The sequence below is a fragment of the Agelaius phoeniceus genome, chromosome 1 (genome assembly GCF_051311805.1).
Source record: "Agelaius phoeniceus isolate bAgePho1 chromosome 1, bAgePho1.hap1, whole genome shotgun sequence".
Classification (NCBI taxonomy): Eukaryota; Metazoa; Chordata; class Aves; order Passeriformes; family Icteridae; genus Agelaius; species Agelaius phoeniceus.
This window is the reverse complement of record NC_135265.1, coordinates 84,219,236-84,351,466: the sequence shown is the minus strand read 5'-3', so window position 1 is coordinate 84,351,466 and position 132,231 is coordinate 84,219,236. Positions and strand designations below refer to the sequence as shown.

General features: G+C 37.6%; 1 long non-coding RNA gene across 1 annotated transcript; it reads right to left on the bottom strand.

Annotated features, from left to right (window-relative positions):
* Nucleotides 1–48,119: 48,119 nt before the first annotated feature.
* On the bottom strand, nt 48,120–125,723 carry LOC143695870 (uncharacterized). The gene is made up of 7 exons (XR_013185350.1): nt 125,557–125,723; nt 125,124–125,241; nt 124,866–125,017; nt 58,784–58,950; nt 51,363–51,514; nt 51,137–51,255; nt 48,120–49,060 (listed from the first exon to the last, which is right to left on the bottom strand). It is a non-coding gene; the product is annotated as an uncharacterized LOC143695870 (long non-coding RNA).
* Between the last annotated feature and the right edge of the window lie 6,508 nt (nt 125,724–132,231).

Genomic DNA, 132,231 nt, shown 5'->3' with positions numbered 1-132,231 from the left:
ACTCACACTAATATTTATTTCCATGCTCTAACTTTCTTTGGAACTTCTGTAGCATGAATTTTACTGTTTAGTATTTGTTTTCTGTTGAACTATTTGAAAAACAGCCGAGGTGTTTTCTGAAATATGTATGTATGTAAAATAAAAATGTGTTTAATCACATTGCTCTTATTTAAATACTCTGTTAATATTGTTAGTGTAGAGTAAAACCATCTATTATAGGGTTGTTAGTTATAAACTCTTGTCTCCTACCAAGACAAATCCTTGAAAATAATGAAATTGTTTCCTATATCAAGAACTGGAAAGATAAGGAATTCACAATATCTGTGCAAAAGCCTCCCTTCTCTCCATAGTTTGTAGGATTAGAGTACAACCTACAGGCATTTGATACTGTAGTATTAAAAAAAAAAATCCAAAATTTTAACAGTCAGCAGACTCAGAGAACCATCATGGAGCTTAAGTGATATTCTCCAAAATTTACCGAGCATAAACCCCTAGACACAAAGGCCTCAGTGATATGCTTTCCAGAAGACATCTTCTTTGCCCTCTTGTTCTCTCATTATTACTATCCAGTTTGTAAAAATTGAAGCTTTTGCAATGACACTTCATGCATAATGCATACACATCTTATCCTACTGCCCTCCTTTTCTTTTTTGAATCTGCTGTCTAAGCTCAACTGAATTGAAGAAGGAATTGCTTTCTCAAAGTTTCACAAAAAGAGGTGAATTGATAACAAAAAGCAACATTACACTGATTGTTCCCAAAGACGTGCATTGTTACACCCACCAGTGGCAGGAGATGATACCCATGGAAGTGCTCAGGACACATTAGGCACACTGAGTTTGCACCTTGGATGCTGGAGTTAATGGATTTAAAGTTACCAATCTATAACAAAACTCTGCTAATTGCTATGTTCAAACGCTTTAGCTTTCCTGTCATTATCCTTCTCTACATTACTATAGATGTCCCTGGGTCCCTTAGCAAGTTCCTGTGATATGGCACCAGGTGAGCAATGGATTATTTTGTTGCTCTTCTTAAATTACAGGCCCGATGAGGCCTTTAAATTAATACATATGCATTTGATAATGTCATCATTTCAAAAATAGGGTAAATTATGATTTGTAACATGTTGAAAGTTTCATGAATTGCAGATTCCCAAGTGTTCTGTCCTTAGATCTAATTACTGGAGATGATTACATTCAGGACCTTCTGAAATCACAGGGGCTGGTGATACAGTTTTCTCTCTAATGAGAGAAGTTACATGGCTCAAAATTCATGATTTAGGCTTCAAGCTGACAGAGCAAAGCAAAAAAAGTCAGAGAAGACAATATTTGGGCTAGAACTTGAATTAGGAAACAGACAAACAGAAGGCCTATTAATTGTTGTTGCACTAAGGACTGAGACACTCCAGATAGAAACTGGGTGTCCATATATAGGCACTGCACAAATGCTAAAAAAATTGGTTGGGATCCCTAGAACTGTACATCCTTCAGTGACCAAGAAGGAAGGAAAAGGACAGAAATTAATGGCCTGAAGTCATACAGCAGGTGTGGGTTGAGAAGTTTATAAAAACTCTTGCTTCTCTCTCATCTTCTCTTTCCATTTCACCTTTACCAGTCCATGTTGCCTCTCTTCCCTAGTAGAATATTGACTGCACTGCTGCACAGCTGGTGCACTACATCCCTTATATATGTACAAAAGTTTAGCTCCTGTGTTTAAAAATCTTGGTGCTTTGTTTGGTTGTTACCACCAGGCCTTGATGTACTGATGTCCTTAGGTCAAGTGTAGCAAGGAGGGTACTCCAGCACCATGGTACAAAGTTTAATATTAAATTAATGGAGGTATTCTGTAATTGCAATAATGAATGCAAGCTCTTAGTGCTGGTTGAATTTACTATTTGTTGGAAGAAGATAACAGGGAAAAACATCATGTCCCTTGCTACTCACAGTACTACTTGAAAGTTATTACAGACAAGACTTGGTAAGTAACTGACTTTTCAGATTAGGTCCTTGCCAATCAGTAAAGACACTGACAGTCTAGATGCTCACAAAAACTCCCTTGTGACACACTAGTGACAGTGAATCAGGCACCAAAAACCACATAGAACCATAAGTTTCTTCCATCCCTCACCTGAGGCTATTTAACCCCACAGTCCTACCTTCCCTAACCACCAGGCTGCTAGCAATTAATTACTCACTTAATACTGCTCTGCTTTAAATAGTTTGCTGGAGGAAGACTGACCAAGACTCAGTCATCCTCGCTGTCAAGGCAACCAACTTCAGCATGAAAAGCTGAGCAAACCTCATTTAATGCCCATCTGCAGCTCTGCTCTGAGTTTAGATGGATTCAACATGTGATCCTAGAGCTCTTTTCCAAACTTAGTATTTCTGTGATTCTTTGTGTTTTCTTCTAATAATTCTAACCCTAATCAGAAAATATTCTGTAAGCAAGACCCAAATAAATTTTCATGTCAACAGGCCTTGTGCTCTAATTTGTCAGTCCCTTTGGTGTTGCTTGTTCTTCAGCTTGGTTTTGGAGCAGAAGCCACAGACCAAGAACTCACAAAAAAGTTTGGCTAAAAAAAAAAGAAGTTGAATCTTGCTGTAGGGTTAAAATGGTTGTTGGAGAAATATAAGGATATTAAATCAGCCGTGAATTGGTTTGCCTGACTCAACGATCCCTAACTTGGTAATCCTCACAGTGTTAAACTCTTTCCTTTAAAGGCTTTCAAAATGCATAATTCCTTCCGCCATTATTAAAATTCATGCAGATTTAATGCAGTTACTGACTTCTAAAGCAGATTCAGGCTGCTGATCCAGTGCAGTAATTCCATACAAAGCTATACCTCAGCTTCTGCCTGAGATCAGCAGCAGCATTAACAGAAGAAGAGAAGGAAGATCAATGCATGTGGTACCTTCAAGACTCAGGAAGGATTTGGCTGGCTAGGACTTTTGTCAGGCCAAGCAAATAGCTACAAAAACAAGGAGCCTGATTGTCAAAGATCCTTAGCCTGCTAGCAGCAGCCTGCTCTGAAGAATCATGAAATCACAGAAGAGCCTCACCTTGGAAGGGACCTTAAAGATCATCTAGTTCCAACACCCCTGCTGTGAGCAGGGGCATCTGTCCCAGAGGAAAGAAAACAATAAAATGTCACAGTTTTCTCTTATTTCACTGTAGGCTAAAAATATTTTTGCCATTCCTACATTTAAAAAACAGACTCAAAAGTCCATGTAAAAAATACTTCCAAAACATTTCTGCTTAATAGTAGTTTAACTGATAACATATGCTAATTTTGCAAGTAGCCAAGGTGTATAACTTGGCACATGACAGAAAAAACACTCAAGATATAAACAGTGGAAAACAATATGTCCATACCCTCTTGAGAAATCAGAAGTAGTGTGGCAATTAGTTTTACAGAAGAAACAAATAAATGCCCAGGACTTCTGAAAATCTAGTCTTTAACATGCCCTATAAGCACTGCCTTGTTAACTCAGTTTCTAGCCACTGTTGAGCCCCCATCATCGTTGTCCCCAAAACAGCTATCTGTTGAGAAAGTAATCTAGGTGTTGACATTGACATAAACTTTGTTTTGCTAGCTGTTTGATTTCTGAAACTTAGGTTCATTTTCCTTCATATCATCTTTTGCCTTTCTTTTCTTCCACTTAAGTTCCTTCTCCCTGATAAATTAAAAAAAACAGGCGTTTATGTGGACATGTACAATTTTCTTTTACTATTGAAATGAATTCTATATATTTCATTCAAAAAAGTAATTTTTGTTTTACACCAGTAACTACTACATAAAGATCACTCAAGGAACTAGGAGCCTAGGTTATTCCTAAGTGCTAAAGCTGTCATACAATTTGTACTATGCCTGACAGTCCATTGGAGTTCTCATTTTCCTCCTGTATCTTTTGGAATCAATCACTTCCAGTTGCGAGGTTGTTTTGTTTTGGGGTTTATTTGATTGGTTGGTTGGTTTTTATAAATTAAGAAGAGCAACAATCGATATGGGTTGAAGCCACAAAAGGAGATGCCCTTGCCATTACTCCATCAAACTCTAGCCCGGGCCTTCAGAGAGATCCTTACATAGCAGCTTGCAGCCACCCCAAGCAGTCATATTTCTCCCTGTAAATTAAATTTCTTTTAAAAGTCTCATTTTATCCTGAGGCTGAAATTCTGTTCCAGTAAATTCTGATCTACAGAGACATCTACTTCCCATTGAAGTTGATGAGAGCTGCAGGTGACCGGTGCCTCTATAGCTCAGACCCTTAGGCTGGATTTCTCCCTGAGTACGAATATGTTATTAATAAGAGCTAGCTATCTTTGGCTGAAAGCCTGGTGAAAAACACTTTTATGCTTTAAACGTAAGTGAGATGGTTGATTATGGCACAAACTCTCAACTCTCCTCAAAAGTTTTTGCCTGAGTTTATTTTAAAACAATTTTTTTTCAAGCCAAGCCTTAAATAAGAGGTAAACATAAGAGCAGGCTCCCAGAACTTTTCTACTTTTTTGGTTAAACAGAATGGAATGAGATAAACTGGAAAAAAGCAACCTTCTTCTAATGCCAATGCTTTTTTTTTTTTTTTTTTTTTCATTTGGGATTATTTTTTCTTTAGAAAGATAGAGGTTATAACTGATTTTGGAAAAAGAAAATATCAAGCACACCTGAGGTTTTAAACAAACAGTTCCTGCTGTTAAACAAATCCACAGTGATTTGTAGATAGAAGAAAAATCCCTGAAGCAGAGGCAAAAAATCCAGTAGTAGTTCACTGGATCTGTATCTAGGCTCTTGCTTTGGTACTAATGGGATTTCTTTGGTATGTTGACTCAGGCTTTTGATAGAGGCAAGATTTAGTGTGAAAATGTTCACAGCTTCCTTTGCTGCCTTAGTTCATATGTTTGGTTTCCAAGTTTGGTGTTTACATTGCTTTTTAGAGTCTGCCTTGCTCAGCTCGCATCTGTAATTTAATTTCTCTGGTTTTTTGTGCTGCAGTGCTCAGAGAAAAAGAGAATAGAGAAAATGACTCTGTTTTGATATGTACCTGACAGAGATTAATTTGCCAGTAAGTCAGGTTCAAATCAAAGAATAACTTTTTTCCCTTATTCTTAGCAACTCAAGATTGCTGAACACCCCACATGATGAAAGAAAATGCATGGATAGCTGTTAGTCTTTTCACTTGCTAGCTGGCATCTGGACAATCAAGGGCTCTTGAATTGATAGAAATGTTTTGTTTGTTTGTTGATCTATGGCACATGGGTCCCCCAATCCTTCTTCATCCTAAAAAGAGGTTGCAATAGGTGATTTGGGGAGAAACCTGTTTCAGATTATGCATTAAGTTCTTGCCTAGGGGGGAGAAATTGAGTGTTGTGCTGGTGTGGGGAGCCCTCAATCCCCAGGGTTAATTGATACAATTGCTGGAAATGGCTGTCAAAGACAAACAGTCAATTACATCTAGCCTGCAGGAACCTGATGACAAGCCTCAGGTCAGATCTCTCAGCACAGATACATGCCATATTTTGTCAGTTGCATTGACACTGCATCATGGTGGGAAAGAAGCAGCAATAAAGGCAAAGCTGGAACATCATAACTTGGATTGTTTTGTACTCAGAATAGAACTAGTATAAAGAAATAATTAATTATTTTACCTCAAGTCATCTAAGAGGGGTTTTGAAAATAGACCTGAAAATGTCATCCTAGAATTGTATATTTTAAGCATTAAAACTAAACAAAGTCCCACAGGCCCCAAAAAACAAAACAAAAAATCCTCTGCCTTCCTGTGATGTTTTCCCTCCCTGTACAGTAAAGCCTCACTGGACAGGAAAATAAAGGATGTCTCAACTCAGCCTGTAGAATTGCTCTGGAAATGCAGCAAGAAGCCTGCCTGAGAGAAAGGCAGGGGAGTGAGAAGACAGCAGAGGACCAGAGGCCAGGTTGAACTGGGAGGGTTGGGCTGGAACATCATCACACTCTGCAAAATCCTTTGATTTTTGACAAGTATGTGAATTCAGATAAAAGTATGGTTAGAAAGTTTAATGAAGTAGCCCAAACTTCTGGTTTACTGTCTCTATTTAAAGTTTTCTTTGAGACCATCACACCATGAAAGGCAGACTATGGAACGTTATGGTCAGGAGGGAGAATACATCTGAGAATAATTTCTGTGGTGTTTCTGGATGGCTGATGTATAAAAAATAAAGAGATTTTGAATTCTTTTTAAGAAGTAGGAACTTGGATTGTGATCAAATTAAATAATTCATATTAAATTTTGTTTGATGGTGAAGAGCTACATAGTGTTCCAGAATATCTGGTTTTCGTTCTCAAAAGCCACAATTCAGTAACTCTCTCAGTGCTGCATTTTCATATTGTCCAAACCTACATCTATGATTTATAGACATCAACATTCTCGCTCCCTATCAAGGATTATTTACTTAAGTCTGGAGAGAGAAATTTATGATTAAAAGTTCACCTAATGGGACTGACTCACTTGCAATTTGTATGGACAGTAAAGGAAACACATGAAGATTTACTGCATCATGTGCAATTGCTACAACCCTTGAGTGAAAGTTATTTTAGCACCACCCAAATACCTTCTGATGAAAATCCCAGTGAAGCAGCTACAATTCCATGGCTGTATTCAATCTGACTCAATCAATCAGAGCTGTTTGACAAAACATCTCATTTAAAAGTCTTCATCCAGAAGAATGCAAAACTCTATTGCGAGGCTTTCATTTGCGGCAGAAAAGAATTTCCTCAGTTTCTTGCTCAGGATAGATTTTTTTTCTCCTTCTCTGGGTGTTTTTCTCTGTCTGGATTTAGCTGTAATATTGATTTTATTCAACTGCTTCATCAGATTTACTCCTGTGTGTATATAAAGTAGGAATAGAATGAAACTTCCCATCTTTCCCATTTTATGCCATACACCCTTCTCCTGCACAGTGTCCCAAATGTAGGTACAACCGAAGAGTGCATGTATGTTCTTGGTACTGACCATAACAGGGTAACCCCCACCAGTATGTTGTATTCCTTGACCCCTCACTCAAAATTAATGTATTTTAGTTTTGTATTTTAGTGGAAATAGAAGCCTAGGCATCTTTTTGAAACAAACTGCATCAGAAGCTCTTGGAGGAAATGAGGCCATAACAGAGAAGCTAATTTAATTTTTTTTGTGTGTGTTCACTGTGAAAGAAATTTTTTTACAGGGGCGCATCAGAGGACGTATCTCAAACAAATCCTTGTTTCAGAACAAAGTTGATATGAAGTACAGCAACCATTTTTCATTCAGCCACGAGTTTTAGCCTAATACTGAACTTTAACAGCAATGTGCAGTTTCTCACATCAGCCTTCATATCAGAAGACTGTAATGCTAACTCTAAGAGTTGCATGGAGTCCCAGAGATATCACTTGCCAGAAAAGCCTGACATGATGCGAAAATCTGTAGAAGAAAATCTGAATAATGTACTGGCTAAACCAATACTGAAGAACAAAAATAGTAGACATATAAGAAAAATAATACACTACAGGAGTCAAGCAAGATATTTATGCCTCACAAATCTGTTGGCCTTGTTTGAGGAAGCTGAGAAGGGTATAGATGAATATGATACTAATCTACAGGAGTGAAGGCTTTAAAAGTCTTTTCCAAAAGACTTGAATTGACATGGGTTAAAAGAAGGCTAGTCCATTACTAGTTCTCATGAACTAGTAATGGACTAAAACACAGGACAAAAAATAACAAGAAGGCACAAATAAAGCATTAGTTTTCAAAATGGAACAAAATAGATATTTATGCTGGGGTATCTTCACTCTAGTGCATTCAAAAGTGATCTAGAAAGTGATTGGATACAAAGAAAGTGGTGTGAAGGGTAAAAAGAGAAGCTGATTGAAAATCATTGCAGAGGATTTCTTATAATAAAAAGGATTACCAATAAAAAACAGAATAAATTCTGTTTTAGTAAATGAAGGCAATGAGGGGAAAAAAAATTCCAGAAGGTCCCTAATGATGAGCTGTAAAGCAGCTGCTTCCACTCAGGGAAAAGATTTTGGAGTTATAATTGGTAGATCTAAGGCAATATCAGGTTGATGCTAATCAAGCGGGGACTAGGGTGTTAGACATCCCCTTGAAAAGTATAGAGAACTTCCCTACAGGCAGTTTTGATTCCCATCTCCTAGTGAATGTGGTTGACTGAGAAAAGGAGCAGAAAAATGTGACAAGCAGGAACCATCTTCTCGATCAACAAGGAGAAGCTCTACATACCAACACTCCTCAACTTAGAAAAGACACAACTCTATGAAAACATGATAGCCAGGAAAGACATAAAGAAGTTGAATATAGAATGGTGATTCTATTTTTTCATAATATCAGAATTTGAAAGAAGCAAATGAACATATATTTTGCCCATACTTTCCATATTGAACAGTGAAATTGATTGTCAAAAGATCTTGCTGATGGAAATGGGTTCAGGAAATAAACTCTCTTAGACAGATGCACAACTATGAAGTGTGCTGGCTCTACTGTCCCCTTGTTACTAACTGCTGTCCCCTTTCAGAGGGAAAACACCCAACTTTGGAGTTTTAATCTAGCACACAACAACTGGTTTTGCAAGTTTTTAATGCACTGTCCAGGAGTTGTGCATCTTCATCTCCTTCAATGAAGGAGATCAAGAAGATCAAGAATTATATCTCCTTCAGAATATCAAGAATTATTCTACATGTTTTGAACTTTTTACCCCAAAAGTACCTATTTCCTCTGAAGCTAATCGTATGTTCAGAGTGGTGGGAGACTTCTGGTTTTAATCAAATTTCTGGCAAAATGCAGTACTTCACCTCCAATTTTCTTCAATATACGGTCTTGTCATATTTCCCATGATCAATGATTTTAGGAGTGTCTCAGACAGACTTACAGTGTTCAGCCATGTAGTAATGTCTGTCATTGTGCTGGGAGAAAAGGGTGAAAACTGAAAGATTTGTCAAGGAGCAGAGAATAGTTTCATTCAAAGTGACCTTGCAGCTGGGAATGCTAAAAATGTCAGTATGGGAAAACTCCATTTATTATGCCTAGTGTCACCTGGTATGAGAAGAAGAATTCCCATGGAGAGATAACACACAACACACTCTCAGACATGCCCAAAGCCTTTTGTTCCAGTGAGGCAGGCAGTGAACGCCGTGCCTCTGCAGGATGAGCTAAGCCAAGCAGATCCTGTGTCCCTGTGTGTCTGTGCCAGCCAGCGTTGTTAGTGAGGTCACCAGATAAATCTGCTCTTTGCATTTCAGCCGTGGTTTGGGGGCTGCCCTTGGTTACCTGGATATGTCAATTCACACATTTTGCAATTTTTCTAACAGTTTTTGAAAGCTAGACTACTGCTTCTGACCAACTTTGGCCTAGCTGAATCTGGAGAGAGATTATGATAGATGTCCAAGAAGAAGAATGAAATGCCTTTTAGGACTGGTTTTCCTAAATATAGGAAAGAAAAAAATCCCAAAGTGGAATGGAACAAAAGAATACAGTTAAAATATTAAGGTCAGGAGACTTTGATAGTACAGAGTCATTGCATATTAAAATTCCATACTGAGATGCAATCAATATATATTAAATGTGTTACATAAGGGATAATTGACCACTCAGTCAGGACAATGATAAAGACTGTGTAGTGCTGAAAACAATTACATATACTGTAAGTATAGGATATTAATGGTAGTAGAACTCACTTAGTAGAAATTATTTGTATATATTTTAAAAGAAAAAGTGGTGAACATACTTAAATTTTTGATGTTACAATGCCATTATGTTCGACTATTTGCTGGAACAATAAGAATTTACTAAGGCAAAATTTATTCCCAAGCAACAAAGAACCTGGTAATTTTGTATCTGACAATGATCCACCCTGTTACCATAGTTAAAAAACCAAAATATTCCCTACGTAACATTTAGGTTCAAAAAAGGGAATTACATAAAAAGCTATGAAACAGGAAAGGATAAAATAATTTTTGCTGTCAGATTAACTGTTTAGAGACCCTTTTTTGATGGGCCAGGCTAAGTCAAGATTACCTCTCACGAGGAAATTGTCCTCCAGAAGGACAAGAAAAAGATGGTATGCTTTTAATAGCAAAGTAAAGGAGGTTAACGGAATTAGTAGATTCTTCAATGTCTGAAAATGTGTTCAAATGGAGGGAATATGAAACTGATGGTATAAATATAGAACTTCAATAAAATATGAAATAAATTCTGTGCAACACAGAATGTTTTTTAGGGATATATTAACAAAACATATTTATATAATATACATACACAGAGTTGTTACAAAATATGAAAATTCAAAGCCATCATGTTAAATGTAAACCTAGAAGAGGACAGGTCAAAAAAGGATTTTTGAGGAACACTTGAGAAAACAATTCAAATTTCCAAGGATGTTTTTCAAAACATTAGAAAAAAGAAAACTATTAAAATGCCAAACAGAAAATGAGATACAATGGCAGTAGTTAGGGGGCAAATGACCTTAGGTAGATTTCTGTGCCAGAATCCTTTTTTACAGGATGCTAATTTGTGAAACCATGGTCCAAACTGAAGCATCAGCAAAACAGCCTTTGAAACAAATATATAAAATTCTTTAAAATAAATAATTCAGAACAGAGTTCTAAGATTTCCAATGGAATTCCTGAATTCTAAAAGAATTTAAATGTGAAATTACTAGAAGTTAAGTACAGTGTTCATATACCACTTATGTTGGTCTTGCTGTCAGTGAAATAGAAGATATTTTAGAATGCCAGTTACATATTTTTTAAAAGGTATCCAAAAGTACTTATGGATCATCACATTTTTAATTTAAATTATGTGAGGTCTTAATGCATATATGGATCTATGCAAACAGATATATTCTAACGAGGAATAAATCACGCCTCACAAATTTCTTAAAATTCTAAAAAAAAAAAAGTCCATGGAAATATTGTAAAGAATAATCTAGCTAGTGAAGTAGACTAAATTGCAGTTTTCCATAAAAGCTCAGACAAAGTTCTTTACCAGAAGGTGCTAAAAAATAAAGTGTGGTGCAGGAGAAATATCTGCTTGTGTAGAGGAAATTAGCTAAAAGGCAGGGAGCAACATAGATAGACAGGAGTGGAAGCATCCCCTAGGGCCAACTAATTTCTCTTTTTCACCATCATATGAGACATTTGGAGAACCAGTGAAAAAAGAAGTGACGAAATTTCATATAATGTGACAAGCAACATTAAAACAAAGAGCAAACAACTGATGGACTCATTTTGGGGTACACTATCACATAAGAAAGACTCCTGAGGCACTGTTGGTAGGTATTCAAAATCTACTCTACAAATCTCACTGGCAGTCAAAAAGAAAAAAGAGAAATATTAGGAACTGTTAGGAAGAAAGAGAAAACAAAGAGACACCATCATTATGACACAGCATAAATCCATACCTCAAATGTCACTATGGTACAAGAAGCGCCTATAAAGATAAACATAAGAGCAAGATTATTTTTAGAGTTATTGAATTATTTAAATTTCAGATAAAATAAATATCAAAGGCCACAACATTTTAACATAGAAATTACTTTTGGACACAGGGAGCAAGAGGAAACAGAAATCTGTTGGATAATCTAGACAAATCAGAGGACTTGGCAATCAGCAACCAGATTTAATAAGGGTAAGTGTGAATTCTGCACCTGGCATGGGACAACCCTGGATGAATGTATAGACTGGGGAATGAGATGCTGGAAGGCAGTGCTGAGGAAAGGTATCAGGGGGTCTGGTGGATGTCAAGTTGGACACGAGTCAGCAGTGCCCTGGCAGCCAGGAGGGCCAGGAGTGTCCTGGGGAGCCTCAGGCAATGAATCACAGCCAGGCAAGGGAGGGATTGTCCTGCTCTGCTCTGAGCTGGGGAGGCCTCACCTCAAGTGCTGGGGGCAGTTTTGGGTGCCACAATATAAAAAAGGCATTAAACTGTTGGAGAATGTCTAAAGGAGGGCTATGAAGATGGTGAAGGGCCCAGAAAGGAAGATGTATGAGGAGTGGCTGAGGTCACTTGGTCTGTTCAGCCTGGAGAGGAGGAGACTGAGGGGAGGCCTCAGGGCAGTCTACCTTGTGAGGGGAAGAGAAGGGCCAGGCACTGATCTCTTCTCTCTGGTGACCAGTGACAGGACTTGAAGGAAGGGCCTGAAGTTGTGCCAGAGGAGGTTAAGGTTGGATGTTAGACAAAAGTTCTTCACCCAGAGTGTAGCTGGGCACTGGAACAGGTTCCCAAGGGAAGTGGTCACAGCACCAGCCTGACAGAGTTCAAGAAGCATGTGAACAACACACTCAGGCACATGGAGTGATTATTGGGGTGTCCTGTGCAGGGCCAGGAGTTGGACTTTGATCATCCTTTCACCTCATCTTATTCTGTAATTCTGTGTATCTGTGAACTGCAAAAATAACTAAGGAAGGAGTTAGGGGAATAATTTTTCAGTATTTGTTGTGCTATAGGAAGTAGGGATACCCAATGAAAAGTAAACAAGTTTAAAGCAAAACAAACCCACTGATTTTTAATATTATACATACTTAAGTGGTGGTTTTCTGTTTTGCTTTTTTTTAAATCAGAGTATTGTCTTTAAAGAACAGTTAAAAATAATAGAAGTAATGTCAGAGACTATTAAATGGGATGGTCCTGATGCAACCTCTGGTTCAGGGTGTCTCTAAACTGCAGACTGCCAAAAGCAAGAGTCAACACCATGAAAACTTTATTCCATTTTTGGCCTGTTTTTACATTTTCCCCCTAGCAATCCTTTATATGCTACTCTAAGAGACAGAGAAACAAAACTAGAAATGGACCTCTGGCAGTTCTCTTAGGTAAACCTGTCTTGCGGATTTTGGGATTACATGTAGCCTCACATTTGCTGCAGAGATTCGTTTTTAAGTTTTATTTATAAGACATGTTCTTCAGTTTTCATAGATTCAATGCAGCTGGCTGCCAGTTTATTTTAAAATAAAAAAAGGACAACAGAAGTATCTTGATATTTCTTTCTTTTCACAACTTTGAATTTCTGGATTTTACTCATGTTATTGCTACAAAATGATAGCTCTAGACTATCGTACCCTAAAAGGACACTGGCAACTTGTATTAAATAGTTTTAATTCCCTCTAACTACTCCCCATAGCCCAAAACATTTTCTGAGATCCTAGGAAACACCATTTCTTTCCTCATTGATTTTTTCTTTACTATAAAACAAAGCATTGATTTTCTTCCTTCTGTCTTGTGTTTCTAATGGTACGTAAATTAACAGGGTTCATTTGTATGCCACCTTACCAGGACTCCTTGTCAGAAAAGCATCACCAATAATAGAATGTAGGACCCTCCACTTAATCAGCAACCTGATAAATGCTGCACCAGTTGACAAGAACAATGGTTGGATTTGGTCTTCTCTATGCCCTTGAGCAAGACACTTAATCTAGCCTGCCTTTTAATTCTATGTGTACAGCATTGGGAAACTATTTATGCCATACATGTTTGAAGATGATTCAGACCCATTAGTGAATGTTACATGGGCTCAAACACCTCTCACAGAGGCAGAACACACAATCCCATTATTTGGATTCAGAAAGATGAACATATCACAGTTTCACCTGTACAACCTCTCTCGTTGCTGCAGTAATCAATACATTCTTGAAGCTGTACTATTCATCCTCTCTTGCTGAAAAGTCTTCTACTTCACAAGTGCTATTCAGCATCACTAAATAAAATTTGATTTTACAGAATAAGCAGGATTCTTAAACTTAAAAAGAATTTGTTGCCACTTTCTCTGATTCTTATTAATTTCTTGCTGCTTCCTTGCTGTGTAACAGCTGCTAAACAGACCAACGTTGCCATTATGCCTTATTAGATATTCTCACGTGTTATTATATAATCATGGCCTCTTTGCTTAACATTTCTGTAACTCCCCAATACAAATCAACGCTTAACTAGGCTTCATTCATTTGCTCCATTATCTTTATCTTGAGCATGCTGGAGTTTTTTGAAGAGCTTTTTGTTTGTTTTGGTTTGGCACCTTTTTTTGTCCCCTTCCTTAATTTACAGTGACACTGATGTATCCAGATGCAGAGCAAGCCAAAAGGACACAAATGTGAAGGGTTTTGAAACAGTTGTGAAGACTACCCATGGCTCAGGCATTTGGCAATAAAATAAGGGTGTTTTATATCTCAGGACAGTGTTCCTCAAACAAACAAGTCAGAACTGAGAGGTGGAAGAAACATTTCCAATAAACAAAGTTCTGTTCCTGCCAACATGCACCCTGCCAAAAGAAAACATCTGCAGAGCTGCACTTGTCCCCAGCCAGCGCTGAGAATCTGAATGAAGACCTAGTGTTATAGTGTTCATTCATTCAGCACAACTCAAAGCCACATGGGAAGTGCATGAAGAAATGAAATCTGTTGACCGTGGCATTGGAGCTCTCCCCTTTAAAAAGAGTAGTTTCTGTGCTGAGGGAAGACAGGTGTAGAACTACACGGTCTAGTTATAACAGCACTTGGAAATACATTGGCAAACAGGACTTCTGTCAAGCACCACTGGCCTGAAAATGTTCCTAAGCAAAATGCCAGGACCAGATTTTACAGACAAGTCTCCAGTAAATAACTTAAAATTATCTGTTCTTAGAATTAAATGTTTCTAGAGCGGCATTTTCCTTATGCTTATGTTGTGCAATACTGCTAACGCTGATGTTCCTAAGCAGAAGAGTGAGAAGAGACTCCTATCCCTATGGATGGAATGTGAAGATAATTAAATGCTCTATGTGATAGAAGAAAGCTTATTATTATTTTTCTGTCAATAAAATATGTATCAATTCAAAAATAAAATGTTAAAGTGAATATAAGTGAAGTAAACCGCATAGAAGAAATCAATGCTGAAAGTAAACTGATCCATTCAGGCAAATTTGCAACACAATCACTAGCTTGTTTTAAAGACAACTTTGCCAGTAAAATTGAGCACCAGGAGAAGTGAGTACTACACAGTAGAGAAATACAGTGTAAGTGAATCATTCATACTTGTCAGAATTTGCTGATTCTCGGAATGTCTTCTGAGCCTGAAATGTGTTCTTAAAGAAATGAAAAGAAGTCTTCAAAGCTGCACTCTGATTGACAGACAGCATATTACCTTATTTTTCCAAGCAATAAACCAAACAGTTAGAGCTTACTAGCCACAAGTACTTATTAAACAGCTAATTAAAAAAGGCAGGCCTAAAAGTGAAAGAATCTCACTTACACGCAAATGTTCCAGAGAGATGTGTGATCTTCAGCAGTACCTGCCAAAGGAGGTGGGCAGCATGGAGTGAAATTCTTTTCAGGATGAGAACAATTCCATTGGAAAATTTTTTATTTATTCAATTGCTTATGCTTGATACTGAACAGGGAAACTTTTACAGACCTCTTAATTTTTCAAGAGTTGATTCAAACAGATGAAAAATCCCTATTGACAAACTGTTGTGAAAGAGGTTGGCGATTTCCCTCATAGTAATTAAAATTAAATAAACCACCATTCACATAAATCACCACTGACATTAACTGGCATCCCTAATTATATTGCTGGTAAAGCCAGTAGGAATCCAAATGGCACTAAAAACTGAAAAATGTTCCCATTTTGTGTACCTCAGCCAGTAGAACAGGAGGAGAGCCATGTAGGCATGTTGATCTGTTATGCAGTTTGAAAGGATTTTTCCATATTAGTCTGAAATGTTGTACAAAGACTTAATTCCTAGCAATGTTTAACTAAAGGGAAGCCATATATGACAGCTTTGTTTATGGTTCATGGAGCGCCTCTTACAAGTGACTCTGTCTGCTGTGCGTAAGCCTGAGGTTTTCAAGTGTTTGTAGCTACATAGAAAGAAGCTGTGTTGATGAAAATCTCTCAGCTATGACTTGTGAAACTGTTTGAAAACGTACCACCTTTTGCCCACAATGAACAAAGAAGCAGATTTTTACCTGTTCACAGCAGCAAATTAAACACATTGCAGGATAGCAGTGTACAACCTAGATAGATAGTTGGGGATGTAATATTAAAATGACAGAGGAAAAAAAGCAGATGAGTAAAGAAAGGTATATTCAACAGGTCAGCAAGCTTACCTAAGGAAGTCTCAGTCCTGGGAGTGGAGACAGTTCAGACTAAATAATCTCTTCTGATCTCTCCCCAGCAAGAAGAGGTTTTCCCCATTCATTTATATGGATAAACAACACACAATCACAACTTCAGTCTGATTAAAATTGAAAACAGTCAATTCATTTGAAATGAATGAAGTCCACTTGCAACAAACTTCCTGGGCTAAAGTGAGAGAATGATGTAACAGAGAGAAAGGATCAGATTAACATGGTAGAACTTTGTAATAAAAGCAAAGAAGCTAGCAGCTGGGAAGCCAGGCTGTGAAAAAGGGAAGGATCAACACTTTCTCATCTGTAAGAGGAAAAAAAAAAAGAAAAAAAAGAAGTTACATAACACACTGCAGCAGCTTTGATTTTTTTCCTCTTCCTGGCCAGAAAATCCCTATGGGGAGGAAAAAAAAATCATAGTGAGCTTCATCCTGCTGTCCACAGGTAGGCAGAACAACAGGGCTCTGAAACGGAGATCAGGTCATTAAAATAGGGCATGAAGACTTGTGCATTTCTCTCTGCCTTGGAGGCTGAGAGAACTACTCAGAGAGCACTAGGAATGTTTAAACTCCAGTCATCTCCCTGGAGTTGTCCCATGTAAAACAGATTCACTCTAAAACTCTGTAGTCTTTGATACCTGTCTCTCAGGTCCAACAATTAACATTTCCAAATTTACGTTTGCATGAAATACTCAAACAACAACTCCATGACTGCTGTCTGCTGGGCATGGTCAGAATTGCTCCCCTGTTGTTATTGGCAGGGATATTTGAACATCTTCATACCTTTTTCACTTTGATTTTGTGTAAAGGGGTCAAAGCAAAGCTGTGGATTAGCATGGGAGCTCTAACAGAATGGTGTCTCCTTGAATTAGGTGGAGTGCATGTATTTGCATTAATGTTCAGTATAAAAGGCACATGTCTTGCTATGTGAATGTGTTTGCAAAATCAAATAATTTCCATCTGAGTGACAAACTCTATCCCAAAGAAAGTGCTCTGAATAATCCATTATATAAAAGGAAACAAAAGTGCAGCATAAAAAAAGTGATGTATTTAAAGCTTGTTCATTTAAGAGACATTGGAACAAGAACAGACATCTAATACTCTAGCTTTATACCTAGTCAAAGGCATTTGTGCTTTACTGGCAGTAAACAATTTCAGGATGCTTTTGAAATGTCATTGATCTTGGTTCATACTCCTCAGAACTGCAGCTGTCTTTTACTGCATAGCTGGAGCTGGGTGCTTGACTTCATTCACTTACATTTTCATTTCAGGTGCCCACCTTGTGAGTTCACTGGGTAGGAATTGTGCAGATACCATGTATAGAACAGCAAGTTGTAGCCATTCACTGGCAAGTCTTGAAGCAGACTAACAAAATACTATTTTCCTCCAATACTCAGGCTAAAAATTTGCATAATGGTGGGATGCATCCTTTATTGAGCTTTAGTTTAACAACAATGGATTTTACAATATAGTGCTTCCTGCTTCTGATAGCCTTAGAAGCCTCTGGGGAAATATTTTTTACCCTGATGGTTGTAATGTGTCCTCAGTCAGGAAGTTCAGAAGAAAAGAAGAAATTAAATAATTACCAAAGTTAACCCAACTAGACAATAATTTTATTCTTTATAATTATTTGCAGGCTTCTGCTCACTTAATAAAGTATCCAACAGCTTAGGGCTGTTTTGGGGATTAGGCTAGGGATTTTTAATTGATGGCCTGATCTGTACCTACCAGAGCAAACAGCAAAGCTGCCCTTCATTCACTTTTTCAGTGCATAGAGACACTAAATAATACCCTTTTCTTTACTTGCTAAAATTTCCAGCAATCAAGCAGAAAATCCCTAGAGTTTCAATAATTTATCTATGCTTCTTGCATTCTCAAGGCTGAAAATCCACAATTTCAGCAACTGGTGGGCAAAAGGTGGAAGAGGAAGTATTTTCTTTTGATAAAAAAAATAAGATGCTCTTTTTGAGCAGCATCACAGCAAATCATGCCTTGAAGCCCAACCCTCATAAAGGTGAACATTTTTATTTTTGCAGAAGACCAATTTATGACTTGAGAATTAGGGTTTTGTGAGAATTGCTTGCTAATGGTGCACAACAGATCAATACAGCCCCTTCTGCAGCATGTTTTGAAAGCATATGGCTTCCAAAAAGATGACAACAGTGTTTGGTACCCAAATCCAAGTGCTGTCTTCCCCAATGAAATATCCAACTCCTTCAGCTTTCTTTGAAGGTACCCTTCCTGTGCTAGACACATATGTGTGACTTGCCTGTGTTTAGTGCTGTTCCTCTCCTCATTACAGCTGACACAGCCCAAGACTCAGAGGTGGATGTTCCAAAGCCATATGCTCATTTCCTGAAAACTCAGTGAAATGCAAGAACTCAGCGATTGCGTGTGTGAACCAAAACATTGTTGTTCTTCTCCCCATGCCCCCAAAAAACCCCAAACAGCCCAGCACTTCAGGCCATATGCAGCATATGAGTTGGCACCATAATTGTGTTTGGCAAGATTTCTATGGATGCTACTTAAAATAAAATTGGAAAAAAAAGAACAACCTCAGCAAGCAAAGTTTTACACACAGCCTGGTTGCACAATCTGCCATAGAGGAACATATACCCTGAAGAAATTTTTATATATTTATTCACTTTCAAATTATCTTCCTTTCTGAAATAGATATTAACCCTGCATAATCTTCTTCTCTAAAGAGAAGTAAATCTAGATTTCTTTTACATCAAAACCCCCTAAATTTGCCACACAAATCTTGCAGAAAGAGGGCAAAGGAGGCCTTGCTTTGTGGAAAAAAAAAAAGGCTCTTTAATGTCTAGCCAAAGGTTTGTTAAGTGGAAGCACTGACAAATTATTTTCCTTGTCACCAGGGCTCGGAAGTCATTAATGTAGAAGTGGCTTCTATCTTTTCTTTCTCTGCTGGGCAGAGGGCAGACAGGAAGCTGTGCTTCCTTCATCAGTACTGCTCTGTGGTGTAGTTAACACAGCTTTTGGTACAGACTGCATCTCCCTCTCCCTGCACTTGCAGGCCAGCCTGGCTGCAGTGTGTGCCAGAGGCATAAATCTCTCCTCTGGTGCCATCAGAGCAAGTTTATCAGATTTGCTCTTCCAGGAATCCCAGTTTGTCTTTATATTTTTAGTCTGTCTGTGGTACGCTACAAAACCAAACAGACTGGCCAGCATCTCCTTGATATGAGGAGTGGGAGGGTGCCAGGGATATCCTTGCGTGGCTTGGGGACTCGGACTAGAGGAGCAGAAAAAAGCACTGCTTAGCGCCTGGCTCCTAGCACAGCAAAGAGTGTGCACGAGGAAATCAGAGGACATCCATTTCCATAAATACATGAAAAAATCCCTGTGTTCAGTAAACAAAAAGCACTGTGAAAAGCAGAATCTTGACTTTTTGATATAAGGAAAGGAAAAATATAATTAATCTTTAAATTGTGTGTGCATATATATATATATGTTTCCATAATATTTTTGTATGTAGACATCTCTATTATATGTGCAGATTTTTATGGAAATTTAACAAACTGCACATATAATAGAGATTTCTAAATACATAAGTATTATGAATACATGCATTAGAGACATATATATACATACACATATATATGTATATATGTATATACAATTTTATTTATACACACAATTTTAAGATTAATTATTAAGATGTTTCATTTCTTTAGACATACTAAAACTTCTTTCTCTAATGAGTACTTCTGTGCAGGGGAAAGTTTTAAATAATGCAAATGAATAAATATGTCCCAATTCCAAACAAAGACAAGACTTGGAAATTATTCTATTCAAAGCTAGGCGTGTCATAGCTCCATTTATGTATGTAGATTGGCATCTCTGTAATCTGTTTTAGAAAAAAATGACTGTGATTGTACCTATATTCCATCATCTATTAAAAGAACAGTGAGATAGATGACATTTTAGGTGGTGAAAGAAAGCACAGTACAGTTACATTTATCCCCTGATAAAATGTAAGTCAGCAAATGTCTTTCAGAACTTCCCAGTCATGATTTCACTAAAATCCAGAAGTTTGTTTAAATTTCCTAGAGATGACTGAGCTCCTCTGGTTCTTCAGCCTGTGCTCTCAGACTTTGCAGGGAATTAGAATAAAGGATTTCTGTCTCAGCAGCTGCAAGCTCTGAGCAGACGTGTGTATTTCCCAACTTTGTTCAGCAGTGTTCAGTGCATGAATCATAGAACCACAGAACCATTAAGGTTGAGAAAGGCCTCTAAGATCACTGAGTCCAATTATTAACCCAGAACTGCTGTGTTCACCACTAAACCCTGTTGCCAAATGTCACATCCACAAGTGTTTTAAACACTATTCCAGTGCATGACCACCTTTTCAGGGGACAAATTTTTCCTACTATCTAATCAAAACCTTCTTTAGTGTAACTCGAGGCCATGTCCTAAACCTTTCCTAAACCAGCACAGCATTCCTTTGGCTGTCCCTGCTTTACCTTTCCCCTTCCACAGATTCTCACATCTGCTCTAGTGATCCCTGGGCAATAAGAATCTTAGCTCTGCATCCATGACAGAAAATTTTCCCTCATGGGGCTTTTCTACCTAGGAAACATGGCTACCTGATATCTCTAGAAATGGTTTCACATCAGACACCCCACAGAGTACCATGGGACTAAGGGAGATCTAAGTTGAGACTTTAAAATGCTGATAATTTAGCTGGTCCTGCCTGGTGACAGGAGGGCAGCAATTTTGCTAGTGTTCAAAAAATGAAGAAAAGGACATTTGTGGATGTTTGGACCATAACTGTCTCTGGGGCGATCTGGCAAGGAACACAGAGCTATCAGTTATATTTACCTGGTTTCTTCATTTTGTGATTGAAATTTTATGAACACATGGTTGGTTCTGATTAGCAATTGTCTGTAATAAAAAAAGATACCAGTGTTAATTGAGGGCACTGCTCTGCTAGATCACCTGGAAGAACCTGCTTAGAGCTCATCATACCTATGGCAGTAATCAGTAGTCATTAGACAGTCTCTAATGACTATTGACAGAATGAATACAAAGAGGAGACAAATTCAAACACAATAACCTATTTATTTTCAAGGGCTGCAGTATTATCAAAACCTTTAAGTGAATGACAATAAATAGGTCTAACTGGTAACTCCAAATATATCACACTTTATTTATTTAGAGGCTGAGGTGCTTTATATGTGCACACTCAAAGGGAAACTCAACACTACAGAGCAAAACCAAGGTGATGAGTTGCTGCAGGATGCAGTGCCTAAGGCTGGCAGGGCTGGGTATTTCTGATCTTTGTGCACAAGCCTCAGCCCTTGGGCTGTGCAGCTTTGATGCTCTGAGCTGCACGAACTCTTGCTCTACCATCCCCATCCTGCTTCAAATAACCGCACCTTGTCCTCTTTCTTTTCTCTCCTCCTGAACTGGAAGTGAGCTGCACCACTCTGTACCAATACCATAGCAGAGAACAACCCCTTCACTTGGGTGGGTTGTCCTAGCCTGCAAGGAATGAGGGAAGGAAGGAGACTTTATCCTGATGATCTGTGAACCAGGGAAGCAAGCCAAGGTTTAAAGCAACAGCTGTCATGGCTGACCTGCCAGCCCAGAGCAGCCATCTGTGACTGACCAGCTGCCACATGCCCTGAGAACATGAACACAAAAACATGCTTCCCTACTTTTTCTGTACTGTATCTTTTGCTATTGTGTCTGTTTTGTCAAATGTGAGAAAATTATCTCTGTTTTCACAGCATTCAACTTGAAAAGTTAATAACATAGCCTTCTTTCTAGCTTTATTTTACAGCCTAGGAGACTGTCTGGCAGCCTCTTTGGGCCAAAGGGGCTTGCATAAGCATCAGTAGCTGGTCTTGCATTACTACTCAGCTCCAGTTTCAGAATTAATTGTGACTTGATTTTGGTTTTGCCTTTCTTGTGTGTGTACTTTAAATAGTTCCAAAAGGCAATGTGTGTTTTATAGCCTCTTCTGGTAGAAAAAGTAAATTGAAAAATTATACTCAAAGGCTGAACCTTGTTGATTAATATTTTAGGAAAAAATAAGATTTCACAATTTTAGCTCCTTACATCTTGTTTCTTCTTTTAAATTAATTCCTGATTATTTTCTACAGTATCAAGGAATTGTCTGTTATGGAAGATGAAGTTTCTAGTTGCAGAAACACAGCAACTAGTTATATGAAAAATAAACAGCACTACTTACCAGAAAAACTTTAGCAGCCATTAATGCCTTCTTCCCTCTTTGCAGTTTGGGTTTCAGGAGGTAAACATCTACTTGCCATATCATTTCTCTTTTGCCTTGTCTGATGATGTCTGCCCTCATGTCTCCACCAACAGGTAATTCTGGCACAGATGCTCAGGAAAGCAGACTTGCTCTACAAAGCTCACTGCACTGGAATAAAGCAGATGCAAATCCATGGTATATCCTGTGTGTGGGTAAGAAAGGTATGAGATCAAGCACATAAAGAGAGATCCATAGAGAGTTACCGACAAAAGGCAGAGAGCTTTTCCTTGCTACCTTTAAGCAACTAATCAATGCATTCAGATGACCTCTTTGTGTTCTCCAGGACCACAATAGCCTGCCCTCCAGGTCTCAGGTGCCTTCAGGCCACACTGCCTCCAGTCCCTAGGCTAGTCCAGAACTCATTGTTCCTTCATTGTTTACTAGCTAGTTAGGGAACACTGTCCTTGAATATTGGGACAAAAAGACCAATTTGTGTTGCATGGTGTTGCACGGTTATCACACAGAGGTGTCAGCTTCATAGGAATTCTCATTTAAGGATAGAAGGACCAGTGCAGGAGATACTGCTGGAAGTGTATTTCCTGCCAAAAATGGGATCCTTGTTTTGCATGTCTTCTATATACCCAACTGTCATGGGAGGAATTGTGAGTAGAAACCTCAGGCAAATGAAAGGGTTTTTTTTATGCTCAGCATTTCCCTTTCCAGTATCAGAGAATGCCGTGATTGCCTTGTCTTTGGAGAGTCAGTTTTTCTGGAGTTTTAGGTGAATATTTTGAGTACTTAAAGCAGCTCTGTTGTTGCTCTTTCTTGTTGGCTAACATCACAGGGCAACTGGACCTACACAGAGGGATTTGCTAAAGCTCAATAGCACATCACTTTATTTCATGGCTTTTCTTTCCTTCCCCCCCTTTTTTTTTTTAATAAGCAAACATAGCTGTAGTATATGGTAGAAATAATTCATGCTATATATGTATAAAATATTGTAGAATCCAAGCTATGCCTTTGACCACCCTGGCTGGGAGCAGAGTCTTATGTTTATTCAAGTAGTTCCCAGACAACGTTAAGATAATATCAAGTCTGTTAAGGTATGAATGAAACCTTCCCCAACCATGAGTGCTGACTTCCCTGGAATGCCTAAGCCACTCACAAGGACCTGCACCTGGGAAGATTGCATCTACCATACTCAAACACCGGGCCAGGCTCCACTCTGCTACATTCGAATGCAGGCTCTTCTGAAGTGCTCAGACATCCATCTGAACACCTGGACTTTCCTTTGTCTATTCCTGCACATGTATGGTCCCAGTTCTACATGTGAAGAGATACAAAGAAAGGTTCGGTCATTTCTGCCTCAGGCAGAATAAACTGTATATAACCTAGCAGCGTGAAGCAGTCGGGGTGAACCACTGGGGAGATGCTGACATTTTGTCGGTCGGATCCAGGTTCACCCAGTGCCAGCACTCGGGGTTGATGCTGCCTTGGCTGTGGTGGTTTTTCGAAATTCTATTTTTGTTAACGATCTAATAAATAATTGTTAAATTTTCTTATAAATTTGGTTTCCAATTTGATCACTTATAGCTTATAAAATGTGTGAAGGACTGATATTAATGTAAGCTATGGGGACTAATACAACTACAGTTCATGAAAACTCCTTTCAATTTTTTTTGTTACTGGGTGCATATTCGGTGCTTGTGTGGTCCTATGGAGAAAACATTCTATGCAAGCAAAAGAAAATGGAAGGGACTTGGCAGATGCTCTGCTCCTCTCCAAATGGTGCCAGCCCCTCTCCTGCTGCTGGTCTGAGATGGCCATGCTCGCAAGGCAGTGCCTTGTGGCACACAGAGACGATGGCAGATGTGGCAGACATGAGCATCATTCCCCACCCTCAGAGGTGCTGCCCTGTACAGTCTCATCCTCATTTGTCCTCCACTGATCTCCTTTACTCCATCAACCAATGCTAGATGTTTAAGAAGTCAAAGGCCTGCAGTACTATTAAGATGGAAAAGCCCATAGCACTTTCAAAAGAGTTCTTCTTGCCTGGGGAAGTGTTTTATGGCTAGCAGAGACCAGAGACTGGACTCCCTAGAAATGTAGCCCTCTTGCAGTAAGGCTGCTGCAGATTTTATGTTTTGCAATCATGGTTAAATGGAAATAGAGATCCAGACAGAATCTATATCTGAAACTTTTATTTTGCTCTTATATAATTACAGGCTCTTTTTTTCTCCAATATTTTCATACTGCCTGTAGCAAACTGATGAAATAGCTATAAAATGACAACATTTTACCATATGCTATGGTATGTTTGTCAGATAGGAGACCAAACACATCCTAATCTGGTTTTAAGATCTGGTTTTTAGATCTTTTGAACTAGAGTTGCCCCAGAAGAGTGTTTCCCATACTGACATCTACAACAGCTCCACTAACAGGAATTCATCTGTCAGTTATGTCATGTCAATTTTGGTCCAAGCAGATTTGGCTGATCCTGATTAGTTTTTATTATAGGATTCATTAGTTACTTGATAATAATTTGCACAACTAGGAAAAAAGTTACAGTGTAATAATTCCATTATTGATGAAGGTTTTGACCCAAGCTTTAGGTGAATTCGTTTGTCATTATTTATGTTGCCTATCTTTTCCTGTTCATTGCAAATAAAGTATTTCTAGAGGAGCGTGGTGACTCAGAGAGATCCTGCTTCTGGTTCATCTTAATTGTCATTCTTCCATAATCCCATGTGTTTTCTCTGATATACCTTAAATGAGACAGTTTGCACTTTGCACCACAGAGTCACCAGAGAGTCTACTCAGGCTGATTTTCAAACTCCAATGTTTATGCATTTCAAAAGAGAGTGAATAAAAATAAAAATAAAAATAAAAATAATTATTTTGATAAAGCCTTAATAGAAAGCTAAAAAAAATGCAAAACAAATGAGATGTGTTAGAAATGAATTATTAAACCTCTCAAGCTGAAAAGTTAGTCAGCTAGGATGTGGGGGACATGGTTTCAAATAACTGCTTATTTCATTTTCCTAGTGACTGTTCATATTAAAGCAGTAATAGAAATGGCACTGAAGGTTGATTAATAAGACATCTGAGAGGGTGAAAGCTCACATTCAAGTCCCTATTTTTAAACTATAAATTGCTTTTTCTTTTTGTTCCACAGATTGAATTAAAACAAAATTATTTCCTATAAGCTGGAATTGTTATTTGGAATTGTTACTCCAAAATAACTAAAAATATTGAAATAAGTAGCCTATATCTCCATCTTTCTAAAAATGTGTGTCTGAGCATTTGCGTGGTTTATTGTACATATTTTTAACATTTATAACCATATCTGGGCCCAATATCAGTGCCGGCTCCACCAATGTAGGACGGCCATAAGCAATTTGTTTTCTCTTGCAGTTTTGATACAAACTTAATAATTTTAAAGTTCTGGGAAAACTGAGGATAAGAGACACTGTATTATATTTACAATAATTGTATTGCAAGTGTTTGCTGAAAATCTGAGAATTCAGCATATCACCAAGGTAGAATATATAAGGAAAAAATATGGCCATAATCATCTAGAAAATAAAATAAATGTGTTCTGACAAGAGGAATGGCCCATGGCACTATACTTGTAGAAATACCAGCTAAAGGATGACCCAGCTAAAGCCATTTGCAAACCCTCTGAATACAAGCAATCGAATAGTTGTAAAGTGAAATATGCCTGGAAGTGTGCTTAGGTATTTTTTATTGGATTTAATCAAGGTATAAAAGTTTAACAGAGAAGGTTTCTTCATAAATACTGCATAATACTCTCATACAAATATCATGCTATTTTCTCAGATATCATGTTCTACATATTTTATCTTTATGGCCTTCAGTAGCTACTGTTATTCCAAAACACACTGTTTTCCTCTGTGGGAATGCACTAATAGGATTTTCTTCTTCTTGCCTGAGAGTCATGATTGTAACACTGGTAATTTCAGGAAACTGTGAATACATTTTAGGCACTAAAATTAGATGTGTGTTTATGTAATAACCAAGGCATACTATTTTATCACTGCACAAAATCACAGTCTTCACTCAATATTACTGTCTGAGGACTCTGTCAAACTGAATGAATATGAATTTCTGAAATTTTCTTTTGATATAAATTCAGGCCTGTACTCTTCTGACAACAATTTCCAAAAGCAAATAACTTTTAGAAGAAGTCCGTAGCTACAGAAGAATATGGGAACCCTAAGGAAGATGTAGGCATGTATTAAAATGAGATGAACATGTTCCAGCACATATACTATTTATTAGGCAGCTATATAGTAAAGGCTTTAATTGATCTGTTCAGAAAAAACATTTATAGAATGTGAGAGTGAGCTGGGACACTTGTCTCTCTGGCTCAGGTGCAAGGCTTCATTTAAATTTTATTTAATGCAGAGGCATTCTCTTGTAGCTTCATAAATAACCCTTATTACACATATTCTTTCCTTCCTTTGTTAATTATTACAGTTTTGAGGCTGCCTTCTGTGCCTGAAGTTTTTTGCTTTGGAGTTCGTGGCTCCCATATTCCCTTGTGCTGGGATTATGCTGTTTCACTGTGCAGTTGTGATGAGCAGAACTATTAATAGCTCTCTCCCTCATGCTGCACTTGCTGGGAACTTGTGAGCAGCCAGAAGAGATGCAGCGGCGCAGTGCTACGTGTCCTTCTGCTACGGCCTTTTATCTTCCCTCTGTACTCAACAGACTTGATTACACACTGCAAAGCACATTTACTCTGCTCTTCCACATGCCTGGTGGGCCCTCACAAGAGGAGGCATGCCACTCAGAAGGGCACCTGTGAGAATTCAAAGCTCTGGCCGCACATTTAGTTGCCATGCCTAGTGGTATCAAACTGCTTTGTTTAAAGAAGAATTATTTACTTTTTCTTGCCTGCAACCAGGGCTGCTTCCAAGCACATTCAGAACTGGCAGCAAGCTCTCAGAAGTCGCTAAACATGCAGGACCTTCTTCTTCACAATGGTCATGCACCCTACAAAGCCAGAGTGACTGCTGCTTTGCTCAGATAAGGGACAGAAGCAGGATGGGGAATAAGATGGCAGCCTCACTCCAGTGCTTCCCAGCAGCAATCACAACCTGTCTCCTACCCTCATGCTGTCAGGAAACACAGAAGGCTCATCTGCTCTGGAGTTACCCCAAACCTGATTGTCCCAAGCGGTCTTGGCCTTCTGGCATAGAAATCACCCAACCTTGGCCATCCCACCCAGCCCACCCTCTTCCCGCTCAGGTGATGGTTGAATCTGTTCTGCAGCTAGAACCCCATGTTGCCTACCTGCCTAAAAACACCTGAGCTGTATCTGCTGCTGGCCCAGGTCCCTCTAGGTCTTCCCTCTTCGTTGTGCCATCTCTGACTTCATAGGCCAATGCGCACACATAGAGAAACTTGCTGAAATCCACCTTTTTTCAGCTGTCTTGTTCAAAGAATAAGGATGTGGTTAAGCTCTTGCTAATTAACCTACTGGGAGTATCAGAATTCAGTTAACTATCCATTCCTCTCAAGATCTTTTTGCTGCAAAGCTGAAATTCAACTATAGGTCACCTGATAGGAGAACAGGTGATTTTTGAAAATGGTACTGAGGCATAGGTGACCTTTAGCTTGCTCTCAGTAGGAGAGATACCTCCCTTCTGCAGTCTTCTTGCCTCACATGTAGCTGCATAACAGGGAAATGGATGCACCAGTTTGCCTCCTAAAGTGGGGGAATTACATGGAAAAAGGTGCTAAAGGCTGTATAATCCTGGAGGTGGGGCAGACAGCAGGAGCAGAATGTGGAGACGGCCCTCCCTTAATGGGGTATAGCAGGCCTAAACTGGAGAGAGGGAAAACCTCTGGTTTTCTCAACATGCTGAGCTGGTGCATTGAAGGAATAACTTTGCATCAATTATTTTCACGAGCATTTGAATAACAAAGCCCCCTTTAAAATAGAAGAAAAAATAAATCCATGATGGCATAGAGACTGAAAAACAGGGATGTAGAGAGGAGAGTTTCCTTTCAGCCATTTTAAGTCCTTCCCGTGGTTATCTGTCAGCTGTGATTCCCTTGTTTTTCATATGTCCTCACCACCCATTTTACTATTTATTTATTTATTTAGTTGGTTTGTGTGCAAAGAGGTAGGGAGCATCCTGAAACTCAGGAAACAGCTGAGGAATCCCAGGGAACAAGACACCAGACCCTCAGTTTTCTAGGAAAGTGTGCCATGCTTTGAAGAAGCCAGGTGTGCATAGCAGCCCCATTCAGCAGCCTCATTGACATGCTTCTCTTTTTTTTTCTCTTTTTTTCACAGACAAGCCAGACAGGTTCCACTTTCAATAGCTGACTTTAAAGCTGTGGTTTTTTTGGGCTTCATTCTCTAAGGGATGCAGCAAGAGCACCTGAGGAGTGACTTTTGATGAGCAAGTAGGAAACGTGAGCTTTTGCAGCAGCCATCACGGTCAGGGTAAGAACTTGGCAGACAAAGTCTTTCATCTGTCTCAAGCCAAAGCACGATTTCCCACACACATTGAGGCCGGAAGTACAAGTTTTTCGTCCTTTCTCAAGTGAACCTGAGCATGCAGCCTGCTGCTGCTTTAGCAGGAATGATGGTGCCAGGAAAGAGAGTTTACAAATCATCTTTTTATGAATTCAAAGTCCTACACCATGCACCAAGACATGGACAGAAATTGTTAAAGCCAGGTCTCAATGCAGGCAGTAAATGATTCCTTGTTTTTGACTCATAAATATGAAAAATGAGGCACCAGTGAATCTAACCAAACCAGACACCTTTTATAATTTATTTTGAATTAATATCTTTCTATTCTTCCCCTCCTCTTCAAGTTAGATTCTTACTGCAGTTCATTTACAATTTTCAGTGTATGATAAATGTGATTAGCTTCAGGAAAAGAGCTGATGCTTCTCAATGAAGACTATATTTCTCTTTGGGGAGAGAATGGGAGTTTGTGTGTGGGACTGTGGTGGAATATTCAGGGGTGGTTTCAAGACTGTTAATAATTTTTTTCCTCTTCTTATTCAAAGCTTTTCTTTTCACAGGGGTAATATTCAATTAGGAAACTCCTATGGAGCAGAGGAGGAAACCAGCAGGCAAGGAGTCAAAATCTCTGCAATCAGCACTGATAAAGGGCTGTTATTTTGACAAATGAGATAAAAATAAAAAGCATAAAAGGCTGCAGCAGGAGGCCTGAAACAGATGCTGAGCACTCTCCTTACTCAGCCAGGATGTGTTTGTCATGGTAAGCCATGCATGATTGTTGGAGGCTATGTTCTCTGATTTGTTACTGCCTTTTATCTTATTAGCAGTTTCTGTAGTTTGAAATGTGTTAAGCAGAGCAATGCTCTGTGCATGTAATGCTTTCAAGGGTTTGACTGCAGCATTCTGTATCATTTCACAGGCCTTCTATGTTGAAAAAGTGACAAATGGCTCAATGGTTTGTGTTTTGATGTCTGCTCTGGTCTAAAAGAGCATAAAAACTGGGTACAGGAGGATCAGTTCAGCACATATGGACCGATGTTTCATGGGCCACATCTTTATTTACAAGGCATCATATCTGACATTTGGCTCTCTACTCTTTACCACATTTCAGAGCCTCTAGGATGGCCAGCAGGTTGCCCAAAGCAGTTTCCTGTGGCTCCTTGAAGGACGGTGACTGGGGAAGCATGCCTCTGGAATGTTACCAGTCTAGCACAATCACTTTGCAGCACTGGCCTGCAACATGCAAACCTAGCACCATTTGCCACAGAAGAGGAATTGTACATGCCCTAGGAGCTTTTATAAGGCAGCCCAAACTGGCACTGCATACACACAGAGAGCAGTGGAGAAAGTCCAGGAGGGTGGATGTAGTGAGCTAGGTTTGAGACACTTGCAGCTATTAGCATGCTGAAATAAACTGGATTAATTTTGCAGCCACAAGTTCTCAAAAGTTGAGTCTGGGCAATTAGATAAAATGCAGGTGCATCCTTATCCAGATTTTCTAGGAAAGCTGTATACTTCTAATGGTTAGGACATCAGAGTGTCCTATAGCTTCATTTCTTGCTTCACTTGTCCTGTGCTGCAATGTCTGATAAACCTGTTCAGCTCTCATTGTTGAGGCTTTTTATCTGTAAAGCAGGATTAAAATACTTACTACCATCCCCTGAAGGACGTGATGGATGCATGCACCTCAGGATGGAGACAATGATGAATTGTCTTTGTGAGCCAATTTAGAACTGACACAGCTTTCCATGGACTTACTATGTCCAGTAATATCACATACAATCAAAGACTGGCCTAATCTACAGAATCAAATTGTTTGGACAACACTGAATTTTTCCACTCAGTGTGAATGCCTTTTTGAACTTTTCACATACACTTTAATCCAAAAGAAGTAGTAGCATGTTGATACTAGTCTACTTAGCAGACTGTGATACAATATTCATTACAAAGTGATCAAAACCAATCATACAGATATAATCTACTGAGGAGACAAAAGCTCTGAAAAAAAGCAAGAGATTAGCAGCTCTGCTATATATGGAGTATGGTGATGACAAAAGTCAGCTAATTATTGCAGTTATGCCTCAATAATTTATAAAGTCAGCCATTTCCCCAAAAGATCTATAGGTCTCTTTTGACTTCTCAAAGGAAGAATAAATGTATCACAAATAAAAGTCTAGGTTTTCCACAAAGGGGTTCGAATGCATGGTTAATGCTGATCTCTTGTCCTTTGAGAGAGTAAAATTTACTGCAAATTTACATGGCTGTTTGAATGAACATCCTGAATTTGGGGCTATGCCTCTGGTCTCCAAAAAGGCTGGCCATGGAAAATACAAAGTTTTGTGTCCCAGAATAGTTTTCTAAAACCCACTTGTAGGCCATAAACAAAAATGATAATACCCTAATAATATAACCATAAAAATGTCCTGAATTTTTCAGAACTGTTTAGTGTTTAAATATCCAGATATCAAGGTTTAACATTTCAGAAGGTTCTAACCCTTTGCTCCTGAAAAACTTCTGTCCTTATCTGGTATCTCCAGTTCTTCATATAAAACTATAAAATTATTACTAACATATTTTTCCTTTTTTTTCTCTCTCTCTCTTTTTTTTTAAGCTAAAGAAAATCTCAGCCTAATTTGAAGGGTAATATAAAGGTAAGCCAGTCTATGAGGTTTAATATGGGTGCACAATTTCATTTCGTACTAATCAGTCATCTTTGCTATCTTGGAATGCAGGTAAGAGAGTTCATTGAGCAGTTACCTGCTTCAGCTTTTAGGAGAATATTGCAACAATTAAAATCATATACCAGTGAAATGTGTGTGCAGAGATTCAGGTGAATGTGGTTTAGGAAATTAAAGCATTATAAAACCCCAAGAGAAAAAGGCATTAATTTTCAACAGTGTTTATAAGAGAGTTGCCTCCAGGCTCCACCTGGTGTCAGATTAGGCCTTTTGTGTCCCATGCCACTTGTGTGCAGTGGGCTGATATCTGTACATATGTGTGATGCTCCAAAAAGGCATCAGGAATGCCAAGAATGAGAATTTAGATCATTTTCTATGTGCAGGTAAGGCTGCCTTGCAGCAGTGTGTGGTTTGTTGTGATGCTTCCTTCCTCTTTCCCATCACTGCCCTTCAGTGTGATAAGGAAAGGCCTCTCTGGCCAGTTTACACTTCGCTTCACCCTAGAGGGATCACAGGTTCATGTTGGAAAAAACCTTCAAGATCTCTGAGTCCAACTGTTAATCCAGTCCAACTGTTAATTTCCAAGTCCACCACTAAATCACTACTACATCTGCATGTCTAACACCACCACTTCCCTGGGCAGCCTGTTCCAATTTTCAGACAATCCTTTCAGTGAAGAAATTTTTCTTAATGCCCAATGTAAATATCATCATTACAGCCTATTCACCACTGGAAAGGGATTTATTAGGTTTGTATGAAGAAAATTTCTTCCAAGCCAAGGCTGAAATTTCACTGATTTTGTTGAAAAAACCGTACCACTTTGGAGTCATATAATTGTGGAACACTATCAGTTTCAAATGGCCCTTTTCCAGATAAAATTTCCCTTAGTAGATGGTGCTTAGGAATTGTACTTCCAAATTTAGCATTCCCACTGAAACTACTGTGAATGAACCTCAGGCCACTTTCTCACTCCCTGCCTCCTCCTCCTCCCCCACCCCTGCAGTGGGCTAGAGAGGAGAACTGGGTGAAGATCAAAACGTGCACAAGAGGTGAAGATCACACGGATTGATATAAGAACAATTTACTGGAAACAGCAATGAGATAAGGAAAGAAACAGTGACAATCACATACGAATGACAGAGGGCACAAGAGAAGAATTATGATTGCTCACCACGGAAACCCCTGACAACAAACACCCAACCACAGCCACACTGTCCTGACAGCTCCCTCTGGTTTGGGATCAGCACCATGCAAGCAACATCTCTTCTTCCCAGAAGAGAGCCCTTTCTCTCCCCTCCTTCCACTCCTCTCCCCACCTCTCCTCCCAGCAGTGATGTGAGGTTGTACATAACAACCTCCGGGTCCCTGTCAGGTCCCCCCCACAGCTACTGCAAAAAATTAACCCTGCCCTGGCCAGAACCTCTTGAGGAAGCCTACTCTTCCTTTCTGACAGCAGGGAGCAAGAATTCAATTTCCTCTTTCAATGGTCGCGGCTAAGAAGTTACAAGAAATTATTGTGTTTTATTCTGTATTCGAGGAATACTCTATTTACATGAGAGAAAATAAGACTTATGATTGTAGCTCTAGTTTCATACAATGTCTAAGAATATGTACATTGTTGTTTGCTCAAAGAATTCAAGTTACAAAAGAAATTGTCATGATGGCTATGAGGTAGAATACAAACTAATAAAATATGTGTGATGGGTGGCAAAATAAAGACATGAAGGCAGACAGCCTGAAAATTCAAAATTCTTAGCAAATGCAGCAATACATCCTATTAGTAACAGAACTCACTAGGAGAAGGACTTCAGGTTATGGAAAGAACCCTCAGGTGAAATAAGCATCCACAGATTTCCCTTTTTTCAGCTCTGCTACAGCTCTCCTTTGATAATTTATTCCCACCCAGTCTCCAGCACATTGTGCCCAGTCATCCATACAAACATAAAGCAAACAAAAACCTGTAATAAATTAATCACACCATTTCTCCTGTCTCCAAGGAAGAAGAAAGGGAACTAGCTGTTATCTCTATTTCAAAACACTTGGGTGACAGCCACATAAGTGTTTTAAGGTAAATAAGTGAAGAGCAGCTTCATTAAAGGAAGGAAAGTCTATTGAAATGCACGGGTGCATTCCAGAGCTTTGACTGCACACTAGGAAGAGTTTTATTCCAAGTTTGCTATCAGGAGCTTTTGCAGCATCTAGCACAGGCATGCTTACACATTACTTCTCTTCTGTCACATTTAGCTGTCTCCTTCCTACCGAGCACCGTTAATCACACTGATGTTCCACCAGTAAATAAAAGAGGGTAAGTTGCTGGTCCCTAAGGATGCCACACCACCCCATAACTTGAAAATCAGCCTGAGGAAGCAGAAAATGCAATCAGCACAAAATAATTTATGGTTTTGGCATTATTATGCTGCAAAAAAAAACCCAACCAAAAAACCAAAAACTCAAAAAGAACTCCCAGAAACAACCAGCGAGAAAGGAAGATATAAAAGGCTCCAAATAATATTTGTCCCAAACTTTCAACTGAGCAAATTTTTCCTCGTGGCACTAATGAGAGGACAAGTACGGTCAGAATTGTGTCTTCACCTGGTTCTCAGGCATACAAAAGCTGTCTGTTTTATGACTGCAGCCTGCTTAGCCCCTGCAGAGGGAGCAGGAACACCTCATTATCAGAGATGGGAGATTTGCAAGCAGGAATCTTGGATGAGATGCACCTAATTAGACAAGACTCTTTCCCCCCCATCATCAGAAAATAAGAATGGACTCAAGGATTTTTACCATTGGCAATGTGTTCTGAATGAAAAGGGCCTAATGTGTATTTTATTGTGGCATATTCTGTAGGAAATGCATATGAAAGCCATTGCTGGCAGCCAGTCCTGCCTGTGCAGACATTGCATAATCAAGGCCAGAAGCCCTAGGGGCCTGACAGCCAGTCACTTTAAAAAAAACCCGTGGTTTCACTGCACTTTAGGGAAGATTTTTGTAACTTTTGCTTTGATTACTTTCCTAAGGAAAATCCCCTATCATTTTTCCATTGTTCCTGATCTTGCTGGTTTTTTTTCCACTGAACAGGGTTTCGAAGGCAGACATTCATTTTAAATAATTCAATTACTCCTACTGCTGCGCAGTTTGCCTTAAACTCCATTTCTATGCCCAGAGCTATGCTCAGGGCAAGAGAAAACTTCTAATTATTTGGACAGTTTTGCTCTTTAATTATAGAAGATCTTTGGCTAGAATGACATTTTCAAGAAACGAAGAGAGGCTTGTTAAAGAGAGATAACAAAAGAACCCACAAAACCCAAAAGGCTGAAATCTTTATGTATTCCTTGTTTTGATATGCTACCCATTATGATAGTGTTGAAGCAGGTTTAAAGCCCGGGGTGTTGGAGGGAGAATAGATAACATGGTATGTTGGAGAGTGTGAGAAGTACTGCTACTGTCAACACTGATTTTTCTATTCTCTGAGCTCAGTGTTAGGATATCCTAAGAACTGTTCCCAGTTTGTTTAGTGTCCTTGCAGGTTTGGCTAAATCCTTGAAAAATAGAATGGTAGAGATCTGTGGAAATGCAATGGTGACTAACATATTTTATGTCTCCACTTTCTCATGCAGGGGGCTTTCATTTCCTGGGAAGATTCCCTGCTGACTCACTCTTCTCCACCTAAGTAGTGTTTGGGCATACTTCCCTTCTTCTTCCTCCTCACTCTCTTCAGTTTAAGTCCCAGTGGCCTGTCATTGTCCATATTGCCCCACCTTTCCAGTGTCCTGCCTGCTATGACTTTTTCCATATTGTGTCCATTCCAGGTTCTTTGCTCTTCCTCAGTTTGTTTCACAGGATGACATCACCGTACTTAAAAAATGGTTCATTCCTTTTTGAATACAGATGCAGGAAGTGCTCCCAACCTAAGCTCAGCACTTCCAGAATCACATAATCTTCCTACTTCTTGAACTGAAGATAGCACTGGAGAGGGAAACTCATCCTATGAAACAATGAATTATCTCATCAACTTCAGAATGAGTCAGCTCTCCTGGAAATACTCACTCCAGATTGCAGCTTGCAGCAGTTACTCCCCACAAGTTAACTGTGTGCTGCTGGGAATGTGGCAGCAGTTCCTGGCACTTGGAAAGGCTTTCAGACAGAAGCAGTATCATGCAGACACACACAGGTGTTATGTGGAAGCTTCCCAGCCAGAGCAGCTTTGGCACTGATCCTGATGCTACTTTTCATGACACTGTAGGCACTAGAAAAGGACCGAGGTTCATGGAGCACATATCTCTAAAAAGTTAACACATGGTGATACCTGACGTGAAAGGATTACCAAGCTCAGTTACCACAAAAATATGAGCATATTCTGCCACAAAACATGTTCACATCAAGAAAAGGATATTCCACTCACTGAATTAAGTAGACTGCAATTGAATATTGCCAGATTGTGTCAGTTGCTAAGTGTTTAACATTCTCCAAGTACTTATGCGCGCTGAATTGAAGCCTGCCTTGTAACACACAGTGCCATCTCTAAAGACAATATTAAAACAGCTGCACAGCTTCGGAGTTATTACCTCCAAGAGCTCAATAATTTCTTACTGTGTAGCATTTTCTGCAGGTTTGTGAGAAGCAGGTCTGTTAGTGAGTCCAGCAGCTCACTGCACTCAGTCCAGCTGCTATCAGCATCATGCTGCTGCACCCACTTCTGAGATGGTCCTGGGAGGGATGTGTCTACCTGCAGGCTCTGGAGAGGATGATGCTAACTACAGCTACTGCCTAGGACATGCAATCACCCCATGCTGTGTTTTCCTTTGGGGTTTTGCTTGCAATGTCTTTTTGGCTGATATTTATCAAGTTATAATCTCTACCCCTCTAAATCAAAGACTGTCATCAGTTTAGAGATTCTGTAACTTCTCTTCCTCCACAGACATATCCTTTTTCATCTATAAACTTTTCCTCCCAGATCTTGCACACTTACCTTCTAATCACTTGCTGACTTCATTGCCTATACCCAGGGACTATGCTGATCCCCAAATTCATCACTCTGCTGACTTTAAGCATGGCTGGATTTTTTCCCAAATACGTGTCATGGATCCTTTACTGGTATTTTTGCCACAGCATATGCTACAAGCTGATTATATTAAACATAGGCAATCACCAAACAAGTAGAGTAGAAGCAGTAGTTCTGCAGAGGCTGCCTTCTGAGTCTTCAGCTGAGTGTTAAATTCCAAGAGTAAATAATAATTAGCTAAAAGTAATTAATGTAATAAAACTGCTGCAAATGGTACAATTTCATATCTGCATAAGCATCCCGTGCTTGATCTGGCACTCCCCTCCTGGTACAGTGATGGATACATAGCCCCGAGATCAAAGCATCTATATTTTCTTCTGGTTTCAAGCTTCAATTTTAAAGGAAAAGTTTGTAAAAGTTTCTTTTACAATTTAAAAAATTAACACAAATAATTACCTTTAGTTAGAACCAAGAAAAGTTGATATCATACACGAAACTATAAATGTAGCCAAACAAGTTGTCTTCTCACACCACACTTAGCTCAGGAATTTAGTTCTTAACTTAATAGAAGGTCATATCTTTCCTCAGGTGTTTCTGCTGAGATTCTGAAGCATTTAAATATAAGATAATCTTCTAAGCAGAGACTAAGAAAAATAAGGAATGGGATACAGTAAGGCAATTATGCAGAGATTCAGGATTAAAGAGGCTTTATTACCATTTCTCTCCTACATCCTCCCCCTCATCATCAGGTGGATAAAGGGTTGTAAAAGATGTGTGCAAGGGAAGAAGAGAAGGAAGAAAGTTTCTTTGCTTCTCCAGCCAAATCAGTACTTGTTAGTACATTCCTTGGGGATTACAACTGGATCAACTTCTCTGTTGCTTATTTTAGAGTCAGCTTTTGCCAGACTGCTGTGCTGCTTTCCCATTTTGCTGTTCTCCATAAAATCTTCGCATTTTCCTTTCTCAGAGAACTGCTTCTGAAAAAATCATGACTCAGCCAAAATGCTTTAGAAAATTAAAAATTAAGGTCTTTGGAGTATTTTTACTAAGCTAAATGGGTCATTATGGAGCACCCTGCCCCAGCATGGTTGACCCCCTGCTCCCCCTCTTCCTCCATCCCTCATTTTAGTGCCAGTCACAGACTTGCAAAATGAGACAGGTTATTAGTAAAGAAATTAAACAATCCTGGCCTCGCTGTTTGTCCCTGTGGGATGTCACTTATTACAGGGCACCAGCTGAGTTTTGGGACATTAATGAACACTGTTTGAGCCTGATAGTTCAGCCAGTTTTCCATCCACCTAATTGTTCACTTATCCAGACAAGAATTCATCACTTGGGCTACAGCGACCCTATGAAAGACCACAGCTTTCCTAGAGTCAAGTTTTACAATATCCAGGCAACTTTTTATATTGCTCCTGGTAGTCTGCCCTGTCTTTCCCCCTTCTATATACTTTCATTTTGCATAAGAATTCAGCAAGGTGTTCCCTTTTTCAAACCATAAATTTTCTGATTGAGAAAGGATGATTTAACCACATAACAAAGAGATTAAATTAGTCTCATAAGCATGGCAGAAGCAGTCATACATTTCTCATGGGGCTAAAGGTACTACAGTTCCATTTGCAGAACTGAAAATAAGCCAATGCCTCTTGAACTACTGGAAGAGTAAATGGCTGTGAGACTTGAATTTCAACACTTGGCATGGATGTTTTGTTGCAGAAAGGCTGTATACTGATTTTGTGTATCATAGGAGTTTATATATCATATCTAGGTCTGGATGTCAAGCTACTTTTAGGGAGTATGACTTCCTTTTAAAATATCCTTTCAGTATTTTCTGCTTTGCTTCAGGCCTCTGGAATCAGCCCCACTTGGCTGGGGCATGACAGATCTGCTAACCAGACGTTCACCCAGCTTGTGAAGACGTGGTGCAAGAAGGGGCAGAGACAGTGCCCCAGAAGCCTCACAGTTTGGGAGCACAAGGCAACAGGTGGAAGAATGAGTCTCCTGCTTAAAACCCAAGACACAGCATGTTTTGCTCTGGAGTTCAAGACTCCTGCTGCACCTAGCAAAGAGGAAACCTCAAGAACTGGAGCCACTGCTATAGCAGTAGACCACTGCTATTTGGAGAGAGTTCATCTACAAATAGAAGGGATGGTGAAAGGTAAAAAACAATCTGAAAATGGACCATGAGAGATGGAAGATAAGATCTACCTGTTCATTAAGAAAACTCATGTGAGATGATTAAGACTCTACTAAATTCCTTAGAGAACATCTGCATGAGATCATGGTTTTCCATGAAATTATTTCTCTAGAAGAGTTCAGCAGACCACAGAACACCAAAACAAGAGCACTTTCTTATCAGCTTCAGAGATGACTAAATGTAGGAGAGAGCATTCTATTGAGAGCTAATGAACTTGGACTGTGAAATGAATGAAAAGTGGAAGAGACCAACTCACTATTTATGTTTTTATGTAATATTGTTCCTTGTTGCCAACCATGAAGGGTCTGAACATGCAACTGCATGTCAAGGTAAGTCACAAGAATGTGAAGTTTTCCCACTGTCTTTTACAAGCAGACAATGCCTGGAGGTGGAGCTTCCTTATAGATATGTTACTCATTTTTACAGAATAAGAGGAAGGCTCATAAGAGCATGAGGAACCTGAGAGTTTACAGAGGTTAATGAGATTAAATCAGTGCTGCTGTTCAGATCCTCTTTTGATTTTGTTTTGACTTTCCCAGTGGTGTCTGGTTCTATAAAGGCCAGCCTCTCTTTGAGAGATATAAAACTATAAACAAGGTTGGGTGCAGAGAAGTACAATATATTTATTTTGTTATGCCCTAAAATACATATGGGCTTGATTTCTGTTTCACCTCAAATATTTTAGCAGTGCTAATGTAAAACACAAAATTATTCAATCATATCCAGAGAGATTTAAGAAAGAGCATGACTTGCTGGAAGGAGTTAATCCACTGTAATCATAACTGTGGGGTCAGAATTACACCCATCAATTTAAGACTCCACATTTACCATTTTCAAGAAGTAAAATTTCATATTAAAAAACATGTTCATTCAATTACTAAGGATCCAGTGATCCTTAAATGTCATTGTGACTCACTGTTAAATTTTACCTGCTAATATGATTCTTTCATAAGTCTGATGGGATAGCCCTGAAATAGAGCACTGCCAGTTCTTGTAAGAACTCAGGACTGAAGCTTGTTATGTCTGTCTTGTGGGAAGATTTCTTAACCTGCGTGTAGCTTTGTTTTACTTGTTTTAGCTCTGACAACATTTTTTTTTTCATAGACCAGGTGTTTCTGGCTAATTTGGTTTACTTTTGTTTTTCTTTCTCTGTTATAGCCATCGTTATATTTAGGTAGCAGTAAGAAGCAGTTACTCTATGCAGAATGAGATATTTATAATTCTGCAGTGGAATTCCCTTGCTCAGTTTACATCCATTCCAGGTGATTACTTCATAATGCATGGATCCTTGGGATTCTTGGGTAACAGCAACATCTGCTATAAAGGCTTTTAAAAGCCTTGTTTTTCTGAATATAAAATTTTTATCTCAAACATATAGAGGGGGAAGGAATTTTTTATTGTTGAAAAGAAAATTTTAATTATAATAATATATTCTATCTATAATCCTGAAGCAAAGGACCCAATTCAGAATCTTGAATGTTTGTGCAGAGGCTCTACTAAATTCCTTAGAGAACATTTGCATGAGAGCATGGTTTTCTATTAAATTAATATTGATCATGTTCACAGTCTGGAATTAAGTGGATAATTCTTTTCCATGCTTGTACAACTCCCATCTGTACAAGAAAATTTGATAACTGTATTCAAAGAATGAAAGTAAATAATACATGTAATCAGTATGAGATCAAATCAAGGTTCAGCTATGGACACTCCATTCCATTTCCCAATCTGTAGTGTTTCAAATGAGGAGGGTGTGTGGAAGTGGATTCTTCTCTGAGCTCTTGTCTTAATAGCATCATCAATGATGATAATACCAATGACCATCTTGTAATCACTGCACTTTGAACGGTTCAGTTTATATGGTTGGTACAAGAAATCTCTATTTAGCTTCATTCATGCTCTAAGGAGATGAGAGAGAAACATTTCAGCAGATCACTTCTACTGGACTCAGAGTGTGTGCAAACTGACATAAAGTGTACATATATATGACTATATATATGTGCCTTTGTGAGAAGAATCACTGATAAAAACTGATTGATAAATTAAGATTTGCTAGTTTGTTTTGATCCAGCCTCACACCTTTCAAGTATCAATGATTCTGTATGCATTTACTGTGCTATTTGCCCTACTTTTCAGTGTGGCTGTATTAATAATAAGAAAAATATGCAGTGCCATAGAGACAGTATAGCATGCTAACTTTTGAAGAGAAACCATAGATATCACTTTCATCATTTCTACAAGATAAGTGGAAAATTATTTACTGTCATTGGTTTCATTCTATAATGTAATTGACTAAGAGAAAGTGAAATATCTGTGTACATATGTATATAAAGAAAATCAGAAACATTAAAAATGGTTTAATGTGTGGTAAATAAAGAAATAAAATTATGAAAATACAGTTAAGATGTTACCACTGTGGTTTTGCAGAAACAATATCGAAAATAATGCTTAGACTCTATTGTCTTAGAGGCATTTTCCAACCTAAATGATTCTACGATTCTGTGAAAGGCTGTCCCATAGCTAACAAAAGAAACACACAGAATGCTGAAAAAGAGCTGCATTTTTATGCTAGAGCCATCAGCAGGCCTGTAATGCCAGTAAGAGTGAGCTGGGAGACCATGGCATAGAAGAAAACTATGCACTTTTCACCCTCTATGACCATACACAAAACGTAGCTTAAAAAATTCATGCTGACAGCACCTTCACTGTAAACTATGTTCTTCCTGCAGGATTAAAAAAAAATTCTTTGGTTGCAAAAGCGGCCCCAGGAACCTACAGATTTACTTCTCTGTGTCACGATATGTTGTGTTGCCATCAGTTACTGTCATAAGGTAATGGGTCTCGTTACACGTAAGATGAAATACTGACCACAGCATGTAGCACATGCAATCCATAATGAGGCTTTCTTAGGTTGTTTGGGTTTTGGAAATAGCCTATTAAATCTCGTGTGTGTATTTCCATCCATGCATCATAGACCATAAATCACTCAAACACAGCATTATAACTGGAAAAATTTAACTCACTGGGGATTTTCATGTATTGTGAACAGACAGAACTTTTTGTTCTTATATAGCTCCAAAAGCAAGTACATTTTAATGTATGTATGGAATGAGTACATGGAGTTTTATACTACTGTAGGGTGCTTGAAATATGTTTTTCTAAAGTGATGGAACCAAAACAACTCAGAAACTGGGGAGAGGAATGGGATTATGATTTAGAAAGTGAATAGATATTCAAATCCCTAAAAAGCTTTTCAAAGGAAGAATGCTTGTAATTTGCAAAGAATTTAGAACTAAAATCCAGTTATACTCATTTTGAGAAGAATAAACATAGTGGGCAAAGACAGTGTTATATCCAAATAGATTTCCAAATACATAAGAATATACAATCTTCATTTTTGTCATGAAATTTCACAGTAACACAGTAACACAGTAATTAGCTGTACTTCTGTAGACCCTCTCTTTATTGAGACTGTTAAATTTTGTTTAGTTTATCATTACACAAAACTGACATGGTCAGAAATCCCTCAAATTAATGAAATTACATAAAGCACTGCCTTCTAGGTCACAAGCAAAATCAGCCTGTGGGCTTGGGAAATATAGTGTGCTACATCAAGATTTCCATTTTATTTCTCTGAAGAGAAATTGCTTCTTGGCTAAGTGCTGCTTGTTTTCATGTTTACGTGGATCAGTACAAAGAAGCTTAGTCACATCTGTGAGGCAGTGGAATCAGTGCATAACACAGCACAGACCATGGAAGCAGTGGGCTAAATGCTGTCTTTTGAAGGTTCAGGCTTAAGTCTGGCAGAGTCTAGTGCCTAAAGGAGCAGTCACAGCCACTGTGTCCTGCAGAGTCTTCTCTGTATTCCCACGTGCCAGGGCTGGTATTCATGCAGCCACACTTCTTCAGAAGTCACAGTCTTCTTCTGCAATCTTCTTCAGGAACCACATTGACCCTGAACAATTTCCCCCTGTTCAGTTTTCATCTTACACCATTTTAATCAGTTCACTCTGAAGCCACATGAACATTAGCTCCAGTATAAAGGCAAGAATAGAAACGACCTTTTCAGCAGCAGCACAAACATATGCCAGATTAAACTGACTGGAGTTTAAGTCAGTTCTTCTGACATTTTCCAATTATTTGTAGTGGCTGAATAAATGTATAATTGTCAATCCAAAAAGACTGTAACTGGGCCTGTCCTAGGATAGTAAGAATAACTCTGCCAAATAAAATTCCAAGTTACACGTGTCTTGAAAATCAAGATTAATATTCATTTGAAAAAGAAAGCCACACTGGATTTCATAAAAAACCCACATCCTAGTTATAGAGTCTGTTACCAGATTTATAAAGTAGCCTTTTTCTGTACATTTAGCACATGGGAAAAATACAGGGTATATGTGTACTTGTTACTATCCATGTTGCTGACTTTCTTGTTCTACATCCTTCTGACAACTCATATTGTACATATTACAGGTATTTCTAAAGTAACAAAACCAAACACTATAGTGTTATATTAGGGCAGTGAGAACTTGCCACATTAAGACAAACCTTGGCAATTAGATCCAAGTCAATCTGGCAAATCTTGCTAAACTGAAAGATAAAATAGTAAGACATGCAGTCAATGGAAGGAAATAATCATATCAACTACATCTCATTTAATTCTACCATTACTTTTGTCTGGCACCTACACAGATCAAAAGTAAATATTCAGCCATCAGACTATAAAAGCTTCTACAGCTTGCTGAGAGCTGCTTCTTTAGAACAGATAGAGTTTATGTCCTTATTTTGCATTTGTAGAAAGTCCCACAATCACCTGTGGACAGTGAAATACAGCCCTTCCACAGGCAGGATCATGAACTAACAAGGGATTTCCTTTAACTGCAGGTAAATTATACGCACAATAAAATGAAGAGGAAACATCCAACTGCCCTGAGAAAAACAGCATTACATCCACAGGTAGCAGAGGCAAATCAAGGCTTGGGGAAAAGATCTTTCTCAAACTCACCCCAAACACAGAGGAATACTAAAGACCTCGAAACACCTTAGTGAAAAATTAATCCTTTTCCAAAACATTCAACCAACTATATAAAGAAAAGAGTACTTAACAGCACTTAAGAAGGCAAGAACCAAGAAAAAGCAACCAACAACAGCAGAAGTCCAAACATTTAGTAGTTCTGGAGAAAAGAAATGGCAGTCTCTACCACTAAATTGCAGTAATACATAACAGCTCCCTGGGGCTGCAGATAGTTGGCTCTTCCAGGTTTAAAGACCTGGCAAATATAACTAAAAGAAGAGGAGAAAAAGAAAGAGCCAGTGGTAATCTGTCAGAGGAAAGTGAGTGCTTTTTTGTAAGCACTGTAATACCTGCTTGTAAAGAGAGTTAGTATACTATTACCTTGAAAAACTATCAAACATATTTGCTTTAACTTGGGTTGTGCTTATCCACTGTCTTGTGGGAGACATAGTTTGAGTTGCATCAAATTCATCAAAACAGGGTTGAAAGTCTATTTCAGATGTCTTAATATAATTTAAAATAGTATTGCACACATGCTTGCACTGTTTGGACCAGATTTCTGCGCTGCACCCCTTCAGTTCATGTAAATACACAGATATTAACTATAAATTTGGTTAGCTGTGCTTTTACAGAAAACGGAGATGAGTTTTTACTTTACTATTCACCTGAGATTCCATTCATGTTTTACAGGAGGATTTTATGAATGATCCAAAGTCCCAGAATTCCATCACTGAACTGCTGACATCACCTGTGCTATCCTGAGAAAAACGTGATCTATCTCTGTCTGCTTTGCAGGTTTGCCTCTATTGGCCTTTCTTGCTAGAATGCTTAAGGGAACTATGTGACCAGAACCTTGCTTTTAGGTGCACTTATGCAAAAGTGTATTTAGTGCAAAGTACATTAAGGAAATTTTGTTGTTGTTGTTTTTCCTGCAGGCATTTATAGTTACTATTCTCAGTAATCTAATTCAATTGAGCTCAATTGGTGCATTCACATTTTTAAAAGCTGTATCTTTGAAGAATTTGGTCTTATATAATAAAAAATCCTCTCTTAAAGTAGATTATCAAAATAAAGTAGGCAGACAGGTTTAAAACTTGGTATTTGTGGAGTATACTAAAAAAGTCCTTAAAATTTCAAGGAACTTTAGACTTCCATCTTGTAACAGTTTTGCAGGGGGCTCTAACAGAATTCAAGGCATTATTTCAGAACGCTGCTCTAAAAGCAATAGAAGGGTTCCTCTTCAAGTCTGGTTCTCAGTGTTCTATGAAAAGACAACGTAAACAACTGGTAGCAGGAGTGTATATGAACTATAATGGCATGAGTATTAGCAAATACCCAAGCCATCAATTTCTTTTCTTTAGAGCACTATGCATCTCAATAATTTCCAGATAATGTAGATCCTTACTAGAAATGCTTGGGGGTTTTATTTTGCTTTTCTAAACTGGTAAACTCAAAAGAGATCAAACATTAACATTTTAAAGAGGTAGCTCTGCTGGGTGAAGGTTTTCGTTTAGCAGTTGCATTCTCCTAATGAGTCTGTTCTAAGGTTTTTTCACTTGCTGGAAAAACCATTATGTACTTAAATAGTTTGTAGCTATGGCAAGTTACAAGTCCTATCAGGTTTTAAGGACTCTATAGAGGTTGACAATGCTGCATCCTTTACATTATTAGTCAATGAAACGATTTTCCCCCCCTATTTTTTCTTGGTTAAGAATGGTGATGCTTTTTATTCAGATGAGCTGGCCATATTATTATCTGTTCCATAGCTCTGGAAAGCTTTCTTTCCTATTTGCATGTCATATTGTGTGTCTGACTCATTATTTCAGTGGTACACAAATGACCAAACATTGTAAATGCTGCACTCTGTAAAACAACACAATGACTGCATCTGCATTGAAAATCTTTCTTGGTTGCCACAGTAAAGGATTCATTTTGATCTCACTAGGGAGAAACATATTTTAAAATGGACTATTAGAAATCTTGTAAAAAAGGAAAAGCACCTATTTAGTGAAGCAAATGAAAACACTCCTATTGATTTAATTAAAATTGAAGTGGACCCTCTTTTCTCATTATCCATTGGTAGTAGACACTGTTGTTTTGCATTGAATACTACTGCAAACCACAAGTACTTTATTGGGATCTCTGTAGGACCATTTATGTTGTGCAATGATCTACTCCACATGAATAAAGGCATCAAAATTACCTTGATCATTTGATCAAAGGCAGTGTATACTTAGGGACAGTCACAGAAGTTCAGGAACAAAGAAATTTTCATATTATTTTGAACCCAGCGACTGAAATTTAGGACTTAGAACTTTGCAAACACTAATTACCAAAATGCCCTTTCATCGTCTCTCAAAAAAACTTTTTACTTTTATAAAGTGATTAAAAGTATGCCATTCTTAATAACCTAGACAGAAAACAAACAGAACTGTTGGGAGCTGGTATTCTTCTTAGAGTCTGTGCGAGTTACAGATAATGAGTATCTCTAGGCTGACAGCATTTCCCTGAAATATACAGTCATGTCTCTGTAGCAGAGCTGTCTATGGTAACTCACTGTCCTCATGGTCATTCTCTTATTGTCACCAGAGGCTTCATGGACTGCTCAATGAAGATCTTACAATAACAGTGTCCACCCTACAGTGCCGAAACCAGCAGCTGTGCATCTTAGTGGTTGTTGGATGGGCAAAACTTTAAAGGAATAACCTTCCATAGTTAAACTGATCATTACATTACGGACGAGTTGTTGCTTCAACATTTTACCAGAAATTTCTGAGAGATGTGGAACAAAATATCTTATTTCTAGATATGCCACAGCATCTCTATCTCCCAGGTACTGACTGATAACTCCGTGGATTTTGCATCTCCTCCTTAAATACTGTGATACAGTGGGGCAAGAAGCCTGCATATAACTGATAAAATTCTTGTCATCTACCTTTAGAATTCTGAGCCTTTTCTCCAGCTACAGATAAAAGTATTCAGGTTTTTTTGAAATCAGACTGAAACATCACAATGAAAATCTGAGACAGATATAAAAATTTAAGGCTTCTTTTTAAAAAATTATTATGTTACCAAACAACATGAAACAGTTCTGCACCAGAGAATAGGTTAGCACACAATGTGTTTTATTATCTTTGCTGATGATAATAAACAAGATCCAGACAATACAACAAGTGGAAGAATATGTGTGTGCACGTGCATGTGAATTTTTGTGTATGTCTATGTATACAAGTTTTATATCTATGTATCTTCTGCTATGTCATTAAAGATACTTTGAGTATTTAACTTTTTTATTTCCTTCTTTTTTTTCCTGATGAGTCTTATATCTAAATCCCTGTATACATTATTCTGTTTTATGGCTGAAACCAATTTATTTTTTTTGCTGGTTTGTTTTTTGTTTGTTTTTTTTTTTTTTTGTTTGGTTGGTTTTTTTAATAGGCAGTATTTCTAATACAAATTCTTTGATCAATTTCACTTTGTGTGGGCAGGTTTCTAAAACAGTTGTTCCTGGAAATCAACCAGAGCTATAATTAATATGTGAGAAATGCCCCAGGATACTTTCTTATTTTTCTGCACTGCAAAAAAAGTGTTTGATAGGGTTTTTTTAAATATTCATGTATCTGCAATCAGAATAGAATGTGAGAACTGGAAAAGAGGCTGCAGTAGTTAATTTTAGGTGAGAAAAAATTAATACAAAAGAAACTTAAACCTAAAAGGGAAAGGAATTTGTAAAGTTTGGGGTTTGAATGTTCTGGGAAAAAGTTTAAAAAAAAATCACTTAATTTTTTGGTTAACCATTCTATGTCATTTACTGAGAAAATATGCTGCTAGATGGCCATGAGATATTTCTCACACTATGTAAAATTTACAATGATAAATTTTTAAATTACTATTTAAAGACAGAAATCAAGCAAAATAGTAAAATGTTGAAAAAAATATCTGTAAAGATCCAATTATGTTTGCTCTTTTCCAAGTGTATTGGGTTGACCCTGGCTGGAAAAAAGCCATCCCTGTAGCACCCCCTGCTCCCAAAGCTTGGCCACACAAACGCAATACACCAAGAATGACTACAAGAGATCAGAGACAGCATTTTCACAATCCAGTGACAAATCTTTGGTGCTAAAGCTTAGCTGATATTTTGGAGGAAGATTAAAAAATCCTTCAGTAATCAGTTACAGAGAAATATGCTTTGAGATTGCAATATTTCTATCTTTGAAGGTGTTTCTCAAAAATATCTTCAAAATTAAATTAATCAAACTCTAAATCTGATTCTGAAAGACATATTCTCTTATCAGGTTAAATGTCCATTTAAAATGAGCATAACATCAGCAACACCATCGCTTGGTGTTCTGTTAAGCTTCTGATGTAATTTATATTTTGAGAATGAGTTGAACAAACAATGGTATTTTCAAATTTTTAGTGCACATCTATGACTATTCATAACATTTCATAGCTACTGGAGCTTGAAAATGAATTCTTAGGAAATCCACAGCTTCTGGTAAGGTCTTTGTTATCACAGACAGGAATAAACAAAGACTCAGTAAGTAGGAATTCTTACATAAATTTATTGTCATCTTACCTGCCCATGCATGGCACTCCTGTTCGCATGGGATTGCAGGATGGAGGTAAATACATGTGTATGTATCTATATGACTGTAGCTATATCTTCATCTGGCTACCTATAGCTATATGTCTTGATATGTATATGCACACCCCTCTTTTTCACATTGAGGGTGGTCAAACACTCTAACAGATTACCTGAAACCATTGTGGAGTCTCTGTGGATATGTTTGTAATGTAACTGGACATGGTCCTGGAAAACCTGCTCTGGCTGATCCTGCTTGAGAAGGTGACTTGACTGATTTCCAAAGATCCCTTCAGTTTAAACACTTTGATTCTTTGTGATATATGTTAATGGATAGCTTCTATGAATCCACTTGCCAAATTACTCAATCTTGATGCCATAATTTTGCTTCATAGAACAGTTTACTGAAAGCCTCACATCTTATAGTTCTCACTGCTCACTTCTGAACACTCCTTGTTTCCTTATCCTTTTCCAGATTGACTCTGAGGAGAGAGTTCCATTGATTTCCTATGGGATACCTGTGTGCTTTATATCCTATTCATTATCCATCTTACCAAGTTTGCTTTCCTTAATTGCTGCTGTGAAGTGCAGAGTTTTCTTCAGTTTGAGCTGCCTGCAATGATAATTACTATTTATTCTTCCTATGAATTTTTACATGAAAATACTTTAAAGCAATTTACATGGAAATATGTCTTAAACATCAGCTTTTCCAATTTGAAGGTTTCAACCTAGAAGGAAAAAGAGATTAAATAATTTTATAATTTTGGTTATGATGGCAAATATGGTAGGACATCTCTAGAGCATGTCAGGATCTTTTATTTTAAACTATTTATTTGATTTTGTTCATTTCTGCCTCAATAAAAAAGCAGGAAAATCTTAGAAACATAGGGTTAAAGTAATACTTCATTTACATATATTTTATCCTTTTATACTGTATTTTATCCTCATGTCATTGTCCTCAAACCTGCTGAAATTTATGCATCTCAGTTAGTTTCAGAAAGTCTAGACCTGTTTTATTTGATTGTCTACTTATGAAGCAAGGACAGAAGAGACTCTGATTAACAAAACTTTGATGCCAAACAAAGCCATCATTATATAAATGAAAAATGTTTCTTGATACCTCAAAGGGGCATTTGTAACATGCCAACAGAAATTTCACACACTAATTGAGGGTAATATGAACCTACAACATGAAAAATTCTTTGCAATCAAAATATACAGGAGGTTAGTACAGGATAATGTTTAGCTTTGAGCTCTTTTGCACTTTTTCCATTCACACAAGGATCACTTTGTGAATATGGTAGAGGCCTCAGCCTTCTTTGCTGAAGTCATTACCCAGGGCCTGTATTGAAGACTAATCATCTCTGAAACTATAGCAGGCAGGATGAATATATTCAAATTGTTGCAAAAAGAGTATAAGCAGCCACATGTATACATTGGCTCTAATGGTGAAATAATGGAATCTTATAATATCCTTTATTCTGTAGAAGTCTTGTTGCCTAATGGACTGATTCTGCTCTGATGCCAAGTGCAATACAGACCTTAACAACAGCTGTGGGAATGCCCCCTACATGATAGAATCGCACTGTAAATTTTATTGTCTTTTCTGTGCTGCAAAAAATAAAAAGCTGTATTTCTTTTTCTAAACCATTTCTAATATCAGTAAATTGGTTTGAATGCTTCCTGCAAAATAATAAAACTTAATCACTTTTATGTGGATTCACTGAAGGGTTGAACAGAAATGCTCAGATTTGGCCATCTTAGCCCCTAATCATCAGCTAGTAAGGATGATATGGTTGCTAAAAGTTGACAAGTTCAGAGTGGTTGAACAATACCATAGAAAATTCCATGGAGGGTTATTAAACAGACAGTTAAGGTGTCTAGCTGAAGAAATTCCTAAGTACAAATTTTTGAAGGCTGCAGAATATTTTCAAAAAGTATCACTGCTTACCTGTCCTGTTCTTATACTTAATCTTATATATCTTTTATTTACCGTGGTCTTGACTGTTCAGCTCAATAGATATTTGGTGAGATCTATTCTAATTTTAGAAAAAAGTTATTGACAGTTTTCAAGAAAATTATTTGTATTGTCCTTCTTTTATTCAAAAAAACCATAAAAGCATTTCAATTGGTGGAAATCTCATGGTATGTCTATTTCACAGAGCCCTCTCTAGTTTAATTAGTCTTCTACTGTGAATTAAAGCCAAAACTTCGATACTACTCATTAGGAATAACTAAATCTTGGTATACTGGTAGAGTGACTTTTTTTAAATTAGAATTTTCAGATTAGCCATCTGACCTAATTAGTAGTAAGAATTTTACTCTTAAAAGAGCATTTAGAGATTTAAGGTCTATGTCCATACCTAGCATATTAGTTGAAGTGATGGTTACCAAGGATAAAAACTGCAATGTCTAGGATATCATTAAGCAGAATAAAAACAACATGTCTTCTGCAAAGGAAAATCTCATTTCTTAGTTTTTATTTAAGTTCTTTGAATAGATCTATAAAGTGGTAAATGAAGAAAAAATATTTCACATTAGTTAGTAACACTGCTTAAGAGACTTTGGCATGGTTCTGATTAAGATTCTATAAAATAAGAAATGAAAAGGACCAACTGCATCCCATGGAGCATCAAGAACTGCATTGCTAGCTGGTTGAGGAGGTGATTGTCCCACTCTACATGCCCAGCCTCAGGCATTGTGTGCAGTTTCGGGTGCCTCAGCAGAAGAAGGACATCAAGTTATAGTAATGTGTCCAGAGCAGGTCAACCAAGATGATGAACAGCCTCAAGAGCAAGACTTACAAAGAGCTGCTGGGGTCGCTTGGTTTGTTCGGCTTGAAGAAGAGGAGGCTGAGGGTGACCTCATTGCAGCCCTCAGGGGGGGCAGGGGCAGAGCAGATGCTGATCTCCTTTCCCAGTGACTAGTAGTAGGAGCCAAAAAAATAGAATGAAGCTCAGGGTGGTTCATATGTGACATTAGGAAAAGGTTTTTCTCTGAGAGGGGTGTCAGCCACTGGAACAGGCTCACCAGTGAAATGGTCATGGCACCGGGTCTGTCAGAGTTCAAGAAGTGTCTGGGTGATGCTCACAGTCATATCTTTTAGTTTTAGGGCAGTTCAGCAAAGAGCAGAGAGCTGGTGATCCTTATAGGTGCACTCCAGCTTGAGATATTCTATGATTCTATGAGAGGAAATAATCTCAAAAGGAATTGTCATGAAGAAAATATTTTTGTGAAGAAAAGGCCAAAGAGCACAATGAAATAACCAGTTAAAACCCAAACCAAAGCAACTAACTGAACACAACAAAGAGTTTATTGCATTCCAACTTTATTGTTCAATGCTGATCAATAGTTTTAAAAAAACTGTAAAACATGACTGGCTCTCTACTTACTGAAGATTGCAGATACTACAAAGTCATTTAAGTCAGGAAAGGTCATACAGATTGAAAGAAATTTTGGACATACTTAATTCAAGTTGTCTATTCATTAACATAATAAATATTTGATTTCACATTGAAAAGGAAATTTCACATTTTTCCATCATCTCAGAGGACTCTAAATTTGTGGAAGAAACTCCTACAGCAGACCTGAAAATTGCTATAGATTCCTTGATGCAGCTGTAGCTGGGAGCCTAACAATAGGTTATGTTACCCTATTAATAGGGCAATTTACTCTGCCATAGGATGAGTTTCTGTAATTAATGATATTATCTCATTTGGGGTGTGCACAGTGCTGATCACTTATCCCAAAAGAGACCTGGCAGAACTTTGGTTAGTTCCTAGGTTATTGAAAAGTATGAAAAGTGGACTGGAAGTGTTTGCATATAACAAGAAACTGAGCAGTTAGGACTGATCACTGAAGAAACAGAAAACAGACACGTGATAAAAGTAGATTATATAAGAAAATAATAAAAAATTAGAAACTCTGTTACTTGCCTCATATTGTAAATACAAAAAACATGATGACATGAAAAAAATTTTTGATTAAGAACTGATTCAAGGAATTTTCCATTCATTAACTGTAAACTCCTGTGCTTATTTTCACATGAAATTGCCAAAATCAAAGTACAGAAAGAATTGAAAAAAGTTAAAAAAATCAATTCATGTAATGGTTGTCAACAACAAATTTGATAAACTATCAACTATCATGGTTGCTAGATATAGGGGAATGATGGATTCACTGAACTTGGAAGTCTCTTTTGCTTTATTTTCCTATCTCATTCTTACCAACACTCTGGAGTATAAGCCCCTGATATTTACAGCACATATCACCTTCAAATACATAGTAGGTGTAGCATTACCTTTAACCAGCTGAGGGGGACATGCCCCACTTTATGAAAGGAGTAAACTAGGTTACTCCAGAGAATGAAGTTTGATTCCAAATTGTGCCCTACTCATCCCAGAAAACACCAAGGCTATGTAAGACCTAGATATGATACACTGGAAAGCATAAATTTGCAAACATTACCTATTACTTTAGTTTCCTATTAATTTTCAACCTTCTTTCTAACATACAAATTACATTCTCATTTTATAAAGTAGTGATTTAAAGTATTATTCACTAGAAAAAGGACAATTGAGTGCACAAAATAAAGAATAGGTGCTGCATGAGTTGAGACTAGCTGCTCACCTCAAGGCTTTCAACCAAATTTGACTGCAAGGCAAAGTGGGTTTTGCTGTAATATGCCCTGAATCAATGTTTTCATTTAAAAAAGTCACTGAGGATGGGAACTCCTTTTCTCTGTTTACAGTAGCAAATATGGCATGTCCAAAACCATTCCTTGCCCTTGAGGTTAATTGTCACAGTGCAGCTGATAACTCACCCTATAGTCTATTCAACTTATTATTTCCTGGAGTAACTGGCTTGTTGTACCTCTGCTAATTGTCATTGGCCTTGGAACCTGCTTTCTACATATTTTAAGGGTATATGTGTTTCTTTCCTGTTTGTCCCATTCCAGACACCTCTACCTGCATGCAAAGTTTAGAAAGCTCCCCTTTGAAAACCCTGCTCACTGTCACTGCCAACAGACCTCAGAATACCTCTGAATTCCTACTGTTCCAGACATCCACTGGGACCATTGAAAGGGCTAGTTTGTTGATAACTGTGAACACCATGATCCACTAGTTCATGCCTGTGCCAGCTTCAAAATCACATCTTCCAAAACAGGGAGTCTACTTGTCTTCTTCAAACAAACAGCTAAGTAAATATTAAACTTTGACAGAACTGTATAGTTGTAAAATTCACAATAGAAAACCTACTTTCAATAAATTCATTAGAAAGTAAACAACAAGCCTACTAAATGCTATCATGACAAGTTTTCATTTCAATTATTTACCATGCTCATTTTAAGTAACTCAGAAAGAGCTTGCATAATGAAAAATGTTAGAAGTCATTAGGGTTTTTTCAATAGTAAGACTAACTGCCTAATTTATTCTCTAGCTGATTAATAATCCCAACAGTGAAAAAACTTCATCAGTTATAACATGATTTTTGAAAGCTTAGCTGAGCTGCATATTATCTCCAGTTTGCCATTGGCAATTCAACTCTCTAAATAAGCAGAACTGGCGTGAATTACTTTTTTTTTAATATATCATAAGACAAAAAATAAACAAATAAATAAACTAAAAGGTGATTTATATTGCACTTGAGAGATTTGACCAATGAATGAGAAGGAAGAACTGAAGTATTTGTACTAATCAGGGAAGAATTGGACTTAACAAACTCAGATAGAGCATTTGCCATTTTCAGTGAGTGACTTTCAAGTCTGTAGTGCTCTTGACTGCATCTTGCTGGATTTTGTGCTTAAAATGTTTTACCAACAGTCCAAGGAGTTGCAAAAGTACAATAAGTTCTTTCCATGGGAGAAAAGGTGCATTTCTTAAGAGTACAGCAGAACTAAAAATAGATTGCTATTTCTCCCGCATGAAATATGCTACTCCATGTAACAGGACTGAATTTATTTCTAGGTACCAAGGTCCTATCAATGCTTGCTCATATCAGCTGTGCCAAGCCTTTATCACAAGTGTAGTTTATAAAAGAAACCCAAAAAATGGTTACCTCTCACTGTCAGATACACTACAAGTAATAATTCTGTTTAAGATTTAATTTGCAATCTAAAATAAATAAGGAAATAATCAACAACTATAGCTTTCATCTATTTATTTTTTGCAATTTTCATCTCACTTTGAGGACTGATCATCTTCTATCAATCATAGTTATGATTATAAATTCTTTCCTTCTTTTTGCTTCTATACAATTGCTTTTCAGGCTCTATTCAATTTTAAGCTAATAGTGTTGTGCCTTAGGAATACCCATAACAAATAATTTGCCTTTGTTTAGGTCAATGAAAGATTTCATGGATTGTTGACAAATACATGATGCTGGATTGCACATCATTTCAGCATTTTCTATTTTCAGAGAGGAAAGCAATATAGAAGTTCACATCAAATTACAAAAACCAGCAAAATCTGAAGCTTTATATTTTATGTTCCATATTTCAAGTGTTATTGTGAATAGGAGATATTTGGATCTGTTTAAGCAATAGAAATAAGTGAGCTTATATGTATTTTTGAATCATGAGATACCATGCATGGAATCAATGGAATTTTTTCCATCAATTCTTACCAGTATCAGGCCATCTGTTCAATGGACTGATTTTCAAAAGCAAAGTACATTTTGTTGAATAAATAATGTTTCTGCGACTTCAGATAAGTAACACATTGGAAACAAACACAATTTTTTGTTGTCTCAATCAGAGCTCATAGAACGTGTAGGAAGCCTAGATAAGACCATAGCTCTCCGAGTGGCTTTAGCTGATTTTCTGAAGCTAATAGCAACAGATATATTAAGAAACCACCATTAACCTTGTTTCAATTGATTGCAACATAATCACTGTACACTCGCTTAATTTTAAATTTCCAAATATGGTCTTTATCTGTTGTTCTCAAGCCCAAGAAAGTTTGATGAAAACCTGCTTTTTTTTCCTAAACTAAACAAAGAGCTACTTAGTAGTGATAAAATGTGTTTCTAGAAATTTCAGGAATATCCGTCTTTTTTTGCCTTTTTAAAAATAATTCCTCAGTTTTGCAATATTGGCGATACTGTGTGTGCTTCAACTCTTCCCTGACTTGCAGACAGTATATGTACAACATCACAGGATTTAAATATTGAGGCTACATTCATCTTAAATTTCCAGCACTAATATATAGTGGAGCCACCAGGTAGGCAGTCCAAAGTCCGAAAGACAGGAAGTCCTGTGATTGGTCAGGATCTGCAGGAAACCCTACAGAAGTTCTCCTAGTTTTGGTGAAAACAGAAACAAAAGAATATTCTCATTGATGAATACACAGAAGAATCTGATCAGCACTGTGAATTTTCTGGCAAAACCTAAAATTACATCAGGATATGCACATAAACTTTAAAGAGTGCAGCTCCCTGTGTTCCCTTGTAATACCCAAACCATTCACAACTTTGAGCAGCAGGATTTATCCTCCTTCTCTGAGCTTTCTGTACCAACATCCCACTGAGACTGGGAAACAAAGGGCTTCATGAGTGGGATATTCTTTTTTTTTTTTACTTTTTGAAGACCCCCTGAAAGCCTTTTTAATGCACCTTAGGACCCGTTGCAGAGCAAGTACCACGCTCTTGTGTGCACATTCTGGGCAGATGCACAGTGGCACAGGTGCACCCAGGTAGCTGTACTGGGTTGATGCTTGCTCTTACTACCTGCACATTGAGTAATTACTGCATCCTGACTGAAAAGCAGATACATCAACAAGATACACAAAACATAAAACATTAAATAGTCAGGAATCCACATCCACAGGTCTGATATTACCAGTGGTCCTGATCTACATGAATCGGGAACCAAATTGAAGAAACCCCTTTCAACATGTGCATTCTGCTTTTTCAGACAGCCTATCTCAAAAGAAGTGTGATCACATGCCCAGAAAAAAATTTCTATAGGCTGTCAGTCAGAATATCAGATGTGAGCGGAGACAACACAGCCATAGCAAGGACTGGATGAGCAGAGAAGCATATATTTTCTATTGGCAGGACTCAGTTTTTACTCTACATATTCTTTGTTGTGTCAGCCGTCTAGTTTCAGCTCACTCCTTCAAGGTCCCTTGTCCTTGCATGAAGCCACTGACCAGTTACTGCACTTTTCCTCTGGTTTCTGCTGAAATGTCCCCAAAAAAAATGTCCCCAAACTATCAAGTGTATGATTTGAGATCACAGAACACATGATTTTATGCTCTGTTCATGTATTAAACACCTTTCTCAAAACACATGCAATGCTTTTCTGTTCAACTCCTATGAATGAAAACAGTCAGTTCAAGTTTATGAACCCAATATCACTGAAACCAGTGATATTGTAACACAACTGAAGCTTGCTGGTAGTACAAAATAAAAATAATGGCAAAGTCACAATAATAAGATAGTAATATATCTATAGTCTTTTTAGCTATATTTTATAATATTTCTTTTGAAGATTAGAGAAGAATACAAAGCAGTAGAACAATATCTTGCATAGGGAGAACTCATACAGCAAACTCTGTATGTCATCAACTCACTTAATTTCTCATTGATCTCCTTTGGTCTAGGCCTCCTGAAAAGGAGCTTCATTAATTTATACCCATCAAGAATAAGTTCTGTGCATACCTCCTTTCCCTTGGTTTCATCTCACAGTGACAAGTTTCAGATTACATGACTAATTCTTTCACTGGATTGATTCTTTCACTGAATTGAAAGTTCCCTTTTCACTTGTTGTGAGTAATTTCCAGAAGATGGATTTCACATATTATTTTAGTTGACATTAAAGAAAATAGTCATTGATTTTTTTTGAGTATTCACACTCTTTCTCCAGTTGATGCTTTGTAAGGTTTGCATGCATATATGCCAGACCAAGTGAAAAACGAAGAAGGATCACAAAGTTTAGGGCTTTTTTGGACTTAATTGGAAGAGAACTGAGAAATTGTATAATTTTGTTTTAGCAGAGGGTGTTTATGATTTCATTTTAGCAGACAGTGTAGTTTTCTCTAGTCTAGGTGATGCTCTGAAACCTATGAAAATGTACTGTTTCAGAACAAAAACTTCTACAGGACACAGGCATAAACAAAGTCTAAATCTATCTTAATAATGTAAGATAAAAACCATCTAAGAAGAGGTAAATAAATAAATCATATTCAAAATTGCAAACTACCAACAAGAACAAAATCACTTATGCAACCAAATCAGTTAATATATTTACATAAAGAAAGTGGTCAAATATCTTCTCAACATGTTTGTGGTGATGGTGATTTAGCAGAGCCACTGCCATTTCATGATGTAGTGGCCTTTTAAGTGCTCTGCTTCAGACTAATTTGTAGGTAAAATGATGCATGCTTATTTCTATTTATGCCAAAGTGCCACAGGTTAGGTACAAAGAAGGTAAGCTATGCCAGCCACAACCCATCATCTGTGCTGGTATACTCAGTAGGGCTATTTTTCTACTACTTTTATTAGAATTAGAATTCTAAATTTATTTAGAATTCTGAAATCATATTTATGTCCTTATAATCAAAATTTTTCTTATTAGCAGCACTTTTCTTGTTCTACCATTATTTTTTATAACTTTGTAAATACAGAGAGGGAGAAATCTTTGTCATTTTTAGTCGTCAGATAGCAGACAGACAGCACCCATTAGGGTCCAAGTCTATACTCAAGTATGCTGCTGCTGCTGAGAGCAGGACTTGACCTTTTCAAAGTACATGTCTGTGGTTTTCTTTTTCTTAGTTTAAGAGTGAGAGAGGAGGACAGGAGCACACTGAACACTTGTCAAGAAGATGGCATGATTTTGGATAGACAGAGAAGGTATCAGATTAGAGAATAATAAAATTACACTTGAAATAGGAAATGGATTGACTAGACTGCATGCAATAATTCTGTACCAGAGACTTAATATGAAAGTGAGTTAGCATTAGGAAAATTTCAGGGAAATGTTTCCACGAAGCACACTGATGTAGCCATGCATATACCTAGCACACAAATTGATGAAAAATGTCAAATCTTAAGTTTATCACAGAATTATTGCCACATGTTGGGAACCCTCTAAACATGGACAAAGAATCATGTTTATGGAAGGGACATTTTTTATTCAAGGTTCAAGGTGGAAGTTTTCCATAAATCAAGCATACCAGGGAGCTAAAGGAAGAGAATTTGTATATTGAAATTTACATAAACCCACCTATCTAATCATTGTCTCCTGCCTAATGCATTGACATTTAGCTTGTGCAACCATATGCAATACTTGTTTACTGTACCTATGTGGGCCTCTTCTGGTGGTCTCAGGACATCAAACTGTGCAGCAAATAAGACATGATCTGCAGCTCCACACGTCTTAAACAATTACCAAGCAGGATATAAAATACAAAAGCTTTCCATAAGCATGAAGCATCACATGCTGAACATACCTGGTAATATCTACTTGCATTCAAAAGAGGGAATAAAGGTGTGAATGACACTATCAGCTTCCATCTACAAAAAAGGTCAACGGAAGGGACGAAGAGTTCTGCTTATAGACATCAGGATGAATCCAAAAGATGGACAGATCATAGGTGGATTCATGCAAAAAGGAAATCTGTTAAACAGAACAAACACAGCTGATTTTCTGTCTCACTGACTTACAAACAGGTGGATTATTAAATAATAAAGTAATAAACAGTCAATACTGGTTAATTTGTTTGCTGTGGGGGTTTTTTTGTTTCTTTGGGGATCTTGTTTGTTTCTTTGGGGTTTTTGTTGGTTTTCACTTTTAATTACCACAGAACTTTCAACCATTTCCTCAGAATATGAAAACTTTCTTGAGGTTAATTGGTTTGGTGAGAACCAGATGTTAAATGAGAGGCATATTATTTCCTCCTCCTTTGAGAAAATCACATCTAAGTTGTCACAGACATATTTTTATGAAAATCCTTTCCTTAAGATTTTTCCTCCTGAAAAGCTTAGAGGCTTCAGGAACAAAATGTAAGCAATTATTATCTGCTGCTGTGGAATGCAACAGGTGCGTCTGTGATTGGTCTCGTCTGCTTGTTTGTAATTAATGGCCAATCACAGCAGAGCTGACTCGGACAGAGAGTCTGAGGCAGCTGCCTTTGTTATCATTCTTTGCTTTCTATTCTTAGCTTAGCTAGCCTTCTGAGAACCTTTTTCTTCTATTCTTTTTAGTATATTTTTAATGTAATATCTATCATAAAATAATAAATCAAGCCTTCTGAAATATAGAGTCAACATTCTCATCTCTTCCCTCATCCAAAGACCCCTGTAAACACCGTCACATAAGTGCTATATTTCTAGATCAAAAAGAATCCAGTTCACTCCTTCAGTGTGAAAAAAAAAATCAGAAATCAGCAGTAGAATTTAGATTTATTGAAAGATTGGAGAAACCTTAAAGGCATATTTGTGCTTTGGATGCATCTGAAAGAAAAAATTCCAGCTACTAAATGGTCATCACAAATTGCCTTCAATGGTATTAAGGCCACAAAATTTCATATTTTTTCTGTCCCTCTCTCTCACACAGAAGCCATTATTATTTCATATTTTCAGCTTTACATTTGGACTAGACTTCATATGTGCTGGACTGAGCCCACTTAATGACTTTAATGAAATTTTTCTAAATTTCCGTTCATATGAGTGAAAACAGACTCTAAACCAGCCTGGACTTTTGATACAGCAAACAGGCTACCTGTAGGTGAACTTGTGCCCCTTAGGTATAAAGTAGCTGTATTACACCTTCTGTCTATGGAAGGTATTAGTGAAAGTGGGACATTTATAATCACTGTACAATTTTTACAGTCCTGCTGTGCTTGATAAGAAATTATCTGGAAGAACACACCTGATAACCAAACCTCAAATGAAATCTTGAGCATGTGGAATAAAGTGTAATCCATTCTAAATTCCCATTGCTGCCCTTCTCCATTATTTTGCACTTGCTATAACCCCACATCCGTGCTTGTCATCTGTTTCTTTTGCCTCCGTGGAGCAGACATCATAGTGGGACTATTTCACTGTAGCTGAATTTAAAAATAGATTAACATCCTAGGCCTTGAGATATATTTTATCCAGAATTTTCCAGTTAACCTGTGGGTCACACAAAAAGCCTACAGTCTGGGTGCCCTGAGTAATATATCATTCAAATGCTGCAAGGCTTAATTAATTACTGATTATAAACTGCTCAGGGTGTTCAGATGAAGAGTACTGTATAATTACTTGGATTTACCATTGTGTTTATTGATGATAACTGTGTTTTCCTTCTCTCTTATGGAAAAGAAAACACAACTAATGATTTCAAACTTGAATTTCTGGCTATGAAGATGGAGACTTTGTTTTTTTTAATTTTCTCCTATCTACTGCCAAGTTTCAAAATATATTTTTCTTCACTAGAGACTTATGAAAGATTTGATTCACAGGAAAACCAAGGGATTTGGCCCAGCATGGGGTTAGGAAAGGCAGGTGCCACTTTACTAACCATATCTTCTTTTATGACCAAGTGACCTGCCCTAGTGGATGAGGGAAAGGTTGTGTATGTAGTCTTCCTGAATTTCAGCAAAGCCTTTTATACTGTCTCCCACAGCATTCTCCTGGAGAACCTGTGAGTGCACAGCTTGGACAGGTGTGCTCTTTGCTGGGTTAAAAAACTGGCTGGATGGCTGAGCCTGGAGAGTGGTGAGGAATGGTAAGACATCGATTTGGCATCTGCTTGCTAGTGGGGTTCCTCAAGGCTGAGCACTGAGGTCAGTCTTGTTTAACAACATCATCCATGATCAAGATGAGGGGATTGAGTACTCCCTCAGTAAATGCATGGATGACTTTATTGGGTGGAAGTGTTGAACTGCTGGAGGGTAGGGAAGCTCTGCAGAGAGAGAGAGAGAGACCTAGGCAGACTGGATCAATGGGGCTGTGGAAAATTAAATAAAGTTCAACAAGGGCAAGTGCCAGGTTCTGCATTTCAGCCACAGTAACCCCATGCAGGCTGGGGAAAGGGTGGCCAGAAAGTGGTGTAGGAGAGGGACCTGGGGGTTCTGGTCAGCAGCAGCTAAGCATGAGCCAGCATGTGCCCAAGTGGCAAAGAAGGCTGGGGGCATCCCAGCTTGCATCAGGAATAGTGTGGCCAGCTACTGTTGTACAAGGACAGTGATTGTCCCCATGTACTTGGCACTGGTGAGCTGCATCTCCAATCCTATGCTCAGTTTGGGGCCACTCAGTACAAGAAAGACATTGAGCAACAGGACAAGAAGAAATAGTCAATAGTCCTAAGCTATGCTAGGAGAGGTTCAGGTTGGACATCAGGAAAAATTTCTTCACTGAAAGAAGAAGAAAGGTGGTTAAGCCTTGGAACAAGCTGTCCAGGGAAGTGGTAGAATCACAAAGCCTGGAAGTGTTCAAGAAAGACTGGATGTGGCACTTAGTAGTATGGTTTAGTTGACATGGTGATGTTTGGTCAAAGGTTAGACTTGATCTTGCAGGTCTTTTCCAACCTTAGTGCTTCTATTGATACTGATAGCTCACACACAGTAGTTTTCCTTTAATCATCTGAGCTGTCTATGCACAGTGGCAGCAAATACCCCAAAGTGGGCCGTCAAGAGTGCAGCTGTATCAAAACCTGGTAACATAGCAACCTTGGCAGCTGAAAATGTAGACGTGTCTCTGTCACAAGTCTGTAAATTATGACTGCACTCCAACAGAACTGAGATCAGGGGTGCACCAAATGAGAAACAAATGAGTTGGAAGCTGTAACTTGGAGATCATATTTCTTTTTTATTGAAGGAAAGTTAAATTTTGTTTTACTACTGTGGTGGGTTGACCCTGGGTGAATGCCAGGTGCCCACCAAAGCTGGTCTACCATTCCATTCCTCAGTTTGGCAGGGGAGAGAAAATATTACAAAAGGCTCATGGGTTAAGTTAAGGCAGGGAGAGGTCACTCAGTAGGCACCATCACAATCAAAAGACACTTCACCTGGGGGATTAGTTCAACCTATTACTGATCAAATCAAAGCAGGAATATGAGAAAACTAAATGTTAAAAAGATCTTCCCCCCATCCTTACCTTCTTCCAGGACTCAACTTTCTATTTGCTCTCCCTCCTTCCCCCAGATGGCATAGCAGAATGGTGGATGGGGGCTGCAGTTGGTTCATCACATGTTGTCTCTGATGTGCCTTTCTCCTCAGTGGGAGGAGTTCTCACATCCTCCTCTGCTCCAGATGGGGTGTCTTCCAGAGGATGCAGTCCTTCAGGAGCAGGCTGCTCCAGTGTAGGTCCCCTGTGAGGTCACAAGTCCTGCCAGCAAACCTGCTACTCCCTGGTCTACAGATCTTGCCATGAATCTGCTCCAGCTCAGGCTTCCCATGGAGTCACATCCTTCTTCAAGCATCCACCTTCTCCAGTGTGGGTTCCTCCAAGCTGCAGGTGGATCTCTGCTCTACCATGGACATCCATGGGCTGCAGGGGCACAACTCCCTCACCATGGCCTTCACTTTGGGCTGCAGAGGAATCTGCTCTGGTGCCTGGGGCACTTCCTTCCTCTCTTTTACTGGACCTTGCTGTCCTTTTAAAATTCAACACTGTATTCCTTGCCTCTAAATACTGCCCCGAATAAAAAAAAAATAAAATTCTTTGAGACACAAAAAAAAGGATTCATTAGATAGAAGTAAGTATCCTTGTTAGCCAGTTTTTTCCGATAGTCCAAACTGATTTGAGAAAACATAATGAAAGAGATCATATTTTGAAGTACCTTTTCTGCCTATAAACGGACCTTAAACCCTTTCTATAAGACTTTATATTTTATTTGCATGAAGAAGAACTTCATATTAAAATTCCATTTTTCCCTAAATATTTAATGCATAGATTAGCTAATTAATCTGCTTATTGCAGGATTCTGCGGCTAGTAATATTTATATGGTTTCAAATTGAATGCTCAAGTTCATGAAAAAAATCCACTGATAACTATTAAATGTAAAGATACCACCTTTGGCTCAAATATGAGCTGCAAATTGATGGAGGCTGGGAGAATATCAGCATGTAGTTTGCTTAATTTTATCCGCTTCCCCAGAAGTCTCATGTTGGGTGCTGCCAGAGTCTGTGAATTCTACTGGATTTTTCTTCCATAAAGCCAAGTTTTTTCTTCTGGCTTTGTGGTTATTCCAGGCAGAGTCCATATGGTTACTTGCCTTGCTACAGGAGAGTAAAGCTTAAGTCTAGTGCTCAGCATTGTTTAGAAGATCTGTTCCAACAGATTTACAACACAACCTTTAAGCTACCTGAACTGTCTGTCTCTAGCTTAGCCTGAGTGCAGCTATTCCTAAAATGGCATCTCACCCCTCACTACTTTCTTTTCTTAAAGGGAGTATGAGGTCAGCTTAATTTGCTGGCCTCCACCTTGTGTAATGCTGTGCAAGCAGCTTTTGTGAAGTACTGTGCCATAGCTAGGAGTAGAGGTAAAATAACAATATTTCAATGTTAGCTCCTGGAGTATATATATACTTAAGTCTGGAAGAAGGAAATTTGAAAATCAATGTGCCATTTAATTGCTTTTATTTCCTCAAATGACTGACCAATGAAAAAGCTATTTTGTTTTTAATGTGGGTTTTGGTGAACCATATCCTGAAACAGAAAGAAAGAAAAAAATCACAGGATTGTAATTTTCTCTCCCTCTGGCTTTGCATTGCTCTGGGATGACTAAGTTTTGTAGCATCCAAATTGTTGAAGTGATTGCATGAAATACGACATTTGAAACCTCTTAAGTAGTTGTAAATCGAAGCTGTCCCATATTTTACAGTATATCTATTTAAGAAAATCATATGTATATAGTATCTTTCAACCTAAATGATATAATAAAATTTTAGAAACTGGATTTGTTTCCATCAACATTGAGATTCAGTCATCTCTGAGAGGTTAAGAAGCTGGCAAAACAGCAACTTCAGCTATCACAGGAGCAAACTCACACACTGGCTAGGACTGTTAAGGCAAATATTCCCATCAGAGCAACTGTCACATCATTTTCATCCACTGAGAATGGTGGTTTTTTTTGATATCTTGTCTCTTTTTCTTTCCTTATACTGTAACATTATGTCATACAATCTGTGTTTTTTATCTAAACCAGATAAAGTAATGATCTCCTTCCAAGCAAGTGAATTTGCCAAAGTGTATTGTGATCTAGTGGCAAAGGAAAATCTTGGATAAATGCATGCCTCAGTCTTCTGCATATCCTATTCCTTCCTGCCGCTGGATTTTTCTGAGATTTGAGGAATTATTTGAGGCTCTTTCTCTGCACATGCAGAATTCATGTCTCATCTCTGTCTTTTCTCCCCTCTTTGGGGTAAACAGAGCCAAATAGGACAACACACAGACCAAAACTGCCCCTTTTTACAACATCCGTTAAATGATACAATTATACGTACAGACCAAGCAATCGCAAAGCCTGCAACAAAGAACAGGCATAGACATGTCAGGCAGTTCATTCATCTTATTCTTTGATGTGAAAAAATTGAGTGGTTGTAAAGAATGAACTGTGATTAAAATGAAATAAAACTTGAGTTTACTAGATCTGAATAGTCACATAAGTGCTTCCACTTGTTTAAATGCCCTCAGTCAGCAGCATTGATTTGTACAAGCTCTACAACAAAATACATTATATTTGACATGAGTTTTTCAATATTTTTTAAAAAATCCTCTAAAAAGATGTTGCAGACAGCATGCAGTGATTTTGCCTTGCTAAGTCCAGAATTTTTCAAGGTTAATAGCACAAATAATTTTTCATCCATTGAATTTAGTGTTAAAGAAGAGAATTGCATTGTCTGATACCTGTCATTCAATATTTGTTGTTCTCCTGTTTAAGATATTTCAGTCTCTCTAATAGGAGCACAAACAAACTATCAGATTCAGAGGATCACACCATGCATAGCAATTAGTGAAAATACAATATATAATAAATTCATAGTCAGGCATAGCTTTTATGAATTGTCTAACAAATGCAGTTACAGAAATTTGTGAATTTTCTCCTTGTTTGAACAATTCATGAATTGTTAAAGATGACAAAATTACTCATACAAGGGTCTGCTAGAAAAGTTAGTCCAAAACCTATGGTCAGGCATAATTTCAAATGAGGTTGTCTATAATCCATATGATTGTAGGAATGTTTCAGATACAGTATAAGCTAGTAAGGTAATCATCCATTTAATCTAGTTTCTATGCATATACACCTGCACACCACTAAGCTAACATTTACTTCTCTGTCCTGATACTGCTAGGGCATTGTGTCAATTTAGGAGAGCTTATAGTATACAGAACTGTTGAAAAGCTGCTTTATGAATAGGCCAGGTATGTATTAGGAGATATTTAACACTACAGCTGAAAGGTGACTTTCAAAAATTTTCTTGGCCTGGAGCACCAGTGAATGCAGGCTTTTCAATTAAACCTTGTTTTTCTTGGTGTTTATCAACATAACTTTGCTTGGCAATTCCTCAGTTGGGATTGAAGGACTCTGGACATGACTTTCCTGTGAGATGTTCGAGTGACAAATGCTTCCACATTCTACTGACGTCCACGTCCTCACCATCTTCTCTGGGGTGGAACTCGTGACTTCTGCATCTTCCACAACATCCTGACAGCTTCAGTGACTTACTCCCCTGCATCCAGCCTTTAGGAGCTGAAATTGAGCATGACCTGCAAGCTGCCACTGCATGAGGTAGTGTCAGCCTCCCTTCTCCCAAATAATTTGTGAAGATTTCAACCTCAGTTCTGCAGCTTCTCAGGTTATAGTAAAATTTTAACAGAGGAATTACTTTGTTGCTCCTTGTCCTGCACAGTGGGTGGTACCTCGATGACTTTTAAACTTTTAGACCGCTGTCTGAAAACTCAGGCTGCTTATGGTTACAAAAAATATCTGTTTACTATTTTATGTAACTGAACATTTATATGCCATATAACATTTCTACTGTCATGTATTGTAGGGTTCATTCTGTCTTTTAGAATAAATGTAAATAAAATGACTAAGTTCATATACTTTCCCATTTCAAATGAGTATGGATTTATGAAATATTCTAGTGGAAGGCAACCCTGCCAGTAGCAGGGAGTTGGAATTATGACCTTTAGGGTCCTTTCCAACCCAAATCATTCCGGGATTCTACATTTTCTGCAGAAAATTTTCATTTTCTGTCAAAACTGCAATGATTTTCTCACCACTTACACATTCAGGTTATTTTTTTTTTCTATTACTCTTAGCATGTTCTTGCTCCTTGAGATGGTTGAATTTTCTAACAACACACATTTCTTAAAAATATTAATCCAAAGATGAACCCTTAGTGGTTAGGATTGCTGTATCATTTGTAGTTGTATACTTGCTCAGATTTCTTATGGGTTTGCTGTGAGTTTTTCTCTGGGATCTCATCCATATTTTCGTATTTTCATCTGTTATCACTTTATAGTTTGGTGTGTCTTTTACCTGATTTTTTCTATTGATTTTCTAAATCAGAGCTCTCTTGAGTTTGCAGTCTTGCTTTCTGTCTGATGTTTGCTTGAATAAATTCTGTACATGCAGTGAAGAATATTTCTTTCAACATAGCAATGTTTTTGGTACCCTTGAGGATGTTTTCAAGTGTGGATCTTGTGATTAAACGTGTGAGCACAGGAACCCAAACTTTTCAAACAGAGCATATTGTGAATATTTCAAGTGACGGATATTTTCCAGTGCTTATGATATTATAATTGAATGTATTTATAATTTAGAGGAAAAAATCTGTTAAAAAAATACACATAAAGAGGTTTAAATTCATGAAAGAATTTAATAAGTAAGTGAAAGTTACACTATACAATTTTAATCTGTTATGAGAGGGATATTCAGGCTTTTTTGTTGGCAGAAACCTAAATATCTTTTTGAAAAGCACTTTTCATCATAAGGCTTATCATTTTAATATCAAAGATCTGATGGTTTTCGACATCAGTTCACAACAATTTTATTTTCCTTCCAGGGTGGCTTAACTTTTATTCCTAAATATACTTCTAGTTCTTTTATAAGGGAACAGTGCTGAGCATATTGACATTTCTCATCCTATACCCTCCGTTTTAGACTCCCTGACTTCTTCCTGTCTCTGTGCTGTGTCCAATGAATCAGTCACAGTGCTGATGCTCAGCAGGAGAGAGGCTGACTTTGTGATGTGGGGCAGGGGAGTGCTGACACTGTGAACACAAGGAAGCTTGGTGGGCTACTGTTGTCACTAGGTTCTTTATTGCCCTGATCAATGAGTCCATCTCCATGATGGGAGGATTTGCATGGAAAGACAGCTTCATTTTATTTGGATTTTTTTGAAGTGGATTTTTTTTTGTGTTCACAGATTATGTCAGGTAAAAAAAAAAAGGGTCTGAAGTTCAGCCTCTTGCTGCAGTTGTAATCCTTTGTCTCTCTGTTGAAAATGCCGTCCAGGATGTCAGCTACAACAAGGGTATCTGTCTGCAAGGTAGTTGGAAACCATCAAATGAGATTTGAGGCAGAGACCTTCAAAATGTCAGATTCTCTACATTACCAGAATGCCAACAGACCTCTGTGCATCCAGTTGTATGTGACTTATGTCACAGAGTGTCACAGGTTAGCATCAATGTGGATGGATGTGGATATCAAAAACAGTTGACCATAATGTCCCTGAGGAAAAAAGAAAACAGGCCTTGAAAATATAATAAAAATCCTATTCCATACATCAGGGAGAACAGCAGACTACTTGCAGTCAGGTGTGTGGTCCTTGAACTGGTGGCTAAGAAAATAATGAAATCTGTCCTTTTGATTAATATTGCGTATGAAACAATATATTGGAGACAAAAACACAGCAGTTTTCTTCATTACTTAACATTTTTATGTGCATTTACTTCTGGCATATGGTACTAATCTGACAGTTTTTAGAAGATGAAACCTTGTTCAGGATCTAGCTGGAATCACCTCTAGCCTTTGAGAAAACAGTCACCACATGTATCCTGTAATCCTCACCTTCTCAAATATGCAGACATTTCACCAGGAGAGAGTTATTGGAAAAAAAAAGCATGACGTGAAAGAAAATAAGCAATTTTTGTATCTTGTGTGCTTTATGTTGTTCATCCAGTGATTTATGAAGTGCTACACTTGATCTATCCCAGTTCAATACAGAGAAGAATTGGCCTCTCTCTCTCCAACCTCACTTTCAGACTTCAGCCTTGCTCCTAAGCACAGCATACCAACCAAGGTGGTGAGCCTTGCTGCAAGGAGGCTGGACATGGTGCTGTGTGATGTGCCAGCCTTCAGTCTTGATTTCCTGAGTAGGTCTATTGGCTCAACAGGTCTCTGTGCTTTCCAATTTCATTTGACAGTCACATCATCCCTGCAATCCCCTGATCCTCTAGCATTTTGTGATAAGCTTTAAGTCCTGCATAGTACATGAGCTCATTGACAAAATGAGAGAGGAATGAGGAGGATTATTCATTGTTCCTATTAAATGTAAATCCTTTCAACAATAGCTTAGCAGAAAAGCAGTGTTACTTCACAGGGAAGTTTACTTTGGACAGATGGCCTTAAAAAGGCTGCACTTTAGTCTTTAACTATGCTGAACAATACCATTCCCTTATTTTCTCCTCTCTTTTGCTCATGCTTAAGGACCCTGTTTATTCTAAGGAAAGCAGTAGTACTATGCTGGTTTTGCACTGTGGTGACTAAACTACCCAAACTGCCAAGGCTTTGCATCAGGAGAGGCAACAGAGAGGCTTGGAAAAGTATGGGGATTGTGTGACACAGACACAGGTACCAGTAACTCTACAACCACAGTGTGATAGGCTGCTCCCACAAGGAATGCCCCCAGGAAGAAATCAACCCTTGTGGTTCTGCTCTCTAAGTATGACAAGTGCTCTGACCATTCAATTTGAAGTCATACTCTGGGAAGCACTTTAAAATCAATTCCTTACTAGTCTTCAAAGCCCCCAAAATAAACCTGGTAAGACAACTATATCATACCTGAAGAAAAGATGATTGCTCTCTCACATTGGAAAATCATGCACACATTAGCTAGAAAATGAGGGCAGAATTTTAAGATAGGGATCCTACAAACCTTTGAAATTACCTTCATTATAGCTAGGAAAGAGTAACTACAGAATGCTACATATGGACTTTAGTTACAGTTTTCTTCTCATTCTTCCTGACTATAGAGAGAAATGGGTTCTTTTTATTAGCATTTTCCCTTGACATGAGCTGGACTGAGTGATCAAATAGTTGTTTCCATTTATGACTGAGTCTATAACTAAAATTTTTTTGGGGTAGGAAAGTAAGGAGAACATCAAAATGTACCTCACAGAAAATTATAATATAATTTTATATTATAATAGCCGTGTATAAAATGTAACAATGCAATATTTTCAATAAATTTCTACTAGTGTATTTCAGAAAGAAAGCTTGCTGGTTGATTGCAATTTAAAGCAGACCCAAATACTGACTGAGATGTAATGCTGTGATTTCATTAGCAGGTGGGAGAGGAGGTTAATGGTAGCTGGTGCACTGAGCTTGATTTCCTGACTCAGCTAAAGACTTCCTCTCTTGCTGTTTTACATAACCTCTCATCCTTATTTCCGACATTCTTTTAAAAAGTGGGCCAAAGGAACACATAATAAAAGCGGTAATTTCCTCTCTATTCAATGAGATTGACAGCTTTTGCAAAACTCTGTAATTATCAATATTTTGCTGTACCATGCTTGCTACCAAATTTAAAACATTCTCCACCATCACCAGATATTTCCAAATCTGTTTCAAAATCCCGTGTGAATCTATGGTTAAAGAAATGGAAGTTCTAGTAGCTCTTACCTAAAGAAGGCTTTGCAAAATATTTCCCACAAGAATCTAGAAATCGACCCAAGCTTGAATAATTTTCCAGGTTTGAAATACAGGGTGGAACAATCACATCTGACTCCTTCAGTTTATAAGTTTCACAACTTTCCCATTATTTGGGGCTTATTAGGGTGAACAACTACAAGTTTCCAGTTAATTTGCATACAGAAATGTGTAAGAGTCACACAGTCAGATGCCAGCAATGAAATGTGAAGCTGTGTAAAACTCATTGTATCACATGGTTTGAAACTCAAGCCTATAGTTATATTAATGAAAAAAATTGCTTTCCTTGTTTCTTTGTGTGACCTTTTCAAGTGGGATGATTCTCTACCATGCATCAAATGTCACAGTGTATTGAAAGACCAAAAATAATTGTCATTCACAAAGGTACTTAAGAACACATCTTTAATGGGACTGTGCACCTGTTTCAGGCTGTACATGTGCCTAAATACTGAACTGAATCCAGGCCCTGAGGAGGAAAATAAATCCCAGCTGCTCAGACCCTAATTTTCTTCCTTTATTTTGAAAGTTGAGCAATTGAGAATTGATAAAGTAGCATTTAAAGGGAAAAGGCCTGCGTATGATTTATAAGGTTTTCTAAAAGATGCATTAGAAAGCATTATGGGATGCAATTAATCAGTGCCTGGATTACTCAAGATACTGAATGCTTTTCTCTTTTCTACTTTCAGCAAGTAAGAGAATAGATCAGGTATAAGTATGGCACATTTTTCTAACTGATGGCACAATTTTCTAGCACCTTTCCTTGATTTATACTCCTGTGTTTATCCAATTTCCTTTATAACATCATCCAAAGCAGAAACATTAGGTACTTGCTATTTAACCTCTATGATACCTTCAGAAATTGGCAGAACAAAGTGGACTCATATTCTTATTGTTGCTTTAGATGACAATTTGGCAGAACTGAAGGACTGCAACATTCAATTTATTCACTGTTGTTACCATAAAGATATGGACAGTACATTTTTTTCCTTAGAAGAAATATTTTCCTTGCTAGCAAGAAAGGTCACCTAAAAAAAGGCCTCCTGTTTCCAGTAAGATAAATAGGAATTTTGATACTGCCATGCAATGCAAAGAACACTAGTTCCTAGTTCATGAATTTCCTGGTATTGGACTGAGCTGTGCAAGAGTCTGGGAACTGCTGGCCAATGTAACTTATAATTTATTTAGCAAACTATAGAAATTTATACTGGAGAAAACAAATTCTATTCCCTAGCTGTAGCATTTCTGGTTATGTCACAGCCAGTGCAGAGATTTCTCTGTAGTCTGTCCCTCACAACTTCAGTTCCCAATAAAAACAAATAACCAACTGACAAAAAGCTCACTGTGAGCACTAAAGAGCTGGGGTTTCCACAGGATCAGCCAAATGTTCATGCTTATTTCACAAACTAATTTTTCCTTTCCCTATCAGAGAAATATATTTGATGGCAACATTGCATAACACATAGCATGTCAGAAATACCTTGCAAAGACTTGTCCAGTCTCAAGTCTTGTCTTTGTTTTAAAGATGACTCAAGTTACTGGCTGGAGGTGGGTCCTAGCTATGATGCATGCAACCTTGAAAATACATCTCTTTTACTTGGTGTGTTGGCCTGTCCAGGGACACAAGATGAATTTTGATCTCACCATAGAGATCTGTGGCTTTTTAAAAGCCACAGTAAATGTCAATGCAGACAAAAGTTATCAAATTCTATTAGACTCCTAATGCCTTCTCACAACTCCCAAGTGTATCCAACAGGACAGAAAATTTTTGAACTGTCCTAGCACAAAGAAATTTCTAATGTAGAACAACACATTGTTGCAACAATAAAGATGATGAGCTGTGTCAGAAGGTCTTACAGCTGTAAGTGAGCTAGTGACACTGCTTTTTACCTTTTAGTTCAAGTACCGTCTCATTCAGACAGGTTACCTTGAGAACATATGCAGAAAAGACAGAGCCTCAGAGACATATTTTGAGAAAGGTAGAATATGTTGAACCTTGCAGTCACATTTTACAGCAGTGGTGACTCTACAGCAACAGTACATAGGAAACATAGATGTGTTAAACCTAGGCTTACCTGACAAAGTAGGAATGATACAAAATTGTTATCTCTCACTCCCAATAGCCTTATACACACATCTCCCTGAGCGTAAGCCAAACACCACAGAAGCCAAAGAGAGTTCCTTTGATGCAAGGGAGTTGTGCATTGGGTCCAAAAGAACAATTTCTGGGAATCCAATGCGATTGATATCTATTAGTTTTGAATTTATTATTCTGTTCTATTATATTCACAACTGGAATAAAAGTTACATGATATTTAAAAAAAATAAAAATGCAATATGTTTTTTTGCCTTTGGTGCTTTGGGTATATCTAGACTTTTTCTTCTGACTATGAGGGCTAAATCCACCAATATTTGTAAGACCCCCAATTAAACTGACAACACTTGAACAGAAAATCTCCAATGAGAGTTACTCAAAGAAAGTAACAGAGATTTGGTTAGTACAGGTGGCCAGTATTTTGGACTGACCTATGGGAAATTCAGTTTTCTATTATTACTAAATACAGTGGAGGCAATCTTCTGGCTCTCAGAGTTAAGTAGTGCTACTGCTAGGGAACCCATAAAATGTCTTTTAAACATGTTCCCAGAATCAAATTTGCACTAGCAGTTAAATGTAATTTACTCAAAAATATGAATAAAACTTCAATAAATAAAAGGTGATATACCACACTTTGTACTATTGGTGAGGAGGCTCACTAAGACAAGACATACGAGAACGGAATAGTAAGATCATACACACTGGATAAGGTGTCATTCTCACTTAATGAATAATTTTAGCAAATAGGAACTTCTTGCTGACATGACATAGCTGCCCTTCACTGCAGAAGAACTTTCATGAATATATCTTGGTTTGTTTTTTTTCCATCCCTCCATGAGCTGGTAATTGCAGCTTGAAAACTTTCTAATCTCAGTCCCAAAAGGATATAGAATAATTTAAGGGATTTATGCAAGTTAAGCCTGGCACAACAGTAAATAGCCTTGCAGGCATGGGAGAAAAATAATAGATTTGTCCCTTCAAAGCTCTTGCTTCCTCATGAGAAAATTTAGGATCATGGAAAAAACCTCATGCCAGATCTTTCTAAACATTCACAAAATTCTAAAGAAGGGAATGTAGCAGTCTTCCCAGAAAGATATGAGCATTACCAGAGAAGTCCATAGCACACTTCCAGAAGCAGGCCAATTCTTATGTTCTGACAGACTTTGTTTCTCTGCTTCACTAGTCCAGGGATGAAATGAGAAAGGTTCATTCTCTGCGTGCCTGGGCTTGTCCAAGCTCTAGAAGAAGCTGAGCATAACAGTAGCAGCAGCATACGATAATGTACATTTTTGTGATAGACTGTCTTTTGTCATGTTCTATATAATGCAGGAGCAGAAGGGCACCCTGCCTGGTTTATCTGCATCTGTGCCAGATTTGCTGGTAGAGCTTGTGCAGCCAGGGGATGCAATTTTGCTCCTTTCCCAGTCTTATAGTGAGGGTAGCAATATCTTGTAATATATTTAACTTCAGGGAGTGTTTTTTAATTTCCTGTTTTAGTATTTGGCTCTTTTCTGGGTCAGAATGAAAGATATCACTACCTCATTACTGTATGTTTTTGCAGAAAGGAAATAGTTCCCCTAGCAGGCATTACAAATACCCCTATAAAATGTAGTCCAGTGTTGTGAACGGGTTTTGAAAAGCAAAAGCTACTGAATTTCAGGTTACTGTGATACAACAAAAAATCATATTGCAAGAACACTCAATAAATTATTGCATCTCTTATAGTACTTCTATGATCATGATAAGCTATTTGTCTTACAATAACCTTCAAGTCATGCTGTGCTTATAGCACTCTGTTATCAGAAGTCCAGAGTTTGGATTGATGTAATTTGACATGGTTCTGATGAGATTCTGGGAATCTAATGTGACAAATAGACATGAACAACACAACCCTTCCAGCTAACTTGGTTTGAAAAGGACTAACTAGAGAAAATAAATATCTTGGAACATAAATGATACATTCAAAAAAGAAATAAGTAGCCTAGCTGAAAATCATCTCTATTAAATAATGTATGAAAAAGTCAAAATTCAAAAATGCTATTGATAATATATGAATCCTGTGTCTATATATGAGATATGTGATAATAAATATCAGTATAAGAATTAACACCAAGTTAAAATACAAAGCTAACATCATACTAACTATGTATGTATGTATAAACCCAGAATATTAACTCTGTTTTGGACAATAACACCAAACTTTGAAACTGCTATTTTCTCTAAAATAAATAAACATATTATAAACTGTTTGGTATAATAAATATCTACCCTTAGATGGAATTGCTATTACCAACTTTGAAAATATTTTCTAAAGAGATCTCTTGAGGGAAACAGACTTAAACTACAATTCTGCACATAAACACAGTAACGTTACCCTTGTTTAAATTACCACTTGTAAACCTAATGGCAGAGTGAATTTCTATGCCTTTAATCTCCAGAAAAATAAATGTTATTGTACTAAGTGTGTCCTAAAAACTCTGCTTTCACTGAAGCAAAAATATTCTTACTGCTTATGATGACATAGATAACCTTAAAAATAGAACATTTTCCTGCAGAAAGAATCCATTCATCTCAAGAAGTGGTTAACTCTGCAGATATATTGGTGGCAGTTTGGATGTCTCTATTTTTAATTAAATATTGAAGGATTAAAATATAATGTGTTATTTTCTATGTACTGATATCTGTGTGCTTTCCAAATAAATTTTTGTATACTCACACATGATGAACGACTCTATTGTTCTCCAATTCACTCTCTTAATATCTTTTGTATTGGTGGTATGCATTGCTAAAGCATATCTGTAATATTTTGAAAATGGGAAACACCAGAATAAGAAATAGAGTGAAATAAAATATAGCAAAGGACAGAATTCTGCTCCTGATATCTCCTCCTATTTGAAGTCCTTTGCAGATTATGTACATATATATTCACATCTACATCTATTCACACATGCATATGTATATATATATATATGTACACATACATATAGACATAAGTATATATAGATAGTTGCAAGCAATGCTGTGTTAAGATTAAGAGATGTTTCTGCCCAAATTAAGGTGCAAACAAGACCATATGGCAAATTCAACAGTATGGATTTTATTTAACAGTACATATGAGGTAGAGAGATAGAAACAAACAGGAAGAGAGCGGCAAAGGGGAAGATAAGGAGAAAAAGATACAGAGAGAGATTAAGCAGAAGATATCATCAGCACATGGATTTCTGTGGCACCCTGCTGGTCCTTCTTCACCCTGGTCTTCTTTGTGGTGGGGGTCCCAGAATCATTCTTCACGTTTATACACTCCAAGTCCTGGGTATCCACAGGGCATAGATGTTGTTCCCATTATTTGAGATAGTGTGTGCATAAACACTTGCTTCCTCCCCACTTCCCACTGCCTGCCATGGTGGGAATTTTTTGTCTAGAAGCTAATCAAACCTTTACCTCTATTAGGTCAAGTATTAGCTCCTTCCTGGTGTGGCATCTGTGCTTATCTCAAGTTCCATTGTGGTGACTTATGGGAGCAGTGTTTTGAGACACATAACTGCATTCTTTAAGTCTTCACAGGTTATAACTCTAGGACTAAAAGAAAGCTAAAGAAACTGCCACAGAAGATCCACTGCTTGGCAGCATAGCATACCTAGGACAAGGTTTAGACCTCCATTTAATTCAGTCAAAAGCTTAAGGAGCGTGTAGCTCAATGCACTTTCTGAAAAGCTCTTTAGCTTCCTCTTCACTGGTGACTGCACATACTCTAGTAGGAGGGTGTATTGGGTCTGGCTGGGCTGCAGTTCCTTTTCCCACAGCAGCCCTTCCAGTGCTGTGCTTGGCATTGATGGCTATAAAGGTGTTGATGACACCCCAGTGTTGGGGCTCCTGCTGAGCAGGGCTGGCACAGCACTGGGGGTGTCTCTCAAACCTTCTGCCCTCCCATCCATAGGCTGGGCGGGGCAAGATCTAGGGGACATTGCTAGGCCAGCTATGACTGCCACCCAAAGTGACCAAAGGGACATTCCATACCATGTGACATCTGCTCAGATATAAAAGCTAAAGAAAGGAGGAGGAAACAGTGGGGCATCTGTTATTTACAATGTTTGCCTGCCAGAGCGACTGCTATGCATGTTGAAGCCCTGCTTGCTGGGAAGGGGCTGGAAATTGCTTGCTGATGGGAGGTGGAAAACAAAATTATTGGCTTTTTCTCCTTGCTTGTGCACATGGAAAACGTAACTTTTGCTTTGGTAAACTGCCTTAACTCAACCTACAAGTAATTTTTCACCTTATTCTTTCTCCCCTGCCTAGATAAGAAGAGCATCTTTTTGGGTACCTGGCATCTAGCCAGGGGCAACCTGCCACAGGGGGACATGAGTATCTTATTTTAAACAAATGAAGTGCAGACTTTTGTGGCTTCACAGAACTATTCAGCCTCAGAACAGCTAAGGAAATGAGCAAAATACTTTATTTATTACACATGTAATTAATTTTCTCATTTGGTATATAACTGATTTTTTTCAGGATTTAAGTTGTATTGACAGGACAAGCAAAAAACATAGTGACCTGGCTGGAAAAAGTAAATGACAAACAATATTTATCGCCTCCAATAATCAGTTATTCATTTGATGAGATGAGGTACAAGAATGAGCAATAATGGAGGAAAAATCAAACAAAGACATGACTGTGAAAGACAAAGTCCGAGTGAATCTTATTACAAGTGGCACTACCACTTCTCTATAAACTATAAAACATTTACCACAAGATTACAGATTTAAGGTTCTATTCCCTTGTATGTCACTTTTTCACAACTGACCATTTTATTAAATTTTGGAGTTTTATTCTCAAACAATTCTTCATCCAAGACACCAAAAAGAACAAATGGCACAGGTTCAAGACTTACAGACTGATGAAGATTCAGAAAATTTCATATTCGAAAGCCTGCACAATCATGCTTTCAATTCTCCTTTCCTACTTTAGTTAGTAACAACCACTGGCAAAAAGAAGAAAGGGTGTGGCTAACATTAAACTGTAGTTCAAATACTATTGGATATTTTTGGAGGGGTCAGAGTCAAGAAATTTCAAGATGTAAAAGTTCCAATTGTTTTTATGCCAATAAATAACTGCCTAATATCAAGTTAAAGAAGGACTGTAGGTACATTTAGAGGGGGGGTGGGTTGGTTGTTTGTTTTTGTGTTTTTTTCTGAGTGGCATCAAATGCTAATTTTAAGATAGACTTTTTTTCCCCCACCACTTTTTCTTTAAATGCTTTTGCCACAGTACTTGATATAGATGGCTGTGCTTACAAAGACGAAATGAAAGTGGTCATCAGAATGTATATTGTGACAGGCAGAGGCCTAACAGGAATACTCTGCTATAGAAGTAAAAATTGTAATATTTCCAGATGGTAAGCAGTGTTCTTCTTCAATACATTTTAAATAAGTCTGAAATGAGTTATCTTCTCTCAAGAGAACCTTGCACACAGTAAACTTCCAAAACTTCCCTGAGTGTAGCACCTACAGCAAAAACATTTACTCAGAAATGAGAGAAAAATGTATGTAACCTTTAGAAGAAACATAGTAAAAACATTATGAATTTATAACATGCATTATTCAATAAAAAAAATTCCAGCTCTCCAAATGGTAAAAATCTCCAGTCCACTCTGCAGCTGAAGCATATTTCATTTATAGGGTTAGTGAAGTTGTTAAAATATCTTGTTCTCTTATCAAAATTATATACTTCAGGTGAAAACATTTTCAAAAATTATTTTTAGAATACAGAATGTAAGTTCTAAACTTGGGAATACTGCATACCTGTTGATAATAGAACAATTTGACAAAAAATCTAAGGTGTTGATCAGATTATTCTACCTTTTTTATTTAACCTTGTGTGTGCACTAGTGGAGTGAGAGACAATACAAGGCTTCAAGATTATGAGATTGAATATAGTCTGTTAGATGGATCCCACAAGCATCCTCCCTTTTTTCATTTTAATGATTCATACATTTCAATGCATGAACATGGAAGCAAATATTTCAAGGAAAAATACTTAATTATATGGTGTTATGTGCTTACAGAAACTTGTCAGGCTGCTTGACTTCATTATTACAATTGTCCTGCCCTGACACACTTTTAGTTCACTCTTTGACAGGGTGTTTCATGTTTATGATGCTCTCTTTAGGCAACTCCTAGCCTGAGCTTAGACCAAACCACCTATTCAATTCCATCTTCCTGGAAGATTTTGTCTCAGGATGCAAAGTGCTGGAGGTCAAGGTTGGATTACTGTGTGGGAACAAGAGAATATTCCTTGTTCAGGTCATCTGTGGCTTGATATCTAGGATAAAGTGGTGGGTTAGTACAGCAGATGCCAAAGTTTTTAAATACAGATACATTTCTAAAGCTGCTGGTCAAATACAGGAATGATTTTGGAGTCAGTAGAAAATCACACATGCAAAAAAACTAATCCAAATCTGTCTCTTCAAAGCAGTGTTCCATCACAAATTACTTGTCTTAAATATGAAAATGACATAAAGTGTTCAGTTCACAGGATAATACTACAAAACACTCTGAAATTAGGAAATCTGAAAGAGAAAGACAAATCACATGGAACTACATAAATATTCACCAGAAAAAAAACATGGGGTGTATTTGATTGTCTAGAGTTGAGGAGTAAAGCAAAACTCAGAATAAGGGACTGCTGAGTAGCTGTTGGAGCGAAGAAACGGATCATAGCCAAAACTGATCAATAATGGTGTTAGTAAAATTGCTTCATACTTTTCTAATGTTCCTCATAAGTCTTTCTTGCCATCAATTATGTTTTTGACAAAATCAGAGCCATAAACATGAACATTTCTTCTGATAGACATCTCCATTTGACTAGTGTTGTGAGATATATAACATTGTTATATAAAACGTATGTCCTAATAGCATTATTATATAAATACAACTTGAATGGAAAGTATTCAAGTACTCAAAATAATTCTACAACCTCAGGAGTAAAAGAACCCAAACAACCAACTCACAATATTTTTGTTTATGCCTATACATTTAATTTTAAAATCAAATTGAGAAGAAACAATTTAGCTACATCTGTTGGGGAAATCTTTGGGAAATCTAATCAAAGATGAATTCTGGATTAAGAAAGCCTCATTGCTTGCCTGTTGAAGACCTTTTTTCTGGCAGATCACACATCTAGCAGTGGGCAAAACAGATACCTCTTTCAATTTGTATTTTTCCTGCTGTCTTGGAATACAATGTAGAAGTCCCTGAGATGAAATGCAAAAGCAACATTTATTAGAATTTTCAGCATTGAAAACCCATGCCTAGATATGGAGAACAAGGAGAAAGACTGACTAAGTCAGATGGGGTTGGAGCCCAGTGGATGAACCCTCAGAATGAGGTGAAGGCTGCCTATCATGCAGTTAAAGACAGCTTCTTATAGTATATGCAAAAGGACGCAAATTTATATTGCTCTAAAAATCTTAATTATGTCACTGCCAAACTCAAATACTTATCTTCTGCTCGAGTTTTTAGTCTTATTGTTAAATGAAGAGTCTGAGTTAACTAAGCTGTTATTTTTGCTTGACTGCAATTCACTGCTCTCTGCACAGGCAAAAACCTTTTGTTTAGGGCTGAAGATGCCAAGTTAGCTGCTGATAACTGAACTTGCAGGGGGCTGTGGAAATTGTCACTGATGCCAAGAAAGACCAGAGTAACAGCATGATGCTGAACTTTCTGACAAGAACTGCAATGAAATGACTGCACATCAATGAGTCTATAGCAATGAAATGAGCCGCAACAAGAAACATTTTTCAGAAAGGAAAACTACCTTTCATTCAGGAATATCTAAAATGGCACTGTTTGAAAACACATCCTGTGTTTTTAGTATGGAAATTTTATTGATAACAAATTTCTTTCTGCTGACACCTTAATTTTCTTTAAAAGCTGGCAGTTCTTTGGCAGTTCTTATTTTTTATGCCAAGCTATTTCAGAAGAACAAAGAATTCAGCTCAAGGCATTTTTTAAAAATTTGACAGCTCTTCCAGATTTTATTTCTTTGACAATTTATAAACTAGTGACCCAGTAATAAGAGGCACTATGGAACAAGGCAGCTCTGACAAAGTACGCATGATGTTTGAATCTTCTGTAAAAGATATTTTGAAATATTATATTGCTGCTGCATTTCATTTTGAAGCATTTTATTAGTTTCCCTACAAATGCAAACCTACGTCATCTGACTTGAACAATCATATATGGTAGACTACATAAAAGAATTTTCTCCCTTTTCTTATCTTTTGCTTGCCCATAAATTTGATACTGCAGAATGAGATGTGAATGCACTTTATTTTGAAACACAAGATTTTTTTCTTATTTTGAAATTAAAATAAATTAGATACAAGTTTTCATTTGACCATTTTTCTCTTTGTCTTTTTCTTAAAAAAGGTATTTTTACCTCTAATAAGGGTCATGAGATGACTTTGAGTTTATTGGGGTTTTTTAAACTGCACCTGAGTTCTCATTCCTGTGAAGAGGCACACAAAATACTCTAATTTAACAGGCTGCTTATCCTGGGGTAATCACTCTTTCTGCCGTTTCACCTTATGAATTGTGTGTCAATTGCTTTGATTGAAGTATGTGTTGCCAATGTATGAACTAGTATTTTATATATTCTCAAAGCACAGGAATCCATTCCAATCAACCTTGGAATATAGACCTTGGATGCAGTTAAGATGCTCTTCAGTCTTTCTTGGAACCTACAGGTGTTGTGTAAGGCCAGGTAAAGAATAAACACATTAACAGATGAAGAATGTAAGATAAAAATTAAGGAAAGGTTACAGGAAAATGGATGAAACTGCTTTCCAAATAAGCAAACTTTGGCAAAATTACTATGGAAATTTATAACCCAGATCTTGCAAGGAAGCTCAAGCTAGTGCAGTGTTGCTACAGCATAATGAGCCAATCTGTTCTGGTTTTCCTAAAAATACAAATTTTGATAGAATTATAGAAACAATGAATCACATTATTAGGAAAAGACTCTTAAGATCATTGAGTCCAACTGCTAAACCAGCAGTGCCAAATTCCCCAGTAAACAACGTCCCCAATGGCCACATATGCACATCTTCTTCATGTGACTTTACCACTTTTCCAGACAGCGCATTCCAAAGCTTAGCAACCTTTGCAATGAAGAAATTCGTAGTGATGTACACACTGAACCTCCCCAAGCACGGCCTGAGGCCATTTCCTCTTGTCCTGTTGCCAACTGCCTGGGAAAAGAGACCCAGCCCCACCTTGTTACAACCTTCTTTCAGGCAGTTGTAGTGAGTGATTAAGTCTCCCCTGAGCCTCCTTACTTCAGGCTAAACAATCCTTGCTCAGCTTCCTCACCAGTCTTCACGAGACTTGAACTCAAGACCCTTCACCAGCTTCATTTCCCTCCTCTGGTCTTGCTCCAGCACCTCAATGTCTTTCTTGTTGTGAGGGTCCCAAAACTGGACACAGGATTTGAGGTATGGCCCCACCAGTGCTGAGAACAACAGGACAATCACTGCTCTGGTCCTGCTGGCCATAGTATTTTTAAAACAGACCAAGCTACATTTTACTTTTTGGCCACCTGAGCACATGCTGTCTCATGTTCAACCACTATCAATCAGCATTCCCAGGTTCTTTTCCACTGGGGCACTTTCCAGCCACTCTGCTCCCAGCCTGCAGTGCTGCATGGGGCTGCTGTGACCCAAGGGAAGGACCTTGTGGAAGCTCATACAGTTGACCTCGGCCCATGGATCCATCCTGTCCAGATCCCTCTGCAGAGCCTTCCTACCCTTCAGTGAATCAACACCCCCACCCAGTTTGGTGCTGCCTGTGAACTTTTAGAGATCGCGCTTGATGCTCCTGCTCAAGTGATCAGTAAAGATATTGAACACAATTGAGCCCAGCACTGATCCCTGGGGAACCCCACTAGCATCCAGACACCAAGTGGATGCAGCACCATTCACCAGCACTCTACAGGCCCTGCCATCCAGACAATTCTAACCCAGGGAAGAGTGCACCTGTCCAAGCCACGAGCAGCCGCTTTCTCCAGGGGAAAGTTGTGGGAAATGGAGTCCAGCCTTTACTAAAGTCCAGGTAGAAAACAACCACAGCCTCTCCCTCACCCACTAACTGAGCCACCTGATCATAAAAAGAAATCATTCTGGTCAAGCAGGGCCAGCCTTTCTCAAGCCAATGCTGGCTGAGCCCAGTGCCTGAGATCCCCAAAGGCATCATTTGATTCTTTTATTTCCTTCCTTCACAACAATTAAAAACAAGACATTAGGCCTAAAAAAATCAACAGGACTACTGCTCTTCAACTGGGGACTCACTTTAGCCTCCTAAAAGTCTTTTATGTCCCTTCCAATGAGGATAAACAAATCCAACAATGGTCAGTGCTGTATTTGCTTGTATCTCCAAAAATGATGAAACCCCCAACAAATGAAAAAAAACTTACTTTGATTTTTTCAACAGTTGAAGGAATCTGGAAATCCTTAGCTTTGGAGCCATTTGTCACTGAGATTCTCAGTATTTTTATTCTGTGCTCTGAGATAGCCTTATGGCTGTTGTTTGTTTTCAAGCTTCTAGACTCACGACCATGTAATCCTCAAAGTTTTCCAATTTACTGGAAGGCAATTGCTGTATTTCCCTTAAATGCTGATTTGCCTTTTCATGAGAGACATAGGTATACACAGTCCTTTAGGTTACACTGGATATGTTAGTCTTGGACATGTAAAAGGTTGCAATAGAAGACTAATATTTTTTTAAATGTCATGGTTCATGTTATATCCTTTCCAGACAAACAATATTTATTCTGTGCCAGGAAAAATTTTGACAATTTTGACATCTTTTTTAGAACATTACTTGGTTTCTGTGAAGGTTTTCATCTGTCTGTTCATTTATGTACACTAGTGTGATCTTTTTCCTTCATTTGGTTTACTTGAACAAAAGGCGAAAGGCTTTTAGAGCTATGAAAGAAATAAAAGATCAGGACTCTTACATAAAGGGATCAAATGTATCTGCTTTCCAACAGTGGGGTGTCAGTACTATTTAGTCTATCTATTTCAGTAGTTTTTATTACTTTTTTGGTTGTTTTGTTTTTAAAAGTATCACTCTTGTCCTTGGACATCTAGGAAAAAAAAAAAACCAAACCCAGGGATTTATGAACACATCACTTGTACCTGAGAAGCAGTTCAGATGGAGCCTAAAATTGATTCTATGTGAGGGATCAGCATACACTCAATAATCACTTTTTGGATGGCTTTCACAATGTTTTCCTGCAGAATTTTTATTAAAATGAATAGATGGGAAGCAACAAGAAAGTCTTCTGTGTGAAGACTATGTTGGTATTAGCAAACTATCGTTTGCAAAAGAACGTTCTGCAACCTCCCTGCTGTCTCTCTGCATTTTGCATTTGGATGTTAAATCTTTCTGAATACTAATATTTATTTCTTATGTAACCCTTAACTGACAGGACTTCCTACCATTTTGCATTAGTTGTAGCTCATGTGCCAAACCAAGAGTAACTTACATTCTCAGTAATTCTAATGAATGAAATAATTTCATTTTAGGAGAGACAGCATAACAGCAACATAGTTACTAGCAATCTCTGTTGAATAAGAAGTCTGATTTCCTACACCTACAAGAACAAATAATGGAAAACACCAACATCAAGAAAAAAGTCCAATGTCACCATAAAGTCAACAGATATGAGATATCAATATTAAAGGATTTCTTCCTTTATTCCTGCAACGGACTTAAAGTAAATAAATTATTACAATAAACAATCTCAATAAATCATCTCACACTTCAGAAGATAAAAATGATTCTATTATATTCCCTGTTGTGAATTCTTATAACTATGAATTTGGAATTTTAATTTCATAACTTCATGATTTCTTCTTAGGAATAGGTTGTTTTACAAAGCAGAATAAGAAAAAAAAAACATTTGCTAATATATCTCTAATAAATGACTGCCATAGAAGCAACAGGAGGCTGACTCAAACTGTTTGATTGCTTTAAAATTACTCCTGAATATTCACAGCAAACATCTTGCAGCATGTACCCAGCTCTCAAGATGATAATAAAGTTTTCCCATTGTCATTCCTGTAGCAAATATTATTTTGTATTGAGCTAGCATGAAAAACAATAGTTTCTCTTTTTTAATACTTTAAAATGAAGCAGCAGTGCTAATAGTTGTTTCTTATGTTTTGGGGGTTTTTTTAAGTAAGAAGAAAACAAAAGTAAATCTCAGATCTGAACGGACTTTCTTTTTGTCAGCTTAATTTTAACTTCAGAATTAGCTAGCTACAGGCTTCAGATACCTGCTCCAGCTATCAAGTAGAACTAGAAGAAAAACATATTAAAGGGACCAAATATGATACCCATAGTGAAAAAAATTATATGAGAAGAAAATCAACACTGAGATTCTTCTTTCTGGAAATAAATGAGCTGGTAAGCAATATTATAAGGGTCTGTAAATCAAGGTTGGCCCAGGAATTGCCTCTGATATCATATATCATGAGAAGTTAGAAGCACACTGGTCTTCTTACCAGGTTCAGGACATGTATTTAACAGCAAAGGGACATATACTTTTGTAGAGTTTGTACTGTGTAACCCAGTATCACAGAACATTTTAGAGGTAAAACGAAACCAAACAAAAGGCTTCAAAGGCCAGAAAAAAATAAATTAAATTAAAATGCATTGATGTTTTTAAATGCAGCAATTCAGTAGTGTTCTTTGATTCAGAGGTACTCATATTGATGCATCATAGAAGCTAGAAATATGTTACATTGGGGAAGGCCTGAATATTAATCTCCTCAAACATCTGCTTCTCACTGCTGTTAGAGGAAACCAACTGACATTGGTGGGCCTGGGGTCCCATCTCTCAGAATGCATAAAACATGGTTAGACTTCACCTTTGAAAGCAGTATGCTCTTTTCCTGGCATAGGAATGTGTTTTAGGGTGGTTAAGAATCTTTTCTTAACAGGACCTAAGAATTTTTACGTTCCCTTGTGACAGGAGGGAGCCAAACAACTTGAAGAGAAAAGATTTTGCTCTTTATTAGGCAATTTATATTCTTAATCCTTATCTTATCTAAAACTGTGACAGGAGCTGTACAAGGAATTTTGCTTCTTAAGCCACCCAAGTCAATTATTAATTCCTTGAGAAGCCATTCATATAACCAATTCCTGTTCCAAGAACACAAAAAACACTGCTAATTTATTTTTGCACCTCTTTTCATGTTGAAATCACTTGAGGAAGGACAACGATGATACACGAGCTTTAAACTGCTTTTCATATCAGTTCAGTGGTTTTTCTTTGCCTGATGATAGAATTTCATTATATTACAATAAAGCTTTAGTGCTGGTACAACTTGTTCTTCCTGTAATTTGCTTGTTTCAGTTTTGCTGCTTCTTTTAAGAGTGCCAAAAAGCAATTTTTAAGGCTAGACAGCATAACCAACTACATGGTGAAGGAAAACACTTCCAGGTAAGAGGAAGGGTATGTGTGATTACTGACTAGCGTTCCTGAGAGCTGGGCTAAAAAGGAAAATATAGTGTTGCTGCCTGGTGCAAGAAAAATCAGGAAAATCATAGTGGGGCAAAAATGACATGTTTCAAGCAACCTGCAACATTTATAAAATATGCCTGATCTCACTGTATTATTATGAATATCTTGTACATATATAACAAAAGGAAATGTCTCAGCATGGCACGGTTACAGCTTTTTAATGGTTTGGAATTTTTATCAACTTTTGAGCTTTAGAACTATTGGGATTTCAGCAGAATAATGATTCCAAGTCAAATGAGGGGACTCCAAGATAACCTCACACAGGGTTGTGTAAGCACCTATAGCACATCACTGAGATGCCCTGGGGTATTTTGTGTGTGGTCAGTCAGCTGGCTGTGATCACCGTAACTCCACTGTCAAAACAAGGGCTGGTCAAATCTTCCTTCATCCAAATGCCTCTTACCACTTCCCCTGATAGGTTAAAGGTTTATATTTATACCATATACCACTGGATAAGTATTTATGCCTTAAATTAAATATTCAAAGAAAAACACAAATAAGTGTTCCACTTCTGTTATCATGAGCTTGTTCTATGGCTCAGAATCCCACAGTAATTTTTCAAATTTGCTGAAAAACTGACCAGCACCTAATTTTGAAGGCACAACCAGCTCTCCTCAACATGTTGGTTTTTGAGATTCACAGGGCTCATTTGACTTATTTTAATATCATACATATTGCAAATTACCTTATTAGAGTACACAACTGGGACAAAAACTGAATTAAGTGGCCCTTTGCAAGTTGTGGCTCTTGTCTTGAATATCCAGCCATGGTCTTTTTGCAAGATATCAGCTTATTAGTGATGGAATTAGAGTCAGGGGAACTCAAGTCAGTAAAAATGCCAAAAGAAATGTCTAAAAGCATTGAATAAAAAGCTGAATTTCATAAAGGCCAATAGGAAACCATCCTCCAGATTTTATATTCCCTAATGTTATTAAAAGATTATGCTGCTCAAAACAGAACTGAAGTTTTATAAACAAAAGATATTAATTTTCATGTTCCTAACAGATAGTTGTGTCTTTCTTCATAAGCACACTTCCATTTGCTCCTTTATATCAGTTAAAACTAAACTCAAGTAGCAGAAAGCAAGTATTTTCAAGAACCTATGGTCCAAGGTGAGTAGCTGGTGAGAATATAAACCAAAATGGAATAATACTTACCAGCTCATCCCTCACATTAATCATATTAAAATAGGACTTCTCATGACCACTATTTATTTTCCAGTTGCCAAAACATAAGCAAATGTCACAATCACAATTTAGTCCCAAATGAGGGAAATTACCACAGTACCTGAGCACTTGTGGTATGGCTGTATGTGTCTTTCTCAGCATATATGTGTCACACTGAGAAATTTATCTTCAGCAGTAACTACAGGTTCCCTTTGCATTCATAGATTGCTTTGCTTGACATAAAAGCACAAAGATGGCTCCAAGTAAGGTTTAATTTGGAATACAGTACTGAATATATTTTTTCCTCGTTTCCCCTTGCTGCATGTAAATGTTTTGCTGTGGCAGAGATACTGACAAAGTTCTCTGCAGATAACCCAGCCTTATTTCATTTTTCCTGGTGGAAAGGTGGCGGGGAAGATTCTGCACTGTTTGAACAAAGTCCAGCTTGCGCATATACCAACTGCAGATCTCCTGTTTCAATGTTTTGGTTAGAGAAACCTGAAAACAATGAGATTAATTAGATGCAAGGCCATAGAGACCATGCTTTGGAAACCAAGCTGCCACAGAGGACTGGGCTTTTCTCCCTAAACAATTTTTATACATTTTCATCAGTTAAAAACAAACAAACAAACAAACCTGCAAGAGACATTGCTACAGAATTTGATTGTTGATGGAGGTTTAAGCAAGGAGGAAAAGCTGCCTGGCACCCTGCAATAGCAAAAAAGATAATTCAAAATAAGCATTTCTGTGAAAAAAAAAATACAGGACTCTGCAGCAGCATGTTATAGGAAGCAAAAAAAATGAGTGTATGTGGAAGTACAGGAATGGAGTTAAACACATAGTGTGAGAAATTCGACAATGATGAACAGAAAGGCAAAAATGGTTATGAACACAGTGCAAAAAGGAAAAAAAGCAACCAAACTGTAATGATGTAATTAAAAATTCACTGGAGCACTATGGGCTTTTTTCCCCCAGCTGTCCATGTTCATCTTATCAACCATATCAATCACAGTATTTATGAAGTGTCTCTAACATGAGTGATAACTAAGCTTGATCAGAGCTGGTTCTTATCCCCAGGTCATTAAAATCACCCGAAAGAAAAGTTTTGTTTAGCTGATTGTATATCTTTGATAGAAGGAAAAAGGAGATTATTATCTCAACAGCAAGCAATTTAGGAGAGAAAGAAAATTGTTGAAAGAACATGTTTAACTCATAAATAGTTAAATCTCTAGTTTGACTAAAATCACTCAAATGAAAAAAAATCATCCATCTGCCATCAACCTACCTTTTTGGATTAGTGTAGTGTGATGATTGGTAGAACTGACATGCTAAAAACAAAAAAATTAATATTTTACCCAAAAGCTAAATTCGTGTGGCTGATTTTAGGTGTCACATATTATTTCCTCAGTGCCCAAACTCTGTAATTCAGATTTTAAAATTGCACAGCTACACTTAATTATCTTCTAAAGTTCTGTCCATTCTTAATGATGTTAGTTCATTTTGGTAATGCTTTCCTCTGCAAGAAACATTACTGGGGAAGCACAGCACATCTTTAATAAAGAACTGCAACATTAAAAGGTGCAACTACCTGTAACCCTGAGCCCAAAAAATAGTCTCCAGTACTAAGGAGGTAGGGACATTTCAGTTCTGTGTGGAAGAGCAGAATTACCTGCATGGCTACTGTGACCAACACATGAAAAGCAGATTCTAAAGTGCTATTACTAGCTTCTCCCTTTGTAGAAGAAAGATCAAGGACTGTTAGTCCTCAGCCGCAGACACCTTGATTCATCCTGCTTAACTTAAAGTCCTTCAAGAGTACCTTTGTCTGTGGTTTCATTTATAATCAATGGTGAGAATCCAATACCTCCAGAGTAAAATGTTGTCCAATTAAAGATTTAAATAATCTTTTGAAGGCATCTGTTCTTTTTCATTGACTAAGGGAACTAAACTTCTGAGTTAGATGCCTCAATTAAGTGCTTGAAGTTGAGTAAATCCAGGTGGTAAAAGATCACAAAAAGCTTTTCCACTGTGTTTTGTACAGCAAGTGCAAGAAATACTTCTGTTCATATTACTGATGCTCTTGGGAAGACATAAGCTTTATCTTCTTGCAGAGATGTTTGCAGGAACATCTGTCAAACCCTCTAGGGTGGATTGACCTTGGCTAGCTGCTGGACACTTACTCAGACTCTCACTTCTTCACCTTTCTCACACATGGGAGGAGGAGAAAATAACATGGGTGAAAAGAAAGGCAGGATAATCGATTGACCAGTTTTTGTCATAAACAAAACAGACTTGATTTGGTGTGTTCAGCCTGAGGGAGCCTGAGGGGAGACCTCATTGCAGCTTACAGATTCTTCATAAGGGAAAGAGGAGGGGCAGACACTGATCTCTTCTCTCTGGTGACCAGTGACAGGACCTGAGGGAAGCTGAGTCAGGGAAGGTTTAGATTGGATATTAGACAAAAGTTCTTCCCCCAGAGGGTGGTTGGGCACTGAAACAGGGAAGTGGCCACAGCACCAGCCTGAGAGAGTTCAAGAAGGATTTGGACAATGCTCTTGGGCATATGGTATGACTCTTAGGGATAGTCCTGGGCAGGGTTGGGATTTGGAATCCATGATCCTTGTGTTTCCCTTCTAACTCAGCGTATTCTGTGACTCGGGGAAAATTAATTTAATTTATTGCCATTTAAAATTATGTAGATGTTGAAAAACAAAAAGATGCTTCACCTTCCCCTTTTTTTCCCATATTCAACATAATTCCTCCATTCCTGACTCCTCGTCCTCTCCCCACCCTGTCCAGCATTGCAGAGGCAATGGGGAACTGGGGGTTGCAATCACGACAGTTCCTCTCTGCCGCTGCTTCCTCCTCACCCTTTTCCTTGGCTCCAGTGTGGGCTTTCCATGGGCTGCTGCTTCTCTTAGGACATGTATACCTGCTGCAGCCTTGGGTCCTCCATGGGGCTGCAGAGCGGATATCTGATCCAGCATGGAGTATTTCCTCCTTTTCCTCTGACCCTAGTGTTCCATCTGCTGTTTCTCACTATTTTTGTTCCTTCATCCTCTGTCTGTGCAGAATTTTCTCCCTTTCCTTAGAGGTGTTTCCATTGAGGGACCTAGCCATGGCTAGGGGCTCAGCTATCCCCTACAGTGTGGTCTCACAGTGCTGACAGGAACTGGTTGTTTCTGACATGGGACAGCCCTGGCTGCTCCTCTTGAAGGCCTAAGCTCCCCACTGTTCTTGCCTTGGCATGCAAATCCATTATGTGCCCTTTTCCCAGGCAGATACCATTATAATTTGTGAGTCATTATGAGGTTGCAGATAAAAACTTTGTATTATTCTGGAAAGGAAATTAACAAGAGAGGGGTAATACTTTCCCATTAATTTTCACATGGAAATTTCAGTTTATTGTAAAGGTAAGAGTGCTCATTCTTGCAGGTGGGAGTTTTTAGTTCTGGATGAAATAGCTATTTAATATCCCCAAAGGACAGCTCTCAGGATGTAGCACTGAGCTGAGGATATTCTCTGTGCTGTTAAACAAGTAATTACTTTCATCCTCTGCTTCCAGAACTGGTGAGCTTGTTTCTTTCAAAGGGCAGCTCAGATACTCCAGAGATTCAGTCAGATGTGGATACTGACTGACAACTCCACCTAAACCTGCCATGTTGATGTACGAGTGTTTTTGACTACAGAACTACCAAGTTTAATCTGGAGTGTGTCTCAAGTCTAGTCTAGGAAAGAAGAAGGCGCTGTATAAACTTTTGCGTCTATAGATATGAAGTGCAAAGAAAAAGACTTAAAAACATTTCAGGAAATGAACTATCTCAAGAAATTCATTTGTATGAGGGAAAAACAGGAAAGGTAAGTTCCTCTCCAAAATAAAATATGCAGCTATGCAGGTAAAGTGCCAGCTACCTCAAATTATGTAATGTTTTTGTTGCTGTTTTATTTTAGATTTTTTTAACTTTTGAGTGGAGGGTTGGAAACAAGTCCCTTGTCCCTTGCTCCTCCCTCCTGTTAAAAGAAATAAATCAGTCCAACTTTTTTGCCGCTTTTCCAGAGTGCCTGTTGGTCTCAAGACTTCTGGAAGAATCTAAAACTCAATGCTTTTCTTCCTGCTGATATGGACAAACTCTAGGTTCTTTTCCTATTGCCCTTCTCAGTTTTCATGGTCCTTCTGAATTTTCACAAGGCTCATTTTATCATACTAGCAAACATCTTTGATAATGTCTGACCTACCTACCCTGAAGCTCAGACCAACTGTAAAAGTGATTATTTAAAGTCTTATACTCTTAAACTACAGTTCTGCTAGTACTGACTAGAAGACTTGACCTTTTTTTTGCATTTGTTTTCTAACTCAGTCAGAAGAGTGAGATGAGACTAATGGAACCTAATTTCAAAAACGCTGATAGTTTAATTTATCCCTAGTTGTTACATAGTATGTAATTAATGAAGCATAATCAAAGAAATACTTCTAGGAAAGAGCCAGTTCTGGTTTGACATGTGAAGTTTTTTGTGATCCTTAGCTTACTACAAAGAAATTCCCCCTTCTAAAATGAATTAATGCAGATGCAGATGCATGGACTTCACAAAATAAGCAGACACTGTTCTCAAACATTGAGCTATGGTAATGACTGAGCCTCTTTTACAAGAGCTAACTGCTATCAAGTGCCTCAGCTGAAATATTTGGCTGTTAAGTTCCTGCTTTTACGTGTTGAATATGATATGTTCTTAAGATTTGGAACTGATAGAAACAATGGGAAAATACACATGTAAAAATGACTAGATGACTTTTTGGTTTTTTTTCAAGTTTTCAAAAAGCATGTTGATGTGGTACTTAGGGACATGGTTTAGTGGTGGACCTGTCAGTGTTAGGTTAGTTGTTGGACTTGATGAACTTAGAGGTATTTTCCAACCTCTATAATTTTCTATGGTTCTCTAAGTAAACTGCACGTTTGGTGCTCTGACTTTTACTTTCTTCAGGCTGGTCCTTGATTCTTCTCATTTTTAACAGATGCAATGGGAGCTGCCAGGAATTTTCTGTTTCTGAAAACATTCAACTCTGACTGCTTTAGAGATCATAGATGGGATTAGAAGAATAATTTAGACTTTCTGTCTATCTAGTTTGCTGTTCATCTGACTATCATTATCAGTTACATCAATGTTAAATTTTTGATAAAATTGATCTGATTTTACTCCTCTCTGAGTGTTTATGTTAAGCGTTGTGGTTTATTGTTCACTTTTTTGCTATGGCTCTTTTGTGAGATTTTTTCAGCATCCTGCAGAAGTTACTAGACACCTAATGGTGATCCAAGGAAATTTTCTTCACACATGTTCATTCTAACTACCAGATTTCTGAAGCACCAGACACTGGGATAGAAAACAGAACTATTTGGCATGCATTTCAGAAACCTGGGTAATGATGATGACAGAAAAATATAGATGGCAGAGCTCACTCCAAGGCTCATCCTCTGCCAGCTGGGCTGGTAAACAGGTTGCAGACTTCTTGAATAAACAATGTTGAGAAAATCTGTGAACCAAATGTCCAAATAACCTGAGGCTCAGTTTGACCAATGACCAAAGATAAGTTCTGAAGCTCTGTTCTCAGTTGAAAGATGCAATGAAACAATTTTGCTGGGGCTTTAGCCACCTGTGAGCATAGAATAAGCCTCTATTAATTCCATTGACTGAAACAGAGTCATATCAGATTTATTAATGCTGTTCCTAAGAAAACAAATGAGAAAAATAGTTGACAAGTGACTAAATCACCCAAGAGCTGTGAAAAGTTTTTCTGAATTAATCAGTTACTAGTCAGTTGTTGAAATAAGTCTGTATAGAGTCTGCTTTTGTAGGTATGCTCAACCAGCTAAAAAAACCTTATGAGGGCTCTTTGATTGCTTGCTTACTTGTCTTCTGAAATAAGATGCACCAGCAAGAGTATTGCTGGAATATTTTTAAACCTTAGTTACCCAGAGAGAAATAGTTTTATATATCTTTGTCACACAGGGGCAGGGAAAGGGGAAAAATCCCCCCTGACCAAAAAAAAAAACCAAACAAGAAAAACAACCCTTAAACTAAATAGGGAAAAATCAAAGTACCAAATGAAAAAACGATGACAAAAAGAACATATAAAACCTAGGCTTTGTAATTTAATGTACCCTGGGTTACTTCTTATGTTGCCAGGAACAATAAAATGAACTGTTTAGCAAGAATTATTATTCTCTGATTTATTGTTCTTGGGAGGGGAAGAGCAGACAGATGGAATGTACATGCTACCTCAAATGAAACGACTGATAAAAATATTCAAAATTTCACTGGTCTCTGATGAGGATTCCCTTAGGCAAATATTCTAAAGAGAAACAGTATTTTTCCTTTAAAAAGGCATCATTTTGAAAGCTAAGCCTCAACCTTATTCTATCGTCTTGAGTGTAATTTTCAAATTAAAACCCTAGTAAGAAAAAAATTATTTTCCTCTTGGATGTTTGAGGGATGACATTTCCCACTGACACACAAAAATACACTCTTCTGCAGCCTGAAGTCAGACCAAAGTAACAATTACATGCCATAGTGACTTATTTTCTTGAAGGCAGGATGCCTGACAATAGTGTACTCAATGCTTGTTACTGCACCTTGTATTTTGTGCTTCAAGACATTGCTGAGTGCCTCAACAATCCCTCATGTCTTTACCAAATGAACAGTGCTTTCTCTCTTTGTTGCTTTTGACAGGGCAATATTTCTATATTTGACATTGAATAATAAAAAAAGAGAGCATTTGTCCCTCAGCCTCCTCTATCCATGATGGTACTTGTTTTAAGTGTTTTAATTACTACATGGCTGTCCTAAGAAAAGAACAAAACCAGAACAACAAAACCACCAACTTTTTGTATCTCAGGTCTTGTGGTTTTCATCTATATATGTGTTTGGGTTTTGACTTTTTTTTAATGTAACTTCTAAGTTTTAGAAATCTTAAAGAGCTTTTCTGAAAAGCAAGAGGCTCAGGAACAGATAGGAGAAAACAAGACAAAATCAGCAATGTTAGAATAAGAAGTTAAGCAGATTCCACACAATGTACCAGAGTAGATGGCATTTGATTTTTGCTTATAGAAAAAATCTTCACAAAGCATTTCTTCATCTTGGAAAAAATGCTACTGCTCTGAAATACTAGTTTGTTCTAAGTAAAAAGTCTACCTAGAACTTGAACATGGGATGGATTCCTAGATGGGATATTCATGATAAGGGAGAAAAAAGAAAAAAAATCTTTAAGAGACTGGAAAATTCTTATTTTCACAGAAATATGGGTTCTTGAGCTAATAAATTGCAGTCATTCTTGGCAGACAAAGATGCTCCAATATAGGTCAGTAGGTGTTTTAATCAATTTGCATTCTTCTCAGAATTTTTTTTTCCTGTCTTACTATTCAGATGTTTTGATCCCCCCAGAACAAGATTTGCTCTTGGACTGATGCTGTTCAGATGCAATAATGCTTCTGCCTTTGAATAGAGAGACTGCTAGCCTTAGAACAGAGATTATTTTTCTTACTAAATGAGAACTCAACACAAAGATCTGACATGCCAGATTCTCTCATATCAATTCTCAAGGTCAAAAATGAGGAGAGAGGAAGTTTTTTAATTATTGCTCAGCTTCCCAGGCATTATGCAGAATGCTGAACTGTAAATTACAGCTGTTTTGGTGATGTTTACATATGAGAAAAATTATTCTGGGAAATCAGATTATGAATATTATTGATCCCAAGGTCCCTAGAATATGTCAGTGTTAAAATCACAGTGCAGTGAACTGAATTTGGCATACAATGATTTCTGTTCTATCTTTTTCCCAGCAGAATATTCCTTTCCCTGTTTACTAAAATATGTCATTATCTGCAACACACTTTCTTACATGCGCTATAAGCATCTTCTTATAATGTGACACTCAAGTTTTCCCTAAGAAATAATAATAACTCATGTGATTTTAAGGAAAATTGTAAATGTCAATCATGCAATAATTTGGCAAACATCTTTATATCCTGGAAATTTTAGGGATAGACGGGAAGAGGAATCACTGAGATCCTCTCAGCAGAGTGTTCTGGGTATATTTTGCACTGAGGAAACTGCAGAAAAGTATTTTCTTCAGTTCTATCCAGAAGCAGGTGGGGGAAACACGAGTAATCTGAAGTTACATATAAAATAAAAAATATATCATGCTCTTTCCTGAAGCAATTACCACTCACAGCTTATCCTGTTCTCATTTACACTGCAAAATTGATTGGTTTAATGTTAAAACACTTGCCAAATCACTATCAAAATATTTGTATTTTCTCTCTACAAAACTGTCTGTGAAGTATATTTCAGCAGTTCAGTGGAGATTGTCTGTTCAAAAATGAGAACATGGAGCACTAATAGAAAAGATGGATCCAGCTCTAATTACTTTGTCTTGTTGTTATTCAAGAATTATGCTGGTCTTATGACAAAATAAAGAGTAGAGCATAAAAAATTGGTATTTCTATTTTCAAGCTGTGAACTGAATACTTTCTCACTTGCATTTTTCAGCATGTCATCACAATGCTGCCTCTTTTCCTGAGGATAATGAAAGAACATCTTATTTCAACAGGATATGCAAACTAAGAGAAGGGAGAAGGTTTAACTGGGAGTATATTTCAAAGAAAGGTAAAAAGGCTTGCAACAGGTTCTGGGGCAGTCTGAATTCAGTAATAAAAAAGAATTAGAGTCATAAATTCCAAGTAAACAGAGGTTAGTTTCCCATGGGATTTTCATTATTGGATATACCCAATGGATAAGAGCCTCAGCTCTCAATGTAATTATTTTGTAAATATTTTTCATATGGACAGGATAGAGTAGGGTTATTCATTGCTGATGATCTTTCTCTCATATCCTGGAAGAAAGCCAGATTTCAATTTAATGTTTCAGGTAATAGAAAGGTAGGTATGGGTGTAGTATTGCATAATCTAAATTCTCATCTTAATCTGGCAATTTTAACTGCTATCTATGGATGTAGTGCCCTACTATGAAGGAAAGAAAAAACCTTCAGAAGTACTTTAAACAGGTGTAGAAGACTATTCAAAATGGTGTATAAGCAACTGAGCCTAAACTTTAAGGAGGCATGATACCTGAAAGTGCTATCTTAAATCCTCTTTCATAAAATGTTTTTTCAACCAAACAAGACATGAAATTCTATGCATAGACATTAAATAATTTTACATCCATAGACCTATACCATCATTGTTTTAATTTATCAAATATATTTTTGATTATTCAGATACCACTTGTAAAGAATCTTAAAGTATTAGACAGCCACTATGTTAAAAAAAACCCCGACACATTGAAGGAAAAGATAATTCCTTGGTAAGCAAACTGTTCATCCCAGAGATGTTAATGATGCTGATTTCCTTGCTCTGTGTACTTACTGCACTTAAGCATATGTGGATTGTCTCAAGACTTCATTGACAAAAAAAAGAAAAAAGCCAAGGTACTTAGCTAAAGAGAAATCTTTACCCTGACATAATTGACATTAAGATTATCTCAGGAGTTTGAGCAATGTGCAATACCTGTGCTCTCATTCTTAAGCCAAACCTTTTCCAACAGATCAGTGTCTGCACACACTGCAATCTATGGCACAGGGGCTGAGCTGTCTGTAGCCCATGGCCCAGTTTTGTAAGGCACAGTTATGTTCCTTGGCTCAGCTTTACTGAAAAATTCTTGAGCTGTGAAAGGATAGAGGCTATAGCCAAGATTTTCTTGAGGAAAAAAGAAACAAAGGCAAAAGTGAATATTTTGAAATGGTCATACTGACTTGAGGACTCAGAGGAAAACAGTGACATGTAAAGGGCTGAAATGCTGAAAAGAACCAGTGAGTCAAAAAATGAGAACTCAGAAGGATTAAGAACAAGGCTGTTCCAAGGACCATGGAGGATCTGACACTTTTCCACATCAATAATAATTATCTGGGCAGCCAAGACTCATCAAATGCCTGTACTGGAGATGCTGAGCATACTCAGGTTTAGTCTAGCTGCTCCTAGCTACCTGCTCTGTGTATCTTGTCAGTGAATAATTGCTGTAACTTTAAAAACTGTAAATGTACAAACTCTTCTTATAGAGCCTTTGCACATTCTTAAAGAGACAATAAATTAAGGGTTACATTTGCATGATACTTCAATGCTCAATGAATATTGTGACTAGAAGAAGTACACCGGCTTCTGGAAGAAAACAGCTGGTTGTTGTGTTAACAAATAGTGACGAAGTCAGAGCATTAATGTTATATGCAATGAAAATTCTAATTTTATACTCTAAACCTTGGTCTCTAAGCACTTCATTTTAAGTCTGTATATTGATATACAATATCCATTAGTTGTAAGAATTTTATTGACTTATATAAACCTCAAAAGAAAGTAAATTAATATGAAAAATTAATAAATGTAGGGAAAAAAAAGCCAAACCCAAACCAATGCAACTATGACTGTATATTGAGTTACACAAAACTAAATTCCTACAGATCAAATGGTTGGAACTCACAAATATCAACTAATCCCTTCCAGGGAGGCTCCAGCAAGAATTCAGTAAGACATAAATTGATTTAAGCAAAGGTCATTTCAAAACAGAAGAATGTCAAATAAATATACAGTAATTGAGAGAAGATTGCTTGGACCTTTCAGAAGCCATTGTTAGGATGGCATGATAACATGTGTGACAGCTACTAGTCATTAGTCCCAACACTATTGAGTGTCTTTGAGGTAGGAGTTCTAGAGTCCTGAATGTAGTTTCCTCTGCTATCTAATCATTAGGAACTGTAATGGAAGATACAAAAGTACATCTGCCACCTATTCCAGTCTTTACAGGGTTTTGAAAGTTATGTGAAAGTAAGAAGGTTTTTTCCCTATTATTTTGCTATGTAAAGTCACCTACTGTTCACTACTAAACTCAGCAGCATTTAAAAACACCAAGAGACCCCCAAAAAGAATGTGACCCCTTGTTAGCAACCATTTCAAGGTGGAAGAGGATTGCATTGTTAGGATTTTTGGTATTGTGAACTGAAGTCTGAAAGCTGGAGGGAAAGCGATTAATTTTAATGAAACAAAAATCTTTGTCATCTTTACCTGTACTGATGCTTAAGAAAGACATAAAAGCAAAGAAAGATACATATTAAGTAGCTGATTCTTTGCCTGGTCAGAGAGCAACAGTTTTATCATTTTTGCAAATACAGGGACAAAGGTGTTGAATTCTGAGACTTTACTTCCCCCTGAATGAATACACCAAATATGCTTTTTCTAAATTTTTCTGGCATAATTTTATGAACAGCTATTATTAATACACAGATGTTATCAAGTTTTTTTCTTTGACATTTATCAGTCCACAATAACCAGATAGGGCCAGAACAAGGCTATACAACTAAAAAGTTCCTGGACCACCCTTGGCCTGTGTATTGTCTTCATCTTGGGCCCAGTAGGATACCATTATTTTGGTACATCATTTCCATGCTAGGATCTTTCCTCGTTTTAAACACTGTCTGTTATTTTTTTCAAGAAATTCAATCTTGCAGCTAGATCTTCAGAACCATTGCCAGTTTCCCTTTCTCCAAGATTCCTAGAGAGAAAAATACTAGTTCCCAGGTTTCAGTTATAAATTTCTGGTTCCATGTCTCAAAGACAGACAGTCTTTGAAGTTGAACAGGTACCTAGATCTAGGAAGATTTTGGGAAAAAATTACTTTGTGATCTATAATGCATTTCTCTTCATTAGGTTCCTCACTGTTCCTAAGTACCCTGAGTCTTGGTAAGGTTGCCTGAGGTCAAAATTAATTCCAGGCAGTTTCTTCCCTCCTTAAGAGACCCGAATGAAGTTTAATGACTGTCTAAATTTACTCCTAAAAGTCTCCCAAGACATTTTTTTTAACACCAGACAGAATACCCAGTAAAAAAATTGAGGACTACTGAAGTTTCTCATGAGCCACTTAAAAGATACAGTCTAGCTTTTTAACACCATTCTAGTCCAGCCTATTTCCTAAGACTCTGTACTAGCAGCTGTTGATCTATTTATTGAACATTTAAAATATAATTAGTATGAAGAATATGCCTATTTCAGGAGAGGAGGAAAAAAAGTAGTATCTTTTATTATGAGACTCTAGGGCTTTGCTGGAAATCTAAGGCTTCTTTGATACTGTCAGATCAAAACCTTTTCATCTTGTGTACATCAATATTATTTTTTTAATTTAAATGAGAGTCTGAACTCTCCAGCATCAGTGGTCTAAAATTTATACCATGGATTATGTTATATTCTGTTTGGATTTTTTGTGACGTATGAAGTAGACTGATCTGTCTAGGCTGAGAAATCATAAGGTGACTAAGTAAAAAAAAAAAACAACTAGCAATTGTTCATTTGTTACTGAGAGAAAAAGTTACTAGCTTAAATTCATACACATGGCACTCAGCATTCACATTTACAATCATATCTTCATGTGGCATAATCAATCCTCAATCACCAGAGTGTGGAAATGCTTACCAGACAATCTAAGTGAGAAAAATAGACAGAATGAGAATATTATTTTGGTTTCTGTATGTGTGGTGGGGAACATGGTAACATAAATAAGAGTTATGAATAAATATTTTTCCTTGAGGCTAAACAGACCAAAATTTGTCATTATTGGGTTTTCCACACGTGGTTGTGTTGTCTCTTGGTAAACAAGATTTATTGCTTCATAATCTTTCTCTGAGATTTTGTCTTCTAAACTGTGATAACATATATAGGCAGCTTTTTTTTTTTTAATGTTTTAGTTGATACCCCTATCTCCATAAAGTATTTTGTCACTGCTGCTCAAAACCTCAGAGTTTTAGGTCTTCAGGGAGAAACCATCTGTTACAAAAGCAACAGCAGTGTGCCAAGATGTAAAGTAGCAAGACACCGTAACTCCAGTTAAATGCTTATATTAAGATGTATTTGCCTATAAAGACCTCATTCTTTAAAAAAATGCTGAGTAGCTACAATTCCCTTTCAAAATGCAATATAAATGGATAGCATTAACTACTCTTTGTGGGAAACTAATCCTTAACAGAAATGTGTTCTTGAATCATATCCATATTATGGAACTATTCACGCCACACAGGAAAGAGAGGGGTGAAAGGCTGTATGTGATACATTACAATACAGTAAAACAAAAACCATAGAGCTGGCAGCAGTCCTAACAAAATTATGTTGACTGAGCTGCACCTGTACAACAGAGATCAGAACTTGACCAATAACTAGCAGAAATGTAAGAAGATACATCCATATAAGAACATAAAACAAACAATAAGTTTCCTGAAATTAGCCATAAATTGTCCTTTTCAATCTTCCCACATTTGCTTGTATCTGAATTCACATCTGACAAACAATTAGTCCAACACAGCAAGCTGAGAAACGTGGTCATTAATAACTGTAGAGCGCAGCTGGCCTTAAGAATTCAGACGACACTGCTCACGTAGACTTTAGGTCATTTGGGATGAGCAGATTTGTACACCCTACTATGTTCCACAAGCTTACAATTATGTATTCAGAATCTAAATCAATTAGGTACTCAGATACTGGCAAATAGGAGATCATGAGACCTATTCACTCAATTTTCCTCATTGCCACTTAGTGAGGAAATGACTCAAATCCTGTTCACATTGAAAATACTGGGAAAACTCTCACTCATATGAGAACAAATCCTGTTCTTATTAAAGAACATTTCATTTAAAAGCTTTACAGGAAGCAAGTTGCTGTTGCCATACTACTCCTTCTGGGTCATGTGGAAAAAGTTTGAATGCATCTGGCAAATTTGCTTTCTTCCCTCTTCCATTTCCTTCCCAAACCTGGAAACCTCTTTCATTAAAAAAAAAAAAAATTAAAAAAAAAAAGGAGAGATGAAAGATGCATTTTATTCTGCTAATACTTCTTTCAGTGAAGCACAAACATAACCTACCCTGAAGCATGGGATGAGCATGACAAGATACTTCTGTACCCAAGACAGGCTGACTTTTATTGTCAATAACTTTAAGGCTTTTTAGACCTTTTTCTGCTCTTGCCCACCATAGTGTATTCAATTCAACATGAAAGATGTTCACCCTTCAAATTTTTCTTGGATCATGAAGACTAAAAGGTTAGTTGATAAGTTACATATCTACTTTTGCTAAATTTTATGCGCAACTTGGGTGCTCTGTGATGACCTCTCTCTACATTTAGTGCTCCCCCACATATAATTTTAAAGGCTCTTCCTTTTTTTTTTTAATATAAGAGACCACATCTGGTACCAACACAGGCTGGGGGATGAACAGACCAGGGGCAGCCTTGACCAGAAGGACTTGGGGATGCTGGTGGATGAGAGGCTCGACATGATCTAGCCATGGGCACTCACAGCCCAGAAACCAAATGTGTCCTGGGCTGCATCCATAACCAGCAGGGAGAGGGAAGGGATTCTGCCCCTCTGCTCTGCTCTGGTGAGACCCCACCTGCAGTGCTGCATCCAGCTCTGGGTTCCCCAGCAAAGGAAGGGCAGGGACCTGTTGGAGAGAGTTCAGAGGCGGCCACCAAGAAGATTAGAGAGATGAAGCACCTCCCCTATGAGTAAAAGCTGAGAGAATTTAGATCTTGCTAACACTTAGGGGAAGGTAACAATGTGGATATTGTTCTGAGCATCTCTTTCAGCAATTCACAATAAACTCAGCCACTACTATATTATCTTTACAATCAAGATTGCTCCAAAAAATGTCAACAAACACTAAAAGATTTCTGGAGCAACGTTACAATTCATAATGTTAAACTGACTGAAGAGATACTTCAGCAATTGTTAATAAAACAAAACAATGCTATTAGAGGATTACAGAACAATCCTGAAAAAAATATATTACCTGTCTGTTGATTAAAAAAAAATTAAAAAGAAGTAAAAAATAAAACCTATAATTTTAACAGTACATTGACATAATAAAACAATCTCCTTTCATCATGCTTCTAGCATGTGGATTTTGGGGGAATGAATGTCACAGAACTGTACAAATGTGCAAAGCAGACGAATGTTTTGTCACAGAGATTAAAATAGAAGCAGTCCCCCAGCAAAGTGCTGGTCATAAAATTGATCTTATCTAAATTAAACCAACAAGAAGAAAAGCATCTTCAAGGTTATTGTGGAGTCTTGATTTTGTTAAATCTACCTGAATTTTAAGAATTGTGTTTGTACATATGTTCTTTCTCCTCCAGCTCCCCATATTTGGACTGACATTGCAGCACTGACCCAGAGTGAGCAGATGCAGGATAGGATGGATATAATTAAAGCAAGTTCAGCCATGTGATATCTTTCACTGAGACTGTAATATCCGTTAGGCAAATGAGATGGATCAGCATTATTGAATTTAGCAACCTTTATGCAAATGAGATGGATCAGCATTATTTCCTTACTGGCCCTGCATTCAGAGTAATTCTCTTGAAGGACATAGGCTTGAGGGTCTTTTTTGCAGTGCCATGAGACAGCAAGCACAAGTGTTTATAATATCCAGTTTGAATAGGGCCCTGCAAGTGTACTGTGGAAATACTCAATGTTTCCATCACTCCTGTGATGAGAAGCACATCCACCACACTGAAACAGTGAAGATGTCTCAGTGAGTACTCTCTCATGGCTGTTTCCCAATATTTGTGCACAATCCCAACAAGAGCATCTTGGAATTATGTGAAGCATATAGGTGCCACAGGATCCTTAATGAAGAGGTAATTGCAGCCTGTCTAACCAAACACCTTCTGCTTGAATTCTACAAATGCTTTACCAATGCAAATTTTGTCATTGTTTGCATAGGATCTATGTATTTTTCTTCCCCAGATAACATACTGGGTACCAACAGACAACCTACGTTGACACAAGAGAGAATTTTTCTAAGTCACTGATTTGTTGTGCTTTATTAGTGGCCTGTTCAGTCAAAAAAGGCAATGCTGCAGCAGTTGTGTCAAAGCTGCAATGAAGATAAATCAGAAATAGCTTTAGTTTCAATGAAATTACAGCTTACCTATAATAAGGTAACTAAATTTAAGAGTCTCTGCTGCTAAAGTTCTTTATTATTATATGATAATTTCCACAAATGAAATACTTTGGATGATCAGTCTAGGATTGTTTTAACCAGAGAAAATAAAAATGGGCTTCCTTCTCATGAGGGACCCAGTTAGTTGTGCCTGTGGATGAGACAGAGTAAATGATCCAGGGCTGTCAAGCAATGACAGTTTGTATGAAACATTTCAAAGAAATAGGAATGTGGAAAAATGTCTCAGGGAGAGAGATAAGTAAGTTATTTAAGAAACAACTTCAAATTCATGCAAAAATAAAAGCTTCTCCTGCCAAATGAATGAAACTTGTCAAGTCTACTAGATCTCTTAATTAACTGGGAACATGAAAGAATCTCCCTTCAAGGTATTTGAGCTTGCAGGCATCATGGCTAGTTCTTTTTGCAGAGTATAAAATGAACAATGCTTTTATTAGGCTCATAAAGCAACTTGGATGAGTTGAAAATATAGATGACTAATCAGGGGAGAAATTAAATTATTCATAATGTGGAAACACTCATACTGGAAGGAGGGAAGGGTTAAAAATAGTTGGCAAATTCACATTTTGAATATACTAGAGGGCAAAGAAGGACTTGGAAATGGACTATCCAACCCTTCCTAAAATCCCTTTCTTTCAAAATTCACAAGCCTATACTATCTCTAACAGATCTTTGTAAGCATTTTTCATAGGAATCAGAAACCTAGGAATCTCATTAATAATAAAACAAACCTAACAGTTCTGCAGTTGATTTGACTCTCTTATTGTAGCCCAATGCCATTCCATTTAGCACTGAATTGGAAAACAATGACAGAAGGAAAAACGCTCCTAGAAGCATTAGTTTGTAATCTGTTGCAATTTGAGGGGATTATGTTGGATAAACACATACAAATAAAAAAACACAACTCCTTCACTAGGACATTTATTTCTTCTCTCTTCTGCACCTGACAGAGACTGCTGGCCAAAAAAAATTGGCTTTAAAATAACAAACAAACCCCCCTCCCCCAAACAAGTAAGCAGCAATTCCACCTGCCATAATTTTGGCAACACATTTTTGTCCTTGAAAAAATCCCCAGGGTTCACATTTTCAGAACTTTCAGAAAAATGGCCTTCTTTTAAACCATTGATCTGAACACCAGAACTGCTAATCCCATCAAAATTACTGAGCTTGAAACATTCAATTCTCGGTGAGTGAAGGATTGGAAAGTAAGTCTGTCCTCAGATGAGATGCTTCTCCCAGTGGCAAACACACAAGTAATCCTCAGTGTATTTTTGTTCCTTAGAGGAACAAATGACAATATCAATATGAGCAAGGACTGTTAAGAACAGACTCAATCAAGAGCAGACTCAAACAAGAACAGAGGGTGCATGTTAACAACAGAGGCAATCAACAGAGTCAATCAAGGACAGAAGGTGCATGATAACAAGGTTTGTTTTGCTCTTTGTTTATTTTTCCTTTTTTTCCCCTTTTTTTCCCAATTAATCTCAATTCCCATACACACCAACTGTTAAATATTAACTGAAATATATTTACTAAAGCAAATGTTGCTCTGGGTCTTCTGGTCACATTCTCCCCCCCCCCCCCCCCCCCCAATATACCCCCCCAAAAAACCCCAAAATTGTAATTCAGGAAGTTTACACTGATATTTTAATTATATTTGTGTGCTTTAAAGACAAAGAGTTGAAGTCTACTTTTCTCTCATCCCTAAGTACAGCATTTTAAGTCACTGCAGGGAACCTAATTCTAGATGTCAAAAACTTTGTCATAGTTCTTCTAATCCCTCTTTTCTTTCCAAATGAAAAGATCTTGGAGAGCTTGTGAAGGCCAAATGAGAGCAAAACACTTCCAGTAAAGTTAAATAAGATGTTATTTATTGAACAACATCCTCAGACACATGGTGTGATTGTGGTGTTTGTCCTGTGCAGGGGCAGGAGTTGGACTGGAGGATCCTTGTGCGTCCCTTATAAATCAGGATATTCTATGATTCTGTGGTCGATTATGAGTAGCAATTTCCAGCAAGGAAAGGACCCTAGTCCAGGAGGCCATACTACGTGTATGAGTATCTCTTTAGCTTCAGGGTACTTCTCAATGCTTGTGGATATTACATACAGATAAACTGAATCAGTTTACTATCAAACAAAAACCTGTGGAACAGCTAATGCTCCTGAAAATTACTATAATCTGCTTCATGACTTTTATTGCTAGTGAAAAGTGAGACAGCAATTGGCTTATGGAGAAAACTAAAAATTTGAATATCGCTATGTTTGTTTGGTTTTGTGTAAATGCTGCATCCACATTTGGGTCTGATCCAGCCTAGCCAGACAGCCTGGTGGGATTAACTCAGAGTTGTTTTTTTTTTTTTCTCCACAACTATGGGACTACTGCTACAGGTTTATTAAATGCCACTTCTGTACTGAAGTAGAGAGGATGGGCAACACACATATATGCAACACATCCCTGCACTGGCTCACTCACTAACATCAGTTCAATTCACCTCTTTCTACATCAGGACAGCAGAGGCCATCAAAGAGCAATTAAACACAGCAGTTCCTGATCTGAACGTGTTTTGAAGCCTAAACTCCTGTAAGTATAAAAAACTCCTATAAGTATCAAGTCTAGTAGGAGTTTCAATAGAATGAAAATGAAATAATGTGAATTATTTATACTTGTGATATTGAGGCACACACAAAAATTTCACAGCATTTAGTAACTGGACACAAGTGAATGAAAAAATGAAAGAAAGTGAGAAGCAAATGAACAAGTGAGAAGAATCTCACTTCACAAACTACAGAAGACTCATTGAATAAAATGTCCATAAACTGCATGAATAAATGTAGTCTTTATAATAAGAAAAACTGACTGATCATCTAGATATGGGGGATTTAGGGACTTCTATGGATTTATGTATTATACTGATGTGGAATTTTTAGGTTTTATATTACGTTATCATTTTTCAATATTGTCTCTGCTTTTCCTCAGGACTCTTAAAAAATGCCTCTACTAAAGACAGCTTGACCTGAGCAAAATTTCACGAGAATTTTCCGGCTTCTTTTCTATCAAAAAATTTCTTACCTTTAAAAAAATCCCTTAGCTCCATAGAAAAGCAGCTCATGCAGGATAAAGTCAGATGGATGTCACACTGGAAACTTCATGTTTGTCTCTGCTGCCTCAGTGACTGCTCTTGCATGCAGCAAACCCATGGGTGTCAGGGAAAACTTGGTAAGCTGGACTTCAGTGGCTCTGTGCTCCACACAGACTGAGTCACCTGCAAGTCTTAATATCTTTGACTTGTGAGATGTTGTGACATCCAATATGGGCTAAAGTAACAAAGAATGGTTTCTGGTTTGATAAAAATTCAAAGTCCTTCACACTTTTTTTTTCCCCTTGTTTTTTCTTCCTTCCTTCAAGAACATATGATATATTCCACACACCTATTTCAGTGGAAAAGGACATTTTTGAGGATATCTTTGTAAAAATAGCAACTAAATAACCCTGCTCAGTGCTTGAATATCTGCGACTTAGGAACAACATAGGGATTGATATAACGTATACAAGGCAAGAGCTGAGAGATTTGGAAGAACATTCAAGAAGTGTTCAAAATGTCCATATCCCACAAGGAAGCTAGGGACATAGCAAAGGACAAAGAGAAACAAACAGAACTTGTTTATATAAAAAACATGAAGCGTCACTATCTGAAGACTTTCAGATTTTTTCTCATTGCTCTCATACCTTGAACATACTACATTCTCCTCCAATTTCTCCATTTGCTTACATATTATATATGCATTTAAAATATAGTAGGAAAATTTGTATTTGGTTAAGACTTCAGAAAATGTATCAGGACTAACAGTGGCCAGGGTAGGAAATTCCTACCAACCAATGCAGGCATTTGAGAAAGTGGAAATTTTGGTCATTTTCTTTAGGTTTATTTGCCTTCAAAATTCTGTCTTTCCCAAATTGTGCCGTGACTTTAGGCCCCAATTCCTATGGCAGTGGGAACTCTGTACCACTCAGGAAAAAACCAGAATGTTACAGAGTCTTGTTTCAGCAAGAGAAATTTTCATTAAAGAGTGCTTCTTGCTGGGAGCAGCTTAGCTCAAAGAGGAATGGCTTCAAGCGTGTGCCAACAAGAGCTTCCCATTTCATAATCATGAATTGACCTGAGCAAAATTTCACGAGAATTTTCCGGCTTCTTTTCTATCAAAAAGAAACTATTCTATTTAAACTTGAACAGGTGTCCAAAAGCTTCTAGGGGATTTTGCAAATTGAAATAATTTAGTCCTTATATATTATTAAAGCTCATAATTTATAACTATTTTAATTACACAGATTTAAATCAAATAAATAATATAACACTATATTTTTCAGGCATTTAAAGATCCTACAAGTCTCAAAAAATAAAAGATCAACAGGATTACCAAGTCTTTTGGTGTCTCAAAGTACAAGCATATCAGATTCAGTAATAAGAAAGCATTTGATAGAGGAAAAACAAAGAATCAAGTTTGATATCAAAATATGTTACCACCCTGGTAATGGTGATAACACGAATAGAAACTCTTGAATGAAAACAGAATAGCCCTTCCTGTATTCATTTCTGCAATTCATGTGTCAAGGGTATTCATGTTATTAAAGAAATCCAACAAAACAGACAGAAATTGTTTGATGTGACAGATGCATGAGATTTTGCAGATCTGAAAGGATCTTTGCAGATTAAAGTATGTGGACAAAAACAGATAAAAAGGAAGTGTGTAGTTTTCATTTATATACAGGAAAAAAAAACAACAAACAATGATGTTGCCTAGAACACACAGAAGTAATAGATGAACTGATGAGATAGTTATTGAAAAATTTACTCCTGTAAAATTGTAGAGAAATCATACACTTTTAAGCAAGGAGATAAAGACTTTTGCTATGGTTTTAATAATGCAGGTCCGTTAAAAATCTTCTCAGGTTCTTCAGCTAGGTCTGATCATGGTTGGAAAATCATAGGTTAACGCAGTTAAGTGCTAATATGCTTCATGGAACCAAATGTGGGTTTATATAACTTCCTAACAGAAGCAATGTGCCAAATGGGTTTAAGATAAGGGAGTCTGGTTGGGCTTATGAAGGTAATGTAATAACATGCATTCTTTGGGATTCCTATTTTCTCAATATGGGTCAAAAAAATAGGGCAGGTTCTACCACTAAAGACAAATCAGAAATGAGACAGATTCTGGCCATGAGGTAAAATAATTCACATGCAATAACCCTTCAATATGAAATGTCCCTGGGGATATAAGGACATGTAAGCAAAACCCATAGATATATCTAAAAATGTAAAGGTTAGAGTATAAACAATAAAAAAAATCATGTTGATATTGTGCCTTTCTGGAGGGCATGCTCCTAGCAAAAAATATCACAGGTGATGACAGAACCCTGACATTTTTTGATCACATGCAAGATTCACAACCACATCTGAAAAGTTGAGACTTGTCTGTAGTTTACAGCTGGCAAAAAATCTTGTAAGATGGGGACGAGTCATTTAATTTTAGTATTTGTAGATGTTAATAAATGGGTGATGATATAAACTACTGAAATACACAGTATAATAGCACTGATTTTTTTAACCAGAAATATTGCAACTTGCCATCCATTTTGGGAGACATTAGATTTCCTTCATGAAATCATAGGGTGATTCTGCTCTTACTGCAAATTGTGAAGTTGAGATCTGGTACAATACAAATCCCAAAATAATTTGGTTTGCAAGATATAATTATAAAAAGTTATAAGAAACACTTAAATCCCTCAGTTCTGCTCCTCTTTTCCTACTTTTTCAAGCTTCAAATCTACCATCTATTCTTTCTCTCTTCATTATCTCCTTAAACTCCAAGTTAATTATACCTTCCTCTTCTTTCAAAATCCAGCTCATGGGGGATGAACCAATTATAACCTCTTATCATGTAACTTCTGCTAGAGATCAGGAGGCAAACAGTACATAGGAAGAATTTGAAATCATACATGGAAAAGAGGTAAAATTATGGGCAAGCAGTAATACATAATTTAAATCCTGCTCAACTCATTTGAGGACTACTGAGAGAATCTCTTCAGCTCTTTCATCTGGTGTTACTTTCTCTCATGGTATTACTTTCTCTCATATTTTACATATTTATTTATTTATTATTGTCATATTACTACCATTTTTTTCCTAGCTCCTTGGACCACATGAGTTTCATTAGAGGTATTTGGAGGAAGCTTCCATACTAAACTGTGCTTAGCATTCTGCTACTAACAGCATGGGAGTAAAGCACAGAACAAACACCATACCAAACCAACCAGTGGTTTTTATCCATTTCCACTTTCCCAGTCTGTCTACTGCTTTGGTGTGGTAGAACACAATGAGGAGACCTAGAGAACATCCCTCAGGGAAAAATAATTTGAAAGAATTACCTTTAAATATATCTTTCTTTTTCAGTCATTCATTTTCCATGCATTTTATTAACTGTATTTAGTACTATATAATTGTGCATGTATTTGGACCATCATCTTATACACCAACCATATTACTCATTTCACCTAAGTGAAATCTATCTTAGTTACACTTTTATTAGAGTTTAATCTAATTTATCCTTCTCAAAAAATTGATTTTGAATAAAACTTTATTATACAATTTCTACTCACTATTACATTTTCTCTTCTCAAGCTGAATACAAGGTCACTATTAGGAAGTAGCTATTAAATATCAGCATATCCAGACGTCATATAGTTCAGTGAAGTGAAAATCCTCAGGGCCTGATTTTCCTTGCTTGTACATTTTACAAAACAAAAATTCCCTTATTATGCATAAGGGTGACTAAAAATAATTGCCAGCTTGAGGAGAAGGAGCTCTACCTTGCAGTGCTGATAAAACCAATTTCAAACATAATTTTATTACAGACTCCTTTACACAGGAAATCCATACTGAGGAGCGCAGAAATTACTTGAATGCCTATCCTGAAAACATTTGCACATTTATATATATATATATATATATATCTATATATATATGCTCATTCAGTGAAACAGTGAAGTGACTTCATCAATAAACTTTAAGATAAAATAGGTTTTCAGATACAAGTGGTTGTTTTCTTAATCCACTCATATCTGTCCCTATTTTATCTACTCGTCTAAAAGGAAGACTGAAAAGAGTAAACTTTAATTGTCTTAAGGGTATTATTTCTTTACAAGCTCCTGTTGTCTATGACAGAGAAGTTTTTTATAGATTATAGGTTATGCAATAGATTATAAATTATGCAATAAAATTGATATTATGAATTTAAAAAAATGTTCAGAGTCTACTTGTTATATATTGATCTACATGTTTAGTGGAAGTAAGGGAGAGAGTTACGGTATAAATTCCTCCACATCCATTTTGATATGATAAAAGCAATAAAAATCTGGTGATGAAAACACTGAGATTACATTCTTCACAGTACCTGGAACTAAAATTTACTGTAAAATAGTAAGGGTCATTATAACTGCTTGCATCCTTCACCTATCTTCTCTGGAATATCACTCATGCAAAGGCTTTGAAATCAGCCTGAGGGGTTTTTTCAGCTCTTTCATTGAGATGTAGATTTTCAGGAACTGCATATTTCCAGGAACTACCCTTCAGCTTATGCTCTTCTATTACTATTTTTTCAGAGAAACCTTTTTCAAAGTTGGAGCAGCTTTATCAAAGCATATCAAATTTAACAACAAAATCTAACTAAAAATACATACCTCCTTTCTGCTTCCTAGATACTCTCCTGAAAGCTAATGTTCAAGACATTTTTTAAACAAATATTTTAAAATATTTTTTCAAGATGCACAGTTATCTCAGATTAAACAAAAAATATCAGGTTTTAAATGGAATATTTTGTGTGAATAATACCTTTGAGAGTGCTCTAACTATGCATCATCTAACTTTTTTATTGCTATCAGCTGAAATAAGACAAGATATTGGTTAGAGGTAAATGCATCCTGCTGCATCCAAGAGGAATAAGGCTGCTGGCACTCTGTGTGCCCAGATCTACCAGTATTGATGCTGAAGATGTGCTCCCAGGAGACACACACACCCAAGCCCACATATACCCTACATACACACATCTCAGTGTGGCTGTCACACAGATCACAGAGGGAAACCTGGAGTACCCACAGGAACACAGACAGCACCAGTGGCATCATCTTGCTTTCCTCTGGGGCTAGGCAGGATGGAGGTCCACTTGCTACAATATGTACATTCACACATATATTTACATATCTATTTCTGTGTCTATACCTGCCTATATATACACAGGCATCCACTCCCTTAGTCTGAAAGATGACTGGACTGCTGCTCACCATGACTCGTGGGGACTGGTTTCCCACCTGGTTTCTGGAGATGATATCTCCCCTGGGACTGACCAGGGAGATGCCTGGACAAGGTACAATTCTCTGGGAGGCCTTCATTTGGGTTCCCTGAGTATTCTCGTGCTCTTCTCAGCTTTTGCAGGTGGGCTGATGGCCCATGTGTGGTCTCCCTGGGAATGGCTTGGCAGGGGATTATTTGGGCTTTCCCTCCTACCATTGTCTGTCTGTTCCTCTGTGAGTGTGCAGATAAGCTTTACCACATAATCCTACAGTACTGGACTATATCCAAATGAAAAGCTCAGTGTAAATCTACTTTTTTGATGTTTTTCTCCCTCTTGTGCTAGCAACTATAAACGTTTCTTACATGTTGTGCCGGTTTAGGCTGGGGTAGAGGTAATTTTCTTCACAGTGGCTGGTACGAGGCTGTGTTTTGGCTTTGTGGTGAACACAGAGTTGATAATAAAGAGATGGTTTTTGTTATTGCTGAACAGGGCTTACACAGAACCAAAACCTTTTGTACGGCCATGGTGGCAAGAAAGCTGGGGATATATGGGAGGTTGGGAAGGGACACAGGCAGGACAGGTGACCCTAACTGACCAAAGGGATATTCCAGATGATATAAAATCATGCTCAGTGTATAAGATGGAGAGAAGAAGGAGGAAGTGGGGGACCTTTTGGAGTGAATGTTTGTTTTCCCAAATAACCCTCTTGCATGATGGGGCCCTGCTCTCCTGGAGACAGCTGAATAGCTGCCTGACCATGGGAAGCAGTGAATGAATTCCTTGTTTTGATTTGCTTGGATGTGTGGCTTTTTCTTTCCTGATTAAACTGTCTTTATCTCATCTCATGAGTTTTCTATTCTTACCCTTTGATTCTCTCCCTGATCCTGACTGAGTAAGCAGCTGCCTGGGACTTGGTTCTTGGCTGGTGAAAAACATGATACATGTCCATAACATTCTATAGCTAGTGCTATATGATTGATTTCAGTCCTTTCTTTAATTGTAACATGTCTTTTTTGATTTTTCCCACTGTTACCCACTGTTTTTCATTGAAGTTACCCACTGTTTTTCATTTTTTTTCTGTATCCAAAATTTTAGAGTTCCTTCTGTCAGGTACTCCAATTTCCCTCTAAACACGTTTTATCATGACTTGCTGGGGAGGAGAGGCAAACTTCCTTTCAGCAATGAAGATTTCTCTAAAGCTGGTCATTGCTGCTTCAGTAAACAATGAGACCAGAGCATAAAATAAGGGGAGTAGCTGCTGACCCCTTGTGTGCTGCCAGCTGGAGCAGTCAAAACAGCTTAGTGGATGCAGGAGATGGAAGACAGCAACAACAGTGAATCTGGAGCAGGATCTCTGGGGAGGAGTCATGCTTTAACTAGCATTCTTTTACAGCTTTAGGAAGGATTATGTCTGAGATGTGATTAAGATCCAGTATTGCTAGTAGATTTGGAGTTATGACAGAGTAATAGGAAATAAGTTCTTCAAGTTCATTAGATACTGATAAAGCCCACTGAATTTCAAAAATAATTTTTGATAGTTGGAACTCCTAATAATGCAAGATAGCAAATAAATTCCATGTATTTTTTCAAGGCATTGACTAATAAATTCTCATATTTGATCTGGAAGAGAAAACTTAACACCCAAAGTTAGGGTATCTCAGACAGCTTCACATAAGATGTGTAAGTTATTACATCACGACTAAGGCAGAGTCTAATTTATGCAAATTTATGCCTAATCCATTTCCTCTCTTAAAGTAAAACACTATTTCATATAATGAATTCCAAATGTTTTTGCTGGTAAGTTTTTTCCTAAGGAACTTCAAATTCTGCTCTTCACTGATATGAAGAGCAGAAACATGGAAACATATAGAGAGTATGTATGTGTACCAATCAGAGAAATCAGAGAGGGGTGAGGTATATATATGTATGAAAAATATCAATAAATGACTGGCTCTCTCAAATTTTTCATTCCTTAAATTTCCTTCCATTGACAGCATATTTAAATTTTTTTTTAAAAAAAGAGTATTACTACTTTCATCTTAGTAGATGCCATTCAGAATATTCCAGCTCCCGCCTTTATGTCTGGTTCTGTCGGATGGTCTTTTATTTTGTGTTTAAAGCTTCTTTAAGAGCAAAATCATGTTCTCTAGACCTACAGTTCTTCTTTCATAGAGAAGAATTTCCTTAACTTCCTACTAAGGAAATCCTTTCTAGAACTATTTCTACAACAGTGTGATTATTTCACACTGCTATAAATAGTAAATGCAAAGAGGTAGAGAAACTCCAAAGGGATTATTTATTTAGACAAAATTAAGCTCTATCGCCATTAGCTGAAGAATCTGTACATTATAGCTCAGCTTGAGCATTTCTGTAGAAGAGCTAGTGCAGACGTCCACTTCATATGCATGTCAAGTAATTTTATTTTAGGGCAGCCATAATGTGGTGCCATGTTAGACTTCTCTTAATAGCTAAAGTACATTATGTATGCATGTCCTAACTAAGCCACCTCAAAGGAATACAATATCCAATGGCAAAGAACAGCAAGCAGGAGCAATTGGTAAACTGGATTCAAAAGTAAGCTCCTGATCTGAGTCAAAATGTTAATATGAACACATCCTGTAGCATACAAACCCCAACTTTAGGAAAAAAATTGCACTGTCAGGATTAGAATGTACAAACCAGATAATGATCTACAGGGAGAAAACAAGTACATGATGGTCTCTACTCTCAGCATTTATCTGGTTATAAAAATTTACCAAAGTCAGTGTTTCATGGAAGTTTGTTTTTCTTCTCTGTATTTCCATCTGTCTTCCATTACACTTATACAGGTCTTTCTGGTAAATGCATAAGATTTAATGTGGAGACCTCTCCATCTTATCCCAAACCCAAAATTACAAGAAAAGGTTTAATGATTTGGCAAAAACAATCTTACCATGGATTTCAAATGATTTTTTGTAACGACACTTAGATTAGTGTCTACAGAAAACAGAATGAAAAAAAAACAGGTCTAAAGATAGCTTTAGAAGAAATGTGATTGCTCTGCAGTTACTGTAGATATATTTTTATATGGATGATTTAAAATACGCTGGTAAAAGGTTAAGTTACGTATAACTCATATAATATGCCAAAGGCTCCAGATTCTTAACTAGGACAGCTCTGTCTTTTGTGAGTATGGGCAAATCTTGGGGCAATAGATGTTCCTTTACAAGTCACCTTATTTAAATCATGAAGTAGCTAAAACAGTACCTCCCGAGGGCCTATTTTTCAAAACTAATTTTGGAAAATGTTCTGTTTTGAGGCACAGTTGCCTCTAGCTAAATGCTTGTTGACTGGAATACCTCAGCTATAACTGCACATTTAAGATACAGCTTTTCAGCTGGCTGGATTATGTCTTGTAATTGCTCTACTTGCATTATTTGAATTCATGTATGCATAATGTAAAACCTAATGTGAAATCTAGTTCCTTTGTGATGTCCTTGTTTTTCATAGCCTTCAAAAACCCAGGAGCAATTTCGTTCATCACATGCTGTCCTGCTGCAAAATCAACTGAGGCAACACTAAATGTTGGGATTGGTGTTTGTGAGAAGCAATGTCTGCCCTGTTATCACCACTGTCACACTGACCTGTTGTGATCTTCTGTATCTCCTTGCTAGAATCAGAACTTTCCCTTTTTTCATATATGCTTTAGGACAAGTGATATTTCCTTTAGGAAGGAGCGTGTTATTTAGAACGGCAGCTTCTAGATGCAAAAAACTATGGGATAAGAGTTATTCTTGGAATTAGAAGCATTTAAGGGTTGTCTTAATTCCAAAATATGGGATGAATTTCTTTCTTTTTTTTTTCTTTGAAGACTTACGCTGTATTTGAGTTCGTTCTACACATCTGTTCTCCTTGCTTCTCTTGAATTACACTCCCACAGACACAACCTTCCATATGGAGGACACTTCTTGAGTATTTGAAGTAACACTGTTTGACTCTTTAGTCTGGTCTTTGGAAATAACACTCATGAAATAACCTGCAAGCCTTCAGCATAATTCCTTGTGAAGTAGAATTAGGCACATTTGTAAATCTTTAAGGCTGTTTCCTAGATAATATGACCAATAGACCGAAAACATGCAAATATCTATTTCTATATAAATAAAGATATAATTGCATTAATGTCAACTTAAAGAGAAAGGGGACCTTTCCTTTCAGGAATACTTATCATTTGGAAGTCTGGCTGATAGAAGTGTGCATACATTTCTCTACAGATAGCTCAACCTAGTGCAAGTGCAGTATTTACCAACAGTTAAAGTATAGGTTTTTGTTTAACATCTCTAATACATCATTTGATTGGACAATGATGGTTTTCCACCTTGCTTTCTAAGAATGCCTTCTTTCACATCCTCTTTCCCACATCATGGTCTTTTTCCCAGTTTCTGGAGTCCTTGGGCTCTAGGCACCATTAACTTGCTAGCACTTTGGGGTGCTTACCTGATACTTCCCATCTTCCATTCCATCTCTCATTTCCATAATTCACATACCAGTCTTAAAGAAAACACTTAATGTTTAAGTTTGTACCTGATTTATTTTGGATCTTGATTCAATTTGAAATACTGCATGTATTATTTTTCTTTTGTTTCCTCTTTCATAGACTGAGGGAGTTACTCTTGCACATACCCTACATGGTGTAGTTTGAAATCTATCAGATGGTTTTGTAGGAACTATGAGCTTGGTGGAGCTCTGGGCCTATCAGTTCAGATCTAATTAGGACCCTGTCTGCAGTTTAGCTTAAATAAAGTATCAAGGAAGAGAACATAAAGCTTAAACATATGCTTTTAACATAAACAAGTACATTTGATGTCAAGGAAAGACACTGCTAGGACAGACAGTAAGGCCTAAGATGTGTCAAAGAAGAAATCTCATTAGATGCTGGGCCTCGTAGCCATAATGGTTTTGTAGAAACAATAGTAAAGATTGCCTGGGGAAATGTTCCTCTCTCCATCTCTGGAAGTCTTTAAAAAAATATTAGAAAAGCACATCAGGAATGACACATCTATGAACAATTGCTCTAGGCAGGAGAAGGGACTTGAAATTTTCTTTAAGATCCCATCTAACTGCGAGAGCAAATAGACTTTTAACTCCTTCCTGACCTGATCAAGGAAATTGTAATATGACATAAATGGGAATATTCCATTTGTAAGGGTTTTCAACATCACAGTGCATTAGACTTTATGCTGATGAACATGTAAGATTGAACATGTGGGAAAGAAGCAGGAAAAGACAGGCACAAATGGACTTTTCATGGCATCTGCTCTGGTGGTCTAGTCTGGCAAGTTTTATTTACATTTATAAATATGAATATTCCACTTTTGTGGAACATCATATTTCCACCACATTTATGACGTAGGTCTGTTAGCCTCAAACCAAGTCTCATCCTCATAGCAAAGAATACCAACAGTGTCTTGAGCTGCATTAGGAAACACATTTCTAGAATTTTCAGGGATGTGATTCACCTTCTCTGCTCAGTACTGGTGAGGCCACACATAGGATGCAGGGTCCTGTTCTGGGCTCCTCAGAACGGGAGACATGGACATGGAGACATGGAGCAAGTCCAGCAAAGGGCCACAATGATTATTACAGGACTGGAGGATCTGCTGCATGAAGAAAGACTGAGAGAGCTGGGACTGTTCTGCCTGGACAAAAGCAGACTCAAAGGGACCTTGTCTATCTGTACCCATGAAAATTGGGAATGAGGAAGACAGAGGATATACTTTTCTCAATGGTGCCCAGCGACAGTCCAAGAGCCACAGATTTTTTAGAAAACCCATCAAAAAATAAACACAGGAAATTCCATCTGAACACAATTCCCCCACTCTTCTTACTTTGAGGGCAAACACAGGAACAAGTTTTCTGGAGAGGCTATGGAATCTCCATTCATGGAGATATTTAAAAACCCCAAAACCTTGGCTAACCCAACAGTCTTGGGCAACCTACTCTGGCTGACCTGCTTTAAGCACTAGGTGATTTCCAGATATCCCCTCCATCCTAAAATGCCCCGTAATTCAGCTAGTAGTTATTATTGGTAACTATCTCCTGGAAAGGGCTGGTGGTGCACATTTGCTGGCAAATATCTGAGAGGAGGACTGGGTCAGTGGCTCTATGTCCAGAGCAATGCTGTCAAGCACTCAGCCCTTCAGGGCTGCAGTGCTTTCAGTCTCCTCTGGTCAGTGCTGCTTGCTAGAGCCCTGAAGCAGCAGTTTAGGCCACTCCAGGATATCCAAGGAATAGTATCTGATTAGATGAAGCTACAGCCATCCTTGCACCCACAAGCACTCTTCTTCACAGTTTACTACATGGCTGAAAACATATTTGCAGGAACAGGTATAGAGAAAGCATTGCAAATAGTGCAGCACTGACAGGTATTTCCTTTATACTATGTGCTGACACTATAAATAGCACCATAAAGCAGCAAGATAGATGTTAAGGCAAAGAGGAAAGAGTTGTAGAAATTAGGCCTAAAAATCACTAAAATATGTAATTTCAGTACTTTCTATGAAAGATTACCTGTACAGCAAGAAAAAGAATTAATCTCCAGACACATGCAGATTAACAACTGAGAAATGCTTTGTGAGATCTCTGCTCAAGATTCTAAATGTTAATTTGAAACATGGTGTTCTGCAGGTACTGTTATAAAAAAGAAGTGGTTTAACGAGGAATAACAAGACTGAATTGATGAACTGTTTTATTTTCACATGAACACAGAGAATTTTCAAGAGCAGTCGTGCTGCAGGTGGCTTGTTTCGACTTAAAGTTAATTCTAGATAATAAGACCACAAAGAGCGTGACTTTTCCCTCAAATAGAACTCCCTCAGGGTGTCACTTATGATTGGAGCAGGTAAAAACTATGGCTATAAAAATGAGCACAGTGCAAGCATCCTTGATTTCAACAGTTTAGTGTTGGGACCACTGTGTTTTCCCTTGCAGCTGACTGTCAAATCAACTTTACTCCAATGTTCAATGCAGCAGCTTCATGCAATTCAGAACTCCAAGCATTGTGAAAAAAATAGTGTATTTTCACCCACAAGACTTTGGCAGATTTAAGAGGAAATATATTTCCTATGTCTCAAATATAGGCACTATTTCTATGCTTATCTGCATTAGAAGTTCAAGTTCACGTTATATCCACCAAGCTGGAAGCATCTTGGTAAACCTGAATTAAAGCCACATAATTTTGTTAAATGGGAAGAGAAATTAAATTAAGTCAGACACGCTTCCCTGAAGTTTAAGATTCACCAAACTGTTCATGTCTGGTCACAAATAATCATATATTGTGTTATGTAGAGACAGAAGCCTTTGAAGTGACTGCAACTATGTAGTAGACCTGCCTAAGATTTTCCCATTATAAGTCCTACAAAGAAAAAGCTTTTAAGCTTAAATTCCAAATCTTATTAGAATATGAAGGGAAAATTTAAATTTGGGGGGGAGGGGGTGCTAGGAACCCAGCAAGAGTAAAGACGACAGAAATAAATAAAATCTATAACCATCTTCCTTACACACTGAAGCAAGAGGGCTTCTTTCTCTCAGCAGCTGGTTTGGAGAAATATCTGCTGTGCTCTCCACTTCCCAGAAGTTTCCTCATTACCTAGGCCATCACTCCCTGCTGCCACATTTTGGTGAATACAGATTTTCCTCTCCTGGACATACTAAACACAAGAGTTCACCTGATGTGCTCCCTCTCATGCTCAGAGGAACATGGCCAGCATACACACTGTCACTGCACACACAGCTTCCCAAAGAAAGCAAACAGACATCCAGCCTCTTCCCTAATCCATGGCTTTGCCACACCACAAACTGCGAACTCCCAATGTTATGCCCACAATCTCACTGATCCCATCTTAAATGCAGGAGTCTGGAGGAAGATAAACACAAAAAATGTGATTATTCCTTCCTCTTTCAACTTTGAAATTTGCTCTTTGAGATAGCTGGATAAACTACCAAATAAAAGTATTTAATTCCAAATGGATGGCCACATCTAATATTTAAATTTTGTTTGTTACAATGGGTAAAAAAGGCTCCTCAATAGATCACAGTTGCATTAACAACTGTGAATACAAGGATATGAGTATGAGTATATTGTTATTTGTGTAACTGACCCACTTCTGTTTGAAAACTTAATTTAGACAACAGAACTTCTCCAAGGTCAAAAGTGTGTCACCTCCTGCAGCTTGCTAGCTATTTTCTTTCAGGGAAAACAGCTCAGGCCTCAACTTCTGTAGCATGTGAAATCTTTTACTTTATAAGCAGTGGTGGCAAATCATCTAGGAACAAAGCAGGCAGGAAACAAAAGAAGAAAAAGTACTATTCTCATGAATGCATTTATTAGCTACTATCTTACAAAAAAAAACAAAAAAAAGAAGAAATCCCACTGTCAATCATTGGTTCAACAAGAAAAGCACTGGAAAATACTGACAACTTAATCCTTTCTTATAGGCTTTTAACAATATTTCAATGTAAATTGATGTTGCTATAGTAGCAGCATAGTCAGAATTACAGAATCACAGAATGGGTCAGATTGGAAAGGACCACAGTGGTCATCTGGTCCAGCCTCCCTGTTCAAGCAGTCATCCTAGAGCACACGACACAGGATTGTGTCCAGATGGTTCTTTAATATCTCAACTAAGGGAGACTCCAGAACCTTTCTGGACAATCTATTCCAGTGCTTGGTTACCTGCACAGTAATGAAGTTCTTCCTTATGTTTAGGAGAAACTTCCATGCATCAGTTTCTGCCCATTGCCTCTTACCCTGTTGCTCAGCACTGCCAGGAAGAGCTTGGATTTATCCTCTTGACACCCTTCCTTCAGAGTTACAGACACCGATGAGGTACCCTCTTGGATGCCTATTCTTGAGGCTGAACAGGCCCAGCTCCCTCAGCCTTTCCTCAAAAGAGAGATGCTCCAGTCCCTTAATCGCCTTTGCTGTCCAGTGGAATTGCTTCAGGAGCTCCGTGTCTCTCTTGTACTGAGGAGCCCAGAACCTGACACAGCACTCTAGGTGCACCTCACTAGGGCTGAGCAGAGAGGCAGGATCCTCTCCCTTGACCTGGTGGCAATGCTCTTCTTAATGCACCTCAGGACACAATCAGCCTTCTTGGCCACAAGGACACTGCTGGCTCATGGACAGCTTATTGTCCACTGGGGCCCAAGGTCCTTCACTGTAATGTTGCTTACAGCACTCAGACCCAGCCTGTGCTGGTGCCTGGGATTATTCTTCCCCAGGTGCAGAACCCTGCACTTGCCTTTGCTGAATTTCAGAAGGTTCCTCTCCACCCATCTCTCCAGGCTGCCAAGGTCCCTCTGCAGGGTGGCACAGGCTACACTCCTTCTGGAGTCTCGGCCACTCCTCCAGCTTTGTGTCATCAGAGAACTTGCTGGGGAGACATCTGCCCCTTCAGCCAAGTCACTGATGAACAGTTAAACGATCCTGGGCCCAGTACTGATCCTTAGGTGACCCCTCTAGTGACAAGCCTCCAACTAGACTGTGACACTGATCATGATTCCCTGGGATCTATCACTCAGCCAGTTTCCAATTCCTTCCTCTGTCCATTCATCCAACCCACACTTCTGCAGCTTGCCCAACAGGATTTCTGGAGAGACAGTGTTGAAAGCCTTACTGAAGTCAAGGTAGACAATACCCATTGCTCTCCCTGGTCAAATTGATCTTAGAAATCCCAGTACATCCTTACAAAGACATGGAACACTGAACACCTCTGTTCAGTTTCACAGCTTTTCACATAAGTTTCTATCAGGCATCTAAATCCAAATACTTGCTTTAGGAGCTGAAGTATCAGGAATGCTAAATTTCTTTCTTAATAAATCAAGAATTTACTCATTCTTTGCAAAAGGTAGGCATTTAACTTGGGAACTACAGATGAAGTTTGAAATAATTCATTAGGCTTAGAAATAGAGTTTAAATTCAAAATCTGTTACTTTTAGAGACATAAGAATTTACAGAATTTCCTATCATGAAAGGAAATGAAATCTTGAAATCAGAGAAGAAAATATAAAAAACACTCTGAAAAGGAGAAATAAAAAATCAAACGCAATTAAAAAAAATAAAAAGAACATTTGGAAGTGGAATTAATACAATGAAATGGATTAAGATGAAATGAAGCAAAGGGACAGAAATTTGCCAGTACTATATTACTGAAATCCCACAATCAGGCAACAAAGTCAAACAAAGAGATAGGAGAAGAAATTGAAGACATGAAATACTAAAAAATACCCCAATTCTGCACCAAAGTGAAAACAATAAAATGGCATGGGATGACATGAAGTGCAGGGAAACCACGAAGCCCAGAGCTCCAGGCACCCTGATGCTAAAAAAGACCTGCCAGGGGAGCATGGCACTCCCCCAGCATTTCTCCCTCCACATTTTTCACTTTGGCACCTGCCTTAGCAAAAGGCTGATTTCACTTTTCCCTTTAGAGTTAGGGTTACACTTAGGATTAAGGTTGAGAAAACCAAAAAGCTGAGAGCTCCAGGTACAAAAGGCATGCCAAGGGGAGCATGGCCTTACCCCAACATTGTTCCTTTCACTCCTTTCTGCTCAGCACCTGCTTCAGCAAAAGGCAGCTTTTAGTGCTCTGCTCAGTGTTAGGGATCCTCTTAGGGCTTGGGTTGAGAAAAGCACAAAGCCCAGAGCTCAAGGCACCCTGGCACTACAGAATGCATGCCAAGGGGAGCACAGCACTGCCCCAGCATGGTTTCCTCCACACCTTTCTGCTCCACACCACCCATGTGCTTGCACCTCAGCAAATTGCAACTCTTACTGCTCTGCTTAGGGTCAGGCATGGGAAAACTACAAACCCTAAACCTCCAGGGACACGGAAACTACAAAAGCTGTGCAGAAGATGAACACTTCATGTAATCTAATTATATGTGATTACAATCACTTCATTTCTGAATTTTCTTTTATTTCTTTCCATGGAATTTAATTTCATTGGCAATGCACTCTTATAGTTTGTTTCACTTTGTTCTCTGATATCAAGATTTCACTTCCTTTCATGAGATGAAGAACTTAATCTTATGAAAGGAAATGAAATCCTGCGATTTCAATGAGGATCAATTCAGCAAGGTTTGGTCCATTTGCCTGCACTTCATGGCATCCCATGACTTTTTCTTGTTTTTCTTTTTTTCACTTCAGAATGGGATTTTGTCTTTTTTTCTTTTTAAGCATTTCACTTTACCAGTTTTTTTGCTTGCCTCTTTGTTTTGCTTAATTTGCGTGTTTCCAGAGTTCAATTTGTATAATTTTATTGAGATTTGGTCCTTTACACTGCTTCTTATTTCATCTCAATCCTTTCAGTTGTAGTTACTCAGTCTCCCAATTTTCAGTTTTTTTCCACTTGCATTTGATTTTATCATATCTCCTTTCCAGTGTGTTTGTTACACTTTCTTCTCTGATTTTAAAATTTCATTTCCATTCATGAAAGCAAATTCTTCATTTCATGAGAGGAAATGAAGTCTTTTGATTTCAATGAGGATCAATTCGGTGAGGTTTTTGTCCATTTTCCTGCACTTCATGTTTTCCCATGCCATTTTATTATTTTCACTACAAAGCAGAATTTTCTCTCTTTTTTTTTAGCTATTAATTTCAGTGATTACTTCTGCTGTGCCTTTGTTTGACTTTGTTCTCTTATTGGGGGATTTCAGCATGTAAAATTTTGTCAAGATCCGGTCCTTTTCACTGCACCTCATTTTATCCGAATCCAGTAGGTTATAGTCACTTTATTTCCCAATTTTCAGAGTTTTTCCACGTGAATTTGATTTTATCATATCTCCTTTTTAGACTTTGTTCTCTGATTTCAAAATTTTATTCCCTTTCATGAAAGGAAATTCTTCATTTCATGGAGGGAAACGAATCTTGCAATTTCTGTGAGGATCAGTTCTGCAAGGTTTGGTCCATTTCCAATGCACTTTATGTTATTTCATTCCATTTTATTATTTTCATTTTGTTTCAGAATTTTTTTTTGTTTGGCCTTTTATTTCATCAGTTTGTTCTTCTGTCTCTTCATTTAATTTTGTTCCTTGGTGTCAAGATTTCTGTATGTATAGTTTTCACAAGTTTTAGTGTTTTTCACTGCACTTCATGTCATTCCTACCCATTTCATTGTATTCACTCCTTTTCCTTTTCCAAATTTTCTTTTTTTTTTCCTAAATGCATTTTATGTGATCATATCTCCTTTTCAGAGCATTTTTTACACTTCTCTGATTTCAAGATTTTTTTTCCTTTCATGGAATGTAATTGTTCATTTCAAGAGCTAGAGAATTTAAAATTTTTCCAGATTTCATGATACTCTCTAGGAGTGAATTTAATTGTCTTGTATAATTATGCAACTTTGAAAACAAATACTCTATACAGGAAAATATTAGAATGTGTTAGGTAAAGATGCATCTGAACTGTAACTTTACCTATTTTCTGTTCCATATACCTACATCATACTCATTCCCTTAATGGTAGTGATTACTATTAGGCTTTGCCTGGAAAGCCTGAAATTATCTGCTGAAACAAGCCTTTGAAATTTATGTTCACATATTTTCTCTTCCACTGAGCAGTTTATTTCTAAGAAATCTCCCTCCACACCTTTTTGTGTTACACACGCATCTGTTGCTTAGATGGGGCATATATTAAATATGTCATTTCTCAAAGGAGGTGGTAAAACTGTGATTCACACATATAAGAGGCAAGCAGAGATGGAACTTTTTTTTTAATACAGCTTCTAGAAGTTTGTTTCTCTGATGGCTCCCTAGATGGTTTTCGTTATCTCCTTCATGAAGCATTATCCCGCTTTTCCAAGATGAAAGAGAAAGTGATAAAAATTCGACCACTTCAGAAAAAGAAATCCATTGCAGGGACAACTACTTCCCTGGTGATCAAATGCCACTTGCCCTAAATGGGAGCTTTGTATCAGCATTTTATTGCACCTGCAACTTTACACTATGCCTCTCAGGGTAATAGTTGAGCCTGTAGCTAAGGGTTTGTTGTGACCTATGTGTTTTCAATCCTTTATGCCATCAGCTTTGCTCACGCTGACAAAGGAAACATTTTTCAAGCACAGGGTGCCCTTGACAAGTGCTTAGAAGTGCTTACACCCCTTTTAAGACAATTTTTGTAGTCTGCTCATACAAAAGAGCTAAGAACATGGCCAGTTACATTAATTTAAAGTGTCTGCCATAATGGTCCCAAGTTGCAGTTTCATAATCTTTACTTTTAGAAGGATTTAGGTGAGAATTTAAACATACTTCCAGAAACTAGGATGTTCCACATTGCTGGAATTCACTGTGTGGGTGAAACAAAATGAATTCCCTCCAACCTCCTCTCAGCACAAAACTTGTGCAACTGTGCAAGAATATGAATCAAACATTAGTGACATGGAAATAGGGTCTGCATTTACCTGTCTTTTGTCCTGGTGCTGTACGATAGGATCAGATCATATCCCTAGACCAGGTTAAGTTGGGTTCTTGCTAATGTTGCTCTTCTGTGGACAAAATCATACTTGGCAGGTTCCAATAAAATGGAAAACACATCTAAAAGGGCTGTCTGAACCTGAAAAGAAAGAGAAGAGTTGTTAGGTAAACATTATGGGATTGTTTATCACTACCAGTAACTCTGAGAAGAGAGAAGCAGTATGTTCTTAACATAGAAATAATACCTTTTGCAGTTGCTATATTATAATAATAACATTATTTATGCTGGAAGTGATCTTCAGAGCTCATGTTGTCCAACACCACCACTCAGAGCAGATCTGGTTGCTGAGACCTTGAATACATCTAAGTAAAGAGCAGAGAAAAAAATGAATATATGAACTCTACTTTTCTGCAGGCTCTTTGTTCTCTGACCTCCATTCCTTTGTCTAGACTCCCACTCTCCTCCTACCCCTTGGGTCTTTTTATGCCTTTTTGCTGCAATCATAAATCAAATATGACAACACTCATCCTTGTGTTCCTCTCATAGTCCCTCTCCCACATTACTTCCATCACCAAAATTCATCTATTTTGTTTTTTTTTTATTTTCCAAATATGCAAACGTTGAGGACAAAAGGATATTGCAAATCTTATTCTTATGACAGAATAGACATGATTTACCTGTATGAATATGATTTGTAGGTACTTGCTCTCTGCAAGGTTTCCCCATTTTTCTTGTCCAGGTTATTATTCCCTGAGAGTTGTTAAAAGTCTGGAGACAGAGGGATATTGCAAATCCAACTGAGCAATTATGGCTCAGGAAAACTTCTTGGAGTCTGATATAGGCAGAGAAGCTGCAGCTATTATGAAGAGTGGGAGAAGTCTAAGAAAAAAAGCTAAAAAAAGCAAAACTTATCTTCTCATTTCATCATCGTTTATTTCCAAGAAAGTGCCACTTCCAGCCCTCTCTGTCAGGTGGACAATCATGTTGTCTTTGATGAGTATCTGGGCCTGTTTATCTTTGCTTCTTTGTTCCCTACCTCCATATTGCCAATCTCCTTCTAGGTCCCACAAATATTATTGCACATTGTGAAAGACCCATCCTTCCTTCCTGCCAAATCCATTTGTACCACTAAAGCCTTCTGCCACTTTTGTTCTCTATCCAACTGGGGGAATGAATTCAGTCTTTATTTTGCAGGGAAAAAGCAATGAATAATCCCCAAATTTTCAATTTATGACTTGTTTATAATATTCAAAGTTTCTAGAAAGTAAATAAAGACACCAGGATTTTTTTTTCTTTTTTCCCCCCTCTCCAAATACTGAAAGAGACACCCCAGATTTTCCCTACAATTTTTGCAAGTTGGTTTCTGCTGTAAGGTAGAGGTAAGTTTGTAGCCTTCAGTATTTATCAGCTGGAAGAAGCACAAAGAAAAGGGAAGACATAAAAACTAGGCCCGAGGAATCTCAGTTGTTCAGCAAGTCCATTCTAGAACAACATCACTTTTGGCAAGCTTCTGCATAAACTGCTTTTAGAGACCTTGAGTGGCAGGAGCTCTACAATCTCCCATAAAGTAGCTCCTTTGACTTCATTGCCCACATTTCAGAGGATCCCACCTAGCCAGTGGCTTACCTGCATGTCTGGGTGTGGTCAAAGTCCATTGTTTCTTGCATGCTTTTCAACTTATAAAAGGGACGCTGATCTTCACTTCTTTGCAGCAATCTTTCTGCAGTTCTTCCCTCCTTCAGTCATCTCCTTTTTGTGCCAAAAATGCCCTGACCGAACAATGATAGTCACTAAGTGATGCCAGGTAGAAGTAAAAGATGTTTACTCTTCTTGAGATGCTATTCCCATGCAAAATAACGTCAACCCACCCCAAAACACTTTCTTCTCATTGCTTTTCTTGAGCACATGCTTGCATAAATATTCATAACTCTACACCTTATAATAGTTTTATTTATTATAATAATTTTCAAAGATGTTTATTACATTAATCCTTGAAACATGATTTCAAGTTTGTCTCTTAATGAGAGGATTAAACTTGCATATTCTACTTTACCATCATAAAAAGGGAGTTATTTACAGCTAAGTAGTACAGTCAGGTGTGGAAGACAATATGCAGCCAAGCTCAGTCCTTTTCCCCAGAAATATTGTTCTATTATACTATTTAGGTTTATTTGCCTAAGGTGACCTAAAAGAATCAAAGTACAAAGGGAAACTGAGTCAAGACAGGATTTATGTTACTTAGGGAAAAGACAGTCCTATATAACTCCAGCATTAAAGAAATGCCTTTCCACAAATCTTACAAGAAGAAAAATAAAAAATCTACTACCAGAAGAATGCTGAATTACTCCTTGGAAAGTTGAAGATTTCTTGGACTTGCTTACGAGAAATCTAAATCCCAGAAAGTGTTAAAAAAATACATTACAAATCCCATGAAGTTGACACTTTTGATTTCACAGAATAAGGCTTTATTCTAAAAATACAAATCCATTTGGTTTCTATATTTACTGTTGTTGCCTTTTTTCCTTTGAATAGAAGTAACATTCTAAAATCTACTGTGGAATTGCAAGTTGGACTGCTTGAGGCACAAAGATCAGCATGTATCGTATCTGGATTGCGTGGCAATGTTTGTAGAGAAAATTTGAGCTAAATGCTTACTGATCCACTGTATAATGCTTTCAGGCAACTGTGCTTTAGCTAGTTCAACAAGGTAAGTCCGTTTTTATGCTTTTCTCTGGAGTCTGTATCCCATGAGATTCCAAGTGCTTTCAAGATATTGAAAAGTCAACAAAAATTCAAACCATTTTGTAACCAGTGGGATGTGTTGAGAACATCACAGGGAAAAGCCCAAGGAGAAAGAACCATAAATAAGGCTATAATTTGTAAAGAAGAAGGGAAATACAGTCTAATGAATATAGGCATCACAGAGGCTAATGATGCATCCTAATTATCTCCTTCTCTGACAAAATTTTGCATCATGTCCAATTAGCATCAAGGAACCTGAAGCTGTTATACTAGAAAATTACTAGTTATTAGTATAATGACATGAGAGAGTATAAAAAATTCTAATAAAAAAAGAAAAAACCTGGAACTAATAACCTGTAGGTACAGCTCAGGCTTCATAGAATCACACAGTCATTGAATGACCTGGGTTGGAAGGGAGCTTAAAGATCATCTAGTTCCAACCTCCTTGATGTGGGCAGGGACACCTTTCATTAGAATAGGTTGCTCAGAGCTCTGTCCAGCCTGGCCTTGAGTCTTAGTGGGAGCTGGATTTTCGGTGATAAAAGATGTTGTACACACTTTGTGGGGTTTGTGGTAGGTAAAACAACCCAAAACCAGCAACCCAACACAATCTTTCTTTTGGCTTCTGAGTTCAGATTAATAGCTTTCCAAACCTCATATAATTGGATTAGTACTAAATTCAATCTTCATTAACATTCCTGTGAACAATTAATTCCCAACTATAATTATTCACTAAGATAATCAGTTTTATTAGCAGTCACATATTAGAGACAGATACCATAATTTGTTTCATTTTAGAGTTTGCAGAAAAAAAAAGGACATGTAATTTTGTCAAGAGACTTAACTACTATGAACCTACCTTTCTTCATGGGATCACATGAGGAACAATTAGTTTAGACTAATAGGAGAAGTAGGTTTTTCATCCTAGATTTGCCAATAACTTCCTATTGAGGCCATTTAAGTACACAAGGTTGAGATTAGAGGTCTTGATGGTCTCAGATGTGAGATTTACATGGGGCAGTCTAAAAGCTTGACTGGTATTTTAACACAATGCTGTTATCCAGGATCAGTGAAATGTCTTCCTACAATGTGCTCCCTGTCACCCTACTCCTGTCCACCACCTCTTTGGGGCTTGTATGCCTTGCTCCTAGGAGAGCTGCTGAAGGTATCATCTATTTAATTTGACTTTTTGTCAGTGCAGAGTACAGTAACTTGAGGCAGGGACTATATTCTGAACTATACAGGAAGAGCCTATCTTACACAGAATAAATTAGACCCTACTTTAGACAGAAGATGCAGTCATGAGACAGGCATGAGTCAAGGCATCACACTCATTAAAGTCATGCCTGCAAAGGACTGAAATTCCTTTGAACTCTCTTCAGTTTTGACACATTCAGTGCAACCTCACCACTCCTGCTTTATCCATGACTCTACAAAGAAAGGACAATGAAACAGGAAAAACATGTTAAAAAAAAGTTTTTAAATAAAATCAAGAATTCTTCAGTTCCCTTCAAGCTTTTAAGATTTTATTGGTTTTCCTACTGTGCTTATGTCAACAAATAAACTCTCTCCTCTCCCTTAAATTTCTGCAGTCCCTTTTTGCTGCTGTGTTTGAAGCCAGCAGGAGAATCTTCTGATGGTAGTAAAAACAAGATCAAGGACATACTTGTTTTTCTCTATCCTCTATTATTTCTCCATTTGTCTCTGCTGCATGAAAGGTATGCATTTCAGAGAACCAGTGCTGCAAATGAACAATTTTACACAATGCTGCAGACTGACAAGACACAGACTTCTGTGTTTGCTCTCATTTCTTCAGTAGCCAGAACAGGAGAGGTCTCTGTCCTTCAGCAATCTTTGCAGAGCAGCTCTGCATTCACCACAGCTCTCATCCTTTTGCTGCTAGGGTGAAAAGTGCCCTAAAGGGGGCGAGACAGGATTGTTTAGGCAATTTTGGCAGACAACATTTGAAAGAGAAACCATGCCTCAATAGTTACACACACCAGCCTGTAACCTGTAACACCTTAGTACCATGATATGCATATTAAATTATACTGCTAATTCAAAACTTCTATTGTGTATATTTACATATATGCAGATATGCACAGGCTGAAGCACAGTTATATTATTAATTAATTTTCCTTGCATTTAAAGACACAATAATTATGTGCAATGGGCAGGACAGGAAAATAGTAAGCTTGAAATGGGAGAAGGAACAAAAGCATGGGAAGATAAGAGAATAGGGTGGTGACAGAAAAAGGTGCTGAAGAGAAAGAATATGAGGGAGAAGGGTGAGGGGGGATATAAAAACAATGAAGCAAAAAAAAAGGGATTAAATAGGATATCCAGACAACCACAATGCTATCAAGATGGAAGAAAAAAAAAATTGACAAAAATCCATCCTTATGTGAAACAGCACCAAAGTTGGATTCAAGGAAAGTAACAGTCCACAAGAAACTTGTAAACAGCACTGAAGACAGGCTCTGCTGCTTATTAAGAAGATTAGTAAGCTGTCCCCTAATCTTCCATGGTATTTATCTCTCAAAAAAAAAAGACATAAAACATCCCAGAAAATTTTTCTTCTTAGATACACATCCTGAATAACACAGAACCAAAAATATTCAAAAAGAAATCACATTGGAAAATGAAGCTTTCCTTTTACCATGGGCAGGTGATTACCTGAAGTAGACAAGAATCTCAATTTCAGCAAATATCCTGTCTTTCCTAAGACAGACAAGAAAGTAAAAATTTCAGCCAATTATTTCCCTGATATCTTAAGATTTCCTCAGTATCTTTATCTAACAGTGACTTGTTTAATAAAATAAGGTGTTGGAGAAGGCTACAGAGCCTACAAAAGTCTACCTTGCAAGCAGGTGCTTGTTGATGCCTTTGTCCTTGCTTAGAGTCAATGTAAGAAAGAGTTGCTCTTTTCCTCAGCTTCAAAGGATCTTTGAGTCTTTATTTTTGAAATGACCATACCCACCTGTGGAACAAGAGGTCTTCAGTACCCATAGAAAGAGGACTTACAAGGGTAATCAATTTAAAGCAAATAAAATTACAATCTGGAGCAGTGCTTTTGAATAAAAGCAGTAAAAAAGTCATACAAAACTTACATATAGCAGTGATGACATTAACAAGCTCACATTGTAGAAGACAAGAAATACATAGCTAAAGCTTCTTGCTGTGGCCAGGGATAATTCTTTCTGACAGAAGCAGTGAGAGATAGTCCAAAGTCCTGTGGTAAATGAAAAATGGGTGGCAAACTATGAGTATAGATTTTAATGACTGTTTTTATTAGTGCTGTTAAGGCCTACTGGATAATGTGTCCCTAGAATAATTTTCCTGTGAGCTTTCTGGGAAGGCATGCAGAAGACCCTTTGGCTTGAATGGAAATTGCACAGTGAAATCTTGTGCAACTCTGGAAAATATATGTATCCTTGCTATACAGAAGAGAACACTTTCTATCAGACCACCTCATTTGCTTTACATATTATTGAATAAATGCATTTCTACTAGCCTTCAGCATTTAAAGCCATTTGCTGATATGAAATGAAACTATTATGTGCCTGAGACAATCATAGAGTGCCCTTTCTGATATCTGGGCAGCAAAGACAGTTCACCAACACTGCAAAACATATCCTAAGCCTTCATTAAAAACTGGAACTTTTCTCCTATGGACACAAACCCCTTCTCAATTTTATTCTAGCATGCAAAATTCATTGCCTCTATCTGAGTGCATAACTCTCCATTTTGGCAGTAGCAATTTTTAAGGGGTTATCAAATTACTTGTTGAAATACCCATGAACCTAAAGCTAAATAAAAAAGTAATTTAAAGACCAATCCAGAATTGTTTGAAGGCCAGGTGTCTCAGCACTCAGTTATCTCATAAATTAGGTGAGCCAATAAATCTGATCAGAGAGCAAAGCTATGGACAAGGGCAGGAGTCAGACTCTTGCTGCTCAAATGCTCTGTGACACCTGCACACTGGACAGTCACATTTTAGACTGTGGAGTTTCCATAGAGCTGACAAAGGGAACTAAGTGTCTCTCCTCGTCTCCAGCTAGCATAAAGACATTGCAATCAGCATATCCTGAGCAACATTGTAGAAAATCAAAAGTGATAAAAATCACTTGAGAAAATATTTTTACATGGATATTCTAGTTAGCACAAAAAAAAAATCATGTTGAAAATCTGTTTTCTTTAAGAAATATTTAAAAATATTTCTACTCTATCTCATATTGTAAATTGCTGTCATCTTCTATTAGCAAAATTATTCTCCTACTCTCTTCCACCAAAAATGTAAAAAGAAAAGAAATAATAAAGAAACAATATTATGTCACATTCACTATTTATTTTTCCCTCTGTAAAAAAGAAAATCTGAGTGGATTTTAAATTAAAGAAAATTATTAACTTCTTGTTCCTAAACTTTCTCTTAGTCTCTTGTTCTACAGGAATAAAAATATTCAGAGTACTCAGGGAAATGGGGAAAAAAAGGAAAAAAAAACCCAACATTTTCAGGACTTCATACTATATGTGTAAGCTCTTAATTCATCATTATTTGTTTTCATAAAAATGTTGGATTGCCTTTCAAGGTGGTCATTTGCTTCTTATAA